General features: G+C 51.3%; 6 protein-coding genes across 20 annotated transcripts; 3 read left to right on the top strand and 3 right to left on the bottom strand.

Annotated features, from left to right (window-relative positions):
• The first annotated feature begins 8,653 nt into the window (after window positions 1–8,653).
• Window positions 8,654–18,686, top strand: H2AZ2 (H2A.Z variant histone 2). 2 transcript variants are annotated; one of them, XM_037041034.1, is made up of 5 exons: window positions 8,654–8,762; window positions 10,911–10,988; window positions 13,096–13,209; window positions 16,890–17,019; window positions 18,360–18,686. In XM_037041034.1, exons 1-5 carry the CDS (start codon window positions 8,760–8,762, stop codon window positions 18,419–18,421), a joined length of 387 nt encoding a protein of 128 aa, XP_036896929.1. In that variant the 5' UTR covers window positions 8,654–8,759; the 3' UTR covers window positions 18,422–18,686. The 2 variants fall into 2 exon arrangements, with proteins under 2 accessions (XP_036896929.1, XP_036896930.1); XM_037041035.1 differs by lacking the exon at window positions 10,911–10,988.
• Window positions 18,687–30,621: 11,935 nt separating this feature from the next.
• Window positions 30,622–33,904, bottom strand: PPIA (peptidylprolyl isomerase A). 2 transcript variants are annotated; one of them, XM_037041032.1, is made up of 5 exons: window positions 33,772–33,904; window positions 31,990–32,020; window positions 31,816–31,904; window positions 31,444–31,616; window positions 30,622–30,960 (listed from the first exon to the last, which is right to left on the bottom strand). In XM_037041032.1, exons 1-5 carry the CDS (start codon window positions 33,838–33,840, stop codon window positions 30,828–30,830), a joined length of 495 nt encoding a protein of 164 aa, XP_036896927.1. In that variant the 5' UTR covers window positions 33,841–33,904; the 3' UTR covers window positions 30,622–30,827. The 2 variants fall into 2 exon arrangements, with proteins under 2 accessions (XP_036896927.1, XP_036896928.1); XM_037041033.1 differs by lacking the exon at window positions 31,990–32,020 and having other exon boundaries at window positions 33,772–33,869.
• Window positions 33,905–39,639: 5,735 nt separating this feature from the next.
• ZMIZ2 (zinc finger MIZ-type containing 2) lies at window positions 39,640–51,837 on the bottom strand. Of its 11 annotated transcripts, none has more exons than XM_037041021.1 (19): window positions 51,589–51,837; window positions 48,026–48,148; window positions 47,793–47,907; window positions 47,372–47,574; window positions 46,974–47,166; window positions 46,503–46,760; window positions 46,201–46,347; window positions 45,744–45,821; window positions 45,387–45,546; window positions 44,696–44,840; window positions 44,399–44,609; window positions 43,582–43,687; window positions 43,257–43,435; window positions 42,396–42,463; window positions 42,089–42,157; window positions 41,598–41,842; window positions 41,047–41,216; window positions 40,716–40,955; window positions 39,640–40,200 (listed from the first exon to the last, which is right to left on the bottom strand). In XM_037041021.1, exons 2-19 carry the CDS (start codon window positions 48,073–48,075, stop codon window positions 40,093–40,095), a joined length of 2,745 nt encoding a protein of 914 aa, XP_036896916.1. In that variant the 5' UTR covers window positions 48,076–48,148; window positions 51,589–51,837; the 3' UTR covers window positions 39,640–40,092. The 11 variants fall into 11 exon arrangements, with proteins under 11 accessions (XP_036896916.1, XP_036896917.1, XP_036896915.1 ...); XM_037041022.1 differs by having other exon boundaries at window positions 48,026–48,151; window positions 51,608–51,837; XM_037041020.1 differs by having other exon boundaries at window positions 51,608–51,837.
• Window positions 51,838–57,715: 5,878 nt separating this feature from the next.
• On the bottom strand, window positions 57,716–104,811 carry OGDH (oxoglutarate dehydrogenase). Of its 2 annotated transcripts, none has more exons than XM_037041019.1 (23): window positions 104,709–104,811; window positions 91,980–92,228; window positions 83,692–83,883; window positions 82,522–82,612; window positions 70,195–70,310; window positions 69,377–69,531; window positions 69,129–69,275; window positions 68,672–68,762; window positions 68,280–68,459; window positions 65,976–66,104; window positions 65,679–65,858; window positions 65,202–65,354; window positions 64,606–64,708; window positions 64,329–64,457; window positions 63,883–64,033; window positions 63,557–63,684; window positions 63,260–63,438; window positions 63,028–63,099; window positions 62,595–62,723; window positions 62,041–62,113; window positions 58,944–59,107; window positions 58,662–58,816; window positions 57,716–58,573 (listed from the first exon to the last, which is right to left on the bottom strand). In XM_037041019.1, the coding sequence occupies exons 1-23, from the start codon at window positions 104,796–104,798 to the stop codon at window positions 58,453–58,455; spliced, it is 3,177 nt and encodes a 1,058-aa protein (XP_036896914.1). In that variant the 5' UTR covers window positions 104,799–104,811; the 3' UTR covers window positions 57,716–58,452. The 2 variants fall into 2 exon arrangements, with proteins under 2 accessions (XP_036896914.1, XP_036896913.1); XM_037041018.1 differs by lacking the exon at window positions 82,522–82,612 and adding an exon at window positions 82,298–82,400.
• Window positions 104,812–112,425: 7,614 nt separating this feature from the next.
• Window positions 112,426–115,613, top strand: TMED4 (transmembrane p24 trafficking protein 4). The gene is made up of 5 exons (XM_037041017.1): window positions 112,426–112,627; window positions 112,747–112,847; window positions 113,012–113,137; window positions 113,385–113,531; window positions 114,613–115,613. Exons 1-5 carry the CDS (start codon window positions 112,468–112,470, stop codon window positions 114,760–114,762), a joined length of 684 nt encoding a protein of 227 aa, XP_036896912.1. The 5' UTR covers window positions 112,426–112,467; the 3' UTR covers window positions 114,763–115,613.
• A 2,899-nt stretch (window positions 115,614–118,512) lies between these two features.
• On the top strand, window positions 118,513–125,061 carry DDX56 (DEAD-box helicase 56). Of its 2 annotated transcripts, none has more exons than XM_037041015.1 (14): window positions 118,513–118,620; window positions 118,755–118,916; window positions 119,459–119,619; window positions 119,766–119,936; window positions 120,056–120,146; window positions 120,699–120,943; window positions 121,238–121,357; window positions 121,885–121,998; window positions 122,091–122,185; window positions 122,832–122,905; window positions 122,996–123,085; window positions 123,603–123,708; window positions 124,358–124,428; window positions 124,785–125,061. In XM_037041015.1, exons 1-14 carry the CDS (start codon window positions 118,561–118,563, stop codon window positions 124,860–124,862), a joined length of 1,638 nt encoding a protein of 545 aa, XP_036896910.1. In that variant the 5' UTR covers window positions 118,513–118,560; the 3' UTR covers window positions 124,863–125,061. The 2 variants fall into 2 exon arrangements, with proteins under 2 accessions (XP_036896910.1, XP_036896911.1); XM_037041016.1 differs by having other exon boundaries at window positions 118,755–118,920; window positions 119,463–119,619.
• Window positions 125,062–133,167: the final 8,106 nt, after the last annotated feature.

Genomic DNA, 133,167 nt, shown 5'->3' with positions numbered 1-133,167 from the left:
ATTTTTAAGACAAATACAAGTATATATACTATTCACTATCAGCATTGACATCACATCACTTAGCCTCTGGACAACGCTAAACTGGCAAGAGAATGAACACAAACAAGGTCAGGAACAATGTTAGGAAAATGGTTTTGACTCCTGGACTCCCTGAGATTCTTGGAGGGTCTGGATCACCCTCTGAGAGCCACTGAAGTAGAATGGGATGTAAAAAGTATACCTTTTTGAAGATTAGGGATGGAATTGGAGACAACCAAGATTTTTTTTTAGGTTTATCTTTTTTTTTAAGATTTCATTTTTAGAGAGAAGGGAAGGAGAGGGAGAGAAACATCAATGTGTAGTTGCCTCATGCACCCCCTACTGGAGACCTGGTCTGCAACCCAGGCATGTGCCCTGACTGGGAATTGAACCAATGACCCTTTGGTTTGCAGGTGAACACTCCATCCACTGAGCCACACCAGCCAGGGCAGAGAAAACTAAGATTATTAATCCTTTAGTCCTTCCTGTTTTCTCTGTGGTAGAGGCTCTCTAAAATAATTACTCCTACCACCACCACCACCCACACACTTATACAATAAGGCATGGTCCTCAATGCTGGCTGCAGAAGCACTCAGAGAGCCGTCAATGCTGATGCTCAGGCATTGCCCTGCCCTGCCCTACTAGACCAAATCTTTGGGATATAGACATAGAGTGTTTTTTTTTTCACCTTGTTAGGCTCTCCCCTGTGAGTTTGGATGAGAGGCTGTGGGATCTTATATCTGGAAGAGAAGGAGAGGGAGGGCTAGGAATCTGCTAGAGCAAAAGAAAAAAAATGCAGGGTCACAGAGGACTCCAACACATGGCCTTAACCTGCGACCACTGTGCTGAAATTACCCACACCACCACTTAAACCCTAAAGTAGCTACTTTTGAGAAAAGTTTGCAAGTGGAATGGTGGAGTCTTGTGTCTGCAGTGTGCTCACCAGGTGGTTTTCCTCGCACATAGAACTCTTCAGCATCAGTCACTCGAAGAGCTTCTTAAACACCAGTTTCTGCGCTTCTGGTTCAGCTGGTCTGGGTGGAGCCTGAGAAGATGCATTTCTAGCAAGTTCCAAGGTGATGTGTTACTGCTGGTCAAGGACAGTACTTCAAGACTCACTGTAGAAATCACTGAAGTTCTGGGAAATTAACTCAGTGTCACCAACTGACTGAAGCCTCAGGAAGCATTCACCCTGGTGCACTTGTTCTCCTATAGCCCTGCTGAATTTTGCAGCTTGATGTGAGTTCTGGATGCAGCCAGGCTGCAGCCTGAAGAGCTCTTTTGAAGCCAAGACCTCAAGGAGTAGGGGTATGACTTCTGAGTTTTGGTATTTTGTGAGTTAGGTTCTGTCCTGACTCTGCCATAAACTAAGTGACTCCGGGCAAGTATCTTTAACACAAAAATTCTAAAGGTCCTACAACAGTGTCTGGTTTCCTAGAGAAGCAGTTGGGAGACAAGAGCCACCTGGTGGTCAAAACTGAAATCTTTTAAATAACCCCTGTGAGGTCAGATCATTTGCAAATTCATTCAGTTCTTTATATGCCAGCTATTGTGCTAGGTGTAGAAGATATGATCCAGATGGAACTTATTAGTTTAGTGGGTCAGGAGGTAAAATAACAGAACTAGGAGAACTAAGGTACATTGGACTGGAGCATTCTTAGGGTTCAAATATTCTGGTTAGTGTTTACCTTGGTCTTCAGAGGAGGATGGGTTGCAGCTCTATTTTGCTACCGATCTCCCTTCTCAGTAAAACACATCTATGAATCTCAAATTCTAAGAAGCCACTTCCCCAAACCCCAGGAATGACGTGGGTGGTCAGAAGAAGGAAGGAATGGGAGAATTCACTGAGCTCAGTCTGTGTTCTTTCCATTTTTCCTCTGGCATCACTGACCATACAGTTAGGATCTGGGAGGCATGAGGCCCCATTGCTGAGTGTGTGTCTCAAGCTCTTGCAGCTAGTGAGCACTAGTGCTGGATATTGGCCAGGCCTAGTAGGTGTTCCTTCTCCTTGCCCACACTTCCCTTGCAAAAGTTGACAAACAGGTTTCTAATGGAACCTGAGTAAACCAATCTCCCTAGCTAATAACCAGACCTCAATCCAAGCAATATTTATTTGCAACCTCATTCCTGACCCAGGCCTTTACTGCTTACAAGAGACAGTACCATGGAAAGTATTAAAAAAGATACTCCCACTGGCCAGTGTGGCTCGGTTGGAGCGTAGTCCAGTAATCAAAAGGTTGTGGGTTTGATTCTTGGTCAGGGCACATACCTGGGTGGTAGGTTCAATCCCCCATCTGGCTACATGCAATCCACATGCACTTACGACTCCCTATCCAGGAGCGTATGAGAAGCAACCAATTGAAGTTTTTCCTGTCTCCCTCTCTCTCTAAAAGCAATGAAAAAAAATGTCCTCAGGTGAATTAAAAATAAAAAAGATACTCCCCATGCAACATATAACTTCTCAACTTCCATGATACTTCACATAGACCTCTCAGTGGGCCCAATTCAGGTTTTGAAACTAGTTACTGTAATGAGTGAACACATGTCTGAACCAGTTCTCTGATCTGCTGTGACACTGCCACAGAAAGGACAACACTCCTATGCTAAGACCCTCCTACACAGATCCACAAAGCTCTGCAGAACCTCTCATGGTTTCTGCAGAAAGGCTGTCCTTCAGACTTAGGTGAGGGTTACACTTATTAGTGTTTTCAGGATATGGTATCTGAGAACAAAATAAATACCTTGCTGATTTAATTCATTGCTATCAATGACCAAGAAATCAAATGCTAGTCTTCTATCAGAATGAACATCTTGGGACATACAACTCAATCATAAGTACCTATGGTACCCTCTGTAAGTTACAATCAGATTTTCTTTGTCAGAACATTGCAGGAGGGGACTAGAACCACACAAGACTCAATATGAAATCAGTGACATGAAACATGAGGCCCTGAAAAGTCCTTTTTATGCTATTTTATATTTTCCCCATCCTAGGTATCAAATCAAGAAACAGCAAAGTTAGCCCTGGCTGGCGTGGCTCAGTGGACTGAGTGCCAGCCTGCAAACCAAAGGCTCTCTGATTCAACTCCCAGTGAGGGCACATGCCTGGGTTGCAGGCCAGGTCCCCAGTAGAGGGTGCTCCAGGGGCAACCACACATGGATGTTTCTCTCCCCCTTTTCTCCCTCCCTCCCCCTCTCTCTAAAAATAAACATCTTAAAAAAAGGAAACAAATGAGCATTGATCCATTTATTCAACTGTATCAGGATTTCCAGGGGTCATTTACAGAACAGAGGTTGGGAAGATGCACTGAGGCCTGTGGATACAGCACTGGCCTATATACAACCATCACACAGGATTCCTGACTTCTCACTTTCAAGACTCTACCAGGAAGCCCTTCCAAGGACCTTTAGACTGTCCCATTCTCAAAACTGTCATGTCCTTTGCCTAGTACCCTCCATAATTACTGGGCATCTCTTTTGGCAATTATAATTGCCAAACTTTCTTTTAAAATAAATTTAAATTTAATAAAATTTAATTTAAAATTAATGTACCCATTTTAACAAATGTGAACAGTAGAAAATTACCATAAAGAAACAAAACAAATGTGCTCCTTCTCCAAACCCACTCCTTAAAGGTAAGTACAACAACTGTTAAATAATCTAGCATTCAGTCTTTTAAAAACTTTTGATAATTTAAAAAATCTCAATACTGCTCTGGCTGGTGTAGCTCAGTGGATTGAGCGCAGGCCTGCAAACCAAACAATCGTGGTTCGATTCCCAGTCAGGGAACATGCCTGGGTTGCAGGCCAGGTCCCCAGTTAGGGAGTACTGGAAAGGCAACCACACATTGATGTTTCTCTCCCTCTCTTTCCTTCCCTCCCCCTCTTTCTAGAAATAAATAAACTCTTTTTTTAAAAGGGTAAAAAATAAACAATAAGTAAAAAATGTCAACACTGTTTAGTAGCCATCACATTTGTGTATATATTGAAAAATCTGTATTAAACAGGTTAAATGACAAGGAATTCATGTTAAGTACGTTGATAACTATTCCCTGTGGCATTTTCTGTTTTAAGATTTTATTTGTTTATTTCGAGAGAGAGATGGGGCAGGAGGGAGGAGAAGGAGAGAAACATCAATGTGTGGGTTGCCTCTTGCATGCCCCCAACTGGGGACCTGGACCACAACCCAGGCCTGTGCCCTGACTGGAAATCGAACTGGGAGACTTTCAGTTTGTAGGCCAGTGCTCAATCCACTGAACCACACCAGTCAGGGCCATTTTCTAATATACACATCTTATTAACTATTCCACAAAGTCAACAACTGTTATGTATAAATTAAATTTAAAAGTAATTTAATTCATTATTTTAGGTTCCATTCATTCAGGCACAGGCCCATCTTCTCTACTTGCAAAACAAAAACTCTTGGGTCTCTGGAGTTTAGAGATAAATGTCCTTATTTCATGAATTCTGACAAATGGAACATTTTGCTATTTATGCTTCATATATCAGTTTTCTCTGTACTTCCCTTTCAGTAAACAACTTGCACTTAGAATTAAGTCATTAAATGAAGTGACTATCTACTGAGAATTTATTCCACTGGGTACAGAGATCAGGTGCCCTTAGCTTTTGTTTCAAAGCTGTTGTTTAGTTTAGGAATAAGAAAATGTTTTTGTTGTTTTGACTATACTATATGACCAACAGTATGTGCTCTTTGTGTATAAAAAGAAGTTCTGATCCTACCTACATCTCACTGCTTGACTGATGCTTTAGCTTAGAATTCAGAAAGAGCCTTTATTAATATGACTTGTATACAGTGTCCCCTATAATGCATAATTCAGAACATAAAGGGTCCCCACCTTTAGCATAAACAATATACAAAGAGAAAGCATGTTAGGTTCCCAGTAAGAATGGCAGAAAAGTCTTCTGAGGTAAGGAAAGTTGTTGTCAGCAGTGTGGAATGTTCTAGTCCAGCAGTTGCCAATTTTCCTGCAGGGAAAACCCAGCTGGTGACATCACTCAGGGAAGTGAGTCATCAGGGCAATAGGAACTTATCTGTCTGCTCCTCAACTGACCCACACCTTTCCTGGTGGGGACTGCAAACTCTTTTGGTTACAACTAATGAACTCTCCCAGGCCTTTATCAGCTCAAGGTTTCTCTTTTGACTTGGGACAGGAATAAGTGTGCTGAAGATTTGGGGTGATTTGTCGCAGTGTTTCTATACTGTAACTACATAGTCTTTGGAGGTTTCTGAAGGAGCACTTCATCATGTCATTTCCTGACAATCCACTTTCTATGTAAATGAGTAGAAGAAAGCAAACTCTCTTTAAGGAGAAATTCCAGCACCATTTGTTGATAAGACTGTGCTTTCCTTATTGAATTTTCTTTTTTAAAGTAATTTTATTTATTGCTTTGAAAAAGATGGAAACATTGACTTGCTATTCTACTAAATTATGCATTCATTGGCTGACTCTTACGTGTGTCCTGAGCAGGGATCACACCCACAACCTTGGGGCATCAGGACGACACTCTAACCACCTGGGCTACCCAGCCAGGCCCCTCACTGAATTTTATGGACATGCTTGTCAAATATCAAATGACCACAGGATTCTAACTTACTCTACTGGCCTACATGTGTCCTTAGGCCAGTACGCCATCTTGATTACCGTAGCTTTGTAGTAAATTTTGAAATCCACAAGTGTGCATCTTCCAACATCATCATTTTTCAAGATTATTTTGGCTATTCTGGTTCTTTCACATTTCCATATGAATTCTAGGATGGTCTTGTCAGTTTCTACAAAGAAGCAAGCTGGGATTCTCCTAAGTCTTTAGTTTTTTTCAACAATGTTTAGTGGTTTTAAGAGTCTGTCTTGTGATTCTTTTGTGAAATTTGTTCCCAAGTACTTTATTCTTTAAATGCTACTGTAAATGGAAGTGCGTTGCTCCTTTAAAATTTTGTGCATGTGAATACACTGCTCACTCTAAACTTGACCAAGGTCAGGTTCCCAGGAAACAGGCTCTAATACAGGGATTGCCTTCCAGAAGTGTACCATGGAATGCTCTTGGCAACATTACTGAGAAAGTGAAGGAAGCAGAATTAAGTGGAGGGACTGAACTGTGATGCAGTGTCACACAGAAAAAGCTGGAGCTGAAATGGCCATTCATCTGTCCCAAATTAAGGCAAAGGACACACCAGTCACTGGAGGTACACGGCCCCTGAAAAGGGTGTAACCACAGACAAGGCAGCTCCTTTGTGCCAAGCACAGTTGTTGGGAAGACAGCATTGATCAGCCATCAGTCAGCATGCTCAGGGGCTCAGTGATTTTACTGCCTCTGTCCTGAAATGTTCTTCAGAACCACGCAGCTCAGCTTACAGGATACCAGTGGTTCTTAGACTTGAGTGCACCTGCAGTCAGTCTCCCAACCCAGAAGGCTGGGTCTAGGGTTGGAATCTTTATTTCTAACCAGTTCAAGGTGAGGCTGATGCTGCTGGGCCAGGAAGCACACACTTACTGGGTGAAACCCAGCAGAGATGCACACTTTGCTAGTGTGTGGCAGTGTATCATGTATGAGTGCTCATGCCTAAACCCTGTTAGATGGTGCCTCTTCGGAGCTTACACTGCCTTCTTTGAAAGCCCAGTTCGCTGCAAGCTAGACCCTTCTCACTAACACACATGGTCAACAGACAGTTTCTTCTTACAGAGGCCAGAAAATTTCCACCCATGCTTCTTCAGTCTGCGGGTTTCAGTTCACCTCTCCATGCTTAAACACACACGTCTGTGAAGTGGCTACTTTGTATACGATGAAAGCATTCATTTTATCCTGACTGTGTCCATCTGAACCTCAGCCGCGGACACGAAGCCACAGGGTGAGGAGCAGGCAGAACGAGTTTCCTGCAGGCTGAGTGCTCTCTCTGGGAATCACGGAAACCTGTTAACAGGCAGTGCTTGTTCCAGTGGACAAGTGGCCCGCCAGGCCCTGGGGTACTAAGCACTCGCCCAGGCAGGCCCATTCCTCACCAGTGAAGGGGTGTGGACCCATCCCAGCGCCTTAAAAAAAAACAAGTGTTACTCCTCCCTTTGGTCTGCTAGGACATACTGACGGGCATTCAGCTCTGGTTGGAGGAAGGCCAACACACCCACATGAGGAGAGCTGCGATGGCCCTGCCATTGAGGACATCCGGAAGGCCACAGGGGGGCGGGGGGCCGTGGGATTAAAAGCCAGCCCGAGGGCAAGTGAGAGGGGTTCATTTCCAGTGAAAGCAGAGGCACGTGCAGCGAAACACAGGGAGGCCATAGGGGCCAGAGCTTCTCCCGCCAAGCACTTGCACGTTGTCCCAGCGAAGAGCGGGTTAGGAAAAACCAACTAAACCTTGCATTTATAACGAGCGCGGGGAGCACTGAAGGGAAAGGGGGCTCCCGCCTCAGCGGGCACGGCGAAGGCTAAGCTAACACTGGCTCGAGGGAGTGAGTGCCCATGGTGGGAGAGGTCACTGTCGCTTCAGGGGCCTCACAGCACGGGCTCCTCCGGGAGCCCCGCCAACCCACCCCAGCCCCATCACGTCCCTTCTGCTTCTGTCTACATCCCCTGCGCGCGTTTGCTGACACTTGCACACAGTCCAGGCCGATCAGACCGCTCCGCCGACACCGCTGGCGCAACAGGAGACACGAGTGAGCCCCGGCTACCTCGTGGTCCGTTAACACCTCTGTCTCCCTCTAGATTTCGCTCCACGCCTCCGATTCCCCGACGTTTCTTCTCACCTCAGCCCTCGTCTCCTCCAACTCGTTACCTTTCCTCCTGTCACAAGGTCATTCACACTTGGTGACACTTTTAAAATGTCAGCCTGTAGACCTCCGCGTGAAAGGTGGGCCCCATTCTGGACCGCCTGGCGCACCCAGGAAAAAACATAGTGTAAACACGCATCGGCTCGCGGCCGCAGCGGGTGAGACGCGATCCAAGAAGCCGGCACCCGGTCGGCCTGGGGGAACAGTGAGCAGACACGCCCGCCCTCGTTAGTCTCAGCGTCGTAGCGGCCGCTTCCGAGCGCCTCCGCCTTCCACCTAGTGTCCACAGGTGTCCTAACACCGGCGGGAAGGCGGTCAGAACAGCAGCCGACCTGGTGTCAGCGCCCTCCGCCACGCGAGTACCGCTACACTAACAGACTAAGGGTATAAAAATGCGCAGGAAGGAGCGACGGTACAGCCGCTCTCTTCCAAACAGTTCTGAGAAGCCAGACAGACAGCGCCGCGAACGCGCGGGAAAACCTCCACCGCCTCCAGTCTCTTCCCATTGGCGAACCTCGCTAACGTTTCTGGAGACCCACCACCCTTACTTGCGGGCAATGTTCTCATTGGCTAACTTCCGCAAGCTTTCCGCCCTCACTGGTCCGTCCCTCCGTTCGTCAGGCTCCGTCGCGGACATAGGCGGAGAGCGGCGCGTAGCCCGCCCTCGCCTGCGCACTGGCGCGTCCGTGTTGAGGCTGGAGACCCCGCCCCCCCTGTGCCGTGTGCAAAAACAAACAGCCGTTAGGGAGGAGGTGCCAGGGGTGGGGCCTAACTAGAAGGAGACACATGATTGGACAGACGTCCGGGTTCAAACTAGCAAGACGACCGGCCATTGGCCGGAGCTCCGCGAGGCGGGCCCCGGTTATTGTCCGGCGACGGTGGTGGCGGCGGCGGCGGCGGTCGGTGCTGCGGCGGCAGCGGCAGCGGCTCGGCGGGAGTGAGGGCGGGAGCGGCCGAGACGATGGTGAGGACGGCGTGACAGCGGCGGGACGGGCAGGCGGCGGCGGGCGGGCTGAGGCCTGGCGGCCAGACCTGCACCGCCTTCGACAGAGTCTGAGTGCTAAGTGGTGCTTCTTTTGGCCGGGACGCTACACTCGGCGGGGAGGAGCGGGTCCCTAAATCGTGATGAGGCCGTGCGGCACCGAAGCCTTTCCGCGGGCGTGCGAGGCGCAGTAGGTCCGCCCAGCCCTGCCGGTGTTCTCCGTGCTCACGCGCGCACTCGCGACGTGCTGCAGACCGGTGTCGCTTTACCGGCAGCTAAAAATACTGGAGGCACTGAGTTGTCATCCAGGCCCTTAGGATTTTAAACTTGAGCGGAAGTTAGTCCGGCCCGTTAGAGCACCGCGCTAGTGCCCTGAACTAAGTGTGCTCCTGCTCTGCTGCAGGTGTGTTTCCTAACGAACGCCTGAGCCTGGGTTCGTCCTGACACGGTTCTTGGAGTAAAAAATGTACATTTGCTTGTGTTTTGTTCCTCAGTCGGTCGCCATATATAGTCAAATTAATATACAGAGAATTCGAGGGAGTTATGAAAAGAAACTAATTATTTTCTGTATTTGTGATACCACAGAAGTTTGACTTTGTTAAGTATCCAAAGCGAGTTTGTATTCTCCAAACCTTGGAAATAGTCATATTGCGGTTTCTAAAAACTGATTTCGTGTCTGCTCTCTCAAAAAGCAAATGGATAAACAAATTTGATGGATTGAAACATCAAGGATAAAATTGCTTAAGAAAACTGGGAAGCCTGCAGTGTTTGGCAGTTGGAGGCATTTAATTAGTAGTAGGTCTTAGTTCATAATTCAGAGGCACAGTGATTAGCAGTTCAGACCGTGCACTAGTTGAGAGGTTTTCAAGTGTTTTATACCAGAGAAAACAGCTGAAAGATGTCTATAAGGAATAAGTGAGTATTGTTACTTGTCCTGACCTCAAATAAAAAAAAAACAACTATGCAATATATTTTTTGTAGAGAAATATGGTCAGAAATTATTAAAATATATGAGGCATCCTGGAGAAATCTAAAGATCCTCTAGTCTCACAGTAAAATCAGTCTCTTGCTAAATTGTTAAATATGAGAAAGTGGTATGAACTAGTTCTTAGACTTTCTTCTAATATCTGCCACAACTTTTGTTCTTTAACATGTAGTTTTCAGAGATAGAGATGAACTGAGACATGCATTTAGCAGGACTGTACATCGTTGGGTTTCCTTAATTTTTATTTTTTTTTAAGACGGGGAAAGAGCATCGTGGATTTGCTGCTCCACTCCTCTGTGTGTTCATTGGTTGATTCGTGTATGTGCCCTGACCCAGGATCCATCCTTCTGGTGACCTTGGCTATCAGCCAAATGAGTCCCCCGTCAGGCCCTCACAGTTGATTTTTTGCTCAAAACTTTTCAGGGAAAGCATTACAAAGGGGAAATGGCATTTCAGTGCTTACTCTCTACTTCAAAAATAGACCCTCAAACAGGTAGCCAATCTTGTAAACTTATTTCTTCTTTTAACAGTTTTTTGTTTTTTGGTTGTGGATTGTTTTTTCTTTGCAGTGAAGAAATAATAAATTTAAATAGTAAAATTAAACAGTCCAAAAAGGAACATTAGCTTCCCTCTTGTCAAATATTTAGTATTCCCTACCCAGGGACAAGTAAATTTTCTAACTTACTGTGTGACCTTCTAGAATGTATGTGTATGCACACTGTAATATCCCATTTCTACATAAACAAGTTCACTTCACTTGCAAATATCTTTTTTGTGAAGAAATGCTTTCTGGGTTGATGTTTATCAGCACACAAATGTACCTCATTTGTTAAAATGGTTCTGCCACTTAATTTTTTTAAGATTTTATTAATTTATTTTTAGAGAGAGGGGAAGGGAGGGAGAAAGAGGGAGAAAAACATCAATGTGTGGTTGCCTCTCACAAGTCTCTTGCTGGGGACCTGGCCTGCAACCCAGGCATGTTCCCTGACTAGGAATCAAACTGGTGACCTTTCAGTTTGCAGGCTGGCCCTCGATGTCCTGAGCCATACCAGCTAGATGTTTTTAACTAAAGTAAAACTAGAAAACATTTTGCTTCCTGAATATTTTTGAAATAGCATCTTCATCTGGAGCCTTTTTTCATACAGGCTGGAGGCAAAGCTGGAAAGGACAGTGGGAAGGCCAAGGCTAAGGCCGTGTCTCGTTCACAGAGAGCTGGGCTACAGGTAATGTATCAATGATGTTGTCATTCATTATTAAATTCCTTTCTTTACTGTTGTAAACAAGGTTCACAACCCATAGATGTTTCATTAATTACAGAAATTTAGTAGTGATCATTAGTAATGAGGTTAATTGGTCAAAATTTAAATCATAAAGCAATTGTTTTTTTAATTTGTATTCTCTTCTACCAAACAAGTTATGAAGAGGTCTTAATTTGGTAATTTTGTTCTCTTAAAATCTCTTGTTTCTAGATTATAATTATGTTCCTGATTCTTTTACAGATTGTATCATTGAAATGAGTAATGCTGTGGTTTTTCTTTTGAAGAAGGCATTTGTAGTGGTGCATTAACTTTCAGAATAAGATAAAATTTTTGGTAGAAGAATGAGTTATCTGTTAGTCCTCTGAATATTTCCCCAGTAGATTTAGTTTTAGACTAAGTGATGTTCTGGATGAGTAAGTTAGCCTCTATATATGAGACACTTTGTAAACAGGAAAGTTTGAAGGCCAGACTGTAAGGTTTGGATTTTATCCTCTTGGCAGTGGTTAGCCACGGAAAGTTTTTGAACAAGAGGCTGATAAGCTCTCAGTGGTACTGAGTGTTGGTTCAGAAACTTACACTTGAAGGCTACATTCTATATTTTAACGCACCACGGAAACCTCAACCAGAATTTACCTGCAGTGTTGGGGGGTGGAAGTCAGATGAAGGCAATAGCAATGGTTTGAGGAATAAAGTCATACACATTTGAGTTAAAGTAAGACATATAAGAAGGAGTAGGATTCGAGAGTGTGCTCCCAAAGGTGGGGCGGGAGGGGTAGTGTTGGAGGGAAGTCAAAGGTTTCTGCACGCTGTAGAACTGAGGAGCATAGGAGTTTGTAGGAGGGGCAAGTTATAAGATTTAATAACTCAGGCAGAGTCATTTTGAAGTTCCACCAGAACAGCCACATGAAAATGTCCAAAAGTTAATAGATTTGCATCCACCTTTCCAAGAGAGGTGATCGAAAGAATTAAATTTAAAATCATTTTGTAAAATTGGTAACTCATGCTCCGAGTGAGTTTCCAAATAGAGCATGAGAAAGGGCCACAAGGACAGTAGTGCACCACCCAGAAAACACACAGGGAGACCAAGGAGTCAGAACTCTAATCTGCAACCCAAGAAGAGATGGTTTTGAGGTCCTACTATGTATCAGACAACACGGTGATTACTAAGGATGCATCACTGACTAAGGTGTTGATCCTGCCCTTAGGGAGTTCAGAATTACTTAGGGAGGGAATGTAACCCCCCAACCCCTAAATGCCTTTTATCCTTAAGGATGCTACCTAGAGATGGTAAGTACAATTGATCATTAAAATGTCACTGCCCACCTTCAAGAATGAAGGTGGGAGAAAGTGGGAGACAAAGTGTTTCGGGGTTTGTGTTTAGATTCTGCCTTTGCAAAGGTGCCTGGGCTGTGACTGGAAGCAGCTGCCAGACAGGGAGAGGTTTTCAGTGAAGTGTGGGCAGGAAAAGGAGCCAGAGAAGAAGAGGGAATTGGAGCCATTGGAATGGGGGGTCAGGAACAGGGTGAGGATAGTCAAGGGCACAGACCTGGGGGGGCTGAGGACATTTTGGAAGTGAGCAACAACCTATTCTTAGGAAGTAGAATCACAGTGAGAGAATGGTACTGTTTTCCTCAAGTCAGCCCTTGAGACTGAGGAATGATAAAGTGGGGCCAGCGGAAGGTGTGGCGGTTCAGCGTCACATGAGGCTGCCCTATGAAGGGGTAACCAGGCGTGAAACCGACTGTGTGGCCACATGGAGTGTATAGTTGGTCTCTGTGCAGCAGCATTTCTCTTCATTTTATGGTGACACTCCATGTTATGAAGACACTAATTCATGAAACCCTGTGGTAGTTCATACCCTTTTAACTGTACCATTCTCTGAGGGTGAAGACAGGCATGGAGGCGCGGGGCTAAATACTAGGACCTAGCACACAGTCCTTAGCCACTGCGAAGCGCCCAACAGGTTGGGCTTCTAACATGGGAAACCACATTTCATAACTTCATGCTTCATTCATATTGTTTTCCTTTGATGACACTTCAGTGCCTCTCACTCAGACAGTATCTCTTTCAGTTTCCAGTGGGCCGCATTCACAGACATTTGAAGACTCGCACCACAAGCCACGGAAGGGTCGGTGCCACCGCGGCCGTGTACAGCGCCGCAATCCTGGAGTACCTTACTGCGGAGGTGCGTCAGGGTGTTAGACATGGAAGTCCAAAAGTTTTAGAGTAGAAAAGGCTGGAGCCATGGAAAATGGGTTTGAAACAAAGAAGACTCAGCCTTTTTGAAAGCACTTTTATTATTTTTTTAAATATATTTTATTGATTATACCATTAGAGTTGTTCTATTCCCCCCCTTCATTCCCCTCCACCCGCACACTCCCTCCCCCACCATTCTCCCCCCCTTAGTTCATAACCACATGTCTCAAGTTCTTTAGATTCTATATTTGCCCCACTATTCTCACTCTCCCCCCTATTTTCTACCTACCATCTATGCTATTTTCTGTGCCTTCTCCCCCCTTCTCCTCCCACCCCCCTGTTGCTAACCCTCCATGTGTTCTTCATTTCTATGGTTCCACTCCTTATCTGGCTGTCCTCTTGGTTTGCTTTTGTTTTAGGTTGGTTGTTAATAACTGTGTGTTTGCTATCCTTTCACTGCTCATATTTTTTATCTTCTTTTTCTTATATAAGTCCCTTTAGCATTTCATATAATAAGGGCTTGGTGATGATGAACTCCTTGAACTTGACCTTATCTGAGAAGCACTTTATCTGTCCTTCCATTCTAAATGAAAGTTTTGCTGGATAAAGCAATCTTGGCTGTAGATCTTTGGATTTTTTTAAAAAATGACACTGCTGTCATTTTTTAAAATATTTTATTTATTTACCTTTAGAGGGGAAGGGGGGAGAAGGCACAGAAAATAGCATAGATGGTAGGTAGAAAATAGNTCTGGTCCATTCCATTGATTTGAGTCCCAGTTTCCTTTCCATCGCTATTGGTTTCCTGGACATCTCCCTTCATTTCAATTAGTTTAGCCTTCATATGTTCCTCTAATTTGTGACTATAATCTACCAGTTCTGTGAGCATCCTGATGAATAGTGTCTTGAATTGTGCTTCTGAGAGGCTGGCAATTTCTCGGTCGCTTAGAGTTATTGGCTCTGGGACTTTGAGTTCTTCTTGCGCCATCTTTTGGGCTGTTCGTACCTGTTCCGTAGCAGGATCGGAGCCCTACAGTGTTCACTAGAGCAGGGCAACTAAGTCGCTGGGTTGTGACGTTGTATGTGGAGGTGGGGTCAAAGAGGGACAATGGCTTCCCGTCTGCCGCCTGCTGCCGTGGCCCCCACCGGCGCCACAGCCGCCACCATCACCAGGCCCTTGCGTTTCATTCCACTGCACGCGAGTGTGCCACCGCTGTCAGCCCTCCACCACTGGGTTCGCCCCCTGGGGCCTGTGTGGTCCGTCTCACTGTGCGCGAATGTGCGACCACGGTCAGTCTGCCCCACGCCCCGACTGGTTCCGGGCTGCCTGCGCGTCTAGGTCGGGGGATCTGTCCTGCCAGACCCAGCTCCACTGCTGGCTCCGCCTCTCTTACCGTCCCCGTTGAATGGTTGGTAGTTGTCGGACTTCCGTATAATTCCATTTTCTGGTCTTTGGGTGTGTCCTAGTTCTCCAAACCTTTGTTGTATTCAAACTTGGTTGTGGGAGAAGGCACAGTGTTTCCACCTATGCCTCCATCTTGGCAGAAGTCCTTGAAAGCACTTTTAGATGTCTTCATCAGCTTATTACCCTGGACCACTGTCAAAAAGAACCTTGGTGCACCTTTTTTTAAAGTTAAACAATGGTTGGCAATCCATGTTTTTAAGTGACTGCTGAAGGGGTGTAAAAATTAAAATACTATATGCTATTGAGTGAACTCCTAAGTCATATATAATCAGAAGTTACAGAATAATCTCTTAAAGATTTGGGGAGGGGGAACAGCTTGCCAGTGTGGCTATACCTTTTTGAAAGTCTCAAATATATGAGCTTTGACAAAAGACCTAGCTGATCATTCTAGCTCAATACATGGTTGTATGCATTTTGCGCTGTATTGTACTCAGTTTTCACTTTTCAGAAAGATGAGTTACTTGGGCAGGAGGTTTTAATTAGGGGGTCACGGACCACCGCTACTCCACCCCAGTGCCTGCTGGGGAGAACGTGGGTGGCCACGTGTAGAGGCAACCAACCCGGTGGAAGCACAAGGAATATTTTTACTTGAGAGAGATTCAGGTTCAGTCTGCATGTTAATGATCTTTTGCTGTCATTTCATTAACCTCATCAGGTCATTGGTGCCCCTTTGGAGAGTTAAGATTAAATTACCAGGAGTTGCAGCCTTGCCATGTTGTGAACCAGGGGTTTCTCTTTGGCAGTGAGGTGCTGGTTGAGCACCTCCAGCACCTCCCTTACTGGCCTCACACCAGTTTTTGGTTAGCATCAGACTGTGCAGAAAGGTGTGCTTTTCATCCACTTGGGGAGACAGTCTTCTGGCTCAGGATGTTGGAGTCCTATCTGAACTCCCATTTTCTTTATTCTTGGAAACTGATGATAATTTATTAAGGCACGATTAGGAAGCATGTTTCAAGTGTGTAAGTTTTGGGTCTTTGTCGTTATTAGAGGTGAAAAAAATAATTTAGTCACTAGTAGAAATAATCACTTTCCACACTGGCTTCCTGCTAGGGTCACTCAGGAGCTTTCAGAAGACACTGGTGCCAGGCCAGCAAGAGTCCCCGGGGAGAAGGAGTGGGTTCTGCTGGGCTTTAAAGCGCACCAGTCACTTTAGATGCGCACCGAGGATTCTGCCACTCTGTTTAAGGGTGGAGGGTCTGTGGAATTACATTTGTGTTCCATCCAAAGTTTTATAATGTCATATACAGGGGTAAAATTTAAAAATTTAAAAATGCGCTTCTATGGCCTGCTGGGACTTCAAAATTCCTCCAGTTGAAAATTTCCATTATACAATAGAGGGCTTCTGGTTTATTGTATACAGATTATAGGGCCTGGTGGTATTAAAACCTCTTGAATAATATTTATTTATGTTTTTTTACCTTTTCTGCAAGTACTAAGAAATTCCACCTAGTAAGGGCTATACAAAAATAAGACTACATGAATATATGAAAACATATGGTCTTTCTTGATGTTCACATTTAGAATGTTGGCTGAGGAACAATACTGTCCTTTGGCTTTCTTTCTATAGAAGTAGGTTTTTGCTCAAGTTTCTAATGCTCTTGCAGGATATGAATATTAAAAGCCCAAATAAAGTCATGAGAGCTCTATAAAACCATTATTAAAATATGAATAAACGATTTTTGGAATTCCTAGGCATTCCTGTGACCTCTCTCCTCCATGAAGGGTAGGGGTCCTTAGGAAAGACAGAATCTTCTCAAGAGTCCGATTGTTTTTCACATATATTGGATGGAACTTGTTCGTATGTTTATATTCCCATTCAATGCCAAATCTGTTGTTGGAGGAGTATTAGTAAATATCCCAGGATTCATAAAAACACAAAAAAGAGCCCTGCCTGGAGTGACTCAGTGAGTTGAGCACCTGCCTGGGAACCAAAGGGTCACAGGTTTGATTCCCTGTCAGGGCATCTTGGTTGCAGGCCAGGCCTCCAGTAGGGAGCATGTGAGGTGCAACCACACATTGATGTTTCTCTCCCTCTCTCCCTAATCTTTAAAAAGTATGAAAAAGAAAAACATACTGTTGGTTTCTGTATATTTTTGTGCATTTTATGCACAGATGCTATAGTGACCTTTTTAGCTGTAATTGCTAGTCCACAGTGAATCCTGCATTTCACCCTTTGTTTGATGTGCTGTCTCACTGGTGCTTTGTAGGTGCTGGAGCTGGCAGGTAACGCCTCCAAGGATCTCAAAGTGAAGCGGATCACTCCACGTCATTTGCAACTTGCAATCCGTGGTGATGAAGAGTTGGATTCTCTTATCAAGGCTACCATAGCTGGGGGTGGTATGTATTATGACCTCTTTAGCCCAGATTGGTATTGGCCTTTCTAATAAATAATTTAAGTTAGTGATCCAGCGCATTTCCTTAGTCAACTGAGAAACTTACAAACTTAAATTCTGTAAGTGTTAAGTTTTATTACAATTCTAGGCTTCTTTTCATTACCATTTGAATAAATATTTTTTCTCTGTATAGCAAGTCCTTATCTAAATTTCATACATGATATTTACAACCTGGTGTTGAACATATTTCTCATGTTCATTGTCTGTATTTGAAAAATGACCTTGAGAAATTGCTTCATATGATGCCCTTGAAAATCAGTGCTGAGCCCTGGCTGGTGTAGCTCAGTGGATTGAGCACAGGCCTGTGAACCAAAGGATCGTGGTTCGATTCCTGGTCAGGTCACATGCCTGGGTTGCAGGCCAGTTGCCGGCAGGGGACACACAAGAGGCAATCATATATTGATATTTCTCTCCCTCTTTCCCTTCCCCTCTAAAGATAAAAAATGAAATTAAAAAAATTATTAAAAAAGGAAATTAGGGCTGAGTGAATGTCAGAGGTAATTTGGTGTCTCTTAACCCTTTTTGGAGAACCTTTAAAAAACCTCCTAAAAGCTGTAGTTATTCTTCTCCCAAAAAGCACATAAAATCAGCTCTGGCCAGTGTGGCTCAGTTGGTTGGAGTGTTGTCCCAGAACTGGAAGGTTACAGGTTCAATCCCCCACATGGGCACAGATGATCCCAGGTCTAGGCACATAGGATCCCTGGTCCAGGCATGCATATAGGAGGCATCCTGTCAGTGCTTCACTCTTGTGTCAAAGTTTCTCTTCCTTCTTTTCTCTCTACAATCAATGAAAAAACATACTCTGGTGAGGATTTAAAAAAAATTTTTTTGAAGCCCATAAAATCACATCATTTTACATACAGTCCTAGAGGGGTTCACAGACCCCAAGGTAGGGCCCCCCCTTGGTGTGGATACTTAAACAGGGTTAGTTTGAGAAGAGACTTAATTAAATCCCATTCCTTATATAATTGCTTTTTTTGGTTTGAGGTACCGAAATGGTCAGATACAATCTCAGCTTAATGTTCTTTTTAATGATAACACCTTCCCCCCTGGCTAGTGTGGCTCAGTGGATTGAGCGCAGGACGACAAAGCAGAGGGTCACTGGTTCAGTTCCCAGTTGGGGCACATGCCTGGGTTGCAGGCCAGGCTCCCCAGTGTGGAGAGTGCAAGAGGCAACCACACATTGATGTTTCTCTCCCTGTCTTTCTCCTTCCCTTCCCCTCTGTCTAAAAATAAGTGAAATCTTTAAAAAAGAATAACACCTTCCTTTCTGTCTTACCGTAGGTGTGATCCCTCATATCCACAAGTCTCTGATCGGAAAGAAAGGGCAGCAGAAGACTGCTTAGAAAGTCATCCTAACCAGCCCTCTTACTCCCACCACTGCGCTGTAACCAGGACAGGAAATAATGGGGATATGTGGAATTTTAAACACAGGAAATGGAAAAGCATAGATAATTACTGTAGACATGGTAAAGGAGACATTTGTACGTTCTTAGACTCAGAGTTTGATAAAAGTACCTTTTCACGTGTCAGCGGTTGTGTGTTGATTGGCTGGGTTTCTCCCATGGGTTTTATACAAAAATGGAATTGATAAACCATTTTTTACAAAAACAACGTGTCTCAAAACTGTTCTGTTTGTGATGTGTTGGAAATATTTCGCTCATACTTTGAAATTTTTTTAAAATTTCAAATTGGTTGTATACTCACAATAATCTTAAATAAGAATTTGGGACTATAGTTTGACCATGGTTAATAACAGCACTTTATTGAATCTTAGATGCTATCGTTTCTAGTATGTACCATTGCTTTACATACCACTAAAGAAAGAAAAACTGCCCGTTTTTCTTGATATGCCATTAATAACAAGATCCATCCCGATTTCAGAGATGTTAGAATGTGCATTGACATAGATAGGCACTTAGAATTGTTGGAATAAGCCCTGGCTGGCTCAGTGGATTGAGTGCTGGCCTGCAAACCAAAGAGTCGTGGGTTCCATTCCCAGTCAGGGCACATGCCCAGGTTGTGGTCCAGCACCCCAGTAGGGGGCATGAGAGAGGCAACCACACATTGATGTTTCTCTCCCTCTTCTTCTGCCCTCCCCCTCACTAAAAATAAATAGTTGGGGTTTTGTTGTTGTTGTTTTAAGAATTGTTGAAATAGGCTAGCAGAATTATTTGTTTTGTTGAATAGCAGGCCCTGTGCTAAGGGCTTCACTGACCCAGGAATTTTACTGCCCCCACTTTAGAGATGTGGAACCTGATGCTCACAGAAATGAAATGATATGCCAGGAAACATCGATTTGGTCAACAGAAGGTGGCAGAGCTGAGATACAAACCTAGATCTGCCTGACTAGAGCCCACACACGCAGAATTGAAGTTACACTTGGCTTGGAATTCAAACTTGTAGTAATCTTTTATTAATACAGTGATATTCAGTAATTTGTACAATATTTTAAATTATTTTTCTTTGTCAGCTTCTAAGTAACTTGTAAAATTTAGGTTAAGGTACCAGTTAGTGATACTTAAGATAATATTTTTATGACTGGAAGTCCTTATTAAAAATTTTAAGAATATTTTATAATGCAACACTATCAAAATAACTCATTTTTAAAAACTTATTTTACTGTGGTAATTTTCAAAACTACAGAATAAGGAGAATAGTATAATGGACCCCCATGTACACAGCCTCCAACTTAAGCAGCTGTCCTATGGTCAGTTTGGTTTTACCTGTCTTTCCCCGACCAGCCCACTTCCCAGTGGAGCCATGTGAACCCTGTTTCAGGCTGATTTCCTTTCATGTCTGCGGACTTCAACGTGTTTCTGAAGATATGGGGCACTTTTTAGACCATAACCCAGTATCATTGTAAAACAACTAGCATATTTCATAGTACCAAACATCACATTTCAGTATGCAATTCCCTAATTGTCCCATAATTTTTATTCATTGTTTGTTTGAACCAGAATCCAGACAAGATTTGTATCTTACATTTTGTTGATATCTCTCAAGTTTCTTTTAAATCTATGTTTCTCTTCACTTTTTGTTTTTCTTACAGAATTTAATTGTAGATTTTACTGAATGCATCCTAATGCTACTTCTTTCCCCTTTTCCCTATATTTCTTATAAACGGCTCTAGAGGGGTGTTCTGTTGCATTTTGCTGTTCACAAAAATAACTCCTTGGTGACTCTGCATTTCAAAACCCTGTCACCCCTTTTCGCTTTTGGGTTTATGAGGCAGGGCCAGAAGGACGCACACCGGTGAGGGTCGCCTCGTTTCTCCTTCCTTCCTGTGTCTCACAGGCAGGAGGAGGCTTTGAGGCCTCCTCCCTTCCCCGCACCGTCGAGCGACTCCCCTTCCCTGCACAGCCCTATTGTGTAAGGACAGGAGCGCACTGTCGGGGCCACCTGGCCTCAATCCAAAATGTGCGTAGGCCCCACAGTGAAACAAGAACCAATCAACGCCTCCGTCCTCATTGGGTGTTGGCAGCCTGTGCTCCGGTCCACCAAGGTACTACCCAGTGGGTGCCCTCCAAATGCCAGCACAGAACTGCCCTTCCTGACCCAGATGCCCAGCCCAGAGCTACAACCAGAAAAGTCCAAGCAGCTTGAGAACGTAGAAACAAAACCGGGACCCACAACTCCATTATTTCGGAGTACTCGCAAGCAAATCTGCCAACCAATCACAAACCGTGGTCCCCACACAATGGCTTCCCCAAAAGCAGTCCTCATCTGGACCTTACACGGCTTTATCCCAAACCCGGTTCCTTTTCACAAGCCAGGCATGTTTAGGCAGCCGGCACCTCCAGCTGGCACGCAGAGGAACTCCCAGATATTGGGAAACCCACTCAGGGTCGACTAGCCACAGGAAGCCAGGGTCCCACCAGTCACCACTGCTGTGACCGAACAGCAAGTGGGATCCTTCTGCCACCCTCCAAAATTCCAGGAGGCGGAGGTTTGGCGACAAAGGAAAGGAGTCTTTATTCAAAAACTTCGCAGTTTTGGAATAACAGCTTTCCACGTGCATTAGTCACTTCAGCCTATCAATTAAGGCTAAGCTCTAACACCTGCGTTCTAGCATTCCCTGGTTAGTTTTTAATTATCTTGTTTCTATAGGCTTAGTTTACAAACTACAACAACATAAGATAGAGCAGCTACACAGTGTGGGGAGAAGGGCAGGCTTCTGCCTCAGAGTCCCTGAAGAAACCGCCCCCCCCCCCACCCTCTGCCAGGCTGGCCAGACCCTAGGTTGTGCCCAGAGTTCCTTCCCAACCAAAATCCATCCAAAACCCACCTCAAATCCATCCAGAATACCTTTTGCTGGGAAACACAGGCAGCTGCAACACTATCATCTCAGCATCCTGAGGAAGGAGCCAGAGAGAGCCAGTTCCAGAGCCTGAGAGTCCGCCCCGCCCCATTTCAAACCTTTGTAGCCCATAATTCCACACGCTCTGGACGCATTCAACTTATCAGCCAATCCTGTCCTGGGCTGTTTACCGTTGCCTGGGGCAACCTCCCAAGGCCCCTCCCCACTCCAGTGAGTAGATCCAGACCCCTCTGTATCCTTGTCTCCAACGCACGTTTTGAACAAGTTTCTATATTGGGAGGATTCACAGTTATCCCTGCGTGAACATTTAATCATTTTTGGAAGCCAAAGTAGCAATAGAAAAGGCAATAATCAACAGAGAAGAGGCTTCTTTTACTAGAGTTTTCTAGATCATTGCTGCAAATATCTATTTCCTTTTGGTAGTGTAGTTATTTGACTGTGAACCCAGGATTGTATTTTTGTTTTGTTTTCTACTGAAAAAAAAAAAAAGCCAAGCACCTGCGCCTGTGCTCTGGGCCTCACCCAGACTGTCCATCTTGCTGCATCAGTACCCGCCCCTTCCTCTAAAGCATGGCGCGGCCATCATATTTCTTCTGTAGCACTTGAACAGAAAGAAAGCTTTAAAAGGAAGCTTTTTAAGAGGACTTTTTTTTTAAGATTTTATTTATTTATCTTTAGAGGGGGAGGGAAGGAGAGAAGGAGAGAAATATCAATGTATGGTTGCCTCTCATGAGTCCCCCGCTGGGAACTGGCCCGCAACCCAGGCATGTGCCCTGACTGGGAATCGAACCGCGATTGTGTGGTTCGCAGGCCCGCGCTCAATCCACTGAACTACACCAGCCAGGGCAAGAGGACGTTTTTTATATTCAAAGAGCCCTCACCCCCGCCCCAGCTAAGGTGTGAAATTGTTATATGATAATTCCAGAGCTGCACCTTCAGTAACACAGCATTCATGTGTGTGGTAGCACCTCAGAAGGGAGGGTCTTTTTTTTTTAAGATTTTATTTAGACTTCCAGCCAATTGCATGGAGGCGTAAGTGGAAACACTATGCCTCCTCGCACAACCAAGTTTAAAGACAACAAAGTTTTAGTAACAAAAACTCAACCAAAACACAGAAAATTGAACTGTACGGAAGTCCAACAACAACGAACCATTCATCCAGACCAGTAAGAGGGATGGAGTCAGCAGCTGGTAGAGAGGGGTCTGGGCAGGAAAAAGCAGCCAGACCAACCCAGGCCACACAGGTGGCGGTTGGCGGATCCCAGGCCTGGGGTGGCAATGGGCACACCCAGTGAGAGTGCAAGGCGGCTAGCTGACTGCGGTGGCACATTCACATGCAGATAAACCAGGCAAAGGAGTGAGCAGTGGGACAGACTGCGCAGACTGGAGCCCCAGCAACGGGAATTAAAGCCTAAAAGCACCAACTGGAAAAACTTCCGGGATCGAGGTGCCGGGAGAAGCTCCCAGGCTCACAGAGAATTTGTTGGAGAGACCCACAGGGTCCTGTAGGGTGCACAGGCCCACACACCCGGGAGCCAGCACCAGGGGGGCCCAGTTTGCTTGCAGGAAGCTGCAGAGGAGACCTAAATTGGAGAGAACGGAGAAAACACCCTTACCCCTCTCTGACCCGCCCCCACATACAGCGTCACAACCCAGTGAGGTGGGTTGCCCTGCCCTGGTAAACACCTAAGGCTCTGCCCCTCATACATAACAGGCACAAACAGACCAAAACATTATGGCTCAAGCAGAAAAAGAGCTCAAAGCCCTAGAGCCAATACTTCTAGGTGACAAAGAGATAGCCAACCTATCAGATGCATAATTCAGAACACTGGTGATCAGGATGCTCACAGAATTGGTTGCTTTTAGTCACAAATTAGATGTAAAAATGAAGGCTGAACTAATTGAAATGAAGGGAAATGCACAGGAAACCAATAGTGATGGAAAGGAAATTGGGACTCAAATCAAGGGAGTGGACCAGAAGGAAGAAAAAAATGACCAAACAGAAAAGAATGAAGAAAAGAGAATTCAAAAAAAAAATGAGGAGAGGCTTAGGAACTTCCAGGATATTTTTAAACGTTCCAACCAGCGAATTATAGGGGTACCAGAAGGGGAAGGGGAAAAGCAACAAGTAGAAACCTTATTTGAACAAATAATAAAGGAGAACTTCCCCAATCTGGCAAAGGCAATAGACTTCCAGGAAATACAGGAAGCTCAGAGAGTCCCAAAGAAGTTGGGCCCAAGAAGGAACACACCAAGGTACATCATAATTACATTAGCCAAGATTAAAATGGAGAGAATCCTAGAAGCAGCAAGAGATAAAGGGACAGTCACCTACAAAGGAGTGCCCATCAGACTGTCAGCTGATTTCTCAGAAGTGACCTTACAGGCAAGAAGGGACTGGAAAGAAATATTCTGGAAAGAAATGTAAGTCATGAAATCCAAAGACCCACATCCAAGATTGCTCTATTCAGCAAAGCTTTCATTTAGAATGGAAGGGCAGATAAAGTGCTTCTCAGATAAGGCCAAATTCAAGGAGTTCATCATCACCAAGCCCTTATTGTATGAAATGTTAAAGGGACTTATCTAAGAAAAGGAAGACAAAAAATATGAACAGTGAGAGGACAACAAACTCACAGTTATTATCAACCACACCTAAAACAAAAGCAAACTAAGAGGACAGCTAGATCAGGAGCAGAACCATAGAAATGGAGATCACATGGAGGGTTAGCAACAGGGGAGTGGGAGGAGGAGAAGGGGGGAGAAGGTACAGAGGATAAATAGCGTAGACAGTAGGTAGAACATAGATGGGGGGAGGGCAAGAATAGTATGGGAAATATAGAATCTAAAGAACTACCCTGGCTGGTGTGGTTCTGGTGTAGAACCAGACGATTGCAGTTCGATTCCCAGTCAGGGCACATGCCTGGGTTGCAGGCCAGTTCCCAGCAGGGGACACACCAGAGGCAACCATACACTGATATTTCTCTCTCTCTCCTTCCCTTTTTCTCTAAAAGATAAATAAATAAAACCTTTAAAATTAAAAAAAATAAAAATAAAGAACTTGTGACACATGGACATAAAACTAAAAGGGGGGAATGGTGGGGGAGTGGGTGTGCAGGGTGGAGGGGAATGAAGAGGGGGAAATGGGACAACTGTAATGGCATAATCAATAAAAAGAAAAAATAAAATAAAATAATTGTATTTAGAGGAAAAGAGAAGGAGAGAGGGAGAGAAATATCAATGTATGGTCGTCTCTCATGTATCCCATGCTAGGAACTGGCCTGCAACCCAGGCATGTGCCACACCAGTCAGGGCTATTTATTCTTGTATTATATATTTTTCCATACAAATGACTGTAAGCCTTCTTTTGCCCACTCCTGTATAACTACTTTATCAATAAATGAACTCATCAATAGAGGGGAGAAAAAGCCCTGGCCTAGTGGCCTCAGTTAGAGAGCTGCCCTGATGTGCCAGGGCTGCGGTCTGATCTCTGGTTGGCACACCCAGGAGAATCAACCAATGAATGCATCAGAGTAAGTGGAACAATAAATCAATGTTTCTCTGTCTAAAATCCATCAAAGAGAGAGAGAGATTCCACTTGGAAACAATTAGCTCTCAAATGGTGCTACCTGGCTCACTAGATGTAAGGGGAAAGGGATAGACCGACAGAACTCTTCACTGCGCTGCACTTCCCAGGCACTGGGCAGTGAGTGTTTTGTTGCTGTTGTTTAATATTCTTAGAGAGTCCTGTCTGCTGTGACTTAGTGGTTGACCACCAGCCTGCAAATCTAGGGCACATGCCTGGGTTGTGGGCCAGGTCCCCAGTGCGGGGTGCACAGGAGGCAGCCATGCATTGATGTTTCTCTCCCTCTCTCCCTCCCTTCACCTTTCTAAAAAATGAATAAATAAAATCTTTCAAAAATTTTGTAGAGAGAGGTGAAAGGAGGGAGAAAGACAGGGAGAGAAACATCGATTGGTTGTCTCTCACACACATTCGGATGTGAGGCTGAGGACAAAACCCGCAATCCAGGCCTGTGCCCTGACTGGGAATCAAACCTGCAACCTTATGCTTTGTGAGATGACACCCAACCAACTGAGCTACACCAGTCAGGGACAGGGGGCTGCGTGCTGCATAAAGGGAAGGTCTGTGGCAACCTGGAGTCAAGATTGTCAGAGCATCCCTGGTTGGTGTGGCTCAGTAGACTGAGCACTGGCCTGCAGAGTGAAGGGTGGTTGGTTCAGTGCCCAGTCAGGGCATGTGCCTGGGTTGCAGGCCAGGTCCCCAGTAGGGGGTGCTTGAAAGGCAGCTGCACATTGATGTTTCTTTCCCTCTCTTTCTCCCCCTATTCCCCTCTATCTAAAAATAAATTAATTAAATATTTAAAAAATAAATAAAATCTTTAAAAAGACTGCCAAAGAAAAAGGGTATACTCACCCAGAAAGTTGGGACCCCTGCTGACTAGGACTGTGGCACAGGGGCTGCCACTGCCTTTTTGGTTTAGGTACCAAGGAGATCACTGTGGGGCCCCCTTTTCCCCACCTTTGAGCCCCATGCAATATAAGCCCTCCTGAATTCCCACTCCATTCAACACTTTTCAGTTAGCCCCTCACCTCCCATGAAATCCTAGTTACTGCTCCTCACAGGACATTTGCCACTTTCAAGTAAAATCCCTTATTCCAGGTACTCTTCCCCCTTTCCCAACAAGCTCCTCACAGCTGCCTAATTCAGTGTCACCTCCTGACCACTGGTGACAATCAGCAGGAGGCTCCTGGGTGACACTGACTTCTCATGGCTTGTTGTTTGCTCTTAAGAGATGACAACTGCAGGAAATATTGTGCAGCGTGTGCAGTACCGACACCCTTTCAGATCACCGAGCCCAAGGAGCTCATGCAGGCCTGCACCGTCGCCCCAGGCAAAAACTGCAAACGTGTGTACTGATAGGGCCTCCATTTTCAGAGTGGCTCATGGCGTTGGAATGTTGCAGAAGCAATGTGGGTTTCTTACCTACAGCAGAAATAAAATTAGGAATTTTTGGACATTATTCTTTTTGTTTTATATGTTTCCTTCTTTTCTTGTTTTTCTCTTATCTTGCTATTTTTGGACACTATACTGTGTATATGTGTGTGTGTGTATATATATATATATACACACACACACACACACACACACACACACACCAATGAATCACACACCAATCAATGAATATATATATATATATATATATATATATATGTATATATTAGACAGGGGAAGGGAGAGATTGAATTGCTTTTCTTCCCATCTGTCCATACACTCACTGGTTGACTGCTTTGACTGCTGTATGTGTCCTGAGCAGGGATGGAACCTGCAACCTTGGCTCATCAGACCGATGCTCCAATCAACTGAACTACCTGGCTGGGGCTGCACTTTTAAAAACAGTGAATTTTAATCCCTGGCTGGTGTAGCTCAGTGGATTGAGCGTGGGCCGGCGAACCAGTCGATCGCGGTTCGATTCCTGGTCAGGGCACATGCCTGGGTTGCAGGCCAGTTCCCAGCAGGGGATGCACGAGAAGCAACCATACATTGATGTTTCTCTTCCTCTCTTTCCCTTCCCCTCTAAAGATAAATAAATATTTTTAAAAAACAGTGAATTTTATAGTGTATAAATTATGATCTCCATAAAGTTATTTTTTAAGATTTTATTTATTTACCTTTAGAGAGGAAGGAGAGAGGGAGAGAAACATCAATGTATGGTTGCCTTTTGTGCGTCCCCTGCTGGGAGTTGGCCTGCAGGGAACTGGCTTGCAACCCAGGCATGTGCCCTGACTGGGAATTGAACCGTGATCGTCTGGTTCGCAGGCCGGAGCTCAATCCACTGAGCTGCACCAGCCAGGGCTACATAAAGTTTTTAACAAATAGAAATTACACTATGTGAAAATAAAATGTTGTTCTAGATTAAAAGAGACTAAAGAAACCTCATAATCAAATGCAATGTGTGAACCTGGGTTGGATCCTGGGGGTGCAGGGAGATGAGAGGGAAGGGTGTTGTAAAAGAGCTTCTAACTACATGTAAATTACACCTTAATAAAACTAATTTTGCTCTGGCTGGTGTGGCTCAGTGATTGAGTGCTGACCTGTGAACCAAAAGTTCCCCAGTTTTGATTACAAATCAGGATACATGCCTGGGTTGCAGGCCAGGTCCCAGATTGGGGGCCCACAAGAGGCAACAGATCAGTGTATCGCATGCACATTGATGTTTCTCTCCATTTCTCCCTCCCTTCCTTTCCTCTTTCTGTAACTAAATAAAATCTTTAAAAAGTAAAATAAAGCTAATTTTAAAAACACATAGGTTCCCTGGGGGAACTCTGAAACATGGACCAGATACTCTAGTTATGGATTCTGCTTATTTTCTGAGTCGTGATGAGGCACTGGGTGAGCTCACCTTCTAGGGAGCTCCCCTGGATGGCTCCCCTGTGCTCCTGGGCTGCTGAGACCACACCAGGATCCACACTGCTCATCTTGCCTTCTCTTGGTTCTGTCAGCATATAGTGACAGTCTCCCTTCTTTGAACAGATTTGAGATTGCTTCTGTTTCAAAACTAAACACCATGTTTCGGGGGCACACATTATGTGCATAAGATCGAAGAACACATAAATCAGAGTCAGGGTCACCACCTCTGGTGAGGGGACATAGGCAACAGTGGGGGTGGAGTGACTCCCAAGGGGCTTTGAAGTGACTGGAAATACTAGATATGCTGCTGGTTTCATTTCTGGTCTCTACACCTACTTGTAGGAGGCAACTTCTAAGGATGGCCCCTACTGCTCCCCACCTCCTGGTGTACATGCCCTTGAGTGTGGGCTGAACCTGCCGAGTGGCTTGTAGAACACCGAAAAAGCAATGGGGTGTCATTTCTGTGACAGGCTGGAGGACAGGGACTTCCACCTCGCTGGGCCCTACTCCCTTCAGGACTGCATACTTTGACAAAGCAAGCTGACAGTTGATAAGACCCTGTGGCAAGAAACAACCCTGCTGTGTGACACCCATGTACACGAGTGCTATGTGCTACAAAGCAGGTGCAAGTCCTTCCCCATGGGGCTGTGATGAACGCCCTGGCCAACAACACCTTGACTGCAAAGGACCCAAACTGTACTCAGAGTTCTGACCCACAGAGAGAGATATTGCTCAGTCACTAAGTTTTGGGACAATTTGCGACAGCAATAGATGCCCGTAGACTATGTTTCCGTATGCATGCTTTGCAGTAACACATTAAGTTCCTAGCCCTGGCTGGTGTAGCTCAGTGGACTGAGTGCGGACCTGCGAACCACAAGTTCGTGGTTCGATTCCCGGTCAGGGCACATGCCTGGGTTGCAGGCCAGGTTCCTAGCAGGGGACTCACGAGAGGCAACCATACATTGTTATTTCTCTCCTTCCCTTCTAAAGATAAATAAATAAAATCTTTAAAAAAAAACCCAAAACATTACGTTTCCAATTCTGGAAAAACCAACCAGCATCTATGTTCAGGTTTCAGTTTTCACACCAGTATTTGTGAGCCTCCTCTGGGGACATGGCTCTGGGACTCACTAAACTTGCTGGACAAAACCCCAGGGGCTCACACTCAAACACATTGGCAACACACCATGCCCCAAGCACTCGCAAGTGATCATTGAACCCTCATCCCCCATGAAGCAGAGCACAGCCTGTATAAAAAGCCATTTATAGCACAAAGATTGGTTTTGAAAGATAGGCAAACCACCGCTCTGCCCGGGACACTTCCTGGGGTATCCATGAGCCTAGAACCAGAAACGGAGGGTGAACAGGTCTTGCCTGAACCTTCTCTTCACCTGATTAACTCTGGTTAAGTCCTTCGGGACCTTCGCAACCATGCCACCTTACTACACTGTATGAAACAATTGTTACAAACTCCAGGAGTATGGTCTGCACCTCAAGTTCTGCAAGGCAGGAACCTCCCTACTTTGGCTCCCCACTTTTTCTAATGTCCACCACTCTGCCATGTTATCCCAGTTCAACTGATAGTAATTAGACAAATGTGATCAATGACTTGGTGTATGTGATCATACGTGGGAGTGCTCTACTACAACAGGAGTCCCCAAGTCCTGGTCTGGGACCTGCAGTGACCCAGACCTCTTAAGGACCAGGCCACATTGGTGAGCTTGAATGCAAATTACTTGGATCATCCCAACCCCTGCACCCAGCCTATAGACAAAGTTATCTTCCACAAAACCAGTCCTTGGTTCCAAAAAGGTTGGGGATTACTGCACCACAGAAACAAAAGTATCAAAGGGCCCTGGCTGTAGCAGCTCAGTGGATTGAGCGCAGGCCTGCAAACCAGAGTATCGCAGTTCAATTCCCAGTCAGAGCACATGCCTGGGTTGTCAGTTCCCAGCAGGGGACACATGAGAGGCAACCACACATTAATATTTCTCTCCCTTTCTCCTCCCCTTCCCCTCTAAATTTAATCTTTTTAAAAAAAGTAGTAAAAAAAAAAGTACCAAAGGAACCAGCCAAGTGAATGCATCATCCTTTCATCATGGGCATCAGATGGGACACCCAAGCTGGGAAACTGCAGTCAGCTGTGGAGGAGGGAGGTAAATGCTAACAGTGGGGTGTTCTTGAGTCTCACCTGCATGGGATTGCCCTTCCACCTATGCACAGGTCACTCTGGACACAGAACACTCATACTTCACATTAGGGGAAACCTAGTTCCTCAGGAAGGGCCTCATCTCAACTGGATCCCCCAGCTAGGGGTGGTCTAGACTGCATTAAAGGGACTTCAGGGGCAGATGCCCTCTGCAAGCCAGAGCACCATATACCTGACTTTACACCGTCAGACAGTTTAATCCATTTCAATCTATACTTTTCGATAAACCTTCCATTCTTCATCCACCTCCTCAAAGTCAACAGTTCCAATTGTTCTGCCAACGTGGCCCCACAGACCTCCCTCAAGGGGCACCAGGGTAGGCTGTTCAAGTGTGCCTTCTCAATTCATTGCCACAATTAACTTTGATGGTTGCTTCTCAATGTGCCAAGCAGAAACTTCTTTCTAGTGGCACAGCTCCCAGCTCCTTTCCTACCCTGCTTGTAGCCCCAGCTTACTTGGCAGGTACTCCATGACACTTACTTAGGTTAGGGAAACAAAAATTGCAGTAGCCTGGAATTAAAGAGCAAGGTTGCCTTAAAAGTAACCTGCTGCTGAAGGTAAAACCCTAACCAAAACAAGAACAGACAACTGTTGTTTAGTTTTTATTTCATAATCATAAACTTAACTCTGCAAACCAGCTAGACTTGGAAGGGGCAGGGAAAACACGAAACCCATTGAACTGCGGCGAGAGCACGAAGATTATAGAACATTCCAAGCAGATGGGGGTGAAGGGGTGCTCTCCTGAGCTACAGAAGGAATGGTCTGGTGGTTAAGATAAAACGTAAGTCAAATGTATTAGAGTTGTCCACAGTCAGTAATGGTGATCTTCTTGCTGGTCTTGCCATTCCTGGACCCATAGCGCTCCATGGCTGTCACAACATCCATGCCATCTTTCACCTGGCCGAAGACCACATGCTTGCCGTCCAGCCTGAAAGAGAGCAATCACTACCACCAGTGACCAGAGGTAACAGGCACCCTGCACTGTGCATTAAGATGAGAAGAGTGCCCCACAAACCAACGCAGCACACTAAAGAGAGCACCAGAAGGGTGGCTTATCCAGCCTTTAACATTAGCTAATGTTGACTCATTTAAATACTGGGAACGCTATTTCATCCTTCTACCTAAAGGAAAAGCAACACAAAGACTGACCCAAAAAGGTGGCATAAGACTCTACAGCCTTGGCAAGGGAGCTCAGTTGGTTAGAATGTTGTCCCGACATGATCCCTGGTCAGAGCACATACAAGAATCAACCAATGAATGCATAAATAAGTGGAGCAACAAATCAGTGTTTCTTTCTCTAAGATCAATAAATACATAAAATATATATATATAAAAGGGCAAAGAGATCACGTGCTAATTGAGATAAAACACTAGTTGTTCCTTGGTTACCCCTGCCTGGTTCTGCCCTTACCACTCAGTCTTGGCAGTGCAGATGAAAAACTGGGAACCATTTGTGTTGGGTCCAGCATTTGCCATGGACAAGATGCCAGGACCTGTGTGCTTCAGGACGAAATTCTCATCATCAAATTTCTCCCCGTAGATGGACTTGCCACCTGTGCCGTTGTGGCGTGTGAAGTCACCACCCTGTGAATGTAACAGAAACTTACCACCATTGCAACATAATCAGAAAGCATGCCAATCATGCAAGGTTCAAACTTCAAAACTCAAGTTTAAACTGACCAGAAGGTTTAAGTGAAGCCAAAATGGCAAAGTAACAGGTCATGTGTACCAATCTCATCCCAAACAAAGGTACAACCCATGTGAAGATCAGTACATTTCATACCTGGCACATAAATCCTGGAATAATTCTGTGAAAGCAGGAGCCTTTATAACCAAATCCTTTCTCCCCAGTGCTCAGAGCACGAAAGTTTTCTATCAAAAGAGAAAAAAAGAATGTATGTACACACAACACACAATTAAAATTGGATCACCTTATTAAACTTAAATAGGAACTAACCTGCTGTCTTTGGAACTTTATCTGCAAACAGCTGTAAGAGAAAAAACACCTGCTTACATATTTTATTGCTAACTACCCATGTCTCCAGGGGCTTTTGAATCAAATTCATTTTCTGCCTACAAAAAATTTCTTCAGCAATTGCCCTGAATCCCAAATAAGAAGTGTTTCAAGCAATCTTAATGACCTGTGGGGGTGAATTGGGCGCTGTGAGACCCAAAGACATGCCAAAAATCCAGAACCCGCAATGCCTTAAATAGTGTGAGGCTTCTAAAAAGTGACTTAGAACTTCTGAGTATGTTGACACTTACTCAACAGATACATGGCTTCTCAAGTATCACCACCTCCCCCCACCTCAGCTGGAACTGAGGGACAGATTTTCAGGAATGGCAACTACTCCTGCTACACGATTCCAGCAACTGCTCTAATTATAGTCACTGGCAATGAAAATGCTACCACCTCCAATCTGTTAACACAGCTCTAACGGATTAGATAAGCAGCCACGTCTTGGTTTCTAGGTTCCTTACCTAGGGGGGGGGGTGTATAAGATCAAGATTGGTTCCTAATGCATCTCTGGCTTTGAACCTTTCCTGCGTGCACACAGCATCTTGGCTAGAGAGAATTAAATGCCACAGAAAACATTTACAAGCCCTTCCACAAAGACAGCGTGTTTAAAAAGCAATCTAACTCTTACACCAATATGTGCCTAAATCATCTACGCCAAGTCCCTGGATGTTTCACCTAGGAGGACGCGGCTTTTTAGCTTTAAGTCCCTGCACCTACAACATCCGGTCTCTAAGCAGTGCTTTTCTCCAGGCCCTGCGCTCCTCACTCAAGTCCCTACCACTTCCCGGTTAGGCCCTAACTCCGGTTCAGGACTTCGCTGGCAACTCCACCTCCATTCTCGCCCAGGAACCCGTGGGAGGTCCTATCGCCTTTCCACTAAGCCCTGGGGCTAACCCGACACTAACACGTTACAACGTGCTCAGCTCCGGCCAAGTTTCCACGTGGGCCCCTGACAGTTACGAGCGGCTCACCGCAGGGCGGGCTGACCGATTGCGGTGCGACGCCTGCGGGGCAGGAGCCTCCGCCCTCGGCTGCACGAGGGAAACCGACTCCCAGGCGAGGCCCCTCCCCAAGCGCCGGCCTCTTGCGAAAAATCTACCGAAAAGAAGACCACGCCCAGGAACGTGGCCGGTGCCGCATGGGCAGCCCGTCGTCCAGGCTCACCCCCGCCCCAACCACGGAGCGCAGCCCCGGCCCCAAGGGCCCTGGCCCTCCCACGGGCGTAGTCACGGCGGGGGGAGGCGGGCCGCAGCGCCACCTCGCTTCCGCCCGGCCCGTGTCGATTCCACCGCACCTCCCCAACCCCCGCGGACGCCGAGTCACGCGGGGCCCGGTCCCCGGAATCTGGGCGAGCCCAGGCCGGCGCAAAACAAGGGCCCTCAGGTGCAGCGGCCGTGAGGAGCCAGGCAACCATCCGATTGCTCAGGGGGACGCCCGTGCCCTCCGTCCGTTTGGGGCGTTGCCAACCCACAAGGCCCACGGTCTGCGCGGCGGCCTACGGCTCGCGGTCCGAGCACGTGCGCGGCCGGAAGGGCGAGGCCGCCCCTCCCCCGCTGCCTTTGTCTGCCCGCCGCCCCCGGCCTCCCAAAATGGCCCCTCATCAGGAAATGGCGCCGCGCTCCTCCCGCGGGCGCCCGCCCGGGCCCCCTCGGCCGCCGCCCCCACCTCACTCCACCCCCGCCCCACCCGGAGCAGCGCCGCCGCCGCCGCCCGCCCCACCTCGAAGGAGACGCGGCCCAAAGGCTCGCCGTCGGCAGCGATGTCGAAGAACACAGTAGGGTTGACCATGGCTGGTCGTGTAAAGCTCCGAGGCGGCAGCGGCGTCTGCAAGGCGGCACGAGCCGTGGCGCCCGCCTCTCTTATAGTCGGACCGGGCCCCGCCCAGGGTCGGTCGCGCGCCGCCGCCCTAGCCAATCGCGACCGCAGTAAGTTGGGAGTGACAGTGTGTCTGGCCTTTGCGGTGAGACGGCGCTGGGGCGCGGGGGGGGGGGGGGGGGGGNGGGGGGGGGGGGGGGGGGGGGGGGGGGGGGGGGGGGGGGGAAAGACTGCAGGTGCGCGTGCGCGCTGGCGTTCTCCAGCAGGTTCCCGCCCGCGGGCTCAGTTGGGGCTCTGCGGTGTTGGGTGGAGTGAGGGGGCCAGGGACGCGGCCTCTGGGTGGTGTTGGGGGTGGGTGCCGGGGGCTGCCCAGGTAAGTAGCCGCAGCCGAATGAGGCGCGGGGGTCAGGAGGCCATCCTCCGCCTGAGCGTCCTTCGCACTGCGCTGAGGGGGCAACTGAGGCGAACGCAGGGCTCAAGGTCGCGAGGCGCTCCAAGGTCGCTCGGGGTCCCGGGACCCACCGCGGGACTCAGAGCCCAGGTGGCCTCAGGCACCGCCGTCTCCACAAGCTGCGGAGGAAGCGCAGCCGCCCAGACTGCGCGGTGACGAAATGCTTCCAAAATGCCCTACTTTCCGAAAATACCTTGCACTCTCTGACTGTATCTCCCCCGGGGGGAAGACACTGCGGCGGAGCCTAGCAGCCCCACCTTTAAGGACGCTGCGCCTTCCCCGCTTTGCAATCTCGGCGCCACCCCGACCTGCAAAAACAGATCTGTGCTCTGTCGGGCCCCCGCTCTGGTGAAAGACAAAGCAACAATTTTAAAGTTGATTTGCGCAGGCAAAGACAATAACACTTTATTACCAAATGCACTTATGCGACCCTAGCGTTTTGTTCAGAAAGCCTTGAAATGGCGATAAATTACACGTATACCCATCCCTGCCACGCAGCCGCAGTACTCACAGTGTTAATGAACATCTCAAACTCAGTTTCTTCATCTGTAAAACCAGGGCAGGGTGTGAAAAGCAAAGCAAATGAAACTCCGGGATGGAGAAGCCCAGCACCCGCCACATTCCGGGTCGTTCATCAGGAGCCTGACTACGGTGATCGCGGTGTGGTTTTCTCACCGCCCTCCACGATCTCTATCACAGACGCAGGTGTTACGGGTCCTGGGTGTTTCTCGGCTTGCTTTGAGTGTTAGCAAAGCCAACCCTGGAAACGGCTTTTTTTCCCTCCCTCACTCCACATCACCTGGTGCTTTGTGACCTTGAGGAAGCTACTCACCCTCACCTGACACCAAAAGGAGTCGAGGCCCTCACGTATAAACTCCAACTTCTCTCCCTTCCACTGGGAACCTGAGAGCATTTGGAGCCTCCCTCCGCCCCGCCCAAGGTGAATGAAAGAATGCAAATGCAGAGTGCCAAATAGAATCATCCTCTGACTTTCCTCATACTACAGTCTCTTTCTCAAAGATTTTATTTATATCTTTAGAGAGAGGAGAAGGGAGGGAAACATCAATGTGTGGTTGCCTCTTGCTCGCCCCCTTCTGGGGACCTGGCCCACAACCCAGGCATGTGCCCTGACTGGGAATTGAACCCACAGGTTCCCAGGCTGGCACTCAATCCACTGAGGGACTGCTGCTGCAAGTCCTGCCTGCTGTTCATCAACACTGTTGCAGCCAGGACTTAGGTCTGCTCACTATCCACACAGGCACATGGTGTGTACCCTCAGAAAGCAAGCATGCATGTTTTCTTTGGTAAGGGAGAATGGATGTTGGAGCAGAGCCTTCATTGACATTATGTATTGAACTGGACTTTCGAACTGAGTAAGACAGCAGCCGACACAGAACCTCCAGAATATGGGCTGCTGTGCCTTATTGGGGTGATTCAGACAAAAAAGCAAGTGCTAGTGAATTCAACAGCGCCCCGACCTGGCTCTAAGGAAGTGTTCCATCCCAGCAATCAGAACTGCGTTCATGCAGCATACTATATACAAATGCTTACATCGCAAACTCTCTGAGCAAGAGAGAATGTAACAGGAAAAGTAAATCAGGTTATCCAAAAATTACACAATCACTTCTTTGGAAGGGAGAAACTTGTCTCTTTAGGGCCTAGCTTGGTACTTCTGCCATCTCCCTTCTGCTCACAGCTGGGGGGAAGCTGTCCCTGCTGGGAAAACCTGTGACATCACCATCCCCAAACCCAGGGCCCTCCCCAGGCTGACTCTTCACCTCCATCAGGCATGTGCACTACCTTCTGCTTCTACAGATTCCTTGATGGCCTTGACTCTTCTCTCCCACTTCTCCAACTCTGACCTTTCCCCATTGAATTGCTTCCCAGATTTCTCCTGTGTCACAGCTACACAGTTGATCTTGTCAGTTGATCTTGTTTTTTTTTTAAAAAGATTTTATTTATTTATTTATCTTTAGAGGGGAAGGAGAGAGGAAGAGAAACATCAATGTATGGTTGCCTTTCATGCGTCCCCTGCTGGGAGTTGGCCTGCAGGGAACCGACCTGCAACCCAGGCATGTGCCCTGACTGGGAATCAAACCGCGATCGTGTGGTTCCCAGGCCGGACCTCAATCCACTGAGCTACACCAGCCAGGGCCGATCTTGTTTTGTCCCATACACACCTGCCATGGGGGACCTTGTCCACTCCCATGGCTGCAATCTCAGGTGACTTCCACACTAAGGTCTCCCCCACACCTCCTCTGTCCCTCCTGCTGCAGCACTCGCTCGGAAGGTGCAGCCTGGTTACTGGGCTCCTGGTTTGCCACCCAGAGTGGTCATTCTCAGAACCATTTGACTGTAACTCCCATGCTTTACAGCCCTCTTGGAGGACCCCAGGGCAGGGCCCACAGCATGGGATGAAAGCAGCTCCTTCACAGCCTGGCCCCAGCTGGCTGCCTCCAGCCTCTGGGTGGACATTTCTCCTTCCACATTCTTCCCATCACTGTATTTTGTGTTTCCAGGACTCACTCTGCCTGCTCAGTGCCTGCCCCAACGGCCCCTTCTCAACCCAGTTGAGAAGCCCAGCAAAGCTCAACCCTGTTGCTCTGGCCCAGAAGTTACCCAGAGTCACAGCATCTGCAACACCCAGACTCAGTACAAGTGAGTTGGATGGATGCATAAATGAAGTCTATGACCCCACAGGTGGTTGATGAGAGAGCCAACCAGAGCCTGACTCTGGAGCATGTCGTCCAAGGCTGTGAAACAGCCCAGGCCCAGTTCAGCAGGTGTCCCTCCTCTGGACACTCAGTCAGCCCAGGAGAGTGTCCAGGGTATGAGGCAGCTTCACTTCAGTACTCACCACCCCCACATCTGCTAGCACCTGCCCACACCCTGCTTCCTCCCAACCCATCCTCTCCTGCTGCATCTCGCCAGGCCCCTCACAGGTGGCTGGCCTCAGTGTCTCTTCCACCCTCCCCTCCTCTCAGCATTTCCTCTTCCTGCAGTTCCCCCTCCCCCTCCCTGTGCCCAACCTCAGATGCATGCCCCATTGCTGCTCTTAGGTCACTTTTCATAATGGTCTACACTGCTCGCCCTGACCCCTCATGCAGTCCGACTTCTGCTCTCACCAAGGCCCCCAGGTGCCTGATTTACGGCTCATCAGACTTTACTCGTTAAACCCACCAGGCCACAGGCTCACTCTGCCTTGACCCGACTCCTTGGCAGGTAGGACGGACTGTCTCAGTGGTCACCAAAGGGGGTTGCAGTGGGGAGAGCCAAGGGATGGGGATGGGAGCCCCTCCTGGAGAGGGGCCAGGGGCTGCCTGGCATTGGGATGTGTCCCCACCCTCACCCTTCAACTGTTTGGTGGTCCTGGATTTTGGGGTGGGGGTGGTCACTGACTTAATCTAACTCACTGGAGTGTTCAGCTGCTATTTGTTCTTGGGTCAGTTTGGGTATTTTGCATATTTCTCGGAATTTGTTCAGCTAGGTTACTTGATTTATTAGCACATAATTGTTTCTAGTGTTCTCTTATCCTTCCTTCTGTCAGGCCCGTACTAACTGCCCTGCTTCCATTGCTAATGTAGTCATTTGGGTCTCCTTTGGGTAGCTACAGATTTGTTCATTCTGTAAACACTTGTGCTTACGTTGACTATTGCTTCTTTGGGCTCTGGTTCACCTCTGCGTCTCTCATGACTTCCTTTCTGCTACCTCTGCTTTCAGTGCATGCTTTTTCTACTTCCTTCAGGAGTTAGATTTTTAATTTGGGACCTCTATTTCTTTTTTAATGCAGATGTTCACAGCTACAGATTTCCTTCTAGCACCACTCCCACCCAACTCATGAGTTTGTGTGTTTTCCCTCACCCCAAAGTGTCTCTTGTCACTGTGATGTCCTTTGACCCTTTGGCTCTTAGAGTTAATTTCCATGTATTTGTGAATTTTAGTTTCCCTCCTATTATTGTCATCTAGCTTCATTCCCCTGTGCTTAGAGAAGGTACTTCGCATGATTTCAGTCTAACTTATTGGTACTTGCTTTGTAGCCCAATACATGGTCTGCTATGGAGAATGTGCTTTGTGTTGTTGTGTGGAATGGTCTAAGACTGGCTGGCTTAAAAAATTTTTTTAAAATTAATTTTAGCCCTGGCTGGCGTGGCTCAGTGGATTGAGTGCTGGCCTGCAAACCAAGGGGTCATGGGTTCAATGCCCACTCAGGGCACATAGCTGAGTTGCCAATCAGGTCCCCAGTAGGGGGCGCAGGAGAGGCGACCAATTGATGTTTATCTCCCTATCTAAAAAGTAATCAAAACCTTTAAGAAACTTAATTTTAGAGAAACGTCAATTTGCTGTCCCACTTACTGATGATTCAGTTGATTCTGTGTGCATGCTGAGAACTGGACTCACAGCCTTGATGTACTGGGAACACACTCTAACCAACTGGGCTACCCGGTCAAGGCACTGGCTTTGCTTTTTAATTGCGTAATGTTTGTTGCACACATGAGAACATGGCACAGGATGCACACTGAGGTGAAAACCCATGAAATCACTGCTCTGCTCTTCCTTGGGTGCCCCAACCCCACAGAAGCAGGCACGGGAACCCTGTGAAAGGCAGAGCAGGTGAGCTTGGACAGGCATCTACTGTGGGGGGCCCACACCCCGGCCTCTGTCCTGCGTTGAGAGGCGGCGTCCATAGCAATGTCAGTTCACCCACACCATGGTGGTCACTGCTTAGTTCTTTCTGAGGACTCTAAGTGGTTTGCAGCCTTGCACTTGCACCCTGATCTCTCCACGCTGCTCCCCCCCACCCCGCCCCCGCCAGAAAAAGCTCCCGCAGTGCAGTAGTCTGGGGCGCCAGCACCCATCCAGCTCACAAAGTCCCCCAGAGGGCCCGGGACTGCTGATGAGAAAGTACTGGGCTGGGCTTTTTGGTCCCCAGTTTGGACTTCGGGTGTGCCCTGCAGCCCTGGAGGTCCGGAATCGCCCTTGTGGCCAGACAACCCAGAAACAGGCTGCAGCAGGACGAGCAGGTCTGTCTGTGGGTCCAAAAATGTCAACAGCCAGGACTGGAACCGCCCTCCCCGCCTGCACGTGAAACCTGCCCCCCACCCTGCCAGGCAAGCGGGGCTGGGGCACCAGGTGGCCAACAGGGCAGAGGGCCCCACCCCAGGCTTCCTGCCGGCACGCCCACGCGAGGGGACAAGGTGGCAGAGGTGCCTCCCGGCTGGGGCGACACTTCACAAAACAGCAGGCCAGCTCTCAGGCCGCAGCCAAATTGGAAAATTCCAGGGATGAGGAAATGCACGGAGGCGGGGTGCCACGCAAGAAGACCCGGGCCACCATGGGAGTCTTTAATCGAGACGCAGGCGGGCAGTCAGGCGCCCCCACCTGGCGATGAGAGGCGGCAGGGCTGCACAGTCACGGTTCGGGGTTGCGGGGGCGACAATGTCCCCTGGAGGTGCATGAGGCTGCACCTGGGCAGGAGGGGCCCCTCCCTCCACATCCTTGGGAACCACTGGGGTTACCGCCGGGGGCAGCAGGCAGAGGGCGCGCTTGTGTGGTAAGTGGCTGAGGGGGTGGGGCGTGGTGTGGGGGGTGGGGCAGGCCCCTGGAACCTCCTGCAGCTGCCAGCGGGCGGGGCTGGCACGGGTCCCTTTCTGCCAGGACAGGGCTGTTTGCAGCTCTGTGTTAAGTGGCCCAAGGTGAGCCTTGGGGAGCGAACGGAGGGAAGCCAGGGCACGGTGACACCTGCGACCTGTCCCGCCTCTGGGCTGCCAGCGGGTTCAGTTGTTCTCAAAGAGAGAGAGCAGGTCATCGCTGCTGTTGGCGGGCAGGTCAGGCGGGCCCAGGTAGGACAGCAGCTCATCCGGGTTGGTCAGTTCTGGGAGCAGCTGAGGACACAGCAAACTGGCCTCAGACCCACCTCCAGCAGTCGGAGGCAGCCCAGTCCCAACGGGTGAAGGGGTGACCGGGATGTGGGCTGCCCCACCCCTCCCCTCCATAGGCAGGCCTGAGCCCCAGGCCATGTGGGGCTCTCCCTACAGGCCTCTGTGACCAGGAACCCCTGACACGTTGCCCACAGCCAACACACACGGAAAGGCAGGGCGGAGCTGCTGCAAGCTGCAGGGAGCACAGGCCTGTGAGGGGACCCCACTGTGAACAGGCCATGTGGGAGCTCAGGTTCCCAGTCTGTAGGGTTTGCTGCTTAGAGCTGCTATAGCTGTGTTCGTGTTAAACCTTGGACCCCCAGGCTTCAGCTGGGAGTCCCAACCCCTGGGGCTCTGCACATGCCACTTGCTGCCTCCTCTCCACCATCACTCAGGTGTGAGCGTGTGCACCCGAGACAACAGAAAACCAGCTCCCAGCCAAGCTCCCAAGTGCTCCCAACAGTGGGCATGGTACTCACATCCAGGGCTGGTTCTGGGGCCTCCCCTGCCCCAGATAAGGGGGTGCCCATCATGCCTGTGGCAGCATGGAAGGCCAGCTCGCCGACAGGACCCGAGCTCACTGGGCCCAGGGGTTGCCGGGTCACTGGGAGAGGGTTAGGGTGGTGCAGCTGGGTCCCTGGGGGGCCTCCAAGTGTGGGGGTGTGCAGTCCAGGTGGTCCAGGGTTGTGGGCCGGGTCCAGGTGACCTGCAGCTGCCATCTGAGAAAGGAGAGAGGACCTGGTAAAAGGGCTCAGGGATCCCTCAGGGGGGTGGTCCCTTGGTCCCTTGGCCCCTCGGCCTGGCACCCACCTGGCCGGGGAGGCTGGGAGTAGACTTCTCTGGTGTCAGGAGGCTGCTGGGAATGTCAGGCTGGTAGGAGATGGGGGGTGGCCCCGGGGTGAACTCAGGAATGATCGGGGTGCTGGGTGTGGTGGGTGGGAAGGAGTCGGGGAAGGTTCCGGGTCCCAGGAAGCTGGAGCCTGAGAGAGGAGAGCCAGGTCCTGCGAGGGGCCTTCAGAGGGCAGGCCACAGTGCCCAGCACCCCAATCCTTTCTGAGCTCACCCCAAGGTCATCACTCACATGCCAAGAAGCCATGGGAATGGGGCCTACCTCATCACATGAGGTCAGATGGGGCCAGGCCATGGGTGTGTGCTGGCAGAGGGACCCTTGTTGGAAGCTGCTGGGAGGGTGGGGTGCAGCTTCAGCTGGAGGCTCTACGGCCACACCCATTGGCTCAGTGGAGGCCACCTCTACACTGCGTGTCCACAATCAGTCCTGCCAGGCATGGCCCACATAGCAACACCCTCACAGGCACCTGACCATTCTGGAGAGCACGGTCATTTGCCAGGGCTATACTCACCCTGGCTGGGGTAGTCACTGGGGGCCGGGGCCGAGGGAGGCTGCAGGGGGGAAAAGGGGGTGGCCCCTGGGCCCAGGGCGGCTATCATCTCCATCACGCTAGGCAGGAGTACGTGTGCAGGGCTCACGGTACGACAGCGTTTTAGCACTGGCCCATCCGGCTCCTCCTTGATGTGCATATCAGGCTTCACAGGCACTGGCTTCCAGCTGCACGTGGGGTCGATGGTGATCTCCTCATAGTCAGAGCTGGGTGGGACACAAGGACAGTCACCGCCCATCCCGCTGCCTCTCCTTGCCCCACGGCAATTTCTAGGCAGGCCTTCCACTTAAATGTACATTCCATGTGCCCTGTGGGATGCTGGCCATGTGGGGGCAGATTCCATGACACCGGGAACGGAGCGCACTTTGTGGATCCACAAGGGTGCCACCCCACCCATCCCGGGGCTGCCCTCGGCCGACCACAGAGGCCAGGGAGGCTGCAGGAAAACTCACTTCTGGATGTAGGTGAGGATGCCCAGCATGTATTGATCCACCTCCAGGCCCTCCAGCAGGGCTGTCTTGCTGCAGAGAACAAATGGGACACGGCTCAGAGGCCTAGCCCAGCCTACCCCAGGCAGAGGGCCGCCACATCTCACCCCTCCTCTGTCCAAGGACGCCCAGTGTGAGGTGGCCCTGCATGAGGTCTTGGCCCCAAGCTATACCAGTGACTGTGCTGTGACCCCTGACCATGGCTTGGGTGTTGCTTGAATAATTGTCCTTGCCCCTGGCACCCAGTGAGGGCCTTCTCTGAGACACTTACTTGCACACGGGGCACCTCCAAGTCCCTCGCTCACAATTGAGTTGCAAGTAGGACTCCAAATCGAAGCACTGTGGGGAGGGAGACCATTTCTCACACTGGGCCGGCACCCGGCCACGCAGTTGCAGGATCACAGCGCTTATTTCCCTGCATGTTTGAGGGGCTGTGTGCACCAGGTTGTCATGACAATGTTGTTCTAAGGGACCAAGACCGGATAGCCACGCAGCCCATACTGGGAATAGAAGGCCCTGGGGCCAAAGCCAGCGTCAGGCAGCTATGCTCTAGATGTGGTGTCTAAGGAAAGACCAGCGCACAGGGCTATGCGCACTCTTGTGTGGTCACAAAGGTGGCGGGCACACTAGTCTGCAGTTTCAGCAGAGAGCCCGGGTGGCATTCCTGAGGTCGCAGCAGAGGACTGCATCCTGCATCCTCAACACTGTCAACACCGCATCCCCGGAACTAGTAAGATCACTATGCTTAGAACAAATAAAAGCCCAGCCTGAGGGAAATGGAAGGAGTCAGGCTACCTGCCCACTGGCTGGGTGGCCTGTCCTATCACCTGCAGACCCAGGTGCTGAATCTCATCTGCTAAAGATAGTCAGACAGTTGCCATGGCTGCTGTGGCTCAGTGGATTGAGTGCTGGCCTGCAAACTGAAAGGTCACCAGTTCGATTCCCAGTCAGGGCACACACCTGGGTTGTAAGCCAAGTCACCAGTAGAGGGCGTGTGAGAGACAAGCAAACACTGATGAGCCGCTCCCTTTCTCCCTCCCTTCCCCTCTCTAATAAAAGAAATAAGATCTTAAAAGAAAAAAAAGATACTTAGACAGAGGTTGTTCTGGAAAAGGCTGCGGTGACCACCCACCTGTATATGGCGACAGTCGTGGCCTCGGGCAGGGAGCTGGATCCTGCGGAAGGTGATGGGGCACTTGAGGGACACCTTGATGGCCGTCTGCTCTACCCCATCCTCTCCGTTGGGCCCAGGGGTACCAGGAATAGTGCCGCTGCTGAAGTTCCGTTTTACTGGCGGTGACAGGGAAAGGACTGAGGAAAGGGCCACAAGAAGGATGCCACAACTCCGAGGGCCCATCTGGAGCGGAGCACTGCCCCTGCTTGGACCCCTTGCCCAGGGGGAGATAGCCTCGTCAGGCAGGGGTGATGCCATGGGGCAGGCCGGGCAGGCCACTCACTCTTGGTGACGCAGTGCTCGGCGGGCAGCAGCCGCTTCTTGAGGAGGCCCTGCAACACTGAGCGGACGGCCGGCCGGTGCACCAGCTGCAGCACGAACAGGTGGGACTGCAAGGCAGGGGAGGGTCAGGGGGACACGGGCCAGGCCCAGCCCCCAGCTTCTCAGCAGCAGCATATCCTCCAGCACAGTGCACAGGCTAGTGTGCTGCCTCTCCCAGGGGGGGCCAGGTGACAGGGGGCTGGCTCTAGACGGCTGGCTCTAGACACCTGCGCTCTGCTCCGTACCCCACATCCTAACCCTTCCACAGCACCATCACGTGGGCCCCTGAGAGTCTGTCCGCCTGCAGTGCTCCCCTCTCCCTACATCTACTCCTGGGCTGCCCATCTGAGCTCAGCTGCCTGGGCCTCAGGCTGCGTGGAGTCAGGTGACCCCCTACAATAACTCAGGGCCCATGAACTTCCTCCCAATGGTGGTATGAGCACCTACTTAGTGCTGGGACCTAACTGGAAGCCTTGAGGGTGGGTTTAACTGGGTCCTCTCCTTTTAAAAAAGATTTTATTGATTTATTTTTAGAAAGAGAGGAAGGGAGGAAGAAAGAGAGCAAGAGAAACATCAATGTGTAGTTGCCTCTTGCATGCCCCCTAGTGGGGACCTGGCACATAACCCGGGCATGTGCCCTAACTGGGAATCGAACTGGTGACCCTCTTTCTCAGGCCAGTGCCCAATCCACTTAACTGGGTCCTCTTCTTAAAGAGTTGGAGGACAGATGGAACAGGAAGCCATGGGCAGGACAAAGACCCATTGCCTGGGGTACTCACGCAGCAGCAGGCCGTGACCGTGATCTGGATGGTGTTGCGGCCCGGCTGGCACACGTGCTTCAGGTACAGGGGCTTGTGGGAAGTCTTGTTGTCACCACGCTCGATGGTGAGCGGGGTGGCATTGACGCTGACCTGCACTGAGGCTGGCCAGTTGGTGTTCATCTGCCGGTCCTCGTGGTGGTAGCACTTGAACTGCAGCTCCAGGTCAGGCCTGTGCAGGGAGGACCGACGCTGAAAGCCGGGCGGAGACATGAGGGGCCAGGCATGAGGGGCCATGGGGCAATGGGGGATGCTCACCTCAGCATCAGGGTCTTGTAGACAGAGTCTCGGAGCTGGAAGGCGTGGTTGCTCACAGCCAGGTTGTGCTGCAGGCGGAAGGGCTCCAGGACCACCCCATCCCGCACAGGGAAGGTCAGCCGCAGCTCATCACAGGGGCCACTTCCTGGGAGCAGGCTTTGGTATCAGCAGGCCTCCTGCTCAGGGCAGCTCCAGGCCCCCAGCCCCACAGCAGCACAGTGGCAAGGGCGGGGAGTAGAGGGACCTATGGCCTTTCCTCCCCGACACAGGGCTTGGGTCTGGTTGGCATCTCTCCTGCAACCCTGGGCTCTGCTGTCGTGTCCAGAGGTAACAGGACTGTCCCATGGTTCCATCCTGCCTCAGTCACCCCACATGGCACCCCCTAAAATATAGCCCAAGAATACGCCCCAACCCGGAAAGGAGGTGCTCCTAGTGCTTTCAGTAGGGTGGAGATTGAGGAGGGTATCAGCTGGCCACCTGCCATCAATCACTCTGATGCTCCAATTAGCGTTAAAGATCCTGATCACAGGGGTTCTGAACCAGGAGTGGGCCTCAGGGGCCCGACTTTGTGTGTGAGGGCACTTTCCCACACAAGCCCCACAGGTGCAACACTCCTGCAGAGGCCCCTGCAGGAGTGAGTCCCAGGTTCCCACCCACCCACCCACCCACCCCAGAGCCAGGCGACACTCACCAGCGGGTGATGGGTGCAAGGAGCTCACACTGGGCTTGAGGTCAGGCAGGAAGGGAGACTTGACATCCTGACTGTACGAGACGCTGCTGCCAGGGGTCATGGGTGGTGTGGGGCTCCCTGGCAGTGGGGAGCCGGGATAGCCAGGGAGGGAGCGGGCCTGCTGTGGGGTTAAGCAGACAGTTAAGGCAAAGCAGGGAATAGGGGGGTGGGGGGCTGCAATGTATTTATGAGCACCCCTAGGAACAGACAGGGCTGCTGAGGGTGCCTGGCTGGGTGCCCACACTTCCTTGTTCCCAGGAACCCTCTCTCCTCATGCCCACCCAGGCAGCTCCCCACCCCGCTGCCAGCTGCCCATACCCCACTCAGGCCAGGCTGGCTGTAGCCGACGCTCCCCACACTGAAGCTGGTACCCTGCCCGTGGAACTGCTCCGCAGGCTGAGGAGAGAAGACCACATGCACCTGGGGTTCCAGCCTACCCCCTATCCCTCCAGGCCCCGCACAAGACCCAGGATAGGGCTGAGGGCAGGGAGCCCGCCACACATATGGGCCTTGCCTTTTACTTTTTTCTTTGTATGCTTTTGTGTTTTCTAAATCATCCATAGTAAGCACATACTGATTTCATAATTTTAAAAACTGCCACCACAGAAACAGATGACTGGTTTCAGACCGGTTTATGGGGACACCACAGAGAGGCCATGCTCTTGGAGGGCCCTGAAGGGCTGCACCCCCACCCTAGCCAGCCCAGCCTGCTCGAGGCCTGGCTGTGTGCCAGCATTGGCATCAGCTGCTACAGGCCTGGAGGAGCTAGCCCTACCTTGTAGTGCAGTCCCAGGGGGCCAGAGGTGGAGAGGGGCAGCCTGTGACCAGGGTAGGAGGAGGGGGCAGGGGGCTGCCCGGGTGTGTACTGGGCAGTGCTGGGTGAATACTGGCCTCCCGGCAGGCACTGCTGCCCTGGACACACCTGGAAGAGGAAAAGGTGAATGCCCAGGGGAAGAACGGGGGTCAGGGAGGCCAGCTCCCGAGGAGTGGGCAGCATCCATGGCCTGTTTTCACACACAGGCGTCCAACCTCACCATGGCCCCACGTGACACCTGGGATAAGGGCCCCAACTCTCACCTCACTGGAGTAGACTCTCTTGATGCCCTGCCGGGGCAGCGGCTGGGCCTGGGGAGGCCCTGGGTACCCGTGCGGGGGCAGACGCTGCCCTGTATACAGGGGGGCTGTGCCCACTGCCCGGGCAGGGTTCATGCCCATGGGGCCAGAGGGGCCTGTCAGCCCTCCCATGCTGGCAGGGTTCATGCTGCTGGGGACGCTGGGCCCCCTGGGACCTCCGTGCTGCAGGAACTGGCTGTTAAAAGACTGTCCGGCCCCCATCTGGGAGGAGAAGAAGGACCATGAGGTCCAGCCACTGCTGTGGGTGCCCCTGTCCTATCCCCTCAGCACCTTGCTCCTGTCTGCCCATCTCCCTCCCAGGGCTTGTCCTCACGGCCTGTACCCTGTGTGCACACCCAGCAGCCCCTGAGCCAGCCCAGCTGCACTGTCCCCAAATGCCTGGGTCCTCCCTCCCAGGAGGGCCTGCAGCCTCACCGCTCCATACTGGCTCAGCTCCTGGCTCTGCTTCTCCTGTAGGGCAGCCACAGTAGCCGTGGCAGTAGCTGTAGCGGTGGCAGCAGCAGCAGCCACAGCAGCAGCAGCCGCTGCTTGAGTGAAGTCTGTGGAAGGTCGTGTGACATGGGAGGGGAGGCCTAGACCCCCAGGCGTCCCAGGGCCACCTGCATACCTGCTCGAGACACAGATGGCTTGGCTAGAAGCTCGTCCCACCTGTGGCCCAGGGGCGGGGCACTCTCCACCAGTGCTCCCTCACAAGCTAGGGGAGCCAGCGGGGAAGCACAGAGACAGGATGTCTAGCGAACCACTGCTGCAGTTCCTAGGTGCCTGCCTTGGGAGGGCCCCTCACACACCTACCAGGGGAGGGTCCCGCTTACCCAGTGGTGAAGCTGGGGCCTCCGGGGTAGCCTCCACGGCCATACACTCCCTGCTGCACGTAGCCCTTGTTGGCGCCACCCTCACTAAATGCCTGCTGTCCCAGGCACTGTGGGGAGCTCAGGGCTGAGCTGCTGCCTGCCATGCCAGGCATCATGGAGCTGCCAGGGGGGCTTCCCGTAGGGCCCATAGGGCTCCCCAAAACCTGTGAGGAAGCAAGAATCACCAAAGGGAACCATCCAAACAACTTGTTTCACGTGATAGCTCTAATGTGAGCAAAGGAGACACTGGCAGGTAAGGTGGCAGGCAGGGGCAGCTCACGGGGGGTCCAAGGAGGCCACGTGTGCAGGGAGAACTAGACTCAAGGGTCCGGAGTGCAGGGAGCCCTGGCTCCATTCTGGCCGAGACCGGAGGCGGGCGCACCTGGCTCTGCGCTGCACTGCCGACTCCCCACACGGTCGTGACCACCGACAGCGCTCCTGCGGGCTGAGGGGCACTCTGTTGCCACGGCACCGCCTCATAAACGAAGGGACCATCACTGCAAGGACAGGGGTGGCAGGGAGGCCTGGGTCTGGAGGCCACAGGTGTGGAGGAGACACTGCCTGGGAAGAGCTGGAGGCTGGGAGTGGAGGGGTCCACAGCAGCAGCCTACTCACCTGTGTGGTGCAGAGGGCGGGGCAGGTTTCATGGGGTTCATGGGGTTCATTGGCTTGGGAGCAGCCTGAAGGGTAGCAGGAAGCAGCTCTCAGTGGTGCTGGTATGGGACTCAGCTGCTCTGGCTGCTGGGACAGGAGGGAAGGACAGCAGTGGAGATGCAGGTGGGGAACCCTGGGAGCAGGTTTTGGGGTTCAGGGTCTGGGGTCAGGATACAGGGTTCAGGGAGCAGGGCAGAGGCAGCTCCCCTAGGCCCTGGCCTCACCCTCCTATGTTCCTGTTGACAGGGACAGGGCAGGCTACATTGGGGGTACCAGGGCAGCTCAGGGGGGCCAGGTGCTAAGGAAAGCATTCTTAGACATGACACCAAAAGCACGATGTGTAGAAGAAAAAATGGAAACTTCTACTCTGTGAGAGAGGTTACTTGGAGGACGAGAAGACAAGCTACAGATGGGAGACTTATCTGCAAACCATACAGCTGACAAGACTGGTATCTGGAATGTACACTAAAAACAAGTCCAATTAGAAAAAGGCAAAAACATGGGACACTTCACCGAGAGGATGTGCAGATGGCAAATGAGTACAGGAAGAGCTCAGCATCACTGGCCATTGGGAATATAAATGAAAACCAGGGTGGGGTGTCCCTGCACACCTCCCAGGATGACTGGAGTAAGACAGTGACCCTGGATCGTCCCATGCTGCTGGTGGGAGTGTGGGGCCCAGCCCTCTGGAAAGCAGTAAGGCGGTTCCGTAAAATACTAAGCCTGCAGCTATCATCTAACCCAGCAACTCACTCCGGAGCGTCTATCGCAGAGACACATACACAGGTGTTCGTGTGAAAATCTGTCCGTGAATATTCACCACAGCATCACTCCTAATCGCTGAAGAATGGAAACCCAGATGTCCTCCAGGAGTGAAGATTAACCAAGGCTGAGCTTCCCCAGCCAGAGGCATAAAAGGGTGAGCTGAGCCAGGCACCAGCCTGCATGAATCTCGGGAAATTCTGCTGCGTGGAAAAAGCCAGTCCCCAAAGGTTACACACTGTCCAATTCCCTTTATATAACCTTCCTGAAATGACAAGATTACAGAAATGGAGAACAGATGGGTGGCTGCCAGGGGTTAAATGTGGGGAGGACGGGGCCGCAGGGATGCAGAGATGGAAATATCTGTATCTCAAGTGTGGCCACAGAGAATCCTGCTGTGCCGCTGCAAGATGTTACCACCAGGGAAGCCAGGTGAAGGATACACTATTCCTATGGATCTAGAATTCTCACAAAATAAAAACTTAGTTAAAAACCCACCACTCGCCCTGGCTGGTGTGGCTCAGTGGATGAGTGCAGGCCTATGAACCAAAGGGTCACCAGTTCAATTCCCAGTCAGGGCACATGCCTGGGTTGTGGGCCAGGTCCCCAGTAGGAAGTGCATGAGAGGCAACCACACACAGATGTTACTCTCCCTCCTTTCCCCTCTCTCAATAAATAAATAAATCTTAAAAAAAAAAAAACCAACCCACCACCAGCCCCCTCTCTCCACTGAGGCCCACTGGCCATCTGTCTGGCACCTGAGCGGGCTGGGATGGCCAGGCCCACTTTGCTGCCCCAGAAGGAGGCCAAGTTCCAGGGCAGGGGAATTGCATGCATTCCACTCAGAACTGCCTACACCAGCATCCCTTGGGAGGGCTGGGGCTGGAGGAGGGGGACGGGGCAGGTGCAGGGCAGCCTCCCACACCACGTGGGTCTGGGGAATTCCACTCCCCAGGCTTCTCTGCTGTGGACAGACCACAGACATTTCCAGTTCCCCCAGGGCTGATTTCGTGGGGGCGGTGACTTCCTGCCTGCCCAACCCCTGAACTAAGTCTGCTCTCCTCCCTGAGAAAAGACCACAGTCTTCAGATACCTCTGCAGGTACCCCTGCCCCTCTGCTCCTCACAAGGGCCGAGGCTATGAGTACAGATCCTCCTCCCTCCTCCTTGCCTGGAGCAGAGCTGGGTAGGAGCCAGGAGCAAGCAGGGCCCGTGCCTGGGTGGTACCAATTCCAGCTGGAAGCCAGGACCCCTTGGCAGCTGGCCTGAGGTTGTCTAGAAGGCCACACGGCTTTCTTGGGATCATATGACATCTTCCTTGAGAACACACTTGCCCAGACCCCTCTTCTTTGGAACCTCAAAGCAGCCGCACCCCAGTCTCCCGTGTGCCACCTGAAGGCAGACACTAATGTTGGTCATCCCTCTACCACCCTCCACTCCATCTCCCTGTCTGGTCACCCAGGAGCAGCAGGACCCAACCCCAGCAGGGCAGCCCCTGTCCTCGGTCACAGAGTGGGGATGCACTGCCTCCAGCAGGCCAGGGGCATTAGTTCCAGAGGGACCTGGAGTCAAACAGCCCTGAGACCCAGTACAGTAGAAGGACACCAAGGCATCCTCACATCTGCAGGGGCTGGAAGCCCTGCCCTATCCACCTGCCAGGCCCCAGCACTGCAAGAGTTCATCAGGGGCACCCAGGAAGGAGCCATGCACGAATGCCCAGGGTGTGGGGTGCTTCTGAGATCCGCTGAAGGGTTTTACTACTTTGAGCCTCCACTCATATATAATGGGGACTGAGAAGAGGAAAGGACATGTGACCACCTTTATGTCATCAGTCCTGGCTTCTGTCCTGGACACAGGTATTAGTGGACACTGAGAGAGGCCTGGCTGAGATCAAGCCAAGGAGGAGTCCTTCCCAGGCGTCTTCCCCAATTCCCATTCTAACCTGTAACCATTCCCTGGGTGTGACAAGTCCTCAGGGCCAGTACCCACTGGCTGAGCCTGAGATCCCTCACTGGTCCTGTTTCTGCTCTCAGGCTTCTTCCAGGAAGTCCCTCTGATTGTGGCCCACCCAGAATTTGGTGACTGAATCTGTGTTCACCCTATCCGACCTGCCCCATCTTCTAAATCGAGTTGCGTGTTCTGTGTACGTCCCTGTGAAATCTTCTGCGATAACGAGTGACTTACAGACATCACCATGCATGTTCTGCAACTATCAGGAAAGAGGACATGGGGTAGCAGGTGTGGGGGCAAGACGGTGCGGAGCAGGTTAGGGTGCAGCAGGTCAGCTGGGAGGAGGTCAGGGTGTGAAGAGGAGCAGGAAGGGGAAAGACGGGCAGCGGTAGCAGGTCATAGAAGGCTAGGGCAGGACTCCCTCCCGCCCAAGCTTCTGTGTGTTCCGTTTGGAAAGGGGTAAACCCAAGGATCCCCGGCTGGGGCTTAAAGGTCAGCGTCGCTGGGCCAGGTCCCTGCGCCTGTGGGCGCGCACAGCCAGAGGTGAACCCTCCAGACACAGCGCTGAGCGGCGGCCGCGGGGGCAGATCTGCGAGGCCCGGCAGCCTCCCGCACACCCCTCGGGGGCTCGGCCGGCTAACGGCCGACGCAACAAAGGCTCAGGTGAGAGGGTCGCCTGTGCGCACCGGCCGGCCGCCCGGGACCACGACGCACGCGCCGCAGGCCAGCTCCGGAGCTCCGCCGAGGCGCCGCACCTGCCGCCCCGCACCTGCCGCCCCGCACCTGCCGCACCTGCAGCCCCACCGCACGCACCTGCCTGCGGCCCGCTCACCTCCGTGCGGCCCGACCCGGCCCCTCGCCGCCGCGGTTCCCGGCCCGCTCCGCTCCATGCGCTCAGCTAGCTCTGCGCGTCGCCTGCCACCCAGGGGCCGCTACCGTCCGCGCCATCGCGCTGCTGCTGCTCCCAGGGCACAATGGAGCTGCCGCGCCGCTCATGCATATGCATGACGCTACGCGGCCCCGCCCCCAGGCCAGAGCAGTAGAGCCCCGAGCCAACGCTCGGGCGGGCCCATCGGCGGGTGGCTCGGGGACCGCAGGCTGACCGGGGGCAATCTGCGACTCCGCCCCCTCCACACCTTTCCACACGCGGTGTCCACGGAACCACCACGCTTCCTGCTTGCTCTCTGCCGGGGCTGGGCAGGCTCAGGACAGAGGAAGCGAGGGAGGGGTCAGGATGGAGGAGTGAGAAGGGGCGGGGTGTGTCAGGGTGGTGGGGACAGGAAGAAAGACGAGATGGGGCGTGGCCGGGGTGGAGGAGGCGGGATCTGTCAAGGCGGCCGGGGCTGGAGAAGGGGAGGGGCGGGGCCAGAATGGAGAAGACGAGGGCGGGGTCAGGGTGGAGGAGCGAGAAGGGGCGGGGCCTGTTAAGGTTGGGTAGGCGGGAGGCTGGGTGGGGCCAGGGCGGAGTAGGAGGGCTCTGTCAAGGCGGCAAGGACTAGTGGAGAGACTGGCCGTCTGGGCGGCGGGGCCAGTAGAGGGGCGGGGCGGGCAGAGGTGCGCAAGTATCAGGGGGCCTTTTCTGGAGGGGTTGGGATCCTGAAGGGAAAACGACGCAACCAAACCAGTCACTCTGCTCGCTGCTCTCCCCTCTCCCAGAGCCACCCCCGTTGGGGATATTTTTGAGTTATAACCAGTGGCGCAGCCTCTTTGATGTTTGCGCCTTTCAAATGCTATTATCACTCTTTAAATTATTCTCCACTTTTCAGACCCTCCTTTAGGAAAGCCGCATTGTGATTGCCCACAATATAACATCTACCATCTGAACCATTGCTAGTGCACCGCTCAGCAGTATTGAGCGCATTCCCGCTGCTGCGCAGCCCTCGCCGAGTCTGTCCACAGGGCTCCTCATCATGCAAAGCGGACCTCTGTCCCACACCCCTCCCCCAGCTCCTGGCACCACCAGCTACTTTCTCAGGGACCTCTTAAGGATGGAGTACTGGTCCTTTGTGACAGGCTTATGTCCTCAAGGTTCATCTGCGTTGCAGCACATGTTAGACGTCCTTCCTTTTCAAGGCTGAATAATGTTCCACCTTAGCCACGTTTTATTCATTAATTGGTCCACAGACTCCCCACTGTCCGTCTTTGGCATTGCTGAAATTCCTTCCCTCCAGGCTGTGTGAGCCCTGTGCTCTCTTTCTTTTGAGGATAATTAGTTCATGGAAGAAATACTGTGGGCCTACTGTGGGCCAGGCACTGAGGAAATGTAAGTTTCTGCCAGCTGTGCTCGTGTCAGCCGCAGCCCACCAGCCTCCACTCGTCCCCATCACCACTTCCTGTGTCCTGTCTTTGCTCCATGCACGGAACTGAATGGTGGCCCCCAAAGACATATCCGAATCCTAGGCCCCAGAACTTGCAAAAGTTATCTACGCAGCAAAGGTGTGAAGGAGCCAACTGTGAGAGGAGGAGCTTACTCCAGATCACCCCAGTGGGCCTGGAAGGCCTTCAAGAGAGGCAGGGGGCGTGTGTGCCAGACCTGATGAGGCCACAGGGCAGAGACTGAGAGATGTGGGCACCAGCCAAAGAATTGAACGTGCAGGGAAGGGTCCTGCCCTGGAGCCTCCAGGTGGAGCATGGCCCTGCCCACCTGGATTTCCACCGTCTGACCCCCAGATGGTGCAAATGGACTCCTGTTGTTTTAAAGCCCCAGTTTATGTCCTTTGTTACTGCCGCACTTTTCCTTTTGGTCTCATGGGGGCCAGTGTCTCCTGTCTTCACCCAGGTCACCTAAAACTGGTGACCAGACTAACCTTCCAGGACACCACGTTTCCCTGGAGCCACCTCTCCTTTCCCTGGACTCTCTGTCCCTCCCTCCTCCTCCCTGGACACCCTACTCAGCCTGCACTTGCCCAAGGCACCCCACTCTCAGTGGGCTCTTCTTCTCTCCCTACTGGGGAGGGCACCTGCCCCAGGCTCGGTCCTCCAAGCCACCCTGTTTCCCACACTGTCTCTGGCTTGTGTGGCCTTTAGCTCTATGTGGAAAAGACTCTCACCTCCCCCAGGTCAGCCAGGTCCACTTTTCTTTCTGCTACCAATCAATGTCCACATGCACAGAATGGAGCTCTGGGCCCTCCTGCAGCCCCCACCCTGTAGTTCCCCCCACCCTGGGGAACTTCTCACACTGGTTCCTGCCATGCTGGCCCCAGCCCCATGACTCTCTCTCTTTTTGCTCTTAATAATGTATTGAGACACAATTCACACTCCACACAATCCATCCATATAAAATGTACAGCTCAATGGTGTTATATTTATTCAAAGTTGTGTAGCCACCACCACAATCAATGAGAACATTTCATCACCCCAAGAGAAGCCGCGCATCTGTTAGCAGCCAGCCGCCACCTTCCCCCAGCTGCCAGCAGCAACGAGTCTACTCTGTCCCTGTGGAATTGCCTGTTGTAAACATTTCATATGCGTGAAGTCAGTGTTGTATCACGCGTGAGTATTTCATTGCCTTCATACGGCTGAATAATATTCCATTCTGTGGGCAGACCATTTTTTGTAACCACTTGTCAGTTGATGGACATTTGGGCTGTTATAAATAATGCTTCTTTGAACCTTCACATGCACATTTCTGGGAAAGCATGCTTTTCATTTCTCTGGGTGGTTACCTAAAAATGGAACTGCCGGATCATGGCTCTGTCAAACCTCTGAGGAAGCTCCTTCCTGTTTTCCACATCAGCTGACCATTTTACATCACTGCCAGGGCCATGAAAAAATCTTTTCATGTGCTTATTAGTCATACATATTTTCTTATTGAATTTATTGGGGTGACATTAATAAAATTATAGTCTTCAACCATATGTAATTTATAACCGAGTTTTCTTATTATTATTGAGTTGTAGGAATTCTTTATATATTCTAGGTACAAGTCCTTTACCAGATAATGTGATTTGTAAATATTTTTACAAGCTGTCTTTTCACATTTTTGTTAATTTTTTTTAGGTTTTTAAAAATTTATTTTTAGAGAGAGGGGAAGTGAAGGAGGGAGAGAGGGAGGGAGAGAAACATCAATGTGTGGTTGCCTCTCATGCATCCCCTACTGGGGACCTGGCCCACAACCCAGGCATGGGCCCTGACTGGAAATCAAACCTGAGACCTTTTGGTTCACAGGCTCATGCTCAATCCACTGAGCCACACCAGCCAGGGTTCTTTTCACTTTTTAAAAAAAATTTTTTTTCTAGATTTTATTTATCCTTAGAGGGGAAAGGAAGGAAAGAGAGAGAGAAATATCAATGTATGGCTGCCTCTGGTGTGTCTCCTGCTGAGAACTGGCCCGCAACCCAGGCATGTGCCCTGACTGGGACTCGAACTGCGATCATGTGGTTCGCAGGCCCGCGCTCAATCCACTGAGCTACGCCAGCCAGGGCTCTTTTCACTTTCTTGATGGTATCTTTTGACTCACCAAAATCTATATTTCCATTTGTTATTTATACTTTTTTGTGTCATGTAGAAGAAATGGTTGCCCAATCCAGGGTCACACAGATTTATATTTTCTTCTAACAGTTTCGTAATTTTAGCTTTTATGTTTAGGTCTTTGATCCAATGCGACTGAATTTTTGCATATACAGTGTAAGCTGTTAGTCCAATTTTATTTTTTCATATGGATATTCAGTTGTCCCAGAGCTGTTTGTTGGAAAGACTGTTCTTTACCTCATTGAATGGTCTTAACACCCTTGTTGAAAACTGCTTGATCGTAAAGTAAAGGTTTATTTCTGGACTCAATTTCACCCACTAATGGGTCTATAGTCTGTCCTGATGCCAGTACCTCACCAGGATGATTACTGTAACTTTGTAGTACATTCTGGAATCGGGAAGTTGGAGTCCTCTTACTTTATTTTCCTTTTCAAGATTGTATTGGATAGTCTGGGTCCCTTGAATTTCCATATGAATTTTAGGATCAGCTTGTCAATTCCTAAAAAATACCCTAGGATTTTGACAAGGGACCCGGACATTGATTTGGAGAGTGATGTTATCTAATGATGTGACGCTGTCTCATCCATGAACATGGGATATCTTCCCATCTACTTAGGTGTTAATTTCTTCAACAATAGTTTGTAGTTTTTAGCACTTAAGTTTTACATTTTTAACTTTATCCCTAAGCACTTCTAGAGCAGAATTAGTTTATTACACTATGCAAATTATTAAAAATTATTAAAAGCCAGTTAAAGATTTTCATAAACACTATTCCAAAGTGTTAGTTTTAAAAATGTAATCAGCAATGTATGCATTCCCCATATGTTCCTCTCCACCCTCCCTACATTTTTTAATTTTTTAAAAATATTTTATTTATTTATCTTTTTAGAGGGGAAGGGAAGGAGAGAGGAAAGAAACATCAATGTATGGTTGCTTCTCGTTCATCCCCTGCAGGGAACTGGCCCCTGCCGGAAACTGGCCTGCAACCCAAGCATGTGCCCTGACTGGGAATCGAACCGCGATCGTCTGGTTCGCAGGCCCGCGCTCAATCCACTGAGCTACACCAGCCAGGGCCCATTTTTTAATTTTTAAAAATGTATTGATTTGAGAAATGATAGACAGACACACACATATCGATTTGTTGTGTACTTGGAGTACCAAGATGATGCTCTAACCAACAGAGCGACCCGGTCAGGGCTGCCTCCCTACCTCTTAAAGCGAACTTGAACCCAGTATAACAAATACTTCAGGAACAACCAGAAGTCAGCCATATGAAAAGGTGAGTGATGTGCAGCAGAGGCTGGTCCTGTCTGTCCAGGGGGCTGCTGATAATCGGCTTTGAAATGTTGGGTCTCGCTCATAACCGCTGGGTACTATGGAGAAAGGTGTCTGCCCAGTTTAACTGTCGAGTTCCCACAGCCAAGTGCTGGTCTAGCAGTCTAGCAGCTGCATGGGGAACCCTGGGTTGGGCTTGAGGACAGACCTTCATCTGCCTGTGCGCCTCCAGCAGGCACGCAGAATGGAATTTCAGTGTCAGCAATGCAGTGTGTGGCTGAGCAGCTCACCCCTGTAGCACAGTATGCCAAGGTGGGCCCCTGCTTTGGGCTCACCCTGTGGCTCTTGTCAGCCACTGAGCCAATGTACAGTCTGATGGGGCCTGAGGCATGTCAGCCGGGGGGCCTTTAACATGTTCAAGTTGGGGTGCTGTAATTTGGGTCTCAGGACAACTTTGTACTCTTACAGATGGCAGTAAGGACACTTCTGCCTCCAGGAAGACGGGCTGTGCCCTCCCTCCCTCACATGGGCTGAGGGCAGGACCTGGATGGCTGCCTCGGGGAGGGTGTGCCGGTCCTACAGGAGCACAGGACGCTCTGCTTGCACGTGGCACCACCATGCCACGGCTGGAGCCTGTTAGTGAGCCGCAGGACAAAATGAAGATTCTGAAGAGGCTTCAAGGACAAAGGACCCCGGGAGTGGCCTAGAGGATGGGTGACCACGAGAAGGCCCTGCCACACTGAGGCTGCTTCCTGAGTTCTCGAGTGCGGCTCCCCACCCCAGGGGTTACAGTTGGCCTATTGTAGGCTTAAGACTGGGACTCCTGTCAAGATGGGGCACTGGACCCCATGAGTGATGGGGACCCTGCCAGTATGGCCTGCTCCCCTCTAGACGGGCACTTGGGATTCTGGGCAGGGAGTGCTAACCAACAACAGATGTCCTGGGGGGGCCACCAGAATGCCTGGTCAAGCAGAGACCTGAGAACATTTTTAGGTGGTGGGGGAGGGGGACCAGCAGCAGGGGAGGCTCAGAGCAGGGCACCTGACGTGATGTGCATGGGTGACAGGGAGGCCAGGCAGGAAGGCGAGGGCCTGGGCTTGTGGGGACATGGCCATGGGACACCAGCCACGCAGTGCAGGGTAGGGTAGGGCAGAGGCCCCAGGGGGTGGTAGCTGGAAAGAATGACTCAGACAAGCCCAAGGATAACTTAGTTTATGAGTCAAGCCAAATGCAATGCAAAGTTGTTCTTGCTTTTTTTTTTAACCAAAATAAATAAATCAGATCTGTGCCTGTGACAGGTGAGGGGTGGCCCCACCCAGCCCTTCCCTCCTGACCGGCTTTGGCACAGGAGAAAAAGGCCCTCCAGGGTCGCCCTGTGTGAGGGACGCAGGAGAGCAGGCTGGGCTGGGCTGAGGGGCACCCACCTTCTGGCCCCACACATGCCTGGGGCCCTCTGAGGACAGGTAGACACTTCGGAGAGCAGCCCTGCCCTCTCTGTGCTAGGTCAGGCCAAGGCCCTCTCTGGACAGCTGCCCTCCCCACCCCACAGGGTCTCTGAGGACGATGGCTCCTGCCAGGTGTCTGGAGCACCACCCAGAAAGAGGGACCCACCTGGGACAGGTGTAGAACCACTTGCCAAGTGGCAAGTCCAACGAGGCTGTCCTTGGGGTGAAGCTGGGAGTGGGGCAGCCCACCCTCCCAGGATACCTGTGGGGCTCCCTCTCCTGCTCCCATGGTCTCAGTGAAGGCTGCTCAGGGGACAGGAGTCTTGGAGGCCCCAGGCCCAGGGAGGGAGAGCGACCTAATTGAATGAGTGAGGCGGATGCAAGGGCGGCACATGGGCAGAGGCGTGGGCGGCACTGAGGCACTAAGTATTCTTTAGTGGAGGAGCAAGGACGGCAGTGGGCATGGAGGCCAGTGGCCCGGCGGCGTCTAGGAAAAGTTCTTGAAGGCGTCCAGGTCAAAGGCCGTGTCCAGCAGGCGCTGCAGCTCCGTGACATGGGTCTTCTTGTTGCCAGTGGCTGGGGCTGCTGCTGGGTCCCGGCCAGCATACCTGGGGGTGGGGGACAGAGCAGTGATGGCAAGGCCTTCCAGAGGTGGACACTCCTCACCCTCTAGTCGCCACATGGTCTTTGGCCTACCACACGGGCTTGGCGCGGCTGATGGTGGTCCGCAGCCGGGGCTTCACATAGTCATAGTAGCCCTGGTTCTTGTGCTCCTCCTGGCACCAGGCCAGCTCAGCGTTGGGGTACTTCTGTACCTCCTGCAGCAGCAGGTCGAAGGGGAACGGTGACAGCTGGGGAGAGGGGGGCCCCGTCAGGAGAGGGTGCTCAGAGCACTGGGGGCAGTGTCCTGAGGGGAGCTCTGGGGCACCAACGCCTGAGGAGGGGCATCAGCACCAGCCGCAGCACCACTGCCCTCACCTGCTCAATTCTGGTGATTGCCACCTGCCCCGCCATGTCTCGCACTTTGCGCTCACGTGTGAGATCATAGTACACCTTGCCAGTGCAGAACAGAAGTCTCTTGACATTTTCTGGGTTCTGTGCTGCAGGGCCATCCTCAGGGATCACCCGCTGGAAGTGGGTTCCTATAAGAGAGCCGCCCAGACTTAGTTGAGGACACTGGGCCCACCCAGGTCAAGTGAGGGCTGCACGGCAGGGCACTGCCACAGCTGCTGCAAGAGCACACAGCTCAGAGGGTGGGCAGTGTCCTCACCCTGCCTGCCCCTGATGCCCTGGAATCTTCCAGACTGAGGCAGCCTCAGGAGGCACGAGTGAGTGACAGGATCTGTGGGCAAGGCCAGTCCAGGCGACAACAGCCTATTCCCCAGAACAGCCCATCCCAGACTGAAGGGGCAGCTGCATCTAGGAATGCGTCTCATGGCCACCTGTTCAGGCCCCTTGGGCTCTCGCAGATAGCCAGACACAGCTCTCTGCATCCAAAACAAGGGGTTCACCTCCACATGTAGGGTTGGAAGGAAACCACCCCCATGGGACAGCAGCCCGGTAAGGAGAACCTGCAGTGAGCACAGCACTGTGTGGTCAGAGACGGAATGCTTGTCCTGTAAGACCAGGAGCAGGACAACGGTGCCCTCTCTCCACCTGCATCAACAGAGCAGGGGACGTGCTGGTCAGACCCTCGGCGAGGGGAGGGGGCAGAAGATATCCGAACAGGAAAGAAAGAAGTAGGGTGGTTTGTAATGGCATGATCTCATGTGTAGAAAGCCCTAAAGATTCCACAAAAAGCCACATTAGAAAAAAAAACACATTTAGCAAAGCCGCAAAACAGAAAACCAGCACCCAGAACTCAGCTCATTTCTATCCACTAACAGCGAGCAAACGACCTGAAAGCATACCTGGGAAAACAACACCAAAAAGAAGAAAACACTAAGAAGTAAACAGCCGGGAGGGTAAAAGGTCTGCACAGTGGAAACCACACAAGTCGCCGAAGTAAATTACTGTATTTTTTGGACTATAAGATGCACTTTTCCTCCCCCTCAAATTTGGGAGGGAAAGCAGGGTGCGTCTTATAGTCTGAATGTAGTGTATCTGGCTTGCTGGGGGAGGGGCAGGCACGGCAGCAGTGATGAAACGGGGCCATAGGTCATTAAATATTTCACATTTTTTGCTTCAAAAAATTTTCCCCCTCTAAAACCTGGGTGCATCTTACAGTCCTAAGAATATGGTAAGACTGAGAAATGGGGGCACCTGTGGTCACAGACTGGGAGGCTTGCTACCATGAAGACCCAAATCGATCTACAGGTTCAACACAGTCCCTATCAAAACCCCATTTTCTTCTGAATTAGAAAAGCCCATCCTAAAATTCATGGGCTCTCCAAGGGCCCTGACCAGCCGAGACCACCTTGAGAAAGAAGGGCAAGGCTGAAGGATGCACATGAGGCACAGTGACCAGTAGTGTGGTCCTGTGGCCTGAGACTGGTCCCACACACGTGGTCGGTGACTTCTGACCCAGTGTGGGGAAGACTGATTGTCCACACTCAGACAGGGCGGGACGCTCACACCACACACCAACAAAAGTGAAAAGGGACTGAAGACTTAAGTCACGAGAGCTATGCGTGCAAAGCCCTCACGAGAAAACGGAGGGCAAAGGCTCCACAACCCCAGGCTTGGAGAGGAGTTCTTGGCTGTGACATCGAAGGCACAGGTGACAATGACAACAAAATAAACACTTCTAACAACCTGAACACATAAACACTGTGCATCCAAAGACAGTACATAGGATGGGCGAGAACAGGGACAAGTCCTGTGTTGGACAAGCTATCAACACCCAGCAGAGAGCAGAAGCTCAGCAATAAAGCAGAATGTGAATGAAAAATGGGAAAGGCCTTGAACAGACATTTCTCCAAGGAGACATGCAAACCGCCAGTAAGACACAAAAAGGAGCTTCCAAATCACCACTCAGGGAAATGTAAACTGAAACCCCAGTGAGATGCTACTTCATGGTCACTAACGGGGCTATCACAAAACACCTGGAAAACACCACGTGCTGGCCAGGATGTGGAGAAACTGGGGCCCTTCCGCATGGTTGGGACGCAGGAGGGGTGACCACCACATGGAACCGCACGGCACTCCTTGAAAGGTAAAAACAGAACTCCCACTTCTGGTGGGCGTGTGAGTGCATGAAGGTAGGTCAGAGCCTGTCCATGCAGTGCACACACCAGCATCACTCACGGTGGCCAGAGGTGAATGACCGGTGTCCACTGACAGGTGAAGGACAAGCATAGCGTGGTCAATCTACACATGGGGTGTGACTTAATGGTAAAAAAAAGGAAGGGGGTTCTGATACCTGCTGTGACACAACCGGACCTTGAGGACGCAATGCTGAGAGAAACCAGACCCAGGGGGACAGATGCTGCTCGATCCCACCCACAGGGGGTCCCCAGGATCATCAGACTCAGAGACAGAGAGATGGTGGAGCCAGGGGCTGGGGGAGGAGAGGGGAGCAAGTGTTTGATGGGGTGGAGTGTCAGACTGGATGATGGGAAGTTCTGGAGACAACGGTGGTGATGGCTGCACAGTGACGGGAATGTGTTTGCTGCCCCTGAGCTGTGTGCCTACCCAGGGCTCAGGTGGTGGATTTCATGTGCATTTCTGCAGGATAAAAAACTGAAAGGCAGGGCAAGCCAGAGGTTCATCTCTACTGGAGCCTAAAGGGATGCACAGCTGGGAGGAGGTGGCTCCCCTGGTGCTGGAACCGAGCTATCACCTCACACAGTGAGCTAAAGGGTGGGCTCAGCAGGCTCCACTTGCCAGGGCCCCTCCTCTGTCCCTGCAGGTGGCCGCACCTGCCTCTAGGAGCAGAGCCCTGGCAGTGGGTGAGCTCTGGGCTCAGACACATGCCCCTGCCTCAAAGGGGGCGATGCACCAGGTGAAAGCCACTGGGCCTCTGTGTTCGGTGGTCTTCACCCGACGACCAAAAATGTGCCGACTGCCTCCATACCAGCCCCAAAGCCTCACAGAGCAGCAGCTGAGACCCCTGAGATGCCGTCCCTGCACCCACCTGGAAGCATCTCATCAAAGCTGGTCCTGGCCTCAGGATGCCGCAGCAGGGACTTGGGGGTGAAGATGATTAACTGAAAAACAATCACAGGCTCATGGGGGAGCAGGTGCTAAGGGTTCAGCATCGAGGTGCTGCCCTCCCAGCTCTGTGGTTTCACAAGCCACAGGCCAGAGGCGGGAAAGGGGAAGAGATGGATGATGCTGTTTCCCCATCTGCCTCTCCTTCACTCTGAGGGGCTGGCCCGGCTTAGCCAGGTGTCCGCCTCTCCAGGCCCCATCCAGCCTGCACGAAGCCCCGATCATCCCCTGCCCTGGACCCAGGAAGGAACCCCCTCCTCCCTTGGCAACCTCTACTTGGCCTTGCCCTTCGACCTGCAGCAGCCAGGGGTGCTCCCCCTTGGATTCTCCTTACACTCCTACTCATCCTGCAATACCCTGCCCAGGCAGCCCCTGCTAGGGTCTACCTGCCTTCCAAACTCAGTGCACCACCTGTGACCACTGCCCATGTGTCCCCTCTCACTGGCCAGGACTTCTGAGCAGGGACAGCTCACTGACCGGCTTGCGGAAAGGCAGGAGGATCTGGCGGCGCAGCACGTGGAAGAAGTTGCCGGGCGTGGAGCAGTTGACAACCACCCAGTTGCAGTCGTACAGCTGGCTGATGTCGAAGTTGGCCTGCTGCAAGTCCTGAGGGGTGGGGAGTGCTCAGGGCCACGCTCGGCCCTCTGCCCCTGCTCCTCCCACAGCAGCTGCCTGGCCCCATGACCTGGACTCCGCCACCCTGAGTCCCCTTCTAGGCAGATGCCTTCCTGGCTGTCCAAGTCACAGTAATCACCCACCGCCCTCCCTCCACCTCCTGCAGCAGTGGTCACCGGCTCTCAGGAAGTCAAATTTGGGGTAGTACCACCACCCCCACCCTCCTCGGGGACGGCTGCAGGCCACAGTGGCCATGCTGGAAGATGCCTACACACCCGGGCGGTGCATGGCTCACCGGCAGGACGTCGGGGTCATCGTTGCACATCTGCAGGAACCGCTCGGGCCTGGCAGAGGAGTGCTCTGGGCCCTGTAAGCAGCCAGCAGTTACAGCCCGCTCCTCTCTGCTCTGAACCCTGCATGGGCTGCTTTCCTGCCAGCAGCTAGATTCCTCCCCCCACCCTGCCCACTCCAGGGCGGAGCCCCGTGGGAACAGGCCCACTCAAGGATTTGGCGGGCATCGAGCTCACCATGCCCTCCATGCCATGGGGCAGCAGGAGCACGATGCCATTCTGCCGCACCCACTTGGCCTGCCCAGGGCAGATGAACTGGTCGATGATGCACTGGGCCGTGTTGTGGAAGTCACCAAACTGGGCCTCCCAGAGCACCAGGGCGTTGGGGCTGGCCATGGCAAAGCCCAGCTCAAAGCCTGCAAAACAGGGGGTGGTGTTAGGAGAAAGGGGATGGTGTCAGGAGAAAAGGGGTGGGGACAGGGCTTCAGGGAGGCAGAGTGGAGACTGGGGAGAGAGGTGGGGGGGCTTGCTCACCCAGGACGCCGTACTCAGACAGTGAGCTGTTGCACACAGTGTAGGGGGCCTGCTGGGGCCACAGGTGGTTCATGGGGATGCAGGTCTTCTTGTCCACATTCTGGTCATGGAGCACATGGTGGCGGTGGCTGGGGTGGGATGGCACAGGTGAGAGGCAGGATTGCTGCCTCTGTCTGGCAAGCAGCTGTGAGCTCGCGCCTCACCCAGCAGCCATGTCAGAGCAGGAGAATTCTGGGTTCGAGTTGCCGAGCTGGTGACTGAGCCCTCATTTTCTTCTAGAAGAGAAGTGCCTCATCCCCTGGATGTCGGGGACCCTAGAGCCTTACCTGAAGGTGCCCCGCTCCACGTCCTGGCCACTCAGACGGATGTGGATACCCTCCTTGAGCAGAGAGCCGAAAGCCATGTACTCTGCCAGGGCCCAATCCACAGTCCTGTTCTTCACCATCTCCCCACGTGTTTTCAAGATCCGGCTCAGCCCTACAGACACAGGGTGCTCATCAGTAGCCCCCGGCCTTCCGTGGCTAGAGTAAGCCCCAGGGAGAGTGGGGCAGGCAGGGGGGAGAGCAGACTGTGACAGCCCAGCCTTTCCTCCACAGGTGCCATTGAGGACCATGCAGGCCAGGGGTTGGGGGAGCAGAGGGATCCCTGCACTCAACCCCTGCCCTGGACTGGGATGAGGCAGGGACCATGGTACACATGAACAGGACCCATGCTGGGGAGACCTTCTGCTGGACTTGGGCCAGAGCTCCCCTGGCCAGCACAGTGCCCTCACCTCCATGAATGGTGAAGTTCTCCACGGGTACAGAGCTGGCCACATTCCCGATGTGCGTGAGGATGTCCTCCGCCAGGCCTGTGGAGGGGCAGGTCATGCTCCTGGGCTGCCCGTCCAGTGTGAAGAAACCTAGGACAGAGGACCCGCTGACGCCTGGCTGCACTGGCGCCCATAAGACACTGCACAGAAGTCTGGGCTGCACCCCCTTGAGAGGGGCGTCAGGGTCTGACTGCGGGGCCTCAGGGCGCTGGGGGCCAGCCAGTGATGCCTTGCTCACCAGGCCATGGGGAGTCCAGCCAGTGCTTGATGTGCAGGATCTTCTCATCCTTGGACCGGGTAAAAGCCTCCTCGCAGATCTTGTCATACTTAGAGATCTCCTCCTGTAGGGCATGCCGGCGTCAGAGAGCTTGGCCAGGCTAGCCCCACTGCACAGCCTCTGAGGTCCATGGGGCCCCAGCTCTGTTTCCCTGTTACCAGCAGACAGAAGCCCCAGTCCCACCCACTTTCTTACCGCTCTCCTGGCTCCTGCAGCCCCCATAGGGCCCTCTGCAGCACATGCTGTTCCTGTACCTGTTCCGATGCTGCTCAGGGCCTGCCTCCTTCCCTCTCCCTCTGCACACCCTACCTAGGCCTCCCATGGTCACCACTCAGACCTCTAGGCCCTCCCCAGCTGGATTTGCATTGCTTCTCTCCCAGGCACTCTCCCAGGCACTCCACCAGGCCCACCTGCAGGCCCCACCTCCTCGTGGAAGTCTCCAGGTGCCTGCACCTCACCTGCTGCAGGCATATTTCACTGCCCTGGCTGGTATCAGCCACTCTGCCAGTGAGCACCAGGCCAGGGATGGCCACCTTTGGCTGCACGGGTAGACGCACCTCATATTCGGGCTGGTTGACCACTCCCTGTGACACCAGCAGCTCCGCGTACTTCTGTAGCACTGGCTTCTGCTTGCGGATCTGCTTGTACATGAGTGGCTGTGTGAACATGGGCTCGTCCATCTCATTGTGGCCATTGCGCCGGTAACACACCTGGAGATAGTGGGGAACAGCGGGATGCCGGTGTCAGGGACCGAGCATGTGGAGGGCCAGGAACCACGAGAGCCGGCCCCTCCCCGACGGGACGCCTCTGTCTCCAGCCCCCAGAGTCAGGGTGCTGCCTTATGCCCCTGTCCCTGTGAAGTTCTGCTGTCACCTGTGGTAGAACCAGTGACCTGGCAGTGTCCCAGGACAGGTCCCTAGCTGCCTTCTTGCACAGCTGCCCTGTCCAGGCTGGAACCTTGGAGGATCTTGAGAGAGGTGGCAGGTAAGCCCCCAGCCCTCTGAGCTCTGGGGCTCCCTGAGCCGGGCACTCACCAGGTCCACCACCACATCCTTGTGGAAGGTATTCCTCCACTCAGCAGCCACCTTGCACACATACATGACGGCCTCTGGGTCATCAGCGTTCACATGGAAAATGGGGGCGTTCACGACACGCGCCACGTCAGTGGGGTAGGGCGAGGAGCGGGCCATTCGGGGGTCCGTGGTGAAGCCGATCTGCAAGGAACACACAGCCTGGCCAGGGGGCGGGCAAGACCAGGGGCCTGGCCCAGGTAGGCTGTGGTGGGGGAGGGCGTAGCTGCCATGGCTCCTGTGGCCTTCCCACCAGGCTACCTGGTTGTTGACAACCACGTGGACGGTGCCATGAGTCGTGTAGGATGGCAGGTCGCTCAAGTGGAAGGTCTCATACACAATGCCCTGGCCAGCAAACGCAGCGTCCCCATGCAGAAGGATGGACATGACCTGCAGACATGCAAGGGAGATCGCAAATTCAGCCCAATCCTGACTGCCTTGCCCAAAGGCCCACTGCAAATTAAGTCACAGTCCACTAGTCAAAAAATGTTTTCTGAGCCATGGCTGGTGTGGTTCAATGGATTGAGTGCCAGTCTGTGAACCAAAGGATCGCAGTTGGATTCCCAGTGAGGGCATGTGCCTGGGTTGCAGGCCAGGTCCCTAGGGGAGCATGGGAGATAAAATCTTTAAAAGTTTTCTGAGATCATTTCAAAGTTAGAAGGAAAGTGACAGGAGAGCACAAAGACCCCCAGACTCTTCCCAGCCCCTGGCCTGGCAGGAGCTGATGTGCACAGTCCCTGAACATGCCATGCAGGAGCCCACATTGGAAAGGCAATGCTGGCCCAGCTGGCCCATGGTTGTGGCGCAAGGGCTGCGTGAGGGCTACCCCCGCACCATCTTGTCCAGCTCCCCATACCAGCCCCCAAAACCAGCCTCAGCAGTGGCTCGCTGCACATGCCTGTGCTGGCCTGCCCCTGCCCATGTCTCTCCCTGCAAATCACCACACCTGTTTGGGAATAAGGACAGTGGCAGAAGTGAGGGAGAAACTCTGTGTTCTGTCCCTCGAGGCCGTGTGGCCAGGTGCCACCCCTATGTGTGCTCTCCGGTGCCCGTATGACCTGCGCGCTCTTACCTTTTACCCTCTATGAATACATGCTCATGGACCTCGGTGTCACCCAAGGAACTGACCTCTCTCACACTCGGACCCTCCTGGGAGCTAGGCTGCCAGCAGAGGTGGCACTGAGACCAGCACCAGTGCTTGCTACAGACTGGGACAGAGCACCACTCCCAGACCCCCGGCACAGAGCTGGGGACAGACATGAGGCCATGCTCACACGGTTTCCAGTCCTCTGCACAGGTGGTGTAGCCATGACACCTGCCATTCCACTCAGTCCTCCCAGCTGCCTGCCCAAATCTGTGTGGCACTGACCAGGCCCCCAGCCCGTGCTGTCCTCCCTGAGTGTGTGGGTCACGGTCCCTTCTACCTCCAGTGCCCCCTGGGATGCGACCATTAGAAGACTTATTTCACTCCTTTTCTGGATGCTTCTAGTGCTCCAACTGAGCATGGACTGAATGGCTTCTGTGTGTAATTTACGAGCACCAGCGTCACACAGAGCTTCCTGTGACCTTATTCCTCTCCCCGGTCCCAAACGCCCCTCCAGGAACAACAGTGGAAATGCTGGAGGTGGAGATGCTGGTCGGCAATCCTCCCTGATCCCTCTAGGGACACTACCCTGGGGGCTGCGTGGGAGGCAGGTGCCTACTTGAATATGTGGCACTGTCTAAGCCCCCCCGGTCTGACATCCTCCCCAGACCACACTCTTTCTCTGTGGCAGGTGTCCATTGGCACTGGAGACATGTCCTGTGGCCAGGGCTGCCTGGGTCGAGCCCATCACCTCTGATGGCAGTTTCTCTTCTCAGGCACAAGCACAGGACCAGCAGACTTCTGGGGTTTCAGGGCAGAGCCCTGTAAACTGACCCTGAGCTCCACCCCCGGAGTCTGACCCTCTGTCCCACCCCCTCTTCCACCTGCAGAGATGTCCTTCTCACCCCCCTGCCGGCCCAGCTCCCTCTGTCCTTCAGAGCTGAGGGCTCCCTGCTCCATAGATGAGGTGCGGCTGCCTCTTGCTGCACTCAGAGTCCATGCAGAGCTCTCCGTACACTGTGCACTTCTGGCTTCCTGCACGACACCCTTCTTTCCGGAAAGAGTGGGAACTAAAAGCAGGGCGGTACTGCTGACTCCGCACCCCCAGAGCGCACACTGACGGTGACAAACGCAGTGGCCTGCCTGTATGGCTTCGGGGTCATAATCTGATAGATACGGTGGCGGTCAGATCTGGCAGCCAACTGGTGCTCAGAATTCACAGCACACACGGCGCCCACCTGCCTGTTCACGACGCCTCCCGCAGGCTCCTCCACACCTGGGAAGGCTGCCCACTTGCTCAGAGGATGTGCCTCCATCCACCTTGATGTCTGTGACAGGGGATCCGCACACACAAGGAGTAGACAGGGTGCCTGCACTGCTGCCCTTCCCAGGCCTGCTCACAGGTCTTCTCTCAGTTCCAGACACTGATAACCACCCGGGTGTGCCTGGGGCCGAGAGCTGCCTGGGCCCTGTGGCCTTACCTTCTTCCCCTCAGTGTCCCCGCAGTAGAACTGCTCGGCTTTGGTCTTGCCCATCACCACGGGGTCAGCAGCCTCAAGGTGGGAAGGGTTTGCCACCAGAGACAGGGTGATGTTCCTGTCAGTCACACGGTTGATGCGCCGGTGGTACATGCCCAGGTGGTACTTCACGTCCCCAGAGCCCTGAGGACAGATAGGGAGGCTTGGTCCTGGGCAGAACGACAGCCCTGCTGGGACTCTGGGTGGCTGCCCCTCTACTGTCCCAGAGGTCAGCCACTGGACACCTGCTCTGGGAACTAGGAATGGGTCCCTCCCCTAGTAAGACTTTCCTGATGGAGCTAGGGCTGTCGTGCGGGCTGCAGCCATGCCGAGTTTCTACCAGAAGCCAGACTCACCTCATCAGCAGCCTCCAGTTTTGAATCAAACTGACAGAAGATCTGCTCCAGCTCCTTCCTGATGACATTCGCCAGCACGTTCAGCCGCCCCCTGGGACACATGGGGGTCAGCAGGGCCTTAGCAATGCCCCAGGTACCCCCTACCTCCCCTGAGTGATGGGCAGCACCTCGGTTTGCTGCCCAAGAGGCATGGAGACCAGAGCTGGTGGGGGACACCCACCCTTCACTCACCCGGCACCAGGGGCACAGTGAGGCAGGAGGAAGGTGGAGCTGTCTCAGCTGCTGTCACTGAGCAGCCCTCCCTCAGGCCAGCCCTGCTCCACTGTGACCCTGACACACATGCAAGGCCAGCACACTCGCCTGGAGCCACTTGTGGCCTTGGGTGTAATGGTGACCACACAGTGAGGGCCACCAGGGGCAGGAGTGCCAAGGAGGGCGGGGGTGGCTGGGCAGGCACCTGTGCGGCATCCCCATGATCACGTAGTCCACGCCATTCTCGCTTGACTTGTCGATGATGGTCTTGAGGGCAGGGATCAGCACCTCGCAGCCTTCTAGACCAAAGCGCTTCTCAGACGACCACTTGCGTTGCAGGAACTCCTCGAACCTGGACGGGAGCCGGTGGCCCTGAAGAGCAGTCACAGGGCTGACCCGCTCCCAAGGGGCTGGGCACCCCCTTGCCATAGGCCGCCCGGAGCGCAGCCCTACCTGGTGGACCGCACCAGCCGGGCCAGCAGGGTACGCTTCTCCTCGTTGGTGAACTGCATGACCCCGGGTGTCTCAAACTTCTGGCGGATCCACTGGCACTGCTCCAGGTCGTTGATGAACATGAACTCCACACCGATGTGCTGGCAGTAGGCCATCTGTGCCACACACAGGGGGTGTCCACCAGCTGGTCAATGCCTGCTTGGCCATAGCTGGGAGGGACGGGGCCTCCCCTTCAAAGGACCCAGAGCCACTGTGTGTGTGCATGCATGGGTATGGAGGGTGCCCTGCGGCTCAGTGCCCACTGAGGCCAGAGAGGGGAGAGAAAGAGGAAAGTGGGGGAAGGAGAAAGCACAGCTTGGGCTTGTGTTTGGCTAGGACTGCTTATACCGGAAACAAACTCCCACTGGGACTGGAACCCACAGAAATTTTTCTCCTTCTTATGGTTCATTATTTAAAAAACCCCAGCTCTGGCTGGTGTGGCTCAGTGGATTGAGCACCGGCCTGTGAACCAGAGGTCCACCAGTTCAATTCCAAGTCAGGGCACATGCCTGGGTTGCAGGCCAGGTCCCCAGTAGGGAGCGCAAGAGAGGCAATCACACACTGATGTTTCTATCCCTCTCTTTTTCCCTCCCATCCCCTCTCTGAATAAATTAATAAAATCTTTAAAAAAAAGAAAAACCATAAATTTTTATTTATTAAAAACACGCAGAAAGAAGTTCCTTTTCCCTTACATTAAAAAAAAGAAGGACCAAGGAAACCCTACCTATTGGGAGGCTTCCCACCAATCTGGCTTTTCAGGCAAGCATGCGCTTCCTCACCTCCAGCCGCCGGATGATCTCACGCAGCGGAAGTGCCGACTCCTGCCCCCCAATGAACGTGGTGGTCGGCAGGTGGAAGACTTTGTCCAGGTCGGATTCATCCAGACCATAGAACCCTGCAGGGCAAGGAGAAATGGGCACAACCACACAGGGAGCACAGTTCATGAAATGGGGGAGGGACTCCCCAGGGGAGAGAAAAGAGAAGAAAAAACCATAAAAAGCTCTGATTTATACGAACAATATTTCACTGCTAGAAACACAGATTAGCGACAAATAGAAGCTGAGAATTTTACGGGGTGTTGTAGGTAAATGAGAATAAAGTTCACATATGCACACATTAGTCCAGGGCACCAATTATTCGTGATTAAGAGAGAAAAGCATTTCAATGCCCCGCAGACACCAGACAATGTTGGTCTGCAAAGGCACTAGGTCGGTCAGTCAGAGAGAGATGAGAAGCAGATTGGGGGTGGAAGGGCTTAGGTAGAAAATGAAGAAGTGGAACAGGACAGGCCATGAGTCTTCTGTGGCAGCAACACTTGTGTGGCGAGTGACAGGGTTGGAAGACAGAGCAGCCAACTGCCTGCCTGCAGGAGGGCAGCGGCAGCAGCAGCACAGCAAGGGCCGCACAGCCGTCCCTTCACCTGGGGATCCCGGCTGCACGCTCTGGACCCGCTCTCCTGGCCCAGCCCTAACCCTTCACCTACTGAGGACTCATGGCCGACAGCCTTGGTCAGACCAAGCACCCTGATGGCCATGGCCACCCCTGAGCACCCATGCTGCTTGGGCACCTCAAGCTGATGGGATGTGAGGGAAGGGCCCCTTCTTGGAGGCCATGTGCTGGTCTTCAAGGGCAGAGACTCAGAGGGGAACTGTCAGGAACACTGCAGAGTGGGCTCCCACCCCAACAGATGACTGTCCTGCTCCTGAACTCTTGGGTCTTTTGAGAAATCAAATCCATAGGTTTGGTCTCCAGGCGGGTGGAGAATACTCTCCTCCCTGTTGCCTATTAGGCGCATCTAGAACTCAGATGTCACACAGCAGACGACTCCAAAAGGTGGGAAGGAAGGTAAACCAGCGGCGCCTTAGGTTTCCTCCTGGGCCCCATGCCCCCAACTTGGAGCCTGGAACTCCTTCAGATGCAGACAAGCCCCAACCAAAGCTGCCCCCAAAACACCCAGGAGAGGGCAGCTGAGCTGCTCTGGCAGAAGCTGCTCGATCCACATCCCCACCCCTCATCCCAGAGGGGCTACCATGTACTCCAACCTGCAACCCCTGAGGTTTCATCCTCTGGGGGGGGGGGGGGTCAAGATGCTACCCATGCCCTGATCCAGGATGCCTATCCCCACCTGGGAGTAATGGGGCGCCCTCCCCCAGAGTGGTGCTCCGAGGAGACTGCTGAAACAGAGCGTGAGGAAAATCCCAAGTCCTCTCCTTCCCCGAAAGTTCTGGTTTCAAACAACAATCACTCAAACAAAAACAGGAACCTCTGAGACTGAATGAGAAAATCCACAGGGACACAGATGGCAGAAGTGTCCGACTGGACACTCAAGGAGCTGCTGTGACATGGTTTCAGCAGCAACTAGAACATGACAGAGACCAAAGGAAAAAGATCAAGACTCAGCCAAACAAAACAAAAGAACAACTGAAAATACAAATAAAAATCAAACAGGAAATTAAAAAACTCCAAACAATAATAACCCAAGTTCAAGCTCAGTGGGTGGGCTTAGCGGCAGAACTGGAGACAAGGGATTGGTGACCTTGAAGACAGGACAAGAAAAATTAACCCAATGACAGGGAGAGAGACAGTGCACAGGAAGAGGAAGCTGAAGGCCGTGGGAACGCTGACACTATGATAGAAGATTGCACATCTGGTTGGTGACCCCACAAGAGCAGAGAGAGGGTGGCTTGGAAACTAATAGCCGAAAATCTCCCAAATGTGGCAGAAGATGAGAACCCACAGATTTAAGAAGCTGAGCAAACTTGCGGGCTAAACACAAAGAAACCAAATCCAACACATACACTAATTAAACTTCTGGAAATTTAAAGAAAAACTCTTAAAAACGACCACAGTAAAATGACAACTGGAAGGAAAAACAACTCAAGGGACAGAGGACTTTCCCTCAGAAGTGCCCGAGCCAGGGGGCAGCAGCAGCACCAGGTTGAGAGCTGGAAGAAAGGGGCCATCTCCCCAGGACCCTGTCTGCTGACGACATCCTTTAGGGGAAATGGGAGCCATGCTGGAGTGAAGGGCAGAGAGAACCTATCCACCTGAATGGATGGCCACAGGACGTTCTCCGAACAGAAAGGAAATGATATCAGAAGGAACCTTAGATACCAGGAAGGAGAGAAAGGGTAAATCAACAGGCTCTCCTGCTACTCTTGGGGCTTTTAAATCACGTTTGGTGGCTGGAGTGGTTTTGTAACACCGGCCAATGGGGTTCTAGATGCCAAGTAGAGGAAACATGTTGGGAACCCCCCTGCCTGGTTTCAGAAGCTGTAACCTACCCCATGGCTAAGGCTGAGTAAAGAGACCTAAGACCATAAGCCATTAAGGAGATAAAGCTTATCTCTTTGGCAGAGGCACCGCCTCTGCCCCTTTTTACTTCACCCTGCTTGGCCCCGATCGGATGACCAGTTAGCCAATGATGGGTAAGATTCCTCAAGGGAGGGACAACCTAAGACCTAAGACAGGCATGGTATAAAGGGGCCCCTCAGGGAAGGCCTTGGGGGACTATAGAAAAAGGGACACTCGCCGCTCGGCTTTTTATTTTATTTTAATCGTTGTTCAAGTACAGTTTTCTGTCTTTTATTGCTCCTCGGCTTTGACATAGCCTGAGTCCTCATTCTGTCTACAAGAAGTTTCCTCATTTCTTGGCTGCCTTACTTCCCCTACCTGACTTAAGTTTCAAACAATGCTGGAGGTGGGTGTGGCCCTGTGCTGGGAAGGGCAGGTTTCCTGGGGCATCGGGACTAAGAAAGAATGCATAAAACCCTGTGAAACCTGCTTTGCTAAGAATACCCTCAATTTAAATAAGGGCCCAAGCACAGAATGAGTTTGTTTCCCCAAAGTTTTATGGCCCTTTAGCTATATGACCCTGACTCAGAATAAGCCCTCATAGTTCTTTGAATGCTTACTGCCTGACAATGATTGAGCTTTATGTACATGCCCTGTATTCCTACACAAATTAAACCCAATAAAAGCCCATTGAGGAACAGGCTCCTGGCACTTCTCCTTTGAGAGACTGGTCACCTTTCCTCCCCAAGCAGATCACGTCTTGGTAGACTTATTCTCATCTGTTGCCAGGGTTTGGGGTGCCTGCAGAGCCCTGCCTCAAGAAATAGTTATGGAGCTCTGCTGTCATTGGAGCCCTGGTAAAATGATCCCAGCAGGAGACCAGGACACATACATGTGTATAATGCCATATCGAGACTGTCATTACAGAGGCTGAAGACCCAGAGATGTGATAAAAAATACTACACATAAAAGAAAAGAACTTAAAAACATAGGCTTGAAAACCCACGGGAGGTCATGAAAAAGGAAGCAGAGGAGTGAGAAAGCGAGTACCAGAGAATAAAGAACAAAACAACAGACTTAAGCCACAACGCAGCAATCACCACATCAAATATAAATGACCCCAACATACTGATAGAGGACAGAGATTGGCAGAGTGGACTAAATAGGACCCAACTACATGCTCGCCTACAAAAACCTCCCTTCAAATATAATGACAACATAGGCAGAATCAAACACGAGCAGCAGTGGCTATGTTATCGTCAGATAAAATAGACATCAGAGTAAAGAGAATTACCAGAGTCAGGGAGTAACACTACATAATGAAAAAAGGGTCCACTGAGAAGACACACAACCCTATCACACATGTACCAAGAGATGGGGCTGCAAACACATACCCAGAAGCTTCTGAGACTGAAAGGAGAGACAGAGAAAGTCACAGTTATCGTTGGACACTTAGCACGTTCTCTCAGTGACTGACTGAAAAACTACACAGGAAATCAGCAAGGATGACCAGTGGGCTGCAGTGGATATTTACAGGACACTTCACCCAATGACAGCAGGACTCACATTCAAGGGTCCACGCCAAGACGGGTAACACACCAGGCCATGACACCCATACACTCAACACCTGCAGCAGATGAAGACGGAGCAGAGCGCGTTCTCCGACCACAGTGGAATCAAACTGAAAAGTAGCAACAGAAAGATAAGAGAAACATCTCCAGATTCTTGGAAGCCAAACAATCCCCTTCTAGATAATCCCTGGGCCAAAGAGCAAGTCTCAAGGGACACTGTGACCTGTGTGGGACTGAGTAAAGATGAAAGCTAAACGCATCCACATCTGCAGGGTAGCTAAGCCATTCCAAGAAGGACGTGTGCAGGAAGAGACAGAAAACTCTCTACTCAGTACCTAGGCTCCCACCGTAAGGACCTGGAGAAAGGAGGACAAAAGAAAACGATTGCAAAGAAATCAAGTAAGGAAATAATAAAGATGAGAGCAGAAACCAATCGAATGGAAGACAGAAAAACAGGGAGAAAAATCAGTGGACTGGTAGCTGGTGCTTCAACAGACTGACGGCACTGACAAGCCTCCAGTGAGCCTGACAGAGGATGAGCCGCTGGGACACGGGCACAATGGTGCAGACGGACCGCAGACGGCAGAGTAGGCTGTTCCTAGAACCACACAGCTGCTGTCAGGCACCCAGCAGGACACAGACTCTGAACAGCACTAGGAATATGAAGGAAATGGAATTCATCAAAGCTCCTAAAAAAAACCCTCCAAAGTCAGATGGTTTTGAGGAAGAACACTACCAAATGTTTACACAAGGGTTATACACAATCTCTTCCAGAACATAAGTAGGAGGCAAAGTCTGATTTTATGAAGTAGAGTTACTGGGATACCAATAGTACACAAAAACAGTCCGAGGAAGATTACAGACGAATTACCCTCATGAATGGAGATGTAAAAGCTAAGAAGATGCAGTGATATAGGAAAAGAATCATATACCATGACCATGTGAGGCTTATTCCAGCAATACCAGGTTGGTTCAACATCTGAAAATCAATCATTGTGATCTACCATTCTGTCAAGTTAAATAAGAAAGATCACACCAACCACATTAATAGATGCAGAAAAAGCATCCAACAAAATTCAACACCTGTTCACAGTGAAAAACTACCCAAAACGGGAGCAGTGGGGAGCGCCTGCACCTGGGTGAACCCCACAGCTCAGGCACGCAGGCTGCCACCAACCTGTGCACACCACCTGCCCCGTGATGGGAAGAGGCAGGACATTCGGTCTCCCACACTCACTCAACACAGCGCCAGAGGCGCCAGCCAGGGCACAGAGGCGGGAGGGAACCAATAATTGTCCCTCTCAGACGACACAAGTGTCTATATAAAAAAATCCTAAGAAATTAGAAAGGACATCTTAGAATGAGTAAGCTCAGCAAGGTCACAGGTACGACGCACACACGTCATTTATGTCGCTAGATATCAGTGATAACTATGTGGGCAGTAAAACTAGAGAGCAAAAGGAGAAACCCATGGGATGCTACTGAGACGAGTGCAGACCCTGTGTGCTGGAAACCGCAGAGCAGAGGAGAGGACGCAGAGATGGGACTAATGGAGACATGGGGGCCAGAGCCTGCTAGGCGACATAATGAAGATGTCAACTCCCCCTGAACTGACCCCTGGGCTGAACGCTGTTCCCGGCCAATGGGGCTTTCCACAGACAGAACCCAGCTTGTTCTAAAATGTGTGCGGGAGGCCAAGGCCCCAGAATGGGGGACACGGTGCAGCGATCACAGTTGCCAACATGGGGTGGCGCTGCTGGGGCAGACACACGGATGGGAGAACAGCGCCTGACCACAGAGAAGCCCAACACCAGACCAGACCCTGACCTGAGTGCACAAGCAGTTCAAGGAGGGGAAGACTTGTTCAGCTACCAGCGCTGGAGCGGGCAGACACCTGCAGGTAAACCCTGCCCTGAACAAACAAACAAAGCCCTTCCTCTACATCCACATCTTTTGCGGAAATTAGCTCAAAACGGACCATAGGTTTAAATGTCCAATGCAAAACTATTAAGCTGTGAGACAAAAGCGCACACTGAGACCTGATCCCACAAGCACAACCCGAAGAGGGAAAACTGACTCCCTGGGTCTGTCAGAATTGAAAGTGCCTGCTCTGCAAACAACCAGTTAGCCCCAGAAGCAAACCACCCAGAGGCTGTCAACAGGCTGGTGGTTGAGGCTGCCATGGGCAGGGGTGCTGGCTGCAACAAAAGGGATGATGCACTGGGAAGCAGTGCAGGCGAAGCCCCAGAAACAAAGGCTGGTCCGGAAATGCCAATTCCCACCATCACGTGCGGCAGCAGCACTAGTCCAGCCCTCTGGGAGTGACTGCTGTTGGAGCTGAGGACAGACTGTGGTTGCCAGGAGTCACACCAGGGGCAGCTGGGGGAGGTGGCATCACCACAGATGGAGTCAGAACTCCGCAGGGACAGACCCAGCAGTGGCAGCACCCTGCTGGGACACACTGTGGCTGACAAGATGTGACCACAGGGGAGCTGGCTGAAAGGCACACGCTCTTCTATTTCTAGCAACTACCTGCGAACCTACAATTCTCTCAAAATAATCAGTTGAATCAAAACTGGAATCTCACAGATAAGCTGAGCAAGATGGAGAGCGCTGGGTGGCACCTGGCATGGAAGGAGCACACTGGTGGTTGGTGAGTGGCCACAGCCGAGGACCCCCAGCACCCCACTCTGGATCTTGTGGAGGGGCCCCACCCAGGGCGTTAGGGCTCCTCAGTGCACAAAGACTTGACCAACACCTCGGCTGCCTGTCAGACGTGGGGAGACCAAAGGGGAGGTCTTGTCCCAAATGCCCAGAAGGCCGACTGAGAGAACATGGAGTCCAGCTGAGGGCCTGGCCTGGGAGGGAGGGGGTGAGGGGTGCACATGCAGGATGCTGCGCGGTCCCGGCCACTGAGGACAGCGGGAGCCCCCAGAGCATGAGGGAGCACAGCAAAGCAAGGGAGCCACATGGGGGTGGAGATGCTCCAGGACACGGGATGGATGGAAGAGAAATGGTAGGAGAAGCAGCTCTACCTGCTGGGTCACTACTGAGTGGCAGGAAGACAATGAACAGATTTCAGAACCCTGGACAGAGGTGGTGGTTTCCCCCCAGGGCATGCTGGGAGAAGCCCTTCTGTCCTGGGCAGGCAGTCCTCCCTGCAGGGAAGAAGTCTCGGCTCCTACCTCCCACTGTTAGCACTCGAAGTCGCTCCTGGAAAACGGCCAGGTCTGAGAGCAGGGGAGTAAGGGGCAGGGTGGGGGGGGGCACGGGAGGAGAAAGACAGTTGAGAGTTAGTTAAAAAACCCGGCCCCTGCCCGCACCACGGCAGTGAGGGGGCACAGAACACAGACACAGACATGGGAAGGGGGGAGGGGGGAGGGGGACAGGGCAGGTAACAGGGTCCAGGCTACTGTGGTCAACAGCTGGCCTGAGATGCAGGAAGACCATGGGGGCAGTGCCTGAGACTCCCATCCCCACCCACGGAAGCGACCAACATAAGGCTCCTGGGGAGGAGGATGCCCAATCTGGACACTTTGGGAAAAGAAAAGGAAAAGAAGAAGGATTCTCATTCCTCAGGCCTGAAGCCTCAGGCAGGAAACTAGACGGGGAACCCTCAAGATTCTGGCAGCTTCCAGGTGGGTCCATGTGGCCCCTCAGGGCAGAACTGGAGCCAAGGGACTCAGTCTGAGGACACAACTCACAGCCTCGTGCTCGGGGGAAACTGCCCCGTCTGCCACGCTGGCACTCTCCTGGCTGCCATGAAAACCTCCAAATCCCTTATTCTCCTGACCCAGGAGAATGGGATTCACCTGTCACCAGGGTGTGTGGGCCTGGAGGACGGGGAGGCTTCTGGTAACCGTGTGGTCACCGTGCCTGTGGCCACTCCTGCCCGGAGGAAGTACACAGAAGGTCAGCAACACTTCCTTGGAAGCTATGCTGAGAACCAACTCAGGATGCAAGGACTCCGCTCTGGAGGGTGGACAGCAGCACCCGGCAAAGATCAAGGAGCCAGCAGCTCTGCGGCTCTGAGGCAGAACGTGCAGATTCTGCACCAGCGGATGCTCTAAGGTGAGAACGAAGACTGGGCCAAGGGGCACCTGCAAACACACCATCCGTTCATGTCTGCAGCCAGTGGGGTGGGATGGTCACGCCTGCTCCGGGCGCGGGGCACGTGGGCGCTTTTGTCTTCCCCTGTACAGCAGCCCCCTCATCTGTGGGCTCAGCTACCTGTGGCCAACCACCTCAAACATATTAAACAAAGAACCCCAGACGTAAAGAGCTCCTAAATTTCCCATTGCACACTGTCTTCAGTATCGTGAGGGAGTCTCAAGACACTGTTCACACCTGTTGGTTACTCAGTGGAGTCTTGGTGATCAGAAAGGGCCCACATTCATGTAACTCCTGTTACAGCACACTGTCACAGTCACTTGTCAGCCATTGTTGACTCTCTCCCCCGCACCTGAAGGATGAGCTGCACCTGTCACAGGTGTGTTTGTAGGAGAAAACATGGCATGCACAGGGCTTGAGCACCTGGCACAGATAAGGGGGCTGCTGTACTTTTTCAGCTTTTAAAAATAAAACACAAACAACAGAGACAAACAGAAGGAAAGCAAAAGAAAACACTCTGGCTGGCACTAAGAAAAGCACCTGAACTCGGTGGTGCGCGTGGCCCTGGCTGCACACAGGGGGCTCTGCTGCCCACCAGGGGTGGGGCCGACGCCAGGCCTGCCAGGCCTGAGGAAGCCTAATCCCAGCTTCCACCCACAGCAGCCAGGAAAGGCTACCAGGCACTGCTTTCAAGTGACAAAAGCCAACTGAACAACTGTTTCTAGCTCCTTCTCCCAGCAGTCAAGGCAAGGCCTGGGGACAAGCTTCCCTAGGTAAGTGGCTAACTGTTCCCAAGTCTGGCCTCTTCAAAATGGCTCTCTGGCTGTTCAGCTCCAGCTGCCCCGAGCCTGATCTCGCAGGTGGGATCGGTCTCCAGTTCTGCACATATGTGTGGCTCCCATTACCACAGGTCTCTGTCACTCAGAGCAGGGGCTGTGGTGCCTGCACAGACACCACAGGAGATGGCACTTTCACGCTGCAGCCAGACTCGAGTGTTGTTGCACTTGGAGAGGAGATGGAAGGCAGGGGTGCAGGCCCCTGACTAGGTGGGGCAGCCCAGTGTGGCCAGGTGGTCAGCACTGGCATGTTGGGCTGCACAAGCGAGGCCCAGCTCCTGTGTGGCTGGCAGCTTTCCTGCTAAAATGGTGCCCATTTCCTGCTAATAGCAGGGTGCCCATCTGGCTCTTCCCATCAGGGACCGCAATGAACTGTCCTTGGGGTGCCCAGGGGCTCATGGGAGAGCTCCAGGCCTTCTCTAGGAAGGAGGTGGGCAGGGCAGGCCAGCACCTAGAACCTGACCTCTGAAAATCACGTTCTGAGAAACAGCACCACTCCCAGCAATCGCCCGCACAATGACAGGGCACAACCCATACCACCACGCCGAATGGAGAAACTGCTCTAATGCTAATTAAGTTTTCATCAGAGTCGACGGCAAGCCCAGTATCTCCACAACATTGTGCTGTTTGCAGTCAGCATCACAGGTGCAGGGCCCTGATGTCAGGAGCACTCAGGAGACACCCAACCACCCAGCCTGTGAATGGCCCCTCTGTCCTCCTGACTCAGGCTGGGAGAATTTCTAGGCCTGCCTGCCCCAGACTTCTCCAAATCAGGCAGTAAGCATCAAGAACTTGGCGAGAAGCATCCGCATGGCCCACGTTAAGAAATTCTGAGTGGACAGCTGTTCTGCTCACAATACAGACCACTGGCTGCTCTCACCAGCCGTATGTTTCTTCAACAGCAGAGAATTCTCTGGAATGTGGGTGAGATGTCACCTAAGCCTCTGTTTCCTCACAGACTGAGAAGCCCTAGGAGGCGTGGCAGTGACTGAGGATACCAGCCACCCACTCACCCAGACCCATGATTGGGCATGGTCCTGCATACAGTGACACCACGTCCTGGGGGCTCACTTGGGGGGAGCCTGAGCCTCCCCCCAGCCCTGGGTGGCCTGGGACCGTCACTCAGCTTCCGTCAGTCTCCACCAGAGGGCCAGTAGTGCTGTGCTGATGGTCCCCAGGCTCTTTTCTGAAACAACCTAACAGGTTGAGGAGACAGGCTCCCAGCAGACCTGGGCCTGAGGTTCGGAGGAGTCGGGCAAATACGCCGGGCCGCTGCATGTGCAGGGCCGTGGACAGAAAGGCTGTGCTGGACAACCATGTTCTGGACCTGCACATGTCCAGGGTGAGAGAACTCACGACTCCCTTTCCTGCAGACTCGGACGCATGCTGTGTCTGTGCCATCTCCCACTTCTGCAACTACTTCTGCATAAAGAACTCGTCGTGACTTGTGTGTCACATGACTTCAGATTCTCAGAATGAAGACCAGGTTTTCTTCTAGAAGGGTAGAGGGTTCCCCGACTTCCTCCAAGTAGTTCTGCGGGCTCCTGGCCAGAGGAAACAGCACTGTTTCCTCCAGTGAGCTCAGGACATGCCCCTGGTTCATGATGTTTGTCCTCACCATGGGACAGACACTCTATCGGGCAGGGACACCATTCCCAAGGAGTCAGGAGGCAAGGCCATGATGGCCCAGAGCACAGAGGCCCTGCCTGAGCCCTGATGAAAGCTGGAAGCAGGGGAACGGGAGGGCCCCAAGACCTGACCTCGCACTCTTCTCAGTCACCCTGTGCCTGTTGGGTGTGGCCCTGCCCTACCTAACCAGAGTCGGGGTAGAGGAGAGCTCCGGGCTCCCCCGGCAGTTCTAATGAGAGCTGACAGCCACTAAAAAAAGGTCCCCTTGGATGCCATGAAATTGGCACCCTGAGAGCAGGGACCCCACTTTCTGTGCTGCCGTCCTTTTCTGTTGGAAGGCTCGGCTGTGTCCCACACCGGTCCTCTCCTGGGAGTGCTCACAGAATCAAGAAGGCTTCAAGCCTGGGTGCTGCCAGGCTGTGTGGTGAAGAGGCTCTGTGTCCAGGGGACACTGGGGGCACAGTGGCGGGACTTGGCTCCCACCCCCTCTGCAATCTGAACCTACTTGATCAGTCAAGAGGCTGCAGTGCAGAGCAAGCCCTGTGTCACCTGGGCCTGTTCTCGAAATGAAGACAGAGCAGGGACAAGACTGCACACTGACGCCACAGACTGTGCTCCAGCCTCACTGACCAGTGCCTGACTTAAGGCAGGTTAGGTCCCCTCACGTGTGTGTGTGTGGGGTAATCGTTAAGCAGGGAGGTAATTGTCAGTCTCGTTAGCATGCAGTGTTTCTGTAAAATTCGCCGATTACAGAATTAGTCACGCCATCATTTGTTGAGCATGGGTTAGCAGCACGGTGACTTAGAGCGGATTAACTGGAGAAGCCACTGCAGGTATGAGCCCAGCCGCACCCTGCCCAGCACAGCAGCATCGAGGGGTGTGCCTGAGGAAGGCCCGGGCACCTCCCACCTGCCGGCCTGCGCCCCGGGGCGCCTTCCAAAGTTTCCTCAGTGTGATCACCAGCAGCTGAGAATGGAGACCCCAGCTGCACACCCCACTCTGAAACTGGCCCTGCTGGAGGTGGGCCCACTGTGCTGGAGAGCACAGAGTGCCGCAGGGCAGCAGCGGGGCTGCACACGGCTTCACCCTGGCCAGGGCGGCCCCACACCAAGGTCCAGAACCTGAAGCCAGAGGAGCGAGTCTCGGATTATCCTCCGACCCACCTGCATGGGTTGGCCGTCCCTTTCCCTGTGTCCCAACCTTTTCTACCCCAAATTTTACTTTCCAGTTTGAGACTCAGACAAATGAGCTCCTACAAACTGGCTGAAAAGCTGGGATGAAAATAACCTGCCCCCAACACACTGAAGCTGCCTGCCCAATAAATTTCAAGTGATCAGAGCGAAGGAAACTTGAGAGTCTCCCCTCCCATCTGGGGCGTCTGCAGCCGCAGGCTGGGACACTGGCACTCCGCAGCGCGGCGCCGGCCACTCTCAGACCCTCACCAAGTTTGTCTGTGGATGAGATAATGTCAGCGGGCACGGAGGAGTCCAGATCGGCATCCAAAATTCCCAGGGGGTCCAGCTGTGCTACATGGTGCCCTCGTATCTACGAAAGGGCCAGTGGTGGACAGGGAGGGACACACACAAAAGGACAGGAGAAAAAAAAGAGGGAAGGGTAAAAAAAAGTAAAATTACATTAAAATGAGCATTTACAGATTAATCCTCACCCACGTTTGAAGAAACAGTTACTGGAGCATCATCAAAATTTACACAACTAATTCCGAGAGGATCAAGTTTTGCAATGTGGTGACCCCTGACCTGGAAGCAATAATACAAGCAATGGTTAAGCAGGTCCCGGGCTGTGGGGTAAAAGTCACACGTGGTCAAATCTTCTCTGACAGCAATGAACCCAAGTAACAAGATTACTCATAAATGTCCGAGGACAAGTGATGGTCCAAGCATTAACATCTTGCAAAGGCGCTTTCAGAGAAAGGGGGCAGACTCTCGGTGTGAGAGCGCTGGGCATCTGAAAGGACCCAGGTCATGGGATCCTTGGTTGTCCTGGATAAATGGAAATGGGCTCTGCTGGGGACTGTCACCCCTGTGTGCCACTGGCTGAGCCGAGGTCAAGGTCCCTGCAGAGGAAGGGACACCAGGACTGGGCAGGGGCAGGGTGAGATCAGCCCTGGGGTTCCATCCATCCCTGCTGGTCAGGGCACGGTGCCAGGCAAAGGATGGCCATGACAGGGACTTTGGGATCTGACCTGAACTGCCTAAAAACAGGAGAAAGAAAAGCTCCTCAAGTCTGTCCCCTCAGGCAAAGGCATGTCACCCCCACCGGCAGCAGCTGTGGCTGAGGCTGCGAGTAGCACTGCAGGTTGTACCTACTGCCCATGGCCGCCCCTGCACTGCCTTTATTTCCCTGGGGACAGAGAACGTCTGGTTCCCCTGGTGCATTGTAGTAACATGAGAGGCAGCAGGGGAGCCTGGGTCCCAGGGGCTCCTCAGGATCTCTGCTCCCAGGCCAAGTGCCTGGTCTTGGCTCAGAGAAAGGTCCCACATCCAGTCTCCAGTGGGCTGACCGCAAACTGGAGTACCCTCTCCTGCCCCTGCTCCCATGGGCAGGCTGTCCCCAAACCCTACAGTTCATTTCCACCTACTGTGTTTGGGTGCTCGCAGCTGGCACGGGGACAGCATTTCTTCCCACCCAGCACTGCCCCCTGCCCACGAGTCTTTCCTGTAAATCACAGGAACAAATAAAGGGCTCTTTCCAGGGCAGTCTATAAAGTGGCAGACAACATGCCTCAAGGCTGACTGTCCTGGCTCCTTCTCTTGTCCCAGACCCTGGGGCAGGGGACAGTGCCCAGTGTCTGCGGGAGTAGGAGACGCCACCTTACCTGGTAGGCCCTGATGAGAGACTGCACCGCCAGGTGGTCCTCCACCAGCTTGTCCACATTGGGCTGGGCGGCCACCAGGGGCTGCACTCCGGCCATGGCAGACAGAGCGCCTGGGCTCAGGGGGAGTGGGCTCTGGTAGGCCGTGCCAGGGGGTGCCCCAGCATTGGTGTTTCGGAAAAAAATGTCCCATGACTAAAGAGAGAAGGAACACATGTTACTCCACTGCTCACTGGGGGTCGAGCCCTCGTTTTCAGTCAAAAAAAGAACTGTTCTTGGCAGGCAGGCAACGTCCTGGTTGGGCGACATCCACCCGCTCAAGTCAGCTGCTTCTGCCCCCAAAGAGGGGGTCTCTCCAAGCTCAGGCCACCACCCTCCCTGCTCTGGTCACCCCATGCCAATGATGCAGTCGCCCTTGGCTGCCCTGGCATCACCACCCCAAAGGCCTAGGCAGCCCAGAGGCAAGAAGAGGCCTTTCTGCCCATCTGCCCCCTAACCTCCTGTCCTCGAACACAACCTCCAGGGCCTAGGCCTGGCCTGGGTCCTCCCCGACACACAAGGAGCCCTGTGCAGGGGCAGCCCAGGCTCGGACTCGTGGAGGAGCCATGTTGTCTGTGAGGTGCCTGCCTGGTGGCTGGCTCGGTGTTCTTGTCCGAAGGAGGGAGGGAACAGCCTGTGCCCTCCCCAGGCCTGCAGTGAAGAGGGATGCTGACACAGCACTCTGCACACCACCTGTGGCAATAAGGACTGAGCTGGATTTACTATCTCAAGTTCCTTTGTGCTAATCGAACTAACTCATTTACCTCTTTTCCTACTATTTTTGGCTATTCATATTTGAATGATTCAATTTGTAATTTAAAAAACTATTTATTTTTGGAGAGAGAGGAAGGGAAGGAGAAAGAGAAGAGAAACATTAATGTGTTGCCTCTTGTGCGCCACCTGCTGGGGACCTGGCCTGCAACCCAGGCATGTGCCCTGACAGGGAATCAAACTGGTGACCCTTTGGTTCTCAGGCTGGTGCTCAGTTCACTGAGCCACACCAGCCAGGGCTCAATTTATAATTCGTATACATACTGGGAACGATAATAGTTTGTTCTCATAAAAAGATGTGAGTTTAAAAAAATATCTGAAGTTAGAGAAACTAAGACAATACAATTCCACTGCCAAAGAGGCCCAAACTACTAAAAACCAGAAAGGTGAGAAACATGAAAACATTGTCTTTCTTCTCTGCCATACATTTTTCAGTTTCTCCTGTCAATAAACTCTGATTAGAAGGACCTGGAGTGAACTGTCACTAGACTTGCGTTTGCCACCAAGACGCCGTGTAGGTATCGCTGGCTTTTGCAGGCAGGCCTCCCAGTGCTGTCCAGGGCACAGGTGTACCTGACTCTGAGGTCCCCAAGGGTCACAGCCTGCATCTGCCAGTCACAAACTGGAAAACCTGCTGTGGCGAATGGCAGCCTGCATGCCTGCTTCACACGGGGCAGCTGATGTCACACTACACTGTTCCCAGGGGGCTCTGTGGTGTCCACGTTGCTCTGCAGTAAGAACACATTTCCCTTGTGCTCAGAGAAACACACTGCTGGGCAACTGTGCAACATGGTGAACATTCGAGGAACCAGACTTTTTCATCTTAATGAAAACTGTTGAGTTATACCTTAACAGTGATTTAAAAATGTTTTAACACATCTCACTTCAAGGTCTTCCTATTTTGGCCATTTGGTTGCTGGTCAGTGTGTGGGCTGATGACAGGAGGGAGCCCTGGGCTTTTCAAGTAGCCTTGGCCACTGTAAAGCACCGTGAACCAGGCACGCTGACACTGGGTGCTCCGCTGCCCTGGGCGGGATCTGGCAACCGGGACCCAGGGCCATTCTCTCAGTCTCCCCATGCATCTGCTTCCACCGATCCATGCCCCCAACCCCAAGCCCTGCTGCACTGTGGGAAGAGGCGGCATGTCCCCGTGGCAGAAACCACCTGGCTGCTACTCGGGAAGGCAGAGGCCACCTCAGGGTCCACTCCCCGGGGCAGGGCAAGGCCTCTGCTTGGCCCCCACTGGGTCCGTGATAAGGACACAAGAAGTGGCCGAATAGACACCCCAACATTTCTGACTTCCTGGCGCTTTGACAGCAGGCCCAAATGAGCTCCCTGCAACCCAAGAGCAGCTCTGGCCCTGGGGAGCCCTGGCCCCCACCCAGGCCTCCAGTAACTGAGGACCCAGCCTACAGAAAGCCCCTCCAACACAGCTGCTTCAGGGCAGGAGCTGGCCCAGCCTCACATGGCAAGAACCACTAGCAAGCTGCCCCTGCCACAGAGATCTCAATGGCTTCTCTTCTGTATCCAAACATGCTCCTGTGCCAGTACCCCACCCTCGCCCGTGTCCATACAGGGTCTTGCTCTCAACACACCCTGGGGCTAGAAGAGGCTCGAGGGCTGGGCATGACCCACACTTCCTTCAAGCCCTACAGCAGATGGTCTTCTGCCTGACAGGACACCAAAGATGTATCCAGAGACACACTGGCAGTGGTCCAACAGCCAGACTTTGGGCCTAAGGTCCCGGCCACATGGCAACCCATCAGCCTCATGGCATCAGGTGCTTGTGGATCCAGAGCCAAAAGGCACAGCAAAAGCCAGAAGTTGTCCTCTCTTCGGAAACATGGGCGTCAAGCAACTGAACAGCATTGGCAACAGGCAGGAGCAGCTGTCCAGACTTGGGGGCCCCTGGCACGCCACCTCTGCCCCTGGGCTCCCCGGGGCTTGAGTGAGGGGGCAGGGAGACTCTCACCACTGCACATGGAGTGACATAAACTCCCAAGGCTGCTGCCTGAGGGCACAAGGTCCCTTCTAGCCCAGCCCAGGGAGGGGCGTCACCATCACAGGGCCACCCCTCTTGGCCCTTCTTATACTGGAGGAGGGCAGCAGCACAGAGGGGTGTGCGGAGAGCTGGGCCATGGGATAGCACACCCAGAATAAGCTTCACTTGCTCCTAGACCTCACCCCCATTGAAAGGATGCACCAGGCCTCCGCCTCACACATCTGGGTGCCAGGTGTGGGTGCTGGTGCTCAGCTGCACCCTGCCCGCCTGGCCTTCAGGTGAGGAGCCCACCCCAACAGCAGCCCCTGCCCACCATGACCTGGAAGGTTCTTACAGTTGGGTAATAGACAGCTCTTGACTGCACACACTTGGCAAAGCCTGTGCAGTACAACCTCAAACAGGTAAAATCTATGCCCCTGGGCTGGGCTGGTGGTGCTGCCCCCTCAAGCATGACAAAGGAAGGTGTGACTGCTCACCAGCGACACTGAAAGCCAAGGTAGGTAGGCACTGTGGCCACAGCCCCAACCTCTGCACCTGCCTGTCCTACAACGAACTCAGGCAGGAACCTGTCCCCTTGCTGGGCCTCAGAGAGCTGACAGCCTGATGCAGACACTCAGTCCTCTGCTCACGGGAGGTAAGAGGGTTGGTGACCTTCAGGAGGTGGGCCCTGCCTAGGGAGGGCACAGGAAGGCACCTGCTGTAGAAGGCCAGCTCCTGTGCCCAGCAGGGCCACACAGTCCAGCAACATTCTCAGTGCAAGAGGACAGTCTCCTCGGGCGTGCACAAAGGTTCCTCAAAGGTGCCACTCAAGAAGTATCACCTGGGGCTGCCTCTGGGCAGCTGCTCTGAGGTTTGGGGACAGGAAGGTCTGGGATGAGCTTCTTACCCTTGGGAGCCACAGGACAGACAAGGCAATGTGTCATTTCAGAGCTGATGCCAGTGCCAGGAAGGAGTGTGCTCAGAGGAGAGATGGTCACACGGCCACATGGAGGCCATGTGGGTGGGCTGGGACCAGGGCTCAGCATCTGGGTGGTGAAACTACCATGGAGCTCCTCACCTGTGCCCTGCTAGGGGCTGAGAGGGAGGAGCCTGTGGGCAGTAGTGTGACAGTCTGTCCAGGGGGGTGGGGCCTCTGCCACCTCCCAGCAGGTATGAGGCTATCAACTGGTGGTTGAAATGACTTACACCAAAACACGACAGCTTTCCCATGTATGTTAGTGTACTGTTCTGGTTGAAATGAAACCAGAATTCTTACTTTAATTTTATGTAACTAAACCACTGAAGTCCATGAAGCTGTGCTTTCGAAGGCCGTTGCTCCTCCCCTGCCCGCCCACCAAGAACCAGGGGGCCTTCCAGAACCAGGACAGGCTCTCCCTGCAGCCACCAATGTCCCTCCCTCTGCAATGTCCTGCCAAAGCTAGTCCAACCACCTGCCGAGTGAAGTCCATGAGGAGCAGACACATGCGGAGTCAGGTGTGGTAGTGCCAGCTGTGTGAACCGTGAACGCCCAGAGTCCAGAGGCTCCCCGCCCATAGAGAGGTGCTGACTGTGGCAAGTGGGGGGCTGCTTACCAGGGAACATGGGCGTGGGCAGCTCAGTGAGGCTGGTGGACTTGCCTGTTTACTGCCAGCACACTGCCAGTGCTGCAGAGCCAGGCTCCTGGCTGTGAGATCACACCAGAGACTGACGGATCAAGGGCTTCAGTGTGGGAGGGAAGCAAACATGCCCCCAGCATCCCTCACTTGTCTCAAAGGCGCCATTGTGTGTCGAATGTGTCAGCTAGCACAAGTAAGTGACCTGACAGAGCCACACACACAACACCCACCACAATGGGCCGGCCCACCAGCCTGCTGTTGGCTCTGGGGTCTGGGAGCCCCTGTGCTCTCCTGAAGGCTGGGCTCTCTGTGCCAGGTTCCTCACCTAGTGAAGTAAGAGCACAGGCTACCCAGGAGGATACCTCACACTTTGAGCTCCACAGCTCCATACACTTTAAAAAGCACTTGCAGGGCCCTGGCTGGGTGGCTCAGTTGGTTGGAACATCATCCCGTGGAACATCATCCCGTGTCCCAAAAGGTTGTGGGTTCGATCCCCAGTCAGAGCATGTATGGAAGGCAATCAACTGATGTTTCTCTTTCACATCCATCTCTCTCTTGAAAAAAAGAAAAGGCACCTATGGGGACAAAAAGTTTAACTGACCCTTGGTTACGAATGCTTATTTCAGCTGTCACTCAATTCTAGGACTCTGGGTTCTGGACAACCACAGCCATTTCCTCTTATCTAATGCCACTCCTGAGGCTGCCCTGGTGTCTCCACCTTATCTAGGAACCTGCCCCACCTGCCTATAAACACACCCTGATCCCCTGATGGCCACCCTGGAATGTACCAGACCCTAGGTTCAAAGGCCACTGCACACAATAAACTAATGACTGTCGGTCCACTGCAGGCCCCCTGCACGCTCACAGACAACCATGTTAACTTCTGACATTGACAGTGCTTTTTAACTGCTACAAACATAAAATTCAGGGTAACACGTCACCAAGGAAATCAGATGCATGGTCATCTGTGGGGAGCAGGTGCAATAAAATGGCATTGGTCTAGTCAAAATGGCATAAAGTGTAGAAAACAAAATGGAGTCATTCATGTCAACCAAGATACCTTGCCAGTCAGCCATGATACTTTGGTCCATGAGGGAAGCCATCTACATCAAGCTAGACACATTCAGCAAGGAGACACACCCAAGATATCTGCGTATGTGTTCAGAACAGCCATGTCTGCAGAGCAGGACCACCCACAGGCTCCTGGGCAAATTCCCCACTTGGTATCAGGGGCACCAAGACATTTATCAAAAGGACACAGAAGGGCGAAGTCCACCACTTAGAAGGTACAACTGAGGCAGGCTCCAGACCACTGCTGAGACAGCCGAGCTCCACACCCCAGAGGGCTGCTCCATACCCCACTGATCTCCCTTGGCATTGGTAGCCGGAGGCTCTGCCCTGCTAGACTGAGGACTTCATCTGTGTTGTTGCCCGCCTGGTTCAAAAGATCCTTCCTTGCAGAATGGTGATGGCTCCCTCACCCACTGTACTGTCTCCCGGACCCATAGACCAAGACTCTGGGACTTGGGTTCGTTATCCCCCGTTGATTGCTGTGTGTGTGCATGTTATATTTGCCTCGATTGTCAGAGTGTGAGTAGGATTTTAATGTGTGCTGATGTTCTGCTCTGAGTGAACCTGCATTTGATAAAGGCTGAGTGATTAGCAGTTACTGTGTGTGACTCTCATCTGTTCCTCAGTGCCGGGCTGCTCTGCAGGCGAGATGAGAGGTGGCCCGGCTGACTAACAGGAAAGACCGTGTCAGGAGCTATGCTTGTGACGTCATCTTGAAACAAGGGTTTAGCCAGTTCAGTAGAACAAATGGACAGGCAGTGGACCCCTCAAGCCAAGCACGATCAGAAGTGACTTCCTAGCCAATAGGTGCATGCCTTCCCATCACCATGATAGGGGCTCTTCTGGGTTGGAAAGCGTGGTGCCCCAGCACCAGGTGCCTGTGCCTGTGGACCAGTTCATGCCCCTGCTGTGCAGGAAAAGGCTGCATCAGGAGGCCTCCAAACCCTTGGAATCCCATCTGTGAGGACGACTTGGGCCCACATCCTCCCTGCAAATTCAGTGGCTGCCTTCTCTGCACAGGATGTCTGGGTGCAGGAGGCTCATGGCCAACTGCCTTCCCTCTAATAGAACCTGCACAAAGATTCATGCTTTAGGGCTTGGCACCTCTAAGGACAGCATGCAAGATGTGGAGTGCTGACCTTCTGACCCGCCTCCCCACCACCACAGGGCCTTGCTACAACTGCCCCCACTGAGGATGGGTAGGGCTGCACTTAAAGCACCGCCTGCCACATCTGGGGGCACTGGGACCAGGCCTGCCTGACTTGTCGCTGAAGCAGCAGTTACCGCTGGTGGCTCTGCTTGGGTGTTGCTTGGTTGTGGAAACCCAGTGGATTTACGCTTGATCAGAGCAATGCCATTGCTTTTAAACCACAGGCAGCCCGGGGAGGGAACATCTCCAAACAGCTTCACTATCTCCCCTCCACAGTGTGCAAAGTGGCCATGAACTCCAAGGTCAGCAAAGAAAAGCTGCCTCAGCTCTGCCCCTGGGACTTGCTGAGGGTGCAAGGCACGCCCTGGTCTCTGCCCAAGACTAAAGGTGGAAGCCCCACCAGACTCTCAGAGAAAAGACGAGGTGCGCTGTCCCATGGCCACATGTTCCCCACACCCCACCCAAACCCCTCTGCATAGGTGAACCTCACACATGTGCAGATGTTGTTCTTGCTGAAGCCAGGTATAATTTAATACCTGGAAGATGACAGTATGGTTCTGAAATCTCAGGGCCAAGTTTATTCCAGAGAAAAGCTTGCAGCCACTGTCCTCAGAAACCTTGAGCCACCAACAACCAAGGCAGGGCTGCCTTCCTCTTCCTGGCACTTCCTTTTGGGCTGCACCCACCTCTTCCTGCCCAGAGAAAGGCTCCAGAGTGCCTCCTGGGAACCCTGGCCCCATTGGGCTCCGCTGGCCATGGAAACAGGAAGGACCTGGCTACACGTCCTCCTTGGCTGAACCATGAGTTCAGAGAAAGAGGTTGCATTTCTAGTGAGACAGGGCTAGTGGCTCCCACAGACACACCAATGTACCCAAACCTAAATGCCTTTTTTTTATGATGAGACCCCAAGATTCACAAGGAAGGAAAGGGTCAATTAACAGTGATGATGTCAGCCTGCACAGGACACAACTCGGCAGTCCCTCGCGCCTTCCCCAAGCCTGCTCTGCAGTCGTCTACCCTGCCACCAGGCCCCACCCTCCAGCTCCTGGGCTGGGCCAATGCCTGACCCAAAAACAAAGAAACAGTCATTAAAACCACAAATTTCCACTGGCCAAATGCTGTGAAGAAATTTCGCCGCGAGGTGTGCCCAGTACCAAGCAAAGTGTGAGGAGAGAGGCACTCAGAATGACGTGTCCCACAGGAGACACAGGGAACCAGAAGGAAGCCTTCACGGGATTTGCTTCTAAACACAGGAGAAAATCAGGAGCACAACGGTCTAAGATGCGAACGATGCAGAAGTTGCACCCAGTGGTTTTAAGGTTCTTAGGATGCTGGGACACGGGCGTCTGGTGGTCATCCTCCTGCTGGCTTCCTTTGTCCAGCATCTTCCCCTCCAGCAGCCTTGCCTGCTGAGATTCCAGAAGTGGTGCAGTAGTGTCTTCAGATCCGGTCTGTTTCAGAGTGCAAGGCACAGCAGGCAAGTGGGAAAGCCCTCCAGAGAAGGCCGCTCATGGTGGGCCGGGGCAGCTGCAATGGACACGGGTGGCTGGGCTCCTAGCCACCTGCCTGCTGGCCCAAGGGCTCCTCAGGACACTTACCTGGATGGCCAGCCTACATTGGCCACCGCTCCAAACACACAAAGACCCGCTCCTGCGAGCCTTACCTTGTGAACACTCTTGGGGTTCTCCAGCCAGGCGTAGTACATCTCCTCCACATAGTTAGAGCTAGTCCCACTTAAGAAGGGCTCTGCAGCCACAGGGGCAGTGTAGCACCGGATCTGCCCAAACGTCCTAGAGGCTGCTGGTCTGTTTTGGGAAAATGTCTTAACAGTCTGGGAGGCCGTCAACGGCCTCAACTTAGTAGCACAAGTCCTTAAGTGAAACATTGTTGTCCCAAAGTTTTTCACAACTGCCTGCGCAAAAAAAAAAGAAAGGAAAGTCAGATAGAGCATTTTAGCGATAAAGTTACTGGGGCAAAAATACTCACTGGCTCTGGCAGGAGAAGAAAGGGTCCTAACACACTGGTGGCAGGTGTCTTGCTCTGGTTCAGAGAGCATAACCGAGTGTGAGCACCAACCCCCAGCAGCCTCGGCTCTGGGGTCTGAGCTCCCTAGCTGCAGGGGCAGGTCTTCATTTACAACAAGCTTAAGTCTAATTTCAGGGACATAAACTATCACATGATGTAAACATGTAACATCTCTAAGTGCATATATTGTATAAAACAATGAACAACTGTAGAAAAGGCAACAAGGACTGATTGATCACAGATTATATTTGGATTAATTGCAAAATGAGGAAGATATTTTTTACTCTATCCAGAAACTATGGAGCACCTGTCAGACACATCCTGATACTCTGAAGAATATAGAGAAATTGGGAAAAAATATTTCTCAATTTATATTTGAGCAGAAGAAAAAAATACTTAAAAACCATCACAGAGAAAGAAGCGCTGAGTGCCTGGAAGGCCCAGGAAATGCCAGCTCCCCAGAGGGCTCACTCTGCCCAGGCGAGAGGGCTCAGCCTGCAGGCATCCCACAGGGAAGAGGAAGGAGGGAAGCGGAGTGGAAAAGCATGGGGAACACGGTGGACACACAGGAACTCCTGGTGCAGGGCAGGAACTGGGGGCCACAGAGGCTCAGAAGGAAACTTATACAAACGTCTACCATCAGTGTACCTGGGTCAGCGACCTGACATATCAGGATTCTTCAGGAAGCCTGCAAACTCCTCTCCATTTTCCAGCTTAGCTTTCTGCGTTTCAGTTTAGGTTTCTCCTAAGGTCACAAGGCCATCAAGAGCAGAGCCAGGCACCAAGCCCAGCTTTCTGTCTGCAAAGTCCCCATTCTGCCAGGTCCTTTTGTAATACTATGAACAAACTGGACTTCAGGGAAGGAAATGGATGGACAGTTTGTTGGCTTCCAATCTGAATGGACCTTGTACTTGATGGTCATTAAATACTACTAACTCTAACTTACAACTCTATCAGAAGTACCCATTTTAGCCCCTGCTGGTGTGGCTCAATGGATTGAGTGCTGGCCTGCAAAGCAAGGGGTCGCTGGTTCGATTCCCAGTCAGGGCACATGCCTGGGTTGCGGGCCAGGTCCCTGGTGGGGGTGTGTGTGAAAAGCAACCACACATTGATATTTCTCTCCCTCTCTTCCTTCCCCTCTAAATATAAATAAAATCTTTTTTTTTAAAGTAGTCATTTTATAAAAGCTGACTGCCTACCAGACCATGAAAGAGTTTAGACTGTTCCCAGAGGGTCCTGAACCACTTCCAAAGCCCCAGGATGCCTCTAGGCAGATACGGTGTCAGAAAGGGACAAGGGCATTTCCAGTCAGCAGAAGGCTCCCCCCCCCCCTCGAGGGAGCCTAGGGCAGGGTTGGGGCCCACAGCCCCCTGCCTGGGGACTGAGTGAGTTTGTACAGATGTCTCTGATGAGGCACTCAGAAATCTGCCTCCAAGCACCACCTGGCTGGAAGTTGGAATCACATTCCACCTCTGCACCTACCTGAAGGAAACCTGAGCTCTGAGGCGTGCTGAGAATTACCCAGAAACAAACGTTCAAAAATCATCCTCGACACTGTTTATAAGAACTCTCCCTCTTGGCCCAAGTGTGATTAGAATACACATAAGGACACTGACAGAGAAAGTGCCAGTCTGCTGCTCAGAGAACCAATCAGCAAATGGGAAGAGCTAGGTGGGTGCTTTAACAACAAACTAAGCCCTTGCTGGTATGGGTCAGTGGGTTGAGCAATAGCCTGTGAACCAAAAAGTCACTGGTTCGATTACCGGTCAAGACACATTGTGGGCCAGGTCCCTGGTGGTGGATGCTCAAGAGGCAACCACACACTGATGTTTCTCTCCCTCTCTTTCTCCCTCCCTTCCCCTCCCTAAAAAAGTAAATAAATAACATCTTTTAAAAAAGTAGACAAAATGACACTATTTGTAACCCATTAATTTCAGGATGCAAGTACAAACTTATACATTTGACAAAAATAAGGTTTAAAAAGTAAAAAACAAAGCAAACTTTGTTTTTAAGGGTTTGGAGACCTGGCCTTAAAGATAACAGAACTTCATCTGTGGCTGTACCTTTCCCAGTCAGGTGGTACACACCCTGGGTCACCTCCCCATACACAGCCAGGGGACAGAATAAACTCCTGATGCCTATCAGCGTCCTGCTGGCTGGGCAGAGAGCTAATTACAGAGGCGATGTCAGCAAAAGTCGCCTGGGCACCGCATCTCAGGAAATGAGTCTTAGAGGGTAAAGTGCATACACTGTCAGGTGACTGTCACCTCACACCCCTGTGTTTCATCAAACAGAAACTGAGGGAGTGAGGGTCGCCTCTAAACTGTGAGGCATTTTGCCAGGACTAGACCGAAAGGACAAGTGAGCAGTGGGTTGATGCGGGGTCAGCGGAGTGGGCAACAGGCAGAGTGACTGTAACTGGCTGCACGGACCTCATGCACCTCACTTGACCAGTGTCCAGCTTCCTTCACATCCCTGCATCTATCTTCTTGTGACTGTGATGCCACCCTGAGAGCATTCCACATGCTCTGGAAGTGTTTCTGTGATGACAGAATTACAACTCACCAAGAAAAGAGGTCAACTAAAGATGTCTCTTAAAAATCTGAATTTCCCACCCTGGCAGGTGTGACTCAGTGCAATGGGTGCTAGCCTGTGAAACCAAAGGGCCACTGGTTCGATTCCCAGTCAGGGCACATCCCTGGGCTGTGGGCCAGGTCCCCAGTAAGAGGAACGAGAGAGGCAACCAATCAATGTATTGCTCACATGTTGATGTTTTTCTCTCTCTCTAAAAGTAAATAAATAAAATAAAGTCTTTAAAATTCTGTGGCACACCAAAAAATATATTTAAAGAAGTCTGAAGTTCCCATGTAAACCTAAATCCAAGTTAATTTGGAGTGGGTAGCTGGCCAGATCTAGGAGGGACTCCATGTCCACAGTCAGAACCCCACATGAGCTTCGTCTGCAGGTCTGCAGGCTGACCCCCCCTCACCCAGACTGTGCCTAAGACAGGAGGGGCCCTGGCTGCAGTGCTCCCGGGTGCAAGTCAACAGACTCTTTTCAAGGGTGCTGATCAGAACACAAATTACTAAATCTTTACAGGAAGCAAGGCCATTTACCAATACTCATTAAAATATTTAAAAGCATAAACGGGACTTCCATTTCCTGCTAAATGTAGCTCAAGACATGAGATGCTACATTTAAAACAAAGACTCAGAGATGGAGAGGAGACAGCCTGGGAAGAAGACACTGTACTGGGCTCCTGGTTTTCTTTTTGCTTCATATACCCCAGTCTAGGGGATAGGGAAGCCGGCAACCCAGCAATGCCAACTAATGTGGACAGAAACGCGCAGCAAGAGCCAGCTTCTCCTTGCCAGACACCGCACAGCAAACAGGGGCCTGCCTCCATCCCAGCGGGTAAGGTCAGCGGAGATCAGGGCTTCCACCACTACAAGGTGACAATGAGCCCCTGCAACACTGTCAGTGGAGGCCAGGGGGAAAGCCTGGGTTCTACACGTACCCCCTGCCCCAGCAGACACAGGGAAGCACTCTCTTCCAAGGCAGGGTGAAAATATAAAGACCAAACAGAGGACTTACACCCACAAATCAGATACCAAGGAGGCTGGGTGGGGAGCCTGGATTACACTCCTGACTGGCAGGGAGCAGACAGCACCCCCGTCCCCCATCTGTGTCTGAGAGAGATTGCTCTATTCAGAGATTTAAATAAGATCCAGTCTCAAAGTGTAACACCTAACTGTCCAGGCTGCAATCAAAGATCACATACCACATCAAAAACAAAGATGATCCAAGTGAAACAAAAAAAGACAATCTATAGACACCAACACTAAATGACACAGACAGCAGAATTATCTGGCAGATTTTAAGAGTCAGCATCAAAATGCTTCCACAAGCAACTATAACCATGCTTGGAACAAAAACCAAAGTGTCTCAGCAAAGGAACAGAAGATGTAAAGAAGAACTGAATAGCTATTTCAGAACTGAAAAATATAACAACTAATATAAAACACCTGATGGATGGGTCAAACCACAGAATGCAGGAGACAGAAGAAAATCAGTGAACATAAAAGAAACCATCTGATCTGAACTCCAGATAAAAGAGATTTAAAAAAAATGAACAGGGCCCCCAGGACACGTGGGACTAAAACAAAAGACCTAATTGACGACATGATATGTCCCCCGAACCCCAGGAGTAGAAGAGAGGTGCTGCGGAAGTACTCAGAGAAACAACAGCTGAAAACTTCCCAAATCTGACAAATGGGAAAAACCTGCAAATCTAAGAAGCTGGGTAAATCTGAACAGAATGAACCCCAAGAAATCCACTCCAAGACACAAGATAAACAAACTTCTGAAAACTACTACAATTTCCACAGTATATTCATCAGAAACTGTGGAGGCCAAGGGGAAGTGACCCGACACTTTTAAGTGCTGAAGGGAAATAACTGTCCACCTAGAATCGTACATCCAGCAAAAACACCCATCAGAAGGGAAAGAGGAACCAGAGCACTCTCAGATGGAGAAAAAACCAAGAGGTTGTGCTGCCAGCAGACCTTCCCTCAGTGACTAGCTAAAGGAAGTCCTTTAAACATAAAGGCGACGGTAAAAGGAATTTTGCAACATCATGAAGAAAGGACAATGGAAATAACAGAGACTGAGTAAATATAATTTCTTTGTCCTCTTGAGTCTTCCAAATTACAAGTGACACTTAAAGCAAAAATTACAACATACCTAATGTAGTTTTATTATGCTTCTCATGTGCCCCCCTACTAGGGAGCTGGCCCACAACCCAGGCAGGTGCCCTGGCTGGGAATCAAACTGGCGACCCTTTGGTTCACAGGCCATTGCTCCAACCACTGAACCACAGCAGCCAAAACCTGATATGGTTTTAAATGCACGTAGAGAAAGTAGTTAAGACAAGTGTCAATGGGGGAGGGTAAAGGGATGTGCATGGAGGTAGGGCTCCTAACTTCACTCAGACTGATAAAATGATGATACCAGTGGACTGTGGTAAGTGTACACATTTATATAATGTAATACTTAGCCACTAAAAACTGTACAAAGAGATATACTCAAAAATACTATATATCAATAAAGGTGGAATTTCAAAACAATGTTCAAGTAACCTACAAGAAGTCAGGGAAAAGAAAACAAAATAGAAAATAGAGAATAAAAGGGAAGAAATAAGTCCTAACACAACAATAATGACATTAAATGTAAATGATCTAAATACACCAATTAGATGACATGTTGGCAGAGCGAATAAACAGGCCTCAGCTGTATGCTCATCTATAAGACAGTCACTTCACATACAATGATACTGCCCTGGCCAGGCAGCTCCATTGGTTAGAGCATTGTCCTGATACACCAAGGTTGTGGGCTCCCTCTCCAGTGAGGGCACATACAAGAAGCAACCAGTGAGGACTTCTGGCCAAGATGGAGGTGTAGGTAGACACACTGTGCCTCCTTGCACAACCAAAATAAGGACAACAAAAATTTAGAAACAAACAAACAAGCAAAAAAACAACCAGTACTGACAGGAAATTGAACTATATGAAGTCCAACAACCAAGGAATTAAAGAAGAAACATTCACCCAGACCTGTAGGAGGGGTGGAGTCGGGCAGTTGGGTGGAGAGGAGTCGTGGCAAAGTGGTGGGTGGTGGACCCAGCAACACAGTGGATTGTGGAGGGGCTCGGCGCACGAGGCAGTGGGTGGACCAGGTGGTCCCACATTCACAAGGACGTAAGTCAGGCGAAACTGAGGAGCGAGACAGACCGCACAACCCAGGGCTCTAGCACCAGGAAATAAAGCCTCAAAATACCAATTGAAAACACCTGTGGGGGTTGAGGTGCTGGGAGAAACTCCCAACCTCATAGGAGAATTCGTTGGAGAGACCCACAGGGTTCTAGAACATACGCAAACCCACCCACCTGGGAACCAGCACCAGAAGGGCCCAGTTTGCTTGGGGGAAGCAGCAGGAGGGACTGAAATCCAAGAGAGAGAGGAGCAAGCTCCACTGTTCCCTCTCTGGCCCCTTCCCCCCCATACTACATCACAACCCAGCAACTGGGTTGCCTGCCCTGGTGAACACCTAAGGCTCTGCCCCCCACTATGTAACAGGTGCATCAAGACAAAAAAAAATGGCTCAAATGGAAGAACAGATCAAAGCTCCAGAAAAATACAACTAAGTGACGAAGAGATAGCCAACCTATCAGATGCACAGTTCAAAACCCTGGTGATCAGGATGCTCACAGAACTGGTTGAATTTGGTCACAAATTAGATGAAAAAATGAAGGCTATGCTAAGTGAAATGAAGGAAAATGTACATGGAACCAATGATGGGAAGGAAACTGGGACTCAAATCAATGGAGTGGCCCAGAAGGGAGAAAGAAACAACCAAACAGAAAAGAATGAAGAAACAAGAATTCAAAAAAATGAGGAGAGGCTTAGGAACCTCCAGGACATCTTTAAATGTTCCAACACCCGAATTATAGGGGTACCAGAAGGAGAAGAGGAAGAGTGACAAGTGGAAAACTTATTTGAACAAATAATAAAGGAGAACTTCCCCAATCTGGCAAAGGAAATAGACTTCCAGGAAATACAAGAAGCTCAGAGAGTCCCAAAGAAGTTGGACCCAAGGAGGAACACACCAAGGCACATAATAATTACATTACCCAAGATTAAAATGAAGGAGAGAATCCTAGAAGCAGCAAGAGATAAGGGGACAGTCACCTACAAAGGACTTCCCATCAGACTGTGAGCTGATTTCTCAAAAGAGACCTTGCAGGCAAGAAGGGGCTGGAAAGAAGTATTCCAAGTCATGAAAGGCAATGACCTACATCCAAGATTGCTCTATCCAGCAAAGCTTTCATTTAGAATGAAAGGGCAGATAAAATGCTTCTCGGATAAGGTCAAGTTAAAGGAGTTCATTCAAACCAAGCCCTTATTATATGAAATGTTAACGGGATTTATCTAAGAAAAAGAAGATAAAAAACATGTACAGTAAAATGACAGCAAACTCACAATTATTAACAACCATACCTAAAACAAAAGCGAAAACAAACGAAGCAAACTAAGCAAACAATTAGAACAGGAACAGAACCACAGAAATGGAGATCACAAGAAGGATTAGCAACACGGGGGGTGGGAGGAGGAGAGGGGGGTAAAGGTACAGAGAATAAGTAGCATAGATGGTAGGTAGGAAATAGACAGGGGGAGGGTAAGAATAGTATAGGAAATGTAGAAGCCAAGAACTTATAAGTATGACCCTTGGACATGAACTAAAGGGGGGGATGTGGGTGGGAGAGGGTGTGCAGGGTGGTGGGGAGTGAAGGGGAGAAAATGGGACAACTGTAATAGCATAATCAATAAACTATATTTTAAAAAAGCAACCAATGAATGCATAGATAAGAAGAACTAATCAATCTCTCTCAAATCAATGAAAGTTAAAGAAATCAGGGCTCTATTACCAGAAAGCAGACACCAGAGCAAAGGAAACCTCCGTATTTCGCTGCGCATGATGCTCCATTGTGTGATGCGGATCCATGTTTTTTCCTCAAGCTTTCAGTGAAAAAAAAAAAAACCACCCTGGCTGATGTAGCTCAGTGGATTGAGTGTGGGCCTGCGAACCAGACAATTGCGGTTCGATTCCCAGTCAGGGCACATGCCTGGGTTGCAGGCCAGTTCCTGGCAGGGGATGCACGAGAAGCAACCATACATTGATGTTCCTCTTCCCCTCTCCTTCCCTTCCCCTCTCAAAATAAATAAATAAAATATTTAAAAAAAACTTTCACTTTGGTTTTTCAATTCAATTATTTATTTATATTTAGAAGGAAAACCAATTATCATATTCCATGGTATTATTTTGCATATGGATATCGTTATTGCTTTCTAGAGTTATGCTTCTAATGTGTAAGCATGATAAAAAAATTAAAAACACATACAGATACAGAATTAGTACTACCCATGTATAATGGGCATCCTTATTTTTTCCTCAAAAATTTGGGCAAAAAAGTGTGCATTATACACAGCAAAATTCAGTACCAGAGACAGACAGAGCCATTACCTAATGCCAAAAGGTCAATCCACTGTGAAGACATAGCAATCATAAATGTGCATGCGCCAAACATCATATTGCAAAGTATGCGAATCAAACCAATAAAAATAAAAGGAAAAAAGACAAACCCACAATTATACTTAGAAACTTTAACTCCCTCTTTCAACTGAACATAAGATCAGGAAGGACATAGAAGTCAGTAAAAGTACAAACTACCACATACCCAATTTGCAACATATAAGTTTGTAACCCCACAATTATTTTAAAACTTTTAATGTGTAATTAAAAAGCTTTTGTAAAGGTAAGTTCCAGGCCCAGATAGTTTCTCTGGGGAATCCTACCAAATGTCTAAAGGTGAATCACCTCCAGGTCTATACATCTCTTCCAGAAAATATAGGAGGAGGGGATATTTACCAATTCATTTCATGAAGCTAACATTTCTCTGAGACCAAACCCAAAGACAGTATAAAACAAAAAACAACAACTTTAAACTAATATCCCTCATGAATACAGATAAAAAATGCTTAATAAAACACAGCAAAGAGGACTCAGCAATACATAAATGCAATTACACACAGTGACCTAGTGGGGTTTATTTCACATTTGCAAGGCTGGTTCAATATTCAACCCCTTCTCCCACCCAAACAAAAGGCAATGTAACTTACCATATCGACAAGCTAAAAAACAGATGAAGATAAAGCACCTGACAAAATTCAAAACCTATTCATGTTACAAACTCACAGAAAAGATGACCAGAAGAGAACTGCAACTTAATAGAAAATATCCACGAAGCCTACAATTCACATTATACTTACTGGTGACAGACTGAATGCCTCTTTCTAAACCAGGAGCCATGCAAGGATGCTCACTCTTATCCCTGCTATTTCACACGGCATTGGAAGTTGTGCCATCCAGGGCCACAAGGCACGAGAAGGAACTAAAAGGCATTCAGATCTGCAAACAGTGAGAAACAAACTGCTCCTGTCTGCAGATGACATGATCATCTGTGCACAAAACCTCAAGAATTCTACAGACACACTCGCCAAACTAGTAAGTGAATTCAGCAGAGACACAGGATACAAGATAAACATTAAGAAACCTACTGTATTTCCATATACTATCAATGAATACATGAAAACCAAAAATTTTTAAAAGGGAATACTTAGAGCACAAGTCTAACAAAACACGTACAGAACTGTATGCCAACTACAAAACAACAATGAGAGAAATGGAAAAAGCTAAATAAATGGAGAGACAGCCTGTGTTCTAGACTGGAAGATTGAACAAAGATGTTGAGTGTCTCCAAACTGATCAAAATCCTAGTGAGATTTTTTGTAGATTTAGGTAAAATTATCCTAAAATTTATAAGAAAAAGCAAAGGAACGAAATTAGCAAAAAACAATTGTTAAGAATAACGTGATGAGTCAATGCACCTGGTTCTGAGACTGACTGCAGCTGCACAACTACATGTGGCACTGGGGATGGAACTGATGGAAGGACCAAGGGGGTCGAACGGAGAACTGGAAGATCCATGCACGACAAGTACAGCATACTGCCAACAAAAGTGCAAAAGCGAGTCAATAGAGGAAGAACAGTCTTCTCAATAAAGGGTGCTGGTTAATATCCATAGGCAGAAAAAAAAAGAAAAAGAAAAAAAGAAGAAACCATTCAATCTAGATTTTACATCTTACATTGAAATTAATTCAAAGTGGGTCATAGATTTAAATGTACAACACAAAGCTATGCAACTCAGTAAAGCACACATGAGAAAATCTTGAGGAACTAGAGCCAGGCAAAGAGTTCTTAGGTGTGACACTAGACAGCACTCTGTAACTGACAACCAATAAACTGACTTCATGAAAATTACAGATTTTTGCTCTGCAAAAGATCCTGTTAAGGAAACGAGGAATCAAGCTACAGACTTGGAGAAAATGTCAGCAAATCACATATCCAAGAAAAGGCTGGTATCTAGACCATGTTAGGAATTCTCAAAACTTGACATTAAAAAAAAAAGGCGAGCAAATAATCCAATTACAAAATGGGCAAAAGATGTGAACAGGCATTTCAATATACAGGTGGCAAGTAAGCACATGAAAAATATTTAGTATCACTAGCCATCAGGAAAATGCAAATTAAACCACAATGAGACATCAACTACACATGTATGCGAACAGCTAAAATAAAAAATAACATCACCAAATGCTGGCAAGGATGTGGAGAAAGCAGATCACAAATACACTGTCAGTGGTAATGGTACAGCCACTCTGGAAAACATTTTGGCTATTTCTTTCCAAATGAAACATGCAGCTACCACATGACATACTGGCTGCATTCTTGGGCATTTGTCCCAGGGAATGAAAACTGATATTCACATAAACACCTGTATATGTGTTTCTGAGCCTTATTCATAACAGGCAAAAAATGAAAACCACCTAGGTATCTTTGAATGTGTGAACAGTTACAGGAGCTGTGGTATACCCACATAAGAAGCAACCAACTACTGATACACGCAACAACCTACCTATATGACCCTTCAGAGAACTATGCTGTGTGGCAAAAGCCAATCTCAAAAGGCTAAATACTGTATGATTCTCTTTACATAACATTCTTGACATGCCAAAATTATAGAAATGAAGAACAGATTAGCAGTTGCCAGGAACTGGGGACTGGAGGCAGGAGAGAAGAAGATGTGGCTATAAAAAGGCAACAGGAAGGGCCCTTGTGGTGATGGAACTGTTCTGCATCTTGACTGTTATCAATGTCAGTAACTGGTGGTGACGCTGTACTATAATTTTTGCAAAATGTTACCCCTGACAGAAACTGAGTAAAGGGACACTGGGATCTTTCTATATATTTGTTGTAACTGCATACGGTGGATTTGTATGCACAGTCTCAAAACTAGTTCTTAGCCCTGGCTGGTGTCGCTCAGTGGATTGAGCTCCGCCTGCAATCAAAGGGATCACGGTTCGATTCCCAGTCAGGGCACATGCCTGGGTTGCAGGCCAGTTCCCAGCGGGGACCCACGAGAGGCAACCATACAGTGGTATTTCTCTCCCTCTTTCTTTCCCTTCCCCTCTAAAGATAAATGATCTCAGGCTCCCCAAGAGTCAGTCCTCAGCTAGAACAGTACTGTGTATTTCCACCTAGGGAAGGTCTGCACGAAAATCTGTGGCCTGTCGTGGTGCAGACAGCAGTTCCTCCCAGGGCACTCATCCTGGTGCTGCTCGGAGCCCTGTGTTGGAAGTGGGCCTCTGGTACCTGCTGCAAAGTGCAGGGCCGCAACATGAGGCACCTGGAGCCCCCAGTCCTTTCCTCTCGTCCGGGCGCAGAGCAGATGGCAGGTTCTTGTCTACTCAGCCACCAGTTTTATACTAAATGTAGATGAAAAATTACACTTATGTCGGGTAGGTGTGCAAAAGGGAAAAAGTCCACGAATAGGGTCTTCCTCCAGGAAGTGCATGCACTTCATCTCATCAGCATAGGCTATCAAACCTTCCGAAGGATGAGGACGTAGGGTCGTCTGTTCAAGGTCATACCCTAGCAGCTCCAGGGGAGCAAGATGAACAAGGTGTACTACTGAGCCCGGGCGTTGGTGGTGGGGGGGTGCTGCGGTGTGATACGCTCACCAAGGGCGTCGTTCCAGGAGCAAAGGGGAAAGGACCGGCGGGATACTGAGCATTGTAAGTATTGATTTCGGGGAGTACAGAGTGAGGTGGGACACCACGCACGTGGGCTGCTGCAGAGTACCCGCTCAAGGGCGTCGCCCCAGTAGGGCAGGGACAACCGGGACTGGAGCGGACTCCGCACCGCGCCCCGGGAGGCGGAGCCCGCGGCCCCGGGCCCGCAGCCCGCAGCTGCTTCAAGGGCGCGCTGTCGGTCAGTTCCTCACGGCACGGAGGACACTGCTGGGCTGCCCCACGTGACGCTTCCTCGACCTTGGGGGTCATCCCGGCGACTGTGACCGTCCCCTCACATCCGCCGCGCGCCCCGCCCCCCGCCCACCACAGCCAATGGCGCGCCGCTCCGCGCCCCGCGCGACCTCTGCGCGCGCCCGCACCCGCCAATCTCCGCCCGCCAGGAGGCGCCCGCGGCGCCACTGGCTGTCGCATCCGTTCGTCAGACCCCTGTCCCGCCCACCCTCCCGTCAGCCCCGCTCCATCCAGCTTCACTCCCTGTCACCGCAACACCGGCAACAACAAGGGTGCGGCGGCCTCATCCTCCACCGCGACTCCCGTGCCCTGCCTAACAGGCACTGAGCCTCCACACCGAACCAGGCCCAGCGACAGTGCGCGCTTACCTGTCTGCGGCTCAGCTCCACCCGAATGAAGCGCCGACACCCTACTCCCGGGAACCAAACTCTCGGCCCCGCCCAGGCGTGTGGCGTCATCACGTAGCCCCGCGCTGGGAGTGTCCCCGCCGCGTGGGCGGGGCAGTGATGTCACAGAGGGTGGGTCTACGGCGCCGTCCTTGCGGCGTCGTGGTTAGTAGCGAGGAGGTCTCCGCGGTGGTGGTGACCTTGGGTGTTTGGGACTGGTCCGGGCCCGTGTGTGGAAAGGGGTGTTCGCAAGATCAGGAGTGGGGTGTCTGAGTCTGAGTAGAGCTGAGGAGGTCGGGCGGAAAGGCGCCTCGATCAGCGGCGGATTGGGAAGCGGGAAGCCCCGGCGCACCCCCTTATTTGAGCCGTGGTGGACTCGAAGGTTCCCAAGTGGACAGAGGGATAGGTGCGCGGCGCCACGGCCTTCGGCCGGTGCATCGTGTCGTACGAGTGGATACTGACCTTTAGACATTACTTTACTTATTGCTAAGAAAGAAAAAAACGCTGTTAACTAGGACGCCTCGTAGATATTAANGGGTGTTTGGGACTGGTCCGGGCCCGTGTGTGGAAAGGGGTGTTCGCAAGATCAGGAGTGGGATGTCTGAGTCTGAGTAGAGCTGAGGAGGTCGGGCGGAAAGGCGCCTCGATCAGCGGCGGATTGGGAAGCGGGAAGCCCCGGCGCACCCCCTTATTTGAGCCGTGGTGGACTCGAAGGTTTCCCAAGTGGACAGAGGGATAGGTGCGCGGCGCCACGGCCTTCGGCCGGTGCATCGTGTCGTACGAGTGGATACTGACCTTTAGACATTACTTTACTTATTGCTAAGAAAGAAAAAAACGCTGTTAACTAGGACGCCTCGTAGATCTTAAGATACAGCCCTACTTCAAAATGTGAAAATCTAGGGAGAACACTGTATTAGAATTTAAATACGGTGATTTATGGTCACTCACATAGGAAGTCAGTCCCTTGCGGCAAGGAGAAAGCCTCATTTCATGCTAACGTGTCTGCAGCTCCACTCTTCTTCTTCTTTCCTTTTTTAATTTACTTTTTTATTTTGAGAGTACGTTATTAAGGCTGGGGACAGTGAAATAGGGAAGGGCCTAGGACAGGAGCAGCAGCAGGGGGGAGACTAGGCAGGGCTGCTTTGTCTGTCTGAGAAATATAGGTCGCAGTGACAGAGGTGAGCCAGTGCAGGGCTGCTGTTGGCTCACTGAAAAGTCAGAGGAAATAAAAGAAACTCTGAGGGCCTAGGAGACAGGTTGGGGGGGGGCGGGGTGAGCCGGGGGCGGGGGGGCGGGGGTGAGCCGCCGCTGCCCATTGGTCTGGTGGGGACGTTTATAGTTTCCGAGACGCACGCCTGTGAGGGCAGGAGAGGGGGAAGAAAAGGGCTGGAGGGCCGAACGCCTCTAACCCTGTTTGACAACGGGACACGTTAGACAGTCTCGGGACTTTTGATGGGCTAGAACTTAAACTGCTTTGTTTTCCTGATCTGTGAGTTTCTCTTTGATGTTTATGTCAAGTGATATGGTTTTCCTCCTTACAGTACTGACAGTTTTAAATTTTTTTAAATTGATTTTTAGAGAAGGAGAGGAAGGGAGAGAGAAAGAAACATCGATTTCTTGTCCCAGTTAATGATGCATTCATTGTGTCTTGTATGTGTCCTGACTGGGGGCCCAAACTGCAACCTGAGTGTATGGGACGAAACTCTAAGCAACTGAGCTACCTGGCCAGGGCATGATAGTAATAAATGGTTCCAGTTAAAGACTATGTTAACTAGTCATTAGGATAGGAAGGTGGCATTCAAATAGCTGATATTAGGGGAATGCTGTTTCAATGACAAGGGCAGTGATATGACCGAGATAGCTGCATAGAGGACACAACCGAGTCTGGGCTGGAATTCAGACTCGGGACTGTGTCACCCACTCCTGGCTGTGACATGGACTTAGAGCAATTCCTAAATTTCTACAAGGGAAAGGCAAAGTAAGAGGGTTTTGATTTTAAGTAAGAGCGCTGTATAAATGCAAGAACGAAGTCGGGCTGCTGTGTGGGGTAAGGATTGAGAGACTGGGAGAAGGTGAAGAACAAGGAACAACCGCAGTATGTTGTTTTCTTTTTCCCTTTTTTAAAAACTGTAATAAAATATATATGTGAAAAATATTCATTGCCCTGGCTGGTGTGGCTCAGTAGACTGAGCACCGGCCTGCAGACCCAAAGGTCGCCAGTTTGATTCCCAGGCAAGGCACATGCCTGGGTTGTCGGCCAGGTCCCCATTTGGGGGCGTGCGAGAGGTGAATGATCCATGTTTCACACATCAATGTGTCTCCCTGTCTTTCTCCCTCCTACCTCTCGAAAAATAAATAAATAAAAACAATTTTCAAAATTCTCATCAAAGTGTACAATTTGGCATTAATTATATTCACAATGTTGCACAACCATCACTGCTATTCCCAAAACTTTTTCACCGGTCCAATTACAAACTCTAACCCTTAAGCAATAACTTCCCTTTCCCCCCCTCTCTCCTTATACTTTCTGTCTCTGTAAATTGACAACTCTGGATACCTCATGTAAGTGAATTCATACAATATTTGTCCTTTTTATGTATCACTTTATGTAGCACATTTCAAGATTCATCCATTTTGTAGCATGTGTTAGATTTTTGTGGCTGATATTCCATTGTACAGACAGGCCACACCTCGTCTGTCCATCAGCTGCTACATTTAGGTTGTTTCCATCTTTTGGCTACTGTGATTAATGCTACAATGGCCATTGGCTTTCAAGTACATGTTGAGTCCTTGTTTATAATTCTCTTTGTAATACATAGGAGTGACTTAGTGAGTCACATGGTAATTGTATGTGTAGCTTTTTGAGGAAGTGCTGAACTGTTTCCCACAGTGGTCACACACCATGTTGCATTCCCACCAGCAGTGCAGGAAGGTTCCTGTTTCTCCACCCCCTCAATACTTTCCTTTTTAAAACTTTTTTTAATAGCCATTCTAGGAGGTGGGAGGTAATCTCATTTTGGTTTTGATTTGCATTTCCTTATTTCTAATGTCAAGAATGTTTTCATTTCCTCATTGGCTATTTTTGTATTTTTGGAGGAAAGTTTATTCAAGTCTCTTTTTCTTCCTTTTCCTTTTTTTAAATTCCAGTCTTTTTTGAATTGGGTTGTCATGTATAGTTGGAGGATTTTATATATTCTGGATATTCATTCCTTACAAGATAATATGATTTATAAATAGTTTCTCTTATTCTTTTCATGTTATTTGTAATATTCTTTGATAAACAACAGTTTTAAACTTGGATGAAATCCATTTTATCCATGTTATTGTTGCTCCATCATATCTAACAATCTATTGCTAGATTCATGAAGGTTCATGAAGATTAATCCTTATGTTTTTTCTAGGAGCTTTATGTTTTAGCTTTTATCTTTAGGTTGTTTGCCCATTTTGAGTTTATTTTTTAGTATGATGTATGTTTAGGGGTCAGACTTTATCTTTTTGCTTGAGGAACTAACTCCAGGTGTCCAAGCATCACCTGGTGAGAGACAACTGTTTCCCCATTGAATGAACTTGGCACCCTTTTAAAAAAATCATTGGCCTATATATGTTGGGTTTATTCCTGGACTCTGGATTCTCTCCATTGATCTGTATGCTGTCTTTATGCCAGCACCACAGTGTTTTGATCACTGAAGCTTGGTAGTAAATTTTGAAATACAGAAGTGAATCTTCTAACTTTGTTCTTTTTCTTTTTTTTTTTAAGATTTTATTTATTTATCTTTAGAGGGGAAGGAGAGAGGGAGAGAAACATCAATGTATGGCTGCCTTTTGTGCGTCCCCTGCTGGGAGTTGGCCTGCAGGGAACCGGCCTGCAACCCAGGCATGTGCCCTGACTGGGAATCGAACCACGATCCTCTGGTTCGTAGGCCTGCGCTCAATCCACTGAGCTACACCAGCCAGGGCAACTTTGTTCTTTTTCAAGATTGCTTTGGCTATATGAATCCCCTCACAAATTCATATAAATTTAAGGTTTGGTTTTTCCACTTTGGCAAAAAAGGCTGTAGGTGTAGGAGTTTTGGTAGGGATTGTGTTGAATCTGTAGATTGCTTTGGATAGCACTTGCATCATAACAAAATTAAGTCTTCCAGACCATGAACATGGGATGTTTTTTCCATTTATTTGTGTCTTAATTTTTTCGGCAGTGTTTTGTACTTTTTGGTGTACAAGTCTTTTTCTTTGGTCAGGTTACTCCCTGGTGTGTTACTTGTAAGTGGAGCTGCTCTCTTGATTTCCTCCTTCTGTCACTCATTACTGGTTGTTGTGCACTGATCTCCCTCCTGCAACTCCACTGAATTTACTACCTCTCGTAACTTTCTTGTGGGTTCTTTGGGATTTTCCATATATAGGATCATGGAATGGAAATAAAGATAGTTTTTCTTCCTTCCCTGTTTGGGTGTCTTCTCTTTTTCTTGCTGAATTGCCCCAGCTAGAACTTTCAGTACTGGGTTAAGTAGAGTGTTGAGAGTGGGCACCCTTGTTTTGTTCCTGATCTTAGAGAAATGTTTCAGACTTTACTACTGAGTATGTTTGCTTTGGGATTTTCATAGATATTGTTTACTATGTTGAGAAAGTTCCTTTCTATTCCTCGTTTTCTGGTGTTATTGAGATGAAGGGATGTAGGATTTTAAGTGCCTGTTCTCCATCAGTTGAGATAATATTTTTTTCCTTTTGTTTTACTATTGTGGTATATTGCATTGATTGATTTTTTAATGGTGAACTATCCTTGCATTCCTGGGACAAATTCCTCTTGGTCATGGTGCATAATCATCTAAATATGCTGTTGAATTTGGTTTACTAGTATTTTTTTAAAGACTTTATTTATTTATTTTTAGAGGGGACAGGAAGGAGAGAGGGAGAGAAACATCAATGTATGGTTGCCTCTTGTGGGTCCCCTGCAACTGGCCTGCAACCCAGGCACGTGCCCTGACCGGGAATTGAACCATGGTTGTTTAGTTCACAGGCCTGCACTCAATCCACTGAGCCACACCAGCCAGGTTGGTTTACTAGTATTTTATTGAGAAGTTTTGTATCTATGTTTATAAGAGATATTGGTCTCATTTTCTTGTGATGTCTTTGGCTCTAGTTTCAGTGCTGTGCTGGCCTCATAGCATGGGGTAGGAGGTGTTTCCCCCCTCTTCAGTTTGTTGGTAGAGCTTAAGTAGCATTGGTGTTAATTTTTCTTTAAATGTTTGCTAGAATTCACCAGGGAAGACATCTATTCCATACCCTTTTTGGTTCTTGTTATGTTTAGGTAATTTGTGTGTTTCTAGGAATTTATCCATTTCATCGAAGTTATCTTACATGTTGGCATGCAGTTCATAGTATTCTCTTAGGGTTTTTTTTTTAAATTAAAAAAAATAGGTCAGTAGGGTCTGACCTGTAAGGTCACAGTAGTAATGTTTACTTTCATTTCTGATTTTAGTGATTTTTTTTCTGTCAGTCTAGCTAAAGGTTTTGTTGATCTTTTCAGAGAACCAACATTACTTCCATTGACTTGTTTTTCCATTGTTTCATTTATTTATAATTTTTATTTGTTCCTTTCTTCTTCCAGCTTTGGGTTTAATTTGCTTTTTAAAATTTTTTTTAGTTCTTCAAAATGTAAAATTAGGTTACTGATTTGATATACTTAAAAAAAAGATTTTATTTGTTTTTAGAGAGAGGGGGAGGGAGGGAGGAAGAGGCAGAGAAACATCAATGTGTGGTTGCCTCTGACACACCCCCTACTGAGGACCTGGCCTGTAACCCAGGCTGTGCCCTGACTGGGAATTGAACCTGTGACCCTTTGGTTCCCCGGTGGGCACTCAGTCTACTGAGCCACACCAGCCAGGGTTGGTATCTTTTTTACTGTAGACATTTTTTTCTATAAATTCTTTTGTGACCACTGCCTTCACTGCATTCCATAGCTTTTCCTCAATATGCTTTTTTATCAAAGGATACATTCTTCATTCATTGAACAAATATTCATACCAGCTTGGTTCTAGGTGGTGGGGATTCAGAGGTAAACACAGGATGGGCAGGATTTGGGGCAAACCAAAACAGCAACTGGTGGCTTCAAACCCATGAAATGGTACTATGAGAAAGAGCAGCAGTTACACTGCTTTAACTTTTTTTTTGCTTTAACTTTTAAATTTTATTTTAAGTAGGTAATATATACACGTGGTTCAAAAATAAAAAAAGATACTAAAAGGTCTCGTTTGCAAAGTCTCCCTTGCTCCTCTGCAATCTCTTGTTATCTGCTGGGCTGCCAGACCCTCAGAGCAGAGGTGGAGGGAATTCAGGGTTTGGAGAGTGGCCATTTACCAACTAGAGCAGAAGTATTTCCACGTTTTAACCAACACAATCAAATTGGTATGACTGAATATTCATGCTACCTGTAAGTAACAATTTCTGTTAGAGTGGGAGGTGGGGTGGGGGGAGAGAGAAAATGTGGACTGGTTGCCTCCCAGATGCACGCTGACCGGGTATTGGATATCACACCAGACCTTCAGTTATGGGACCACGCTCCAACCCAGCACCTTCCTTTATCTTAGCGATCTATCCTGAAGTCTGGCTGTCAGTTCATAGCCTCATTTTTTTCCAGTTGTATAATTATGTGGAGTAGTTTGGACGGTGATAGCGGACTCTTGCGCCATGTATTGCCTGTGGCAGCTCTTCTAATGGAAGTGTCCCAAAAGGCATCATTCCAGTGACTGAGAATGGAAGCCTAAAGGCCCAGGCCCCAGAGCCATATAGGGCCAGTCCAGATGTGGAGGGAAATAGATGCTCCACCCCCCACCTGGGGAAGAGCACGTGGATGGGGGAAGGAGGTATTGTTTGGTGCTAGTTCTGCAACCTTCCTACCACACCAAGGCCCAGCCAAGGTCACATGTCTATTTGGGCTTGGGCACACGCTGTCTCTTTTAATTGAGTCTATTTCTCCCACTTTCCCCTCCTCTCTTCAGTTTTTGAAAGGTTGAATCCAGTTGTCCTGTATTCTGAATTTGCTTTATTGTTTCCTCATGCTGTCCTCCGACTTCTTAATTTCCTAAAAACTGCAAGGTGAGACAAACTACCTGGTTCAGATCAAACATTACTTACAAAAGTATATTGTACCCCCTGGTGCCTCATGTTTCACTGGTCACCTTTGGCCAGGACAGGATAATTTAAAAATCTATGCGCAAATCATTCCTCAAACAAAATCTAAGGGATTGTCACTCATTTGCCACAGGCCTTATGCGGTGTAACAGGCCTACCTGACCCTTCCTCCGTCCGGCCCAATCCCAGCCCTTACGGGATAACCGACGCACGTCCATTGCGCGGGCCGACTGGACCCTAGGGCTAGAGTGCGGGTTGGGGTGAAAAAAGAAAAACAACAAAACACAGGCGTTTCAGCGCATGCGTAGTCCGTGCGCTGTTGTGTTCCGCTTACTGGGAGCCAGGCGTAGGCGCGCGCCCGGGAGCTGGGGAGAAGGTGTGCGTTGGCTGTTGTTGGTACCGTGCTAGTCTACGTCGCTGAGGAGCTGAAGGGTTCTCCCTCCCTCCGCTCCGGCCCAGACGCTCTGCGCATGCGTAAACTCCAGAAGCCCTAGCTCCTTGGCCTGGAAGGGGCGGGGCACGCGTGGCGCGTGCTTTGCGTCTGGCCCAAGCTGCGTCACCTGAAAGCATCGCGCAGGCGTGCGCAGGCGCGCTTGACGGAGGAGGGCGGGCAATGGCAGGGGTCGAGTCCCTGCTGCAACTCGCGATGGGGCGGCGGGCGTTGCTGCTGGTCATTTTGTGCGCGGTGGGCGTTCGGGGGCTCTACTTCCACATTGGCGAGACCGAGAAGCGCTGTTTTATCGAGGAAATCCCTGACGAGACCATGGTCATCGGTCAGACGGGTTGGGGGTGGACGGGTTCTGAGTGTCCCCCAGACGCAGTCGCAGCGCCCCGCGGTGTCCCTTGTCATCCGGCTGACAAGGCAGGTGATGACGGCTGTGTCACTCCGCAGGAAACTATCGCACTCAGATGTGGGATAAGCAGAAGGAGGTCTTCCTCCCCTCGACCCCGGGCCTGGGCATGCATGTGGAGGTGAAGGACCCTGAAGGCAAGGTAGGGCCACCACTGTCTGCCTGCAGGGAGTGGCATGGGCGTTCAGCACATTGTGGCAGGCCTACCTTCTCCAGAGCCCTATGGGACGTGCGGAGCTCGGAGAACATCAGCTGCCCCTGGAGAGGTCAGTGCAGGTGGGGCTTCCACAGGCTTCCATGTTGCAGGTGGTGCTGTCCCGGCAGTACGGCTCCGAGGGGCGCTTCACCTTCACTTCCCACACCCCCGGTGACCACCAGATCTGCTTGCACTCCAACTCCACCAGGATGGCGCTCTTCGCTGGTGGCAGACTGGTGAGAGAACGTTCTTTGGCTACAGCTCGGAATCTCTCACTTGGTTCCAAAGGTCTCATTTATCACCATCATCATTTGTGACACTTTGTCGCATAGTCACAATTGGGGAAACACTGCTCTTCTGTCCCGCAGCCAGGACAAGAGTGGGTTCCGTAGTCTGGAAAAGGCCGTTGGAGCCTCCCCATCTCGGACACGGCAACCTCTGTTTCTGACCCTACTTTCGGGCTCCCACCCCATGTCCTTGTAGCGTGTGCACCTAGACATCCAGGTGGGGGAGCATGCCAACAATTACCCTGAGATCGCGGCGAAGGACAAACTGACAGAGCTGCAGCTCCGAGCCCGCCAGCTGCTTGATCAGGTGGAACAGATCCAGAAGGAGCAGGACTACCAAAGGGTAAGGGCATGTCACTCCTGGGACCTGGCAGTTGACCCTTGTACCCACCACACACACTGGAGTTTCTGCTTGGGGCCTTCCTAATGAGCTGTTCAGAGAGCAGAATGGAGGGTATCACTAGAGCAGCCATTTCCTTCTTTCCTCCCTTCCTTCCATACAAAGATTTTATTTAGAGAGAGGAGGAGAAACATCAGTCAGTTGTTTCTCGCACCCCCTCCCCACTGGGAACCTGGCCCCAAACCCAGGCATGTGCCCTGACTGGGAATGGAACCCTAGCAGGTCTATACTCAATCCACTGAGTCACACCAGCCAGGGCTAGAGCAGTGATTTTTCACCCTTCTTCACCTTGTGACATATACAAACTAATTAGTAAATTCTGCTGCACCCCCCAAAATACATTACAGTATATACTTCGCGATCTGACCAAAAAAATAGGTATAGTTTGGATTCATTCACACTAGATGGCTATTGTGTTGGCTCTTGTCATTTTTTTATTTGACAGTCTAAGGGGGAAAAAAGTCTGTATTCCTGGCCAAAGAGTTGGGTATTGCATGTTTTAAAAATTCCGGCATGCCCTGACTGGTGTGGCTCAGTGGGTTGGGCATCATCCCATAAATAGAATGGTCGCCAGTTCCATTCCCACTCAGGGCACATACCTGGGTTGTAGGCCAGGTTCCTAGCTGGGGGTGTGCGAGAGGCAACTGATTGATGTTTTTCCCCCTCTCTTTCTCCTTCCCTTCTCTTCTCCCTAAAATATATTTAAGAAAATAAAAATAAAATTCTGGCGGCACAGCAGTTGAAAATCGCTTGTCCAGACAGCTCTTTTTAACCTCTATAGAATAAAGTGAAAGTCTAGGCATTGCCTGTTTACCTTGGGATCTTGCTCGAAATGGTTGGAGCAGGATTTCCATCCCAGCAGAAATGCTGGTGGAAAGGCTGCTGCATATCACTTCCCTGGGGCACTCCTGGTGGAGTCAGGCAGTACCGAAGGTGTTTGGTGGGGTAGTTCCATGGGATGTTTTTTTAGAGCCAGGACCAGGTTTTCCTGCACCTGTAATCCTGGGTTTGTTGTCCCATGCAGTATCGTGAGGAGCGCTTTCGTCTGACCAGTGAGAGCACCAACCAGAGGGTCCTGTGGTGGTCCATCGCTCAGACTGTCATTCTCATCCTCACAGGCATCTGGCAGATGCGTCACCTCAAGAGCTTCTTTGAGGCCAAGAAGCTGGTGTAGTGTCCTCCCCATATGACCCTTCCCTCTCACCTCAGTTATTTGGTACTTACTTACCTGTCTTGTGAGGGGAAAAAATGAAAAAAATATAAACCACATTGGTTCCCTAGCAGCAAAGCCTCCCAATCAGCCACTTGTTAACACAGGTTTTCAAGGACAAGGACATTGGTCCAAGATTTCAGAAACATCCTGGGGTTTGTGCACAGTCAGAACTGTCCTGGAACTACATCTTGCTTCTTCGGCCTCCATTGATTTCCTCTCCATCCTGTCACAAAATGAGCAAATGACAAGTCTGCCCTGTGACTTGTCTTCATCTACTCATCAGTAGGCGGTGGAAATGCCCTACCCAAGAGGCCCGCCTCCTCGCCCCTGACAGCCCTGGGTTCACTCAGTGGCTTTATGAATGTAAATAAGGGGCAGAGGCCCTACAGGATTGAAAAGTTTTTCTATGTATTAGAACTATTTTTTGATAAATTATATATTTTCCTTCCTAGTTGAAGTGTCACTGCCTGTGTGACTAGCTGAAAACACCAGTGCAGCCCGTCTGCATTCTGAGTCCACATGTGTTTTGGTAACTGCTATGGCAGCTCTGAGTTCAGTGGTCTGCGGGCTGGAAAGCAGACATCCCAGCTGTGGTCCAGGTTTACCTGAGGGCCAGGCAGAGACCCCCTGGGACACCTGAGGGTTCGTCATGGGGCCTCGGGAAGAGCTCAAGCACAAGAGTACGCACAGGGCAGGGCACTCCAGCCCTCCCACTTCCCTTGCCCTTTATTTAAGCAATGGTGACTTTTCGTGGAACCAGGGTGGGTTCTTCACACAGATTTTTCCAGTGAAATAAAATGTGTTGTACTGGCTATCTTTGAAATGAAATGAGAGCTTGTGGGTAGAGGGGAGGCACCCTGGGGGAAGTGGAGGTGAGGCTTCTGGCCTGTACTGCCTCTGCAGAGTGGACCAGAGGGTTGGGCTTGCGGTGCTTAGGCCTAGCCTGATCTCAGGCTTGGCATGTGGGTACAGGAGTGGTCACTTAGCCACTCAGGTCATGTGAGGGGTTAAGTCCTGGGACAGTAAGTGTAACCACGCTCCCTTCATGCTGTCTGCTCTGGAAAACAATGCCATTAATTTTATTTCATGGTCTTGTTTATTTGACCTGCAGAACTATATTCTTTCATGTTTTTCTTATGTCCTATACTACTCCATCTTTATACCTATTTTTACTTATAAAAATATTTGCAATTTAGATTTATAGGCATTGTAATTCAGTATTTTTGAAATTCTGCATGTTCCACATTTCTAATTTTGGATGGCTGTGTTAACAGCCCTGGGAGGGGAAATGCCATAATTGACATACCCAAATTTTTTTGGATGTTTATTTTTAAAAGCATCTTTTATAACACACTATGTATTTATTTTTAGGGAGGGAGAAGACACTGATCAGTTGCCATTCATATGCACCTTGACTGGGGACCAAACCTGAAACCCAGGCATGTGCCCTAATTAGGAATTGAACTGGTGACATTTCCCTTTGTGGGGTGATGCCCAACAGAGCCGCACCAGTCAGGGCAGTATATTTAAAATTGTTTCCAGTTTTCTTTGTGTTACAGTAAACAGGAAATTGGAACCAGCTGGTTGTGTGGGCCACTGGCCTGAGACTGGGGGGAGGGAACATGTACATGTCTGCTCTGTGGCTGATACTAGGAGTCCAGCCAGTAAAGCCAGTCTGGCCCGTGGAAGGACTGGAATTTCCAGGCAAGAGCTGAGGCTAGCTCCCACCATCCGCCAGTGGTGGACACGACTGCATCTTACTGGTTGGTTGGGCAGTTTGTTGCAGGAAGGGGAGTGGAGTGAGTGCAAACGTGGGATTACATCACACTCCCAGAGGTGGGGTGCAGGTAGGCACTTCTGTACTGCTGAGTGTCTTCACAGACACGTTACAGGCTAAAAGTTTTTTTTATTCATGGAACTGTAGTGACCCCATCGCCCACTATATACTACCCTGATTCCCTTCCTGAAACTGTTTCTAAGATCACGATGTCCCACCAAACGGCCTTTACCTCTGTACCACAAAAAGATTTTAAAAGGGTAGGGAGCCAATCTGATGCCCTGTCATCCTGGCTGGGTTCCAGGCTCTCACTGGGACTGCAGGCCCCATGTCTATCTTTGGTCACTTGGTCCCACTGTCACTTGACCCATGGTGTGCAAATTGCTCTGTTCTCACCCTCATCTCTGGCAGTCTTACTGGGCCCATGTCAGAGCCGACGCAAAGAGCCATCTGGGAAACAAATACCTGAGCTTCACCCAGGTCCAGGCCGACAAAGCAGGTTCATGTGGTTGCCGGGATGATGGCCCTCCAGTGATGCCTGTGTCCTAATCCCTGTGACCTGTGATTGTCACCTAACAAGGCAAAGGGGACTTCAGGCTGCTAACAACAGATTTTAAAGGGCAGCTCATCCTGGATTATCTGGGTGTGCCCAGTGTCCTCATGAGTTTCCTGAGGAGGGAGGCAATGGAAGGTCGGTGAAACGAAGCGAGGACTCAACCACCTTTGCTGGCTTTTAAGATGGATGGAGGAAGGGGGCTACTGGCTGGGCTGGGAAAGGCCAGGCAGGAATTGTCCCTCTAGTCTCCCAAAGGGAAGGCAGCCCTGCCAACAGCATGATTTCAATCCCGTGAGACCTTGTCAGACTTCTGACCTATAAAACTGTAAGTACCGATGATAAGTTGGTACTGTCTTAAGCCACTAAGCTTATGGTAAATCAGCAGCAACAGCAAACTAACACTGGTGGAAACCAAGAATCCTCATTTTCTTTCAGTCCTCACCTGAGGATGTGTTTATTGATTTTTTGAGAGAGGAGAAGAGGGAGAAACATCAATGTGACAGAAACATGGATTGGTTGCTTCCCACAAGTGCCTGGGGCACCTGGGGATGAAACCCACAATATTTGGTATAGGAGGATGCTCCAACCACCACCTGGGGCAACAATCTGAGGATTTTAACCAAGCTGTGCAGGTAACTGTTGGACAGCCAGGTTAGGGAACCCCAGGCACACCTACCTTCCTTTTTGTCTCATGCTACTCATTCTTCCAATCCTCGTCCTGGCACAGTCCAATTGCCTTTTTTTGGACCCTCTTGTGGCTCAGAATCTCAGCTAGCCTCTTGGTGGCCTCTACCATATTCTGCCACACCCACTGTCAGTTGCGGTCTACTTAGAAAGCTGTTGTCCCCGCTCATCTTCCTGTGTCCCCACCACTGCTACAGACCCTGGAACTCCTCTGCGGGGAACTCTTCCTGACCGCAGCAGGTGGAGCAGCCAGCGCTCAAGCAGACCCGGACAGCAGGGCAGGCGAGGGTGCTCCCAAGAAGCTACCACGGGCTGCTCTTAGGGGCCCCTGCTCTTAGGGGCTCCACGCTCAGTGGGGCTCAAAGACGGGCTAACGAAGGTAAAGCCACAACCTATAACTACTTGCGAGCTATCTACCCCGTGGGGCGGCGAAGGCGAGCACAGAGGGACCACACCCACCGCAGGAAACCCCAACCCAGCAAGCATTAGCAGGCGGTGTCAGAGGGCGAAAGGGGAGCCGTAGCAGTCTCAGGCGACCATCGGCTCCCTACCAGCTCTGTTCAGAATCCCGGGCCTGGCACACCAATGTAGCCGCAACGCTCCGCCGGCACACCGGAAGGCAACGCCCCAGCTCTCCTGAGAGTGATGGCTCCTCCGACGCTCATTGGTTGTTGCTTTGACCCGCCCAGGCGTCGCACGCTTTTTGTGCTGCGCATGCGCGCTGTCACTAAGGAGCTCCAGCATGGCCGACTCTGAGCAGCTGGGCTTTGAACACATGGGCCTTGATCCGCGGCTGCTGCAGGTACCACGGGGACTAAGGATCAGGGCCGATGTGGCGGGCGGCAGCGGGGACGCGGCGGGCTGTGAAGCTGGGCCGGCCTGGCTGGGGGCCACTCTAGGGTGCGTGCCGCATGAGCCGCCCCTCGTCTCTCTTAGGCCGTCACCGACCTGGGCTGGTCACGACCCACACTGATCCAGGAAAAGGCCATCCCGCTGGCCCTGGAGGGGAAGGACCTCCTGGCTCGGGCCCGCACTGGCTCTGGGAAGACGGCTGCCTATGCCATTCCGATGCTGCAGCTGCTGCTCCACAGGAAGGCGGTGGGTCACGGCAGGGGCCCAAAGGCGGGAGGGGAGATACAGGGGTTTGAATGCTTGTCGTGCCCTTTCGGAAAGGCGTGTGGTTGTCACCGGTCTTTCCCAAGAGCCAGGCCTTCTTGTGGCCTCTTAAACCTGTGAGGGATGGCCCGAGAAAGCCTGGTGCTGTCGTGGCAGACGTCGGGGCTGGACTTCAGGTCACCTGGGTCTTAGTCCGCTACTGCCACTTTGTAATTTTGAGTAAATCTTCTTTCTGCTGTAAAAATCACTCCCCGCCCCCATCCCTTATAGGCTATGATGAAACACCAACTGCGTGACTGGTGCATTTTAAGTAATTTGATAACCCTGAAGTAAGTTAGTCTTTGAGGGTCAACGCTTGGGAAAGAGCCCTCTTGTTCCACATCCTGAGGTGCAGAGAAGTAAGCACCGAGTCATTTGGAAGTCACAGGAGTTGGGTCAAATTGTCTCGAAGAGTTAGAGAAAGCACCAGATAGCCACAGTGATGGGAACGGACTGTCTGAAGTACTCAGTTTGTGCTCTTTCAGTCAGGTCCAGCAGTGGAGCAGGCTGTGCGCGGTCTTGTCCTCGTGCCTACCAAGGAACTAGCTCGGCAGGCCCAGTCCATGATTCAGCAGCTGGCTGCCTACTGTGCCCGAGACATCCGGGTGGCCAATGTCTCAGCTGCAGAAGACTCAGCCTCTCAAAGGTGGGGGAAAGAACCAGGGTTGTGTGGGAATGAAGCTGCACAGAGGTGTGGGATTGGGTTTATGTGCAGCCAGGAAGGAAGGGGGCCGGTCCTGGGAGAGGTCCCAGCTTACCTCCTCCCAACACTGAAGCGTTGCCTGTCTACAGAGCTGTGCTGATGGAGAAGCCCGACATAGTGGTGGGGACCCCTTCTCGCGTATTAAACCATGTGCAAAAAGACAACTTGAAGCTGCGGGACTCCCTGGAGCTGCTGGTGATGGATGAGGCTGATCTTCTTTTCTCTTTTGGCTTCGAGGAAGAGCTCAAGAGTCTTCTCTGGTAAGGAAGAGGCATGTGAGGGCTGTGAGTCAACACCAGGGCTTAGGGCAGGGGGCCAGAAGCTGCCACAGTTAGAGGCCCATGGAGCTGGAGTCTGATGGAGGTCTGTTTTATTTTAGTCACTTGCCCCGGATTTATCAGGCTTTTCTGATGTCAGCTACTTTTAATGAAGACGTACAGACACTCAAGGAGCTGGTGCTGCATAACCCGGTGAGTGCCCTGTGCAAGCATCTGGAGCAGCTGACATGTGGCTGTCTGAGGACTTGATCCTCCCTGCTCCCTGCTCAGGGGTTTTGTGGGGGGGGGCAGTTGTTACTGGTTTAGCCTTCTGTTTTTAAAGCACTACGAGCCAGTATTCATCAATACCTCCCTCCCTTTAAATCTAAAGTCACTGTACAGTTCCACAGGTCCCTTAGGGGTTTAAATGATAGTTCACCTAAAGGCCTGAGCAGGGACCTCAAGCGGCAGAAAGGCTGCCTTTAGCAGCAGGTGAAAGTTCTCCACTTTGTGACCTCTGCTTTTCAGAAAGGCTGCCGTTGTAGGATGCCCCTCCTCACTCCAGTCATTTGTTTCTCTGTGTTCTGTTCCCCAAATGCTTTGCATGTAATTTTACATTCTACATATTAGGGGCCTTTGACTCCTTACACCAGCTGGAGGGGACCCATGGTGCTCTGAACTAGCACATTTGCACTGTGGTTGGTGAGCCAGTGGCTTGCAATAGCATTTTTCTCCTCTTTCCTGACCACAGTCCTGTCCCCCCAGGTCACTCTCAAGTTGCAAGAGTCCCAGCTGCCAGGGCCAGAGCAGCTTCAGCAGTTTCAGGTGGTCTGTGACACAGAGGAAGACAAATTTTTGTTGCTGTATGCCCTGCTCAAGCTCTCGTTGATTCGGGGCAAGTCCCTGCTCTTTGTCAACACTCTGGAGCGGAGTTACCGGCTGCGCCTGTTCCTGGAGCAGTTCAGCATCCCCGCCTGCGTGCTCAATGGGGAGCTCCCCCTGCGCTCCAGGTGTGCTGTGGTGGATGTCTCAGCTGAAACACATTGAAGATGGGCTTGGAGAGGGGAGATGCACTTGATGCTCTTGTGTCCTAAGTGCTTAGAGGCCAGGTTTTGGGCTTAATCGACAGTGACTTTGTCACAAACTCCAAGAGACCCACTGTTGCTCTGTCTTCAGCTGAGGGGTTGAGTCACTAAGATAAAGCCGGAGAAGAGTTTAAGAGGAGGGAGAGCCAGGGGATGATGGTCACAGCAGTGCTGGGGTGGATGAGCTACTGGGGTTGACCCTCCCCTCTTGGCTCATAGGTGCCACATCATCTCACAGTTCAACCAAGGCTTCTACGACTGTGTCATAGCAACTGATGCCGAAGTCCTCGGGGCCCCAGTCAAAGGCAAGCGTCGGGGCACAGGGCCCAAGGGGGATAGGTGAGCCCATGCTTCTGTCCTCCCACGCCTCCTCAGAGAGACAAACCGGGGTGCTAGGGTGAGGAGCCAGGAGTCTGCCAGCATAGCCCACAGAGCCCCTGCCCGGCTGCTGGGCCTGGAGAAGGGCAGTGAAGGGCGCGCATGGTCTCTGGTGGCACAAGGGGCTGGGCTGTCTGGGTTGTTGGAGCACTGGCTGGCACGGGGAGATGGCCTAGTCTGCTCTAGGTGCAGTTGTGACTTGTGGGGAGGATATTTTTGAGGGGCAAAGGGAGTCTGGAGTGTGTCTGCCTGGTGGGGTTCTCAGATCACTGCATAGGGCAGTTAGTTTCGCTGATGCCCCAGAGCCGAGGTCAGGGCTGAGTTGTGGCTTCCCCGCTGCCCTGCTCCTGGACCAGTTCTGAAGGTCAAGTCTTACACTCTTAGGTCCTGTGGCTCCACACAAGCTTTGTTTGGAGACTCAGTGAATTTAATGGGCATGAGAACTCAGCCCAGGGAGGGCCAGGGTGAGCCTGTTGTGTTCCCTGCAGGGCCTCTGACCCAGAGGCAGGTGTGGCCCGAGGCATAGACTTCCACCATGTGTCTGCTGTGCTCAACTTTGACCTCCCCCCCAGCCCTGAGGCCTATATCCACCGTGCTGGCAGGTAGGGGGGCTGGGTGTGGCTGGCTGGGCACCAGGACTGTGGGCTCCCTGAGGACGCAGGCCTGAAGCATGAATGGGGCCGTCTCATTGCAGGACGGCACGTGCCAATAACCCAGGCGTAGTCTTGACCTTCGTGCTGCCGACAGAGCAGTCCCAGCTGGGCAAGATTGAGGAGCTTCTCGGTGGAGGTAAGAGCCAGGGCCAAGCTTCACCCAGGATGCCACAGAGCCAGGACACTAGTGTGACCAGCCACCACCTACCTGCTCGGCCCTGCTCACCCCAGGTCCCTTGCTCTATCCCCATCCTGCCTTCTATAGCAGGCACTGCCCCCATCACAGATGAGCAAGCCCAGGTCCAAGTCACAAGTACTTCCTGCCCCAGTGACAAAAGAGCCAGGGGCAGGGAAGGGGGTTTGGGAGATGCTACCAAGGCTGGTGGTGTCTTAGGAGGCAGCCTTGGGAGATGGTGTGGTCTTGGGGCAGCCAGGCTCTGTCCCAGGCTCTGAGAAGGAGATGGTGGAAGAGGGGTGGGCGAGTGGCCTACGACCAGAACGTTAAGGATGTGGGGTTCAGAGTGGCCTTGGGGAAGGAGAGTAAGGGGCTAGGCAGGTCCTGAGGATGAGGGGTGTGGCGGGCACTGGAGACACGGGGCATTGGGCTGCCCTGGCTGCAGCACCCGGAGAACTGTTGCAGCTGTTGGCAAGACCCAGGTTTCTCGCTGCATGTGCAGATCGAGTTGCAGGGAGTGGGCCGGTAGTGTCCGCTCACGGGGGTGGGGGGTGTGGGCGGTTCCAGGTCTGTGGCCTTGGTGTTGCTCACGGTTGCTTCGCTACAGAGACTGGGGCCCCCGCCCTGCTCCCCTACCAGTTCCACATGGAGGAGATCGAGGGCTTCCGCTACCGCTGCAGGGTGAGTGGGCTGGAGGAGGCGGATGCAGTGGGTTCCTGAGGGAGGGGGACCCTGGCTGCCCCAGTGCCCTGACCCTCTGTGTCTGCCCAGGACGCTATGCGCTCTGTAACTAAGCAGGCCATCCGAGAGGCAAGGCTGAAGGAGATCAAGGAGGAGCTTCTGCACTCAGAGAAGCTGAAGGTAAGGGTGCTGAACCCAGGCTGAGGCCTAGGTGGTGGGTAGGACTTGTGGAGCCATGTGTTTGGCTTGAGGTGACTGTGGAGGACAGTAGCCCTGTCTGCCACCATGACGGAGTCTGTCAACATGCATGTTATGCGTGTGCCCGAGCTAGTCCTAGTGTTGTGTCCAGAAGCAGGCACACTTGAGCACCCCCCACAGAGACGCTGAGCAAAGCAGGGAGTGCTGCACAGACCAGGAGGAGGGGCTGTGTGTGTGTCAGTGGTGGGACAGCCTGGGATAGTGCCAAGGGACGGGTGCGCTATGCTACTGTGTGCCACCAAATGCTCCACAGAAAAGGCAGTGAGTGTGGCGGGGGAAGTGAGATCCCATTGGCTGTTGCATCTGGGAGGGACCAGGTGATCAGCACAGGTGGTATAAAACCCTGCTTTGTAAACTCCAAGCGTGAGTTGTCCCCCGGGAACCCTGGGATACCACACCACGGGCATGCCCTGCAGCACTCTCCTCCTGCCCCCCTCAGACATACTTTGAAGACAACCCCAGGGATCTCCAGCTGCTGCGTCATGACCTGCCCTTGCACCCTGCTGTGGTGAAGCCTCACTTGGGCCATGTCCCTGACTATCTGGGTGAGTGGGCCCTGGGCAGGTGGTGGCGCAGTGGGTCCTGGGCACCATGTGCTGGGCTGCCGGGACCTCTTAGCCCGGTGGCAGCATGTGCACAGACACACGTAGACCCACTCACCTTGCATCCCCACTGCGTGTTACTCTGGGGACAGGTGGCACAAGGAACACAGAGAGAGCCCCATCTGTGTCATGTCGGAGCAAAGTCATTTGCCAGCAGCGTGGGGCCTGGCTGGATGGGCCTGTGCTTGCACTGAGGGCAGGTGGGGGTGAGGGCAGAGGCCAAGGCTCCTGCTGCAGGCAGGAGTGACAGAGCTCACAGGTGAGGGTGGAGGTGTGGGGAGAGGCGACCAGCCTGGATGCATTTGTGGTGACGCACCACACGTGGGAGGATCACGGTTTTTTTCTGTTTTAGCAGCATTTTCTTTTTCAGAAACATACTGTCAGTGTTTTTTTTTTTTTTTTTTTTTCTGTTACGTGATTATTGCAGCAGCCTCTGTGAGAACAAATAGCATTGTGGGCACTTGACCATGGACTGTAGTATGGCTTGGGTCACAATGGGGGAGAGCCTGCTCGGGGGCCTGCAGGGTGTGTGGGTGCAGAGGGGTTGGCCAGGGGCTGGGCGGCAGCTGCTGAGGCCTCTTGTCTCTTGCAGTCCCTCCTGCTCTTCGCGGCGTGGTTCGCCCTCACAAGAAGCGGAAGAAGGTGTCCTTTAAGAAGGTCAAGGTATGTCCCCTCATCACCACGGTGTACATGCTTTGGAGGAAGTGGCTCCAACAACTGGCCCTAAATTCCTAGCTCCCAGGTCAAAGTCATGGGGGCTGGGACTCCCTCAGTCCCCCACCTATGTCTCTAGGAGCAAAGGAGGACTGGCTTTCTGTCCCTCTGCCCTCTGCTCTCCTCCCAGCTGTAGGGGGGAGGTGGGCCGGAGGCTGCCAGATGTGGTGGCCACAGTAGCATCTGTCCTGGGCAACTGGATTGCAGGGCCCTGAAGTGGCGGCACCACCCACTTCTCAGAGCCTGTCTCAGTTTGGGCATTCAACGTCCAACTCCCCCTGCTGACCTGTGACCTCCTTCCACAGAAGGCAAAGGCCCAGAACCCACTGCGCAGCTTCAGGCACAGAGGACAGAAGCGGAGACCCACGATGGAGCCCTCCTGAGTCTGTCCAGGCAGTCTGCATGTCTTCCGGGGCTCCCATGGTCGAGCACAGTGGGAAGCAGGCATTCCCTTGGACAGACTGGATTTCTGCCCTGGAGGGACACCCTGGGTCTCAGGCAGGCGGACTGTGGCCTCCAGGCCCATGGCACTGCCAGGCCAGCGTTTGTGCCTTACAGACAATAAAGGTTCTTGCTGCCTTGTTTTGGGCCTACTGCAGGTGGGAAGGGACTGCCCCCAAAACTGCTCTGGGAGGGAGTGCCTGGCCCTGCCAGCTGTATGCAGTCCCTTTGGCCAGCAGGGGTCAGCTGTGTGACGCTACAGCCTGAGACCCTTAGTCTTTGGGAGACACCTGCCCTGTCCAAGTCTCTTTCAGCCCACACCTTCTCCCATGGCCTCTGTTTGGGGTCTTGCTGACCAGCCCCTATCTCTTGAAGCTTGGAAATGACATTTCACCCACAGGGAGGACAGGCCTTCCTCACCTTGAGTCTGCTGCCTCCCCCCCAGTGCTGCATGTAGTGGATGCAGCCCTCCAGTACCTCGCTGCTCCTGTCAGCACACCTGCATGTGCTCTCAGTGCCTGGGGTGGGGGTGAGGGGCATTGTTCACATGCATTGTTCTTTGCTCTGCACTCGGCTGTGAGGCCCTGACAGGAGAGGGTTTCCCTGTCGGGCCAGCCGCCCAGCTCCTGCTGTGCGGACGACAGGCCCTGCTGGCTGCCCTTGGTTGTGCTCCTCATCCCAGGATCCTCTCCACCTGCTTGGTGGGCCTCGCAGGTTGGCTGTGGAGGGGGAGACCTGGTGTGGGGCTGGGGGCACTGGGACACAGTCGGGGAGAAAGCCTGGTGGCCTGAGTGTTTCAGAAGGAAAACTCGCTGTGGTGTCAGCACGGGTGGTGTGTATGGGGTGAGCACCGACACTTGGTCATTGCTAGGGTGGGTCCCCTAGCTTTTCCCGCCCCGGGTCTGCTTGGAGGACTTTTTGGGACCAGGCTATGTGTAGGGGAAGAGGTCTCTGCTTGGGGGATCATGTGGCTGTGGTGAGACAGCAGCCAGAGCAGTGCATCAGGGCACCCGTGTCCCCTGTGGCTCAGGTGCTCTTAGAGGAATAGGTGATGTGGTAAACAAGAATGGCGGCTTTACAGCATCTGCTAGGTCCCCTTGGGGTGACCCCCCTGGCAGTATGGAAGAAAGGGGGCTCACACCTTCCCCCCTGCTTTGCAAGGCAGGCTAGGAGCCGAGGCCTGGCCGCAGTCATGGGCTTGCTCTGGAGCAGTGCAGCCGCCTCACTGTGTACCTGCTCCTGTGACCCGCCACCGCTGTCCCTCCTGGCCAGTGGCCTGTGTCCCAGAACCAGTGTGGATATAGGAGACGGGCCACTTGGGCTTCAACAGTGAGGGCCCTTCCGGAAGGGGGCTCTTCTCTGGTCTGTGTCTTCGTCTGGGACTGGGTGCAGGCCTGGTGGCTACGCTGAACAGTGCACCGTGGGCCAAAGCATGTGCCTTAGTTGGCATGCACGTGCTCCTGTGGGAGCTGGGGCACAGGAGCAAGCTCCTGGTGCGGGGGTCCTAGCGTGGGGAGGCTAGGCAGGCCTGCCGTCCACTCGAAGCACTGCTGTTGGGGAGCTGGCCTTGCCACACACCGTTGGGGAGCTGGCCTTGCCTGGTCACCTTTCCTGAGCTGGAGCAGGCCCTGACATTGGGTGGGGTGTGGACTGGCCCGGGCTCCGGGTGCCCAGGTGTCTCATTCTGGCCCTGCACAACCCATTTGCACGTGGGGAAGTTGAGGCTGCTTAGTGAGTGCAGGAAAGGTGCGTGGGCCTGGAAGTCCAGGGGCAGGGCCAGCTTGCTGTAGCTCAGCTGACTGAGCAGCAGGGAAGTGGTGGTTCCTAGGGTGACCCACTGGGACCAAGGGCAGGGAGGTTGGTGGAGTCCCAGAGCATCCCTACCTCTGGTGGGTGCAGTCACACCCACACCTGACTGGGCACACTGTGCCAGGGACTGGGGGTGTTGGCAGGCTCAGCCTTGCGTGGGAGGAGCTTTGGGGGATCAAGAATCAGCCCTCAATATGCCCTACCTCCCAGGGCCCAAGAAGCACCCATCTATGCTGCAACACCTGTTGGGGTCAGCCAGGTGCAGGCATTCGGTTGAGGGCCAGCGAGTGTGGGTGGAGCTGGGTAGCCACCCTTTGGGATGTCCAGGGTGCTAGGAAGGCTCTGCAGGGTATCCCCTGGCTGGAGGGGTCTGGGAAGCTGCCTGTTAGGTGGCTGAGCCTGGAAGAGTGGGTGGGACCAGCAGTCCTGAGGGACTAGTGGGCGGCAGTGTTGGGGGGTGTGTGTGGGGGGAAGCCCAGCAGGTCTGAGGGTACAAAGAAAACCGAAGGGGTCACAAGTGGGCTGAGAAACTGGCTGGGTGTGAACAGGTGCAGCTGATCTCTAGGCAGGCTGTGCCCCGATCAGATGGCCTTAAGCCTCCGTGATAACGGGGTAACAGTTCCTAGAAACCTCTGGATCCAGAGCACGATCAGGGTCAAGTGCATTTCCCAGTCCAGCTAATGCCCCATCTGCTGAGGATCAGTAAGTCAGCTTTTGGGGAACTGCTGGTTTGGGGACTCTGGTCTCCAGGGGCAGTGTTCCCAGGAGGAAGTGGTCAACAGTTTGAAACTGTGCTGGAAGGTGCCTCCGCTACATGCCCTCTTTTCCCCAGGAAGAAGCATGTGAACAGCCCACCTTGGGGAGGGGTGCTGTGAGCCAGCTGTCCCACATTGGTCACAGCCATTTTTACCCAGAAAAGAAGTCTTCCACTGGCAGGGGCAGATGCCCTGGCCTAGCTCCCTTCTCACTGTGCGGGGGGGCCATGTGGGGCAGACTCTCTCCTCCCAGGGCATGCCCCGAAAGTCCACTGGGAAGCAGTCTTTGTGGCGCCCATGATGTGCTGCCCTGCCTCAAGGGAGATGCCTTGCTCTTGGCCTGCTCCGGGCCTCCTCTGCAGGAGTGATGTGTCCCATTGAGTGTTTTCAGTGCAGGGTGCACCACTGAGCCAGCTCTGACGCAAGATCCTCAAGCTGTCATGTGCCTTTGGATCACAGCAGCTTGATAGGGTGAGACACCCCAGCCAGGCTGGGCTAGGGTCTGATCTGCACTCCTGACGACCTCCTCCCCAGGAAGGCTGATGCTCCTGGTCCCAGAGCATCCTTCAGGAGCTGAGCGGTGATGTCCTCGCACCCATCCTATTCTACAGATAGGGGAAGGGTCGGAGGGAGTAAGTTGCTGGCCCCACGCCCTCTGGCTCAGGGGCCGAGTAGGAAGTTGTTCAGGTCTGTGGACCCCCACCTGGAACGTGGGGTGAGGCTGGGTTCAGCCTGCCCTGTTCCTTCTGCCTCAGCTTCCCCCCTTTGGTGCTGTGATGGGGCATGATCCTTTAGCATATGTACATCCCAGTCAGTACTTGTGATGATATTAAGCAATGATGCATTTATCTGGAACTCAAACCTGGCTGGTGCCCTGGCTCACTCTTGCTGAATCTGGCAACCCGGGATGTAGGACCCTCTTACCCAGGCACTGCTTCCCCTCAGGAGCCTTCCTGACTCCCAGCCAGGGCCAGCTGCCCTTTTCTGAGTGTTAACTGGGTTTAGTTTTGTTCCAAGTCTGAGCACAGCAGTACCTGCTTATTCCTCACTCCCAGCCAAGTGGCACGGGGCTGTGCACATGGCTCCAGGGTGTCTTGCACACAGCTTGTGGGAGCTGGGGGTGGGGGGCGGCAAGAATGGCACCCGTTTCCTAACATCATGGGTTTGTGCTCTGGTGGCTGGCGGCTGCTTCTGACAAAGGGAAGGCAGCCATTGTTGCACCTCCACCCTTATAGCAAAACCCTCTCCTTTTGACTCAAGTGACTTCCAGGGAATTAAAAGGACCAGTGACCTTTTATTCCCTCTCTCATTTTTCACTTTCCCCTCCTTCAGAAGCCAGATATTAAAAACTAGGGGATTCAAGACAGAAAACTGTACTTGAAAAATAATTAAATAAAAAAAATAAAAACTAGGGGATTCAAACACAGCTGCACATGCAGGGGAAATTGGAAAGTGACTCCACAAGCCCAGGGAGCGGCTCAGAAAAGACCTGAAAAGACCTTAGATTTACACTTTAGGCTGATCTTGGCATAGTGACATCCTACCACAATTTTTTTAAAATAAAGAAGACAATGATTTTTTAAAGATTTATTTATTTTTAGAGAGAGGGGAAGATAGGGAGAAAGAGGAAGAGAAATATCAACGTGTGGTTGCCTTTCACATGCCCCCCACTGGGGACCTGGCCTAAAACCCAGGCACGTGCCCTGACTGGGAATCCAACCTGCAACCCTTTGGTTCGAAGCCCATGCTCAATCCACTGAGCTACATCAGCCAGGGCCCTACAACAGTTTTTAAAAATTTCTTTAAGATTTTATTTATTTTTAGAGATGGGGGAAGGGAGAAAAAGGGAAACATCTGTCTGTTCATCAGAACACATAGGCTGGTATGTTTAAGCTGCTTATTTTTTTTAAAGCTATCAACATGAATCCTATAGCTGGCAACATTTTCCTTCAAAAGTGAAGAAGAAATTAAAACATGCCCAGATACACAGAAAACTGAGGCAGCTCATAACTGAGTCTGCCCCGCTGGAAGTGCCCGAAGGGGCTCTGCGGGTGGCTCATCAGGGCACCGAACAGTGACTCACAGCCAACTGGGGAGGCCAGGCCTTAGGGAGTGTGAGCACACAGACAATTGTAAAAGTCGAATTAGTGTAAAAGTGGTTTGTAGCTGCATTTTTTGTTTTCTACATTGTAAGAAACTAGTAAATTTAAAGAGAAAATTAGTGCAAAAGCCAGTATTAATGTATCTTGGTCTATAACTCCAAATCTTTTCTACATAACTTAGGAGACTAATGCATTTGAAATAACTATTAGTCTATCTTTTGGGCACACAATATATCAAGATGTAAATTTGGCCTGGGCTGGCGTAGCTCAGTGGATTGAGTGCCAGCTTGTGAACCAAAGGGTCACTGGTTCAATTCCCAGTCAGGACACATGCCTGGATTGCAGGCCAGGTCTCCAGTTGAGGGGAGAGGCAACCACACATTGATGTTTCTCTCCCTCTTTCTCCCTCCCTTCCTCTCTCTCTAAATAAATAAATAAAATCTTTTAAAAAAGATGTAATTTGAGGTATTGAAAGGGATGGAGACAGCACTGTAAAGAAGCAGAGTTTTATATGTTATTGAAGCTAAACTGCAATAAATTCAAATTAGAGTGTTAAGAGTTGAGGATGTTCAATGTAATGCCTGTGGGAAGCACAAAGAAAACAGCCACAGAATATGCACCAAAGGAAATGAGAAGGGAATTTCAAAGTTTTCTAATAAAAATCAACTAAACACAAGAGAAGACTGGCCCTGGCTGGTGTAGCTCAGTGGATTGAGCTCGGGCCTGTGAACCACACGACCGCGGTTCAATTCCCAGTCAGGGCACATGCCTGGGTTGCAGGCCAGTTCCCAGCAGGGGACTCACGACAGGCAACCATACATTGATATTTCTCTTTTTCCCTTCTTCTCTAAAGATAAACAAATAAAAGAGAAGACTAATACAGGACATGAGACAAAAACACTAAGGCATACGGAGAACAAATAGTAACTCCTTACCAGCAATTACTTTAAATATAAATAGGTTGATCTCTCCAGTCGAAAGCCAGAGATTGGCACAATGGGCTGAAAAGTGTGTTCCAGCAACTTGCTGTCCACGAGACACGCACAGGAGATCCCGAGATGCCCCCCTACCCCGCCCCGGGGGGAAAGTGAGAGGGTGGGAGAGGCGCTTTCTGTGCAAACGCAAACAGGAGAGTGGAGGGCGGCCCTCCTGACATCAGATCAGGGAGACTATAAATCAAAGTGCTCGCAGAGACAAAGGAGGACGTTTCATGTGAGTAAGAAGTTCGATGCCGGAAAAGTGAGGATGTGTAAACATTCACGCACCTGTGGACAGACCGCCCAAAACCTGTGAGGCAAAATGGATGGAGAAATAGAGAAACAGGAAGTTCTAGAATAACGGAGGGAGGGCTCAACACCCCACTCTCAATGTTGGGCAGAACAACCAGACAGAATAAGCAGGGAAACCGAGGGCTCGAACAATGCAACAAACCACTGGGATCTCACAGACAGTTAAGAGCCTGCCACCCAACGACAGCAAAGCACCCGTGATTCTCGAGTCTCAGATACGCATGAGACAGTCCACATGGTACACCAGGTGTCAGCCACAAATCAAGTTTCAACATTTAAAAACTTACATTCCACATGACGTATATGCTCTGACCACAGCTGGATAAAGTCAGAAATCACTGAGAGAAGGAAAGTGGAAAAATTCACACACGTGTGGAAGTGACACACTACAGTTGGGCCCCTGATGGTCCAAGGAAAAAGTCACAGCAGCACAGGAAACATAGAGATGGGCAAAGGCAGAAATGCAGCACATCGGACCGTGGGATGCAGTGAGAGCCGTGCTGAGCAGAACATTTATCGCTGTAACTTCACATGAAAAAGAGCGAGAAATGTTTCGAGTCAACAACCCCACTTTACAACATAAGGAAGTAGGAAAAACAACTAAATCCAAAGCAAGCAGGAGGAAGGACACAGGAAAGACTAGAGCAGAGGTAAATGACACGGAGAACAGGAAAACAACATAGAAAATTACTGAACCCAAAAGTTGGTTCTTTGAAAAGACAGGCAAAGTTGACAGACCTCCAGCTGCATGGACCACGACGGGGAAGAAAAGACTCCAATTACTAAATCAGAGGTGGAAGTGGGGACAGCCAGTTCTCCGGAAATACAGCGCTGCAAGAGAGTAATGCGAACAATTGTTACATAACAGATTGTATCGCCTCCAGAGACTCCTAGGAACACAAAAGCTACCAAGGCTACATCATGAATGGATAGACAAGCTGAATGGACCTATGAGTAGTAAGGGGACTGAAACAGTAATAAAAAAAAGTCTGCAGGCAAAGACAAGTTCTGCACCTGACAGCTCTACTGGTGAATTCTATCAAACATTTGAAGGAGAAATGACACCAATACTCTATGTAAACTCTCAGGAGAATTGAATGGGAGGGAACAGCTACTAATTCATTCCCTGAGACCAGAGTTGCCCTGATAAAACTATAGACCAATATCCCTATGAGCATCGATGCAAAAATCCTCAGCGAATTGCTAGCACATTGACTAAGTGTTATTCGTTTCTAGGACACACACCTGTAATTCAGAGAGGAGTGATGCAGAGCAACTACAACCCAAGGGCGCATAGATAGGTGAGCAGGTGAGCAAAGTGTGGTTTACACGTACTGTGGACTACTATTTAGGCTAAAAAGGAAGGAGGTTTCTGCAATACGCTGCAACACAGATGGGCCTGGAGGAGGACATTGTGCTGAGTGAAATAAGCACATCATAGAAGGACAAGTACTATATGATTCACTTATGTTGGATTTCTTCTATGGTTCCCAAATCGTTAAGACAGAATGTATAATGGTGAGCGCCAGGAGTTGGAGGCTGGGGAGTTATGGTTTAATGAGTATAGAATTTCTTTTTATTTTTTAAAAAGATTTTATTTGTTTATTTTTAGAGAGTGGGGAAAGGAGGGAGAAAGAGAGGGAGAGAACCATCAGTGTGTGGTTGCCTCTCACGCACCCCGCACTGGGGACCTGGCCCGCAACCCAGGCATGGGCCTTGACTGGGAACCGAACTGGCAACACTTTGTTTGCAGGCTGGTGCTCCATCCACTGAGCCACACCAGCCAGGGCTGAGTATAGAATTTCTTGTTTTCAGGACGATCAAAGGTATGGGATGGGGGTGCCAATGGGCACACAACAATGTGCATGTATTTAATACCCTGAACTGAACACTTGGAAATGGTCAAGGTGGTAAATGTCATGTTTCTTGTGTTTTACACACACACACGAAATGTCTGCACAAAGAGCAAGCTTTGTCAGGGGTTTGAGAGAGGGAGGGACGCAGAGGTGGAGCAGAGGGAATTTGGGGGTAGAGAAGCTATTCTGTGCGATATTATAATGGCAGATACATGTCATTCCGTATTTGTCAAATCCTGTAAAATGTACAACACAAGAGAGTGAGCTCTGACGTAAATTATTAACTCCAGTTAGTAATGTGTTAGTACTGGCCTATCGATTGCAACAAATGTACCAAGATGTTTCAACAGGGAAACTGGTGGATGATGAAGGGATATTGGAACTCTTTCTGCTCAGTTTTTCTGTAAACATAAGACTAATAAGTCCATTCGAATTA

This window comes from Sturnira hondurensis, unplaced genomic scaffold (genome assembly GCF_014824575.4).
Source record: "Sturnira hondurensis isolate 20B ecotype Veracruz unplaced genomic scaffold, ASM1482457v3 Scaffold0002840, whole genome shotgun sequence".
Taxonomy (NCBI): domain Eukaryota; kingdom Metazoa; phylum Chordata; class Mammalia; order Chiroptera; family Phyllostomidae; genus Sturnira; species Sturnira hondurensis.
The sequence above is the reverse complement of the archived record's forward strand: the minus strand, read 5'-3'. Positions and strand labels throughout refer to the sequence as shown.

Excerpts from the sequence above, each read along its gene's own strand:
- ZMIZ2 (XM_037041021.1), bottom strand. The coding sequence starts at position 48,075 with ATGAACCCCATGAACCCCATGAAACCTGCCCCGCCCTCTGCACCACAC. Across the intron at positions 43,688-44,398 it reads CGGTCACGGCCTGCTGCTGC|TCCCACCTGTTCGTGCTGCA; the intron begins GTGAGTACCCCA and ends CCTGCCTTGCAG. Across the intron at positions 43,436-43,581 it reads CGAGCACTGCGTCACCAAGA|TCCTTTCCCTGTCACCGCCA; the intron begins GTGAGTGGCCTG and ends CCCTTTCCTCAG.
- H2AZ2 (XM_037041034.1), top strand. Across the intron at positions 10,989-13,095 it reads CACAGAGAGCTGGGCTACAG|TTTCCAGTGGGCCGCATTCA; the intron begins GTAATGTATCAA and ends TATCTCTTTCAG. Across the intron at positions 13,210-16,889 it reads TGGAGTACCTTACTGCGGAG|GTGCTGGAGCTGGCAGGTAA; the intron begins GTGCGTCAGGGT and ends GGTGCTTTGTAG.
- OGDH (XM_037041018.1), bottom strand. The coding sequence starts at position 104,798 with ATGACGCCACACGCCTGGGCGGGGCCGAGAGTTTGGTTCCCGGGAGTA. Across the intron at positions 66,105-68,279 it reads GGGACACTGAGGGGAAGAAG|GTCATGTCCATCCTTCTGCA; the intron begins GTAAGGCCACAG and ends GCATGTCTGCAG. Across the intron at positions 64,709-65,201 it reads TCAACCAGCCCGAATATGAG|GAGGAGATCTCTAAGTATGA; the intron begins GTGCGTCTACCC and ends CATGCCCTACAG.
- TMED4 (XM_037041017.1), top strand. The coding sequence starts at position 112,468 with ATGGCAGGGGTCGAGTCCCTGCTGCAACTCGCGATGGGGCGGCGGGCG. Across the intron at positions 112,848-113,011 it reads TGAAGGACCCTGAAGGCAAG|GTGGTGCTGTCCCGGCAGTA; the intron begins GTAGGGCCACCA and ends TCCATGTTGCAG. Across the intron at positions 113,532-114,612 it reads AGGAGCAGGACTACCAAAGG|TATCGTGAGGAGCGCTTTCG; the intron begins GTAAGGGCATGT and ends TGTCCCATGCAG.
- PPIA (XM_037041032.1), bottom strand. The coding sequence starts at position 33,840 with ATGGTCAACCCTACTGTGTTCTTCGACATCGCTGCCGACGGCGAGCCT. Across the intron at positions 31,905-31,989 it reads TAAAGTTCCAAAGACAGCAG|AAAACTTTCGTGCTCTGAGC; the intron begins GTTAGTTCCTAT and ends CTCTTTTGATAG. Across the intron at positions 30,961-31,443 it reads TGCACTGCCAAGACTGAGTG|GCTGGACGGCAAGCATGTGG; the intron begins GTAAGGGCAGAA and ends GCTCTCTTTCAG.
- DDX56 (XM_037041015.1), top strand. The coding sequence starts at position 118,561 with ATGGCCGACTCTGAGCAGCTGGGCTTTGAACACATGGGCCTTGATCCG. Across the intron at positions 118,917-119,458 it reads TGCTGCTCCACAGGAAGGCG|TCAGGTCCAGCAGTGGAGCA; the intron begins GTGGGTCACGGC and ends GTGCTCTTTCAG. Across the intron at positions 120,147-120,698 it reads AGCTGGTGCTGCATAACCCG|GTCACTCTCAAGTTGCAAGA; the intron begins GTGAGTGCCCTG and ends CTGTCCCCCCAG.